This window comes from Callithrix jacchus, chromosome 4, assembly GCF_049354715.1.
Source record: "Callithrix jacchus isolate 240 chromosome 4, calJac240_pri, whole genome shotgun sequence".
Lineage (NCBI taxonomy): Eukaryota > Metazoa > Chordata > Mammalia > Primates > Cebidae > Callithrix > Callithrix jacchus.
In genome coordinates, this window is record NC_133505.1 from 50,140,365 (window position 1) to 50,262,260 (window position 121,896).

At 52.3% G+C, this 121,896-nt stretch overlaps 3 protein-coding genes, 1 long non-coding RNA gene and 1 pseudogene across 28 annotated transcripts in view; 3 read left to right on the plus strand and 2 right to left on the minus strand.

The window, feature by feature from the left end:
- The window catches only part of MDFI (MyoD family inhibitor), a 17,328-nt gene extending 2,846 nt beyond the window's left edge, over positions 1 to 14,482 (plus strand). For 4 of the 19 annotated variants that reach the window (XM_035295602.3, XM_078370671.1, XM_035295601.3 and 1 more), the window contains exons 3-6: positions 6,692 to 6,874; positions 9,865 to 10,089; positions 10,470 to 10,632; positions 13,555 to 14,482. In XM_035295602.3, coding sequence (XP_035151493.2) covers positions 6,692 to 6,874; positions 9,865 to 10,089; positions 10,470 to 10,632; positions 13,555 to 13,702 — 719 coding nt within the window. In that variant the 3' untranslated portion in view covers positions 13,703 to 14,482. Of the gene's footprint in view, positions 1 to 2,790; positions 3,467 to 6,691; positions 6,875 to 9,864; positions 10,090 to 10,469; positions 10,633 to 13,554 lie in introns of those variants that run through there. The other 15 variants (XM_078370673.1, XM_078370674.1, XM_035295604.3 and 12 more) reach the window with 6 other exon arrangements.
- A 14,017-nt stretch (positions 14,483 to 28,499) lies between these two features.
- On the plus strand, positions 28,500 to 29,568 carry LOC144582267 (nucleophosmin-like; annotated as a pseudogene).
- Positions 29,569 to 46,681: 17,113 nt separating this feature from the next.
- On the plus strand, positions 46,682 to 48,593 carry LOC144582334 (uncharacterized). The gene is made up of 2 exons (XR_013534811.1): positions 46,682 to 46,742; positions 47,229 to 48,593. It is a non-coding gene; the product is annotated as an uncharacterized LOC144582334 (long non-coding RNA).
- On the minus strand, positions 48,095 to 100,292 carry TFEB (transcription factor EB). Of its 7 annotated transcripts, XM_078370685.1 has the most exons (10): positions 99,027 to 99,146; positions 97,351 to 97,660; positions 55,468 to 55,693; positions 55,131 to 55,385; positions 54,217 to 54,297; positions 52,088 to 52,208; positions 51,933 to 51,989; positions 51,271 to 51,346; positions 50,192 to 50,339; positions 48,095 to 49,186 (listed from the first exon to the last, which is right to left on the minus strand). In XM_078370685.1, the coding sequence occupies exons 2-10, from the start codon at positions 97,353 to 97,355 to the stop codon at positions 48,707 to 48,709; spliced, it is 1,449 nt and encodes a 482-aa protein (XP_078226811.1). In that variant the 5' UTR covers positions 97,356 to 97,660; positions 99,027 to 99,146; the 3' UTR covers positions 48,095 to 48,706. The 7 variants fall into 7 exon arrangements, with proteins under 7 accessions (XP_078226811.1, XP_078226812.1, XP_035151498.2 ...); XM_078370686.1 differs by lacking the exons at positions 97,351 to 97,660; positions 99,027 to 99,146 and adding an exon at positions 100,036 to 100,292; XM_035295607.3 differs by lacking the exon at positions 97,351 to 97,660.
- A 2,082-nt stretch (positions 100,293 to 102,374) lies between these two features.
- On the minus strand, positions 102,375 to 112,050 carry PGC (progastricsin). The gene is made up of 9 exons (XM_002746527.5): positions 111,929 to 112,050; positions 110,042 to 110,192; positions 109,781 to 109,898; positions 108,679 to 108,797; positions 107,728 to 107,927; positions 105,880 to 105,999; positions 105,203 to 105,350; positions 103,336 to 103,434; positions 102,375 to 102,667 (listed from the first exon to the last, which is right to left on the minus strand). The coding sequence occupies exons 1-9, from the start codon at positions 111,985 to 111,987 to the stop codon at positions 102,515 to 102,517; spliced, it is 1,167 nt and encodes a 388-aa protein (XP_002746573.2). The 5' UTR covers positions 111,988 to 112,050; the 3' UTR covers positions 102,375 to 102,514.
- Positions 112,051 to 121,896: the final 9,846 nt, after the last annotated feature.

Consider the following 121,896-nt stretch of genomic DNA (forward strand, 5'->3'; position numbering starts at 1 on the left):
CCCCTCTGTGTTCCCCACCTACTTGGTACTGACGCCTAACTGTGGGGGTGGGAGGGTCCTCCAAACCAGAGTGAGGACAAGTGGAAGATGTCTGGCCAACAGCCAGCAAATAGATGAGACCAGTGTGTCTGCAGCCCATCTTGGCCTAGCCTCAAATTCCCTGCCGTCTCTGTGGGGCCCCTGCAATGGGGCCTTCTGCAGGATGAGTGCCTCCAAGAACTGGACTCCTTCAGCCCAGAGGGAGATCTGGGGGCAGGGCACTTGGAAGGGTCCTTCTCTGTGTCTGGGAACCTTCCCTGTTGGGGGGGGGGGTCCCTCCTGCCTCCTCCGTTCCTCAGCCTCCTGCTCTCCCTAGCTTTCTCCCTCCCCTGATCCATTTTCTCTGGTCTCCCTCCACCTTCCAAGATCTTCCTTGCTGAAGCCACTCTCAGCTCCAGTAGCAAGAGGAGAGAGCTAACCGGACAGAATTGGGGCCAAGGTGGGCAACTGGGAAGGTGAAGCCCCAGGCTGTAACTTGAGGCCCCCCAGCGCCCCAGCAGACCCCCTCCCCAGCCTGGGTTGGGCCAGACAATGCGGCTTTCATAACTCAAGGCTTTGCTCTGCCACCGCCTTGGGAGAATGAGCCTGCTGCCCAGGAAGCTGAAACCGCAGGAGACCCAGCCAAAACCCCATAGACGCCTGAATCCGAGACCAGAATCCCCCACGCTTTGCTCCCTGAGCGCTGACAGAACAGCAAGGCCACAGCGCTGCCCCCAGAGGCCCTACTGGCAGGACAGCCAGGGAACAAGTCAGCCCCTCCCTCAGCCGCCCCAGTGCAGACAGGGCACAAAGAGACTCAGGGCAAATCTGGTAGGGGCAGGTGGCCAAGCCCCTACACCTTTGGCTCTCCTAGCTGCCTCCTCCCCAGCCACCCCTGAGAGCCCCAGGAGCCTGGCTACCTAGCCCACAGGCACATTTCTGCCCAGCACTGGTGCGTCACATTCCTGTTCATGGTTCTAAATTGAATTTCCTGGGGAATTGGAGCCTTCAGACCTAAAATAAAACCAACTTGACCCAGCCTAATTGGCCAGCCCAGGCCCTATTTGGTTCTTAGCTTGGTGGCTTGGGACTGTGACCAATGGATTCACATTACCCATGTGTGCATCAAAGAAGTCCACCCTCTCTGACTTTCTTGGGGTTCAGGTCCAGATGCCACCCCTGTTCCTCAGCCCTCTCTCTCCTTCTCCTGACTGGGGCATTCTGAACTCCGGAAGGTACTCCCCAGTAGGCATTTGCTGAGTGCCCCTTGGGGATGCAGGATGAATATGGGCGCCACCCCCAGGGAGTGAGTTGAAAGGACTGTAGTCTGCTTGAGAAGCCAGGGCTTCACTAACAAGTTATTAACAAGAGGGGACACTGGAGCTAAGTCCTCAGCAACTGGGTCAGAGAACGCTTTCTAGAGGAAGAGGTGAAGTTTGAGCTTGGTCCACAAGGATGAGTTGGATTTGGAGAGTGGGAGAGGTAGGAGCTTCTGGTCAACAGAAACAATATAAGCATGGGTGGACTGGTCAGAATATCTGGTGACGGCCCAAGCCATGGAGAGGCCAGTCTGCCTGGAACACAGGATCCTGGTACATTGATAGATTGAATATGCAGACTGAGGCCTTGAATGCCAATCCAAGGAAAGACTGAAGTGTGAGGTTCCAGCCACCACTCTGACCATAGGAGGTTCTGGCCTTCTCTCTCCAGAGATCATCAGAGCTCCAAAGGGGAAGCCCAGATCCACAGTCCACAAGGACAATGACAAGGGCTACACTTAAAGCACCAGGCAGTGGAGCTCTGGAGCACGGGCCTTTGTCCACACCAGCCAAGGGTCTTCTGGCTGGAACTCCCATGGGCACTGTCCAGGCTTAAACGCATCCCACCTGAAAGAGGTCCCCCTACTCCCTGTTGGTCTAGGACCACCCCTCAACTTGGTGGATGGTGCCCAGGGAGGGCCCACAGAGTCCTTGCTGAGGGTGTGAGTCTCGGTCTTTCCTCTTGGGCTCATGGATTTACACATGACTCCCACTCCCTTCTGGGGCTGGCTGTCTTTCCAGAACTCCAGACATTTATTAGACTCTTATCCTATGTTAGGAATGAGAGTGCACTGAAGCAAAGGAGCTATTGCCTTTCCGTATCTCCCCTTTGTAGATAGCCACCCTTGAGAGGAGGGCTACAGGGCCGGGAGCTTCTGCTCAGAGATGCCACCAGCATTCATGGCACCAGGTACAGATTAGAAAAAGGTGCCCCCTTGGTCAGATGGAGCAGGGGTGCAGTTGGGTGAGCAGATGGCACCTACTAGGAAGACGAGGACTTCAGCCCCATCTACTCACTCCCTTGGCAGGCACCGTCGGCAGGTCATGAATTGCACATCCACACAGGGGCTTCCTTCGCCTTTGCAGACAACCCCCTTCCCTCCTGCCCACTCTACACTTCCACTTTCCGGAAGTTTCTCCCCTGAGATGTTCTCCCCTCTGTGGCTGGACAGCAGTGTCTCAGTTACAGAATGGAAACGTGGGCTCTTGGTGTCTCTGCCCCATCTGTTCCAAGCAGGAGCTGCTTCTCAGTCCCCACCTCGGGGTCTGGGCCACCAGGGCAGTGTCGCTGCTGCAGACCAGGTCCGCCTGCAGCTGCTTCTTCCTTTTCCTTCGGCTTCCCTGTCTCTGGACACTTGGCTCAGCTTCCTCTTCTGCTCTCAGGACTCATTTGCTGGGTCCCCTCTGCGGCCCCTCCTGGCTCCGGAGGTTCTCTGTCCCTCTGTGTGTCTCCAGGTCAGCATTACTGGACTTGGTTTTCTTTCCTTCCTCATTTTTCCTCCTTGGTCTAATGCCTGGTAGGCTTCCTGCAGGATGCGCCCCCTCAGGCCTTGGTCTGCACTCTGGAATTTCCTGTTCCCACCAGATCCAAGGTCACCAGCCCTGTAGGTGACTGTCAGGAGAGACTGCTCACAGAGTGGAGACACTTTGAGTAAGGAGGTTGGAGATGTGAACTCCAGGCTCCTTAAATCATCTTCCTCACCTTCTCTCCTCTCTTCTTTCATCTCTTAGCTCTGTCTCTCTCCCCCCTCCCATTTCCTCTCTGTGTCATTTGGAGATAGTTCATAGAGGACACCGTACCTCAGCCCCTCTCTGTTCTCTGCGATTGATTCCATTTCAGTTCAAGACTACCCTGTGTCTCTAACACTGCAGGGAGGAAGGGAAGCAGGGCAGGGAGCAGAAGTCCTGGCTCTCTCTATCTACCAGAGGACTCACAGTGTCACCCCAGGGAACCCTCGTGACCTCTGCAGGAAGCCTGGGAAGTGACCACAAGGCCTGTCATGCCCCAGCTATTCTGGGCTTCCTAGCCTCAACACCGCCCAGAGCATGTGGCAGCTCACTGGGGGTCTTGATTCCTGCTGCTCTTCTCAAAACTCCCCTTCTGTGCTACTGATTGGTCAAGACTAAGTGTGAGTATTGCCTGCCCCAGGAAGCCTGCTAGCCACACACACCCATCTGGGCTGGGGCCTGTCTTCTGTGCTTCTACTATTCTTCCAGATGCCCTACCGTCACTCTTGCACTTCTGTGTATGTAAGAGCCACCAGCCCACCCCACCCCTGACCGAGAACTCCAAGGCAATGAGCTGGTCTTTCTCACTTGGGTATACCCAGTACTCCTTATATTGCTGGGTGCCTCGTAGGTGCTTAATAAATGTTATACCATGCAGCACAGGTAGGAAGGAAGGAAGGAGGGGAGGAATGAATGAAAGGGGAAAGGTCAGAAGCCAAACTACTCATTTAAAGAAAAAGGAGGGAGAAAGGAAAGAGAGGAAGGGAAGGAGGGACCGAGGGAAGAGGAGTGGGGCTGTGGGTGAAAGGTTTGTGAACAACCCCCTAATGAGCATTTTCTTTCCTTCTTGAAACCCTGTGGCATGAGCATTAGGACAAAGTAGCCCCACTCTGATAACTTGCCAGGCTGGTAACTGGTGAATGCATGGCTCAGATCTTCCACTCCTCACTCAGGTCTTTCTGTCTCATTACACCATGTGGGAGAGTCAGGTCTCCCCGTTCAGGGCCCAGGGCCGTGGAAGATGCCTCTGGGGGCCAGGGTCCAGAGCTAGGCAGGCCCCTGGTTTCCTGAAAATTAGGACCATAAGCCTCTCTTTCCTTTGTCTTTTCTTTTTTTTTTTTCATTTTTGTGGAGAACAGGGTCTCACAATATTGCCCAGGTAGGTCTTGAACTCCTGGTTTTACAATTTTTTTTTGTCTTTTTTTTTTTCCCCTTTGAGCCTCCCTTTTTATGGCAACTTGGTCTTAGCCCTCAAGAGCCATATCTGAGCTGGTGTAGACCAGGCTCAAGGCTAGGAGAGGCTCCATCTGGCACCAGCGTCTCCACTTGCCTGCTCCCACTTGTCCAAATCCTCTGATCCTCCAAAAGCCATTTGATTTCTCAACAATCAACCCAGCTATGAGCGGGGCTCTCAACAGGCCCACAGAGCAGATGGAGTTGGAAGGAACCCACCCCTGCCTTCCTGGAGTCATGGGCCCCGGGAAGGCCTCCCAGCAAATAACTCCGCTGCCCTGCAGGAATCCCAGGAGCGCCAGCCCTGCCTCCCCCTTGCCCCAGCTCCTGTCTCCAGGCAAGGCATGTGGTTTTTCACTGGGCAGGTGAGAGCATGCCTGTTGGGCCTGCTGCCCTCTGTGCTTCCCATATGGGGCCTTGGGCGCCCATCCCCCTGACCGTGGGGGACCAGACCCCTTAGAACAAGGATTCTTAAGGGGTTTCTGAGGGTTACGGCCTCAGGGAACTGTGCTCTGGGCCGAGGGAGGCAGCTGGGCCCGAGGATCTTCCCCTCAACATGCTTCCAACTCCCCTCCCCCAGGCCTGCATGCCCAGGCCTCCACTGAGCCCTCTAATTATCTCCCTTCTCTCTTCTTTCAACTCTCAGATCTCTCTGCCTCTCTTTCCCCTGCCCCCTTCCTCTCTGTGTCATTTGGAGATAGTTCATAGAGGACACCATATGTCAGCCCCTCTCTGTTCTCTGTGATTGATTCCATTTCAAGACTACCCTGTGACTCTGTCTCTGCATGTGTCTCTTTCTGGGTCTCTCCATGGGGTGTGCACTCTCTGGGCTTCCCTACTGTTTCTTGTCATCTCCCCCTCTGTGTCATCCTGCCACCTTCCATGTCCCCCTCTGTGTCCCCATGCCTCTCCCCGTGTCTCCCTCTGTGTCCCCCTGCCTCTCCCCGTGTCCCTCTCTGTGTCACCCTGCCTCTCCCTGTGTCTCCCTCTGTGTCCCCCCTGCCTCTCCCCATGTCCCTCTCTGTGTCCCCCTGCCTCTCCCCATGTCCCTCTCTGTGTCACCCTCCGTCTCCCCGCGTCTCCCTCTGTGTTCCCCTGCCTCTCCCTGTGTTCCCCTCTGGGTCTCCCTGCCACTGTCCATGTCCCCCCATGTCCCCCTGCCTCTCCTCATGTCCCCCTGCCTCTCCTCATGTCCCCCTCCATGTCATCCTGCCTTTCCCCATGTCCCCTTCTGTGTGTCCCCCCCCCGTCCCCCTGCCTCTCCCTGTGCCCCTGTGGCCTCTGCATCTCTGAGCCTCTTGTTTCTGTGTCTCCTTGCTCCTTCTCTTTCCCCCAGCATGATATGTGGGGAGGGGACAGGTGGAAGGCCACCCTCTTGAGACCCCTGTCTTTCCAACTAACCGCATAGTCTGAGGTCTAATGAGAGGCCCAGGCTGCACCCTACACCCTTTCATTGGCACAGCCTAGGCCTGCCCACGACCCCTGGCTGAGTGCATGGAAGCTCAGACCCCTTTCTTCCTCCCTCCCTCACTACCCATCCCCCATTCCTTTTTTCCCCTGAGCCTAGGGGCCCTAGTCCTGCAGCCTAGGGAGCTGTGGGTTTGAAGGTGGCTCCATTTCTGCCTCTTGCCGCCCCTGCACAGAGCCACTGTAATTACATGTGGCTGCGGTTTACCTCTTCCCTGGCACTCTGACCAGCTTCTTGTCGCTCTTCTGACTGCAGCCCCTCCCTGCTCCTCACCCCCAGGTTCCTCTGACTCCTCTGCCATCATCCTCTCTGACCCAGTTTCTCCTGTGCCTCCCTCCGCGCTCTGTATCACACAGTGCTCCCTTCTCTATCGCCTCTGTCTCTGCCTCGTCTCTTATCTTTCTCTCCATCGCTGACTTTTGCACTATTGCTGTGTCTTGCTTCCATCCCAGGCTGTCTGTCACTGGATCACTGTGAATCTCTCTTCTGTACCCAATCTCCTGCAGGCCAATGCTCTATCTGTCTTTGCCTCTACCTCTCACTGTCCCTTTGATTCTCCCTGTCACTCTTGATGCCTGTCCCTATCTCTCTGTCACTGACCGTCCATCTGTTCTCCCCTGCACTGTTTCTGCCTCCTCTCCCCACTTCTCTTTATACTCTACCATCTCTGCCCCTCCCTACACCACATGCACACGTGCACACCCTCACGTGCATGCACACCCTTGCTCACTCCCAGGTTGTGGTTTGGGAGTTTTCTATTTTGGAGCCTGTTGCTGTTGTCAGATAGAGTAAGGACTGGGTAACTGGTGCAAACAGACGAAGAATGAGGGTTCAGTGGACATGGTGGGCTGTGGGGCGGGGCCCAGGGCTTGGCAAACAGGAGGGCCCCAGGAAAATGGACCTCAGTCATCTGCTTTTTTCCTAGCCCAGACCCTATCCCTCCTTCCTGGGCTGGAGGTAGTAACAGGATCCACTCACCCTGCGGAGGCAGCGCCAGAGGAGGGCTCTCTGGAGGAGGCGGCAACCCCCATGCCCCAAGGCAATGGCCCTGGGGTCCCCCAGGCATTGGACAGCACTGACCTCGATGTCCCCACAGAAGCTGTGACATGTGAGTCCTAGGGGACCAGGAGGTTGGATGGCAACATGTAGTGGTTGCACTAGGGAACTCAACACAAATGGGTTGGCAAAAATGGGTACACCCACTTGGCCAGGACCTTGAGGGTGGCAGCATGGCAGCAGAAAGGGGTAGGGCACTGTCACTGCACTGTCTGTCAAGGGGCAGACCTCCACAGCAAAGTGCCTAGGAAGCAGGAGTGTCAGCAGGCTCCAGGCAAAATGGCTCAGCGCAGAGAGCATGGGGCTGCCTGGAGAGAAGTACCCCCAGCCTCAGGAAGAGAGCTTTGGGGCTGCCGTGGGTCAGCGAGCCGGAGCCTGATGCAGCCCCATCCTTCTGGGAATCAAGGGTAAAAGGAAGAAGCCCCCAGTTGCTCTGTGGGGGCAAATAGAACAAAATTCAGCTCCATTCCCAGGCCTGGCTTGAGTTATCCAAGGAGGTCCTGGAAGGGAGAGAATTTTCCACCTTTACTCTCAAGAACAGGAGAAGCAACAGTTGGGATCATTTTTATAAACAGCAAGGATTTGTCCACATCTGTAGACATGCTTTAACTTCCCAGCTCTCTGTCCCTGATGGGCTCACTTGCTCGCCTAACCAGCCTATAGTGAGGCAGCAGGATGGCTACTGCCAAGCTCATTTTACAGACGAGGGAACAGGCACAGAGAACCACCCACCCTGGTCCCAAGCTGGGAAACTCAGGTCTCCCAGCCCAGCACTCTTCCCAGTGCCTGCCTGCATGCCCCGCTGGCATGGCCAGGCGGGCAGCCTCCTCTAGCCAGGGCATCTGGGGCTAAGTTGGACTCCCTGGAAGTCAGGGTTACTATCCTGCTAGTGCGTGGCCCTTGGTCTCCTCCAGCACACCCACCAGCAGAATTGAAAGAGCTCAGTGCCATGGCTATGGAGGAGGGGGCCTGGTGGGAATGGGACAGACGCTCCTGTGTCTGTGAGCCCTGAGTGTTTGCTCTGTGACTCAGCCCCCACGGCCGCCCCCATGGCCATGGCCACAGGCAAGCTCTGTGTCTGTCCACATCTCCCAGATCCCTCAGCTCACCACACACTCCCGCCCTCTGGTCATGGCACCCATGTTTAGGCAACAGGGCAAGGGGCACCGAAGCTGGCCAAGGACTCGGCCCAGTCACCCTGTGTGGGGCCAGAAGGTGGGGGCCGGATGATTCAGGCTGACCACTTCCCAGAGCTTTACCCCTGTTTACCCAGATGCAGGCACCAGCCACACCTCTTGCTGGAGGCTCCCAGCATGGAGCCTCTCCAGAACCCTGGCTCCCACCCTTCCCCTGACCCCCAATCTTGTCCTCAGCTCCTTTCTCCCAATCTTCGTACCCTCCCTGATCCACTTCCCAGCTGCGGGACTTCTGGCAAGCTTTCTCATCTGTGAAATGGGGCCAATAGTAGATCTCTTGTGATGCGTAAAGGAGCTGCTCCACTTAAAGCTGGCAGCACTGTGCCTGGGACATAATACCTGCCCAAAACACACACACCACCAGTCATGAGGGTAGTGACTGTCGTGACAGTAGCAGCTGATTCCTCGGTCACTTGTCTCCCAGCCTCTGCCCCCCTGCTGGCCTCTGCCCTCTGAGCCCAGCTCTTAATCTCTAAGCTCGTCCCATATCTGACACTTGCTAGCTCTGTGACCTTGGGCAACTTATTGTACCTCTACCTCTCTGGGACTCAGTTTCCTCATCAGTAAAAGAAGGCTAGCGATACCAAGGGGATCCGTGAGCAGCAAGTACTTAGAAGGGCTGGTGTGCGGGAAGCACTCGGTGTGTGATGTTGTTACTGCTGCCCTCACTGGAAGACCTGGCCTCCTCGGCCAAGGGAGGCATCGAGGCTACCCTCCCCTCTCCTTGGGCTCCAGAGCCCCCAAGACATCTCCCTCCTACACAACTCGCATACACAGGCCAGGCCTGGAAGGAGATGGGGATCCAGGCTCCAGCTCCTGAGGGACTGAAGTGCCCTAAATTTCCAGAGGGTCCTTGGGGCCACAGGGTCCTGCCCAGGAGTCAGGAGTCCTGCCCAGCTGAGGAGTCCCAGAGCTCTCAGTGACCCTTCTTCAGTCCCTCCCTACTCCCTGCACCGTACACACCTCCTCTTATCTCTTGAGAATATAACTGAGCCAGCCAGTTCTCATCCAGAACTGAACATCCCTGAGTCAGGTGCAGGAAGGAACTCGGTGCTTAGGGGATCTCCAGGGTCACCTTGCCTGCACCCCATTGATCAAGCTGAAGTTTGGTCCCTCAGCCTGCAGTGGGGACCCAGGGCTCCTGGCTTTGGGGGTCTCCCCACTGTCCTTCCTCTTGCCGCCTTCCCTCCCTCCTCTCCCAGACCCCAAGGCCCCTCCCCAAACTCTGCCAGCTGCCCACAGAGGCAGGATGGGGCTGGGGATTCAGAGGGCAGAGGTTCGAGTTAAGGCATCAGGAGGAAGGGACAGGAGGTAGAGGGGCTGCAGTGAGGTGCCCCTGGATTCCAGGGCCAGGCGTTCATCTCCGAACAGAGGTTTCCAATAAATCACCCAGTGCGCCAAAGGCAATGACAGCTGGGGGCTTGGCAGAAGCCACGGTTAACTGCTTCACTGCTATCCTCCCTACCCCAGCCAAACCACCCCTCTTCCCCAACACCGCCACTGCCACCACTCTGCCAAAACCTCAGGATGACAAGAGCAGGAGAATAGACTTTGTGCGAGGAACAAAGGAGAAGTCCAGGGCTCTGAACACTCCCCTTGTACATCTGTCATTTCTGGACTGAGCACTGAACTTCGAGTCAGGAGCTAGGGCCAACTCAATTTCATGGCATGGCTCCGGACTAGTCATTTCTTCCCTCTGGGCCTTAGTTTCCCCATCTGCAGGATATAGGTATGGCTGGGTGCTTTGGGGTGTTATGAAAGAATGAAGCAGGCAGGATTTGAGCACAGCTCTGGGGCTGAATGACCCCTGCCCTTTTCCCATCAGCCTTTCTCTTTATCTCTCCAGGTCAGCCTCAGGGGAACCCCTTGGGCTGCACCCCACTACTGCCGAATGGCTCTGGCCACCCCTCAGAGCTGGGCAGCACCAGACGGGCAGGGAACGGTGCCCTGAGTGGCCCCAAGGCCCATCGGAAGTTGCAGACACACCCATCTCTCGCCAGCCAGGGCAGCAAGAAGAGTAAGAGCAGCACCAAATCCACCGCCTCCCAGATCCCCCTCCAGGCACAGGAAGGTAAGCACCCCATCCCATCTCTCCCTGGGAGAGGCCTCCAAAGCCAGGTTTCTGAAAGCAGGACCCAGGGGCCTGCAGGAGCACCCTCACCAGGCTGCTGCTTAGAAATGCAGGATCTCAACCTCCTTCCAAGCCTGCTGGATTGGACTCTGGTGGGGCTTAACAAGCCCTGCAGGGAACCTGACGCATGATCAAATCATAGAACCTTGAAAAGTGCACCTGCTGGGTAAACTGACGCATACCTACCTCCTCAAGCCCGCCCCCACCCCCCCACCCCTCCCATCCTTGCTTTCCCAGAATTGCTGTAACAAGCAACAGAGCCACCTAGGTTAATCCATCTTAAGCCCCTCTGTTTCTGGAAACAGAAATTTTCTCTCTAGGGAGGAAGAAAAAAACATATAGCAGAACAAAATGGTGCCGGGGCAGGGCTGCAAGGTGCAGTGGGAGGTCAGAGGATCCAGACTCCAGACAGCTGTTGTGCCTGCAACACAAAGATCTCCGCAGGGCTGCAGGGCAGCCAGCCCCCTCCTCACCAGCCATCAGGTGAACATGGCTTACAGCTGCCTGAGCTCAGTGATGGCCTGACCTTCACCCCAGAATGTTCCAGTGGTTCCTGTCTGTGTGGAGGGACACTGGCCTGGGCATCTGCAAATGAATTCAGTTTACACATTCGCACATAACATGCTTAGAAAGCTTCCCACTTTGCAGAGCAAATTCTGCCCAACAGTTTTTTTGTTTTTGTTTTTGTTTTTTTTTCTGAGACAGAATCTTGCTCTGTCACCCAGACTGGAGTGCAGTGGCGCAGTCTCAGCTCACTGCAACCTCCGCCTCCTGGGTTCAAGTGATTCTTCTGCCTCGGCCTCCCAAGTGTGTACCACCACGTGTACCACCATGCCCTGCTAATTTTTGTATTTTTAGTAGAGATAGGGTTTCACCGTGTTGGTCGGGCTGGTCTCAAACTCCTGACCTTGTGATCCACCCGCCTCTGCCTTCCAAAGTGCTGGGATTACAGGCATGAGCCACTTTGCCCAGCCCCATAGTCTTAGTTATGAAGGAGCCATTTATTCATGTAAAATGCCCTGGCTGGGCGTGGTGGCTCCGGCCTGTAATCCCAGCACTTTGGGAGGCTGAGGAGGGTGGATCACCTGAGGTCAGGAATTCGAGACCAGCTTGGCCAACATGATGAAACCCTGTCTCTACTGAAAATACAAAAAATTAGCCAGGCATCGAGGGGGACCCTTATAATCCCAGCTACTCGGGCAGCTGAGACACAAGAATCGCTTGAACTCAGGAGGCAGAGGTTGCAGTGAGCCAAGTTTACACCATTGCACCCCAATCTGGGCAACAAGAGTGAAACTTCATCTCAAAGCAAAATAAAATGAAATGTCCTAGGTACCTGCTGTGTGCTGGATACCTGGTTCATGCCGTCATAAAGCTCTTATGAGAGACACAGGTAATCGCCATAAGAGGTGATAAGTGCAGTGATAAAGTCACAAAGAGGATTATGTGAACGCAGGAGGACACTCTCACCAGCCCAGAAATCTGGGAAGGCTTGGAGGCAATGTCTGAGCATGCCTTAAAAGATGAGAAGGAGGTTCCAGCCAGGAGAGCACAGAGGTGATTAATGGCCAGTATGGCCGGAGGGTGAAGTGCCAAAGGTGAGACTCCTGGGAGGCAGGGGTCCTGGGAGGTCCTTACCAACCAGGCAGTGAAGCTAGACTATCTGGAGAGCAGTAGGGCGCCCCTGAAGGGTTTTTAACAAGGTGGTGACCTCATCCAATTTACATTTGAAGAGAACTACCCTATCCAGTTTGAAGAGAGGTAGCCAGACCCTAGTCCCTCCACACAGGAATGCAGGAGAACAGGGTTAGACCCTCCTCCCTCCTCTCTACAGTGAGTCTCCCAGGGGGCCCCTGGCCAGAACTGCATGCTCTGCCCCATGGCCTGGCCCCAACACATGGAGCACTGCAGGACAGAGGCTCTAGAGCCAGCAGCCTGGACTCAAGTCCCAGCTCCAGCACCTCCAAGCTGGTGCCCAGCGCAGCTTCATGCATTTCTGTTCACTCAGCACCCCTATGTGCCAGGCGCTGCTCTAGGGACTTGTAATCTGTCAGGGAACAAAATGGGCAAAGGTACCTGCCCTGCTGGAGCTTACACATCCAGTAGGAGGAGATGACAATGAACGTGAGGAAACCGTGTAGTACAGTGGGAGGCGATGGCCGCTAGGGGAAGCAGGCAGCCAGGTAGGGCCAGGCAGGGAGAGCGAGGCGGAGCCAGCCAGTTGCAGTATTGAAGCCAGTGGTGCAAGACCTCCACGAGAGGTGGCATTTGGGCAAAGCAGGAGATGAGGGAGTCAGCCAAGCATGTGCCTGTGGCAAGACTGCTCCAGGCAGAGGCCAAGGAGCAGCCAGGAGGCCAACGTGCTGGAGCAGAGTGATCCGGAGGAGAGAAGTGGGAGAAGAGAACTAAGAGGGCACAGGGACCAGACCACAGGGGGCCTCAGGGGCCACTGCGAGGACTTCAGCTTCTATCACAAGTGACATGTGAACCATGGGAGCGGTCTGAGCAGAGGAGGGCCAGGATCCAACAGACGTTTCTAAAGGATCCCTCTGGTCACAGTGTGAAGTGGAGATGCTTCAGGGGCAGTGGGTAAAGCCAGGGATTGGGGAGACCAGTGAGGAGGCTGTTGAAGGTGTCCAGGTGAGAGATGAGCCAGGTGGTAGGATTCTGGGTGTAGACTTAGCTTCTCTCTATTTTTTTTTTTTGAGACAGAGTCTCTCTCTCGTTGCCCAGTCTGAAGTGCAATGGTGCGATCTCAGCTCACTGCAGCCTCTACCTTGGGTTCAAGTGAGTCTCCTGCCTCAGCCTCCCGAGTAGCTGGGATTACAGGCGTGCACCACCAAACCCGGCTAAATTTTTTGTATTTTTAGTAAAGGTGGAGTTTCGCCATGTTGGCCAGGCTGCTCTTGAACTCCTGACCTCAGGTGATCCACCCACCTCGGCCTCCCAAAGTGCTGGGATCAGGCATGAGCCACCGGGCCCAGCTGACTTAACTTCTCTTAACCTCAGTCTCTTCATCTGTGGAGTGGGGCTAGGGATAGCCCCTGCCTCATAGAGTCGTCGTTGGAGGTCTAAACGAATGTAATTCATGCAGAGCACTCAGAATAGTGCCTAGAACAAGTATCACTCCATATGTTGGTTAAATAAGCAAACTGAGGCTGGCTAAGAGCAAGGATGATCCAGGCTGCCTGGGCTAGATCCTGCTCTGATGTGCCCAATTGTGTGTGCCTCGGGGTCATCACCTAGGGGACAGACGTGTGAGCTTCATGTGCGCCAGGAGCTTGGCATGGGCAGGTGCATGGTGAGCACTCAGCATCCCTGCCGCTGCTACTGCTGCTGGGCCCCCACGCCCCTGGCTGTTTCACACATGCTCACCCCTCCCCGTCTCCACCGCCCACCCCGCAGACTGCTGTGTCCACTGCATCCTGTCCTGCCTCTTCTGCGAGTTCCTGACGCTGTGCAACATCGTCCTGGACTGTGCCACCTGCGGCTCCTGCAGCTCAGAGGACTCGTGCCTCTGCTGCTGCTGCTGCGGCTCCGGCGAGTGTGCTGACTGCGACCTGCCCTGCGACCTGGACTGTGGCATCCTGGATGCCTGCTGCGAGTCTGCGGACTGCCTGGAGATCTGCATGGAGTGTTGTGGTCTCTGCTTCTCCTCCTGAGCCTCTGTCTGGGACTGGGCCAGCCGGGCACCCCTGCAGATTCCAGCAGGGTCCTCCTGAGTGGGGCCAGGCCTAGGACTGTCACACAAGGCTTGAGAAGGCCCCCTGTCCCTGGTCCTCTTTCACCCACCCATGTCCTCTCAGAACCCCAACTTTGAAAATGGAGGGGGCGTGCTCAGAGGGGCTGTTTCAGCCGTGGGTGGTGGGCCCACGGCATAGAAGCCTGAACTCTTTACTGGGTTACCAGGGACACACATCATTCGAAGACCTGGTGGGACAGCCTAGGGGCAGGGCTGGGGTGGGGGCTGCAGGGGGCCAGCCAGGGCTGCGGAACACTGTGAAAGTTACCTGGGGAGGATGGGTTGGTGGGGCCATGGCTCTCTACCTCTCCCTGCTCCTGGTGCCTGCCTCTCTCCACCACCTCGGGCTTAGAGGACAGCAAATGTGAAAAGAGACACCCCACCCGCCCTCAGCCAGCCCTCTCCAGTGTCCTATCCTAGGCTTTTGTGGGGGCCTAACACATGCAGTGACTCTGGAAAGCAGGGCTAGGCAAGGCCTTTGGGTAGGGTGGGAGGGGGAACAGTATGGAAAAGACTGGAAGGGGAAAGGGAGGGAAGGGAGGGAAGGTCTGTTCTATTTGTTGCTGTAACTAAAGATATTTGTCCATCTCAGATTTCCTCAGGACTCATGACTAATTTCTATGGGCCATGACTCTCAAAAGCAAACGCTCCTACCACCCCTAAAAAGCACCCATATGGATGAGGCTGCCCTGCCCTCTGGGGGCCCTGCCTCTTCTGCTTTTCTTACCCCAGAAACTGCCCTGCCCTTCATGTTCCCCTCCCTTCTTCACATTTCCCTCTAAGGGAAGAAGGTAAGTGGGGTATCCTCTCCCACCATTATTTCCCTTTTCCTACCAAAGGGGAGGGGAAGCCCGGAGAGGGAAGAGTTAACCTTGGCATGGAATTAATTAACAGCAGATGTGTTTGGGTTTTGATTAATTAATCTCCTGCTGACTCCAGCTTCTCCAGCTCTTCCTCATGAAGTCGTTCCAAGGCGTAGGTGACGCCCATGTTGGTACCAGAGGGGTGCCCAGGAGGGGGCCAGTTCCAGGCCCGGGGCACCCCAGGCTTGCCCCTGGGCTTCAGTGGGGGCCCGGTTGGGGTTACACATGCAGCCTCAGGCATCCCCCCATTGCCAGGGGTCTGAGAAAGAAGGAAGCTGTGTCAGGACTGCAGGGGCCTCCAAGGCCATCTGTGGGGCGGCCTTGGTATGCAGAGGGAGGAACCTGAGAAGCGATGGCAGCTGTGAGGACTGCAGGGCTGCACTGGGGGCAGCTGGACCAGCACCCCCACCACACACATCCTGCACCTGAGGAGAGGTCCAGGGGGCATGAGAGGCTCTCAGACGGTTAGGGTGACTTGGAGAAGACAGCTGATGAAGGCTTGAGAGGGGACCGCAAGGGTAGTGGTAGGCACTGCTTCCAGGAATGAAGGCTTGGAGTGGTTCCGAGGGGTTCTGGAAGGAAGTGCGGGGTGACTGGGGGAAAGGGCCAGATGAAATTCAAACGCTCTTAAGGAATGTCATAGGAGAGAGCAGCCCATGGCCTTAGGAGTAGGTTTCATTGCAGCAGGAGGAGGAGGTTCTAAGTCACAGCGAGAGAACTAACCCCCGCTCCTCCCCATTCCACCCCCACTCACACAGGGCTCACTTCACCAGCTTCAGGGTTTTCTGACCTCTGAGAGCACACAAGAAATTCAGGACACAGGAAGGGAACTGCCGGGGGTCTCACTATCAAGCCAGTAGAGGGCCCCAGAGGCACCCCCAGTACTCATGTATCTCTGTGTGTATTTGTATGTTTTTTAGTTATTGCACGCCCAAGGTACAAAAGGTTTGAAAGTCTAATCTGGGCACACACAAGCATTTACATGTACGTGTTTTCTTTTTTTACAAAAATATGAGGATCCCGTACACACTGTCCTGGACCCTGTTTCTCCCACCTGACCATGTACTGGGGAGCTTCCTTCCCAGCACACGGAGAGCTGCCTGAATCTCCTGGATGGATGCGCCATCGTTCGGGGACCCAGCCCTGCGTAGTCAGCGCTCAAGTACTTTGTTACAAGGGTGAGCGAACACACCCTTCTGCATGAATGAGCTATATCGGCAGAATGTTGGTGAACGTTGGATTGCTGGGCCTGCCATTGACAGGACTGCCCAGCTGTCCTCTGTGAGGGTGTACCAGCCTCGGCTCACTCGGCCTGGGGGGCGTCCACTTCTCCCACGGCCCTGCAGAGACAATGGTGAGAGAGTTTAGAATTCAGTCCTCGAGGCTGGGGTCTGAGGGATGTTAGGGAGGCCAGCTCAGGGGTGAAGGGGCTTCTGACCAGCTGAATACTGGTCCAGGTAGGCAGGAAGACCTGCTCCTGGCCCTTCCCGCTCCGCAAGGCTGTGGCAGGAAGAGGCGCCGCTGCAATCCAAACAGCCATTTCCTGCTGCAGGCTCCAGGCTGTTTTCTTTTGGACAGTGGCTGAAACCCTAGAGGCTGAGCCGGGTCGGGGTGGGACTGGGGAATAATTTAGCCAGCCCCCTAAAACATACACACACACACACACACACACACATGCACGCACGCACACACACTCACTGCAAACACACCCACTTCACGCCTATTGCACCCACATACACTCACACAGCCTCTCCGTACAGTCACACTCTAACATTCCATAGGCTCATGCATTCCACACCCGCACCACACACACACCACATCTGCACACACACAGACACACACTCACACACTGCCCATTTCAGAGCCTGCAGCTGCCGCCACCCCAGGCCAGCCTGAGACTGGGCTGCGAAGACCCATGTCGGCCCATTCCCCCTTCATCCCACACCTGCCATGCCTTCCTCACCTCCCCGTCTTTGCCCAGGTGCCCTCATCCCTGCCATGCAGCAAATAGCATTCATCTAGAGGCTGCCCACCCCCAACCAGGGCAAGCCCTGGCTCTGGATCCGTCCCTCTCCTCATGGCCCACCACAGGCTCCCAGGCTCTGCTTTCCAGTGGCTGGGCTGAGCCAGATGACAGTTCTAGGCCTGGCTGTGCTGTGGGCCGCCAGGAAGGGGCCCTTTCTTCCCCAGGCCTTAGTTCCCAGTGTGTACAATGGAAGAGCAGGGAGACTGCAGCCGTAATGGTGGCCACAGTGTCCAGGGAACACCTGCCTCTCTCTGGTCTTTTATCGCTAGAGCAGCTGATCGGCCCGCTTTTGTCTGGGAGCTGTCTTAAGAGGCCACCCCCATCCCTGTTGATTTAGCCTGTTGTCTAAACCAGAGCAAGCACCCTCTGCTTGTGGGATAAAAGGTGGTGAGGCCAAGTTAAGCCGACCCTGGCCAGTGCTGTCCATGACCACTCAGTGATCTTGCACGCCAAACCTAAGAGAGGTGGCCCCACGGCAGAGCAAGAAGCTGAGCCAGGAGCTGGTTTGTGAGGGGAGGGCAATCAGCTGGGGCCTCTGCCTCCAAAGTCTCCATCAGCTTCTCCCTGAATTTGGAACTTGAACTGGCCTGGCCTCCTCACACCCAGCACAGGGCCAGCTGAGCTTCAGGCCCCGTGGCCTCTGTGGCTCCAGAGCTGCCAGGACGGAACACCGTTAAGCAGCTCTGACACTGGGCAGAGCAGGTCCACCCCACCCCATGCCTCACCCCCAATAGCTTCACCTGTTCCCCAGGGAGATGGTCCAGTTGTGGGGGCCAGGGCTGGTCCCTGAGGTTTTCAGGGCGACTGCTGCACACACTCCCAGGGCTGAGCAGGGGGCAGCGGGACTCTGCTTGCTGATCAAGCTGAGAAAATAGCACAGCCGTCCTTGGGACTGGCCCTGGGCAAAGAGAGGTGAGGGAGAAGCAGGGACAGGAGGCTCAGGCCGCAGTGGGGAAGCAGCGGGTCGTGGGGACAGAGCTCACAGACTTGGTCCCCTGTCATCGCTGTCAGATGATCCTCTCTTCACTCTGACTTTCCTAGGCTGGTGGAGTCATGTGGTATGGGATAGACTCTCAGTCACAGCCCTCTTATCACCCCAGCTGGCCCCTCATCTTTCACCTCCTCTGGAGAAAAGCTGCCTCCCAGCCCTTCCTTGCCTTTCACCTGGTTTCACCACTTTTCCTCTGGCCGTAGCCACCTCCCCATTCACATCCCTGCCATCTCTGAGTCTGCTTCTTTCTGGGTGCTGGGCACATTTCCTCCTACTGCAGACAGATACGGGTGGAGTGGGAAGGGGTAGACACACTGTCTACCTGGCACAGTCTCAGTTCTACCCCCTTGGGGCCACATAGCAAAGGCCAGGGAAGCACTCTGATTGGCCCTGCACACACAACAGACTCATCCCTGAGCCAATCACGTTGCCAGGGGGACAAAGGGCTGCAGCTGGCCAGGCCTCATCGTGGGCTGCCTCTGTGGCCTGGGGGGTGGGCTACTTGGCCACCCCTCCAGACCCTTAGAGAATCAAGGAAGGGAAGCCTCCCAAAGAGGTAGGGGTGGTGTGACTAAAACAGGGGTGAAGCTAACAGATTAAAACAACAGAAGTCACTGTGGGGTCAGATAAGCATGGGTGGTCCAGAGAAGTCCCTGACTAGGGGAGACCCGGCTGGAAACTCCAAGGTGTCAAGTGCAGCTCAGCACATTTGGCTGAAGAACAGAAGGTAAGAATGGCCTTCAAATACCTGCATCTTGGGGAGGAGAGTGAGGCTTATTTTCAGTCTCCAGCAGGTAGGGGTAAGACTGAGAAGCAGACGTCACAGACATTCCCAGCTCCAGGAACGAGAGAACACTCTGCTAGCAAGAACTCCCCCGGGGAGGATGGACCACCACAGCGGGGGGCAGGGTGGGGTCGTCCCTGTTCCAAAGACTGTTCTGGGGGAGCAGGTGTAGATTAGGTCCCTGCCCAGGTATTGGCAGGGTGGCAGAAAGGACAGATGGTGGAGAATTTTTACAGGTGCCCCCACAATTCCTTCTAACTCATACCTTCCATAGCTAACAATATTGACTGAGGCCATCTCCTGTGCAAGAGAGAAACACAGGCTTGTAGTCGGGGAGATGGGGAGATGAAGGAAAGGAGACAGAGACAAGGAGGCAGACAGGACAGTGTGGACAAAGTAAGGCCCTTGAGACGGAAAAGTGAAGCAGGCGGGCTGCAGGCACATGGCCCCCGCCCCTCCCAAGGTCACTGATGTGGGCTGTGGAGACAGTGGTGCCCCTCAGCCCAGGTCCTTCCCAGGCATGGAGCCTCCGCAGAGCTGGGCAGCTTGGCATTAATTAGGACCTGTCTAATGGCTCGGAAGATTGGCCAGTTCTAGGGACGCTGATGAATAGAGACCACGCTGAGATTTATTCCTAATTATCTCATTTGTCTCCCCCCATTACTCTTTATGGCCAGGATTTATGGGACCATTATGGGGGCCCAGTCAGGCCAGGACGAGTGTGAGCCTTGAGATGCTTCATGATAATAACAATAACAACGCTCCCCCTGGCCCGGATGAATGGAGGACTTCCTTCTTGCCCTCCCCATCCCCTGTCCTTGGGACCCCAGACACTAGCTGCCTCCATGTTCCTCTCCTGTCTAGGACCCCGGGCCCTCAGCCACCTGTGAGTTCAAGCCTGTGCCCCACTTTGCCTCCCACTCCACCCCAAGGGCTCAAGGTAGTAGTGGGAGGACCTGATTTCAAAGGTAACACCTGTGGGACTAGGTCTGTATCAGTATTGATGCATTTGGCAGCAAGCAGCAAAGAACCCAAATAAATGTGACTTTATCTGTCAGGACATGTATTGTCTCCTTAACTAGAAGTGCAGAAGTGGGTGAGCCCTGAGCGGATTAGGAAACTCGAAGACCTCATAAAGGAGACTGGCTTCCATCCTTCTGCTCCATCATGCCCAGAACGTGGTCCATGGCTCTCCTCCTAGTCACAAAATGGCTACTGCAGCCCCAAGCATCGTGTCCTTACACATGGCATCCCTTAAGAACAAAAAGCTTAGGTGGCCTGGGCATGGTGGCTCATGCCTATAATCCTAGCACTTTGGGAGACCGAGGCAGGTGGACTGCCTGAACTCAGGAGTTTGGGACCAGCCTGGGCAACATAGCAAAACCCTGTCTCTACTAAAAATACAAAAAATTAGCCAGGCATGGTGGTGCATGCCTGCAATCCCAGCTACTTGGGAGGCTGAGGCACAAGAATCACTTGAACCTGGGAGGCGGATGTTGCGGTGAGCTGAGATCATGCCACTGCACTCCAGCAACAGAGAGAGACTCTGCCTCAAAAAAAAAAAAAAAAAAAAAAAAAAAAAAAAAAAAAAAATGGGCAAGTGGAAAAGGGGGCCCTTCTCCCTCACCTCTTACCAGAGCAGGGAGTAAACACTTTCCAGAAACCCCTAACAGGCTTCTACTCACATCTTTGCCCAGACTGGGTCATTTTCTTTTTCTTTCTTTCTTTTTTTTTTTTTTTTAAGATGGGGTTTTGCCATGATGGCCAGGCTGGTCTTGAACTCCTGACCTCAGATGATCCACCCACCTCGGCCTCCCAAAGTGCTAGGATTACAGGTGTGAGTCACAGTGCCCGGCCCGACTGGGTCATTTTCCATGTAAGCTTGGGCTCTTCCAGAAGCCAACTCTAGGTGAGAATTGAAGTGCAAGTGATTTGTTTAGGAGGAGACTCCATGAAACACCAGTAGGGAGGGAGGAGTGTTATCAGACTGGTTACCACGGTGGGCAACTGGACATGTGCTTCTGAGGAAACTGTTATTTGAAACACTTTTTTTTTTTCCTGAGATGGAGTCTCGCTCTGTTGCCCAGGCTGGAGTGCAGTGGCACAATCTCAGCTCACTGCAACCTCTGCCTCCAAGCTTCAAGCAATTCTTCTGCCTCAGCTTCCTAAGTAGCTGGGATTACAGGCATATGCCACCATGCCCAGCTAATTTTTATATTTTTAGTAGAGATGGGGTTTCACTATCTTGGCCAGTGTGGTCTTGAACTCCTGACCTTGTGATCCACCCTCCTCACCCTCCCAAAGTGCTCGTGATCCACCCTCCTCACCCTCCCAAAGTGCTGGGATTACAGGCATGAGCCACCACGCCCGGCCTGGAAACTGTTATTTAAAAAACAAATCCATGGTCCCTGGTTGAGGACTGTTCCCAGCAGGGAGAGTTCTCTGGCACTCCTAGCCTGCTTGGGCTGTGGAAGAAAGTCCCTAGAGGCAGAAAGGGGCCAGGATGCTCCTCCCTGAGAAGGACCAGGGAACAGGCAGGCATCAGTGGAGCCTGCCCTCACCTACCAATGAGAGTGGTGACTGATGGTCAGACGAACCCAACTCACTGTTGGACGGGGGAAAGGGGGCTAGCTTTGGGGACTCAGCCACAGGGTCTGCCACAGAGCCCCTCCCCACCTCCTCTCCCCTGGACTCTACTACCCAGGCCAGCCGTAGGGGATGAGTTTCAGTATGAGGTGAATGTGGGAACAAACCACATAGAGAAGGTGTGTCTCAGCTCCTGTCCTGTTAGAGGGCTCGTGTCAGATGTCTCATCACGAAGATTCCCGGAAGCCACTGTGTGAAAGTTCTCCAAGCTTCCCATTAGCCGGAACTTGGTCACATAGTCACATTCAGCTGCAAGGGAGGTGTATTAGTCCGTGCTCATACTGCTATGAAGAAACAGCTGAGACTGGGTAATTTATAAAGGAAAGAGGTTTAATTGACTCACACTTCTGCATTGCTGGGAAGGCCTCAGGAAACTTACAATCACGGCAGAAGGCAAAGGAGATGCAGGCATCTTCTTCATGGGGTGGCAGGATGGGGTGAGTGCAAGCAGGGGAAATGCCAGATGCTTATGTGTTCATCATCGGATCTCGGGAGACTCACTATCATGAAGACAGCATGGGAGGAACTGCCCCCATAATCCAGTTACCTCCAACTGGTCCCGCCCTTGACACGTGGGGATTACGGGGATTACAATTCAAGATGAGATTTTGGGTGGGGACACAGCCAAACCATAAGAGGAGGCTAGAAAATGTCATCCTTATTCTGGGTGGCCATACGCCCAGCTGAAATTTCTGTTACTATGGAAGAAAGGGAGACTAAGGCCTGGTGTGGCGGCTCATGCCTGTAATCCCAGCATTTTGGGAGGCCGAGACGGGTGTATCACAAGGCCATGAGTTCAAAATCAGCCTGGCCATCATAGTGAAACCCTGTCTCTACTAAAAATACAAAAATAAATTAGCCAGGCATGGTGGTGCGCACCTGTAATCCCAGCTACTGGGGAGGCTGAGGCAGGAGCATCACTTGAACCCAGGAGGCGGAGGTTGTGGTGAGCAGCTGAGATCATGCCACTGCACTCCAGCCTGGGCAACAGAGTGATACTCTGCCTCAAAAAAAGAAAACAAAAAAGAAAGAAAGAAAAAAGAAAGAAAAAAAAAGAAAGAAAGAAAGAAAGAGAAAGAAAGAAAAAAAGAAAGAAGAAAGAAAAGAAAGAAAGAAAGAAAGAAAGGAAGAAAGAAAGAAAGAAAGACTAGATATGAGGGGAGAGCTAGTTGTCTCATCTACCCTACCCAACAGCCATTCACCTCTTCCTTTTTTTTTTTTTTTTTTGAGACAAAATCTCTCTCTGCTGCTCAGGCTGGAGCACAGTGATCCTGCAGCCTCAGCCTTGTAGGCGCAAGTGATCCTCCCACCTCAGCCTCCCAAGTAGCTGAGGCTAAGCCATGAACCATAACACCCAGCTGATTTTTTATATCTTGTAGAGATGGGGTCTCACTATGTTGTCCAGGCTGCTCTTGAACTCCTGGGCTCAAGTGATCCTCCCATCTCAGCCTCCTACAGTGCTGGAATTACAGGTATGAGCCACTGTGCCTCACCTTCTTCCTTTTTTTTTTTTTCTTCAATCAGCCCCTGATTTCGTTTGCTCTTCTCCTAGCAGCCATGAGATTCAAAGAGAGCAGACCCCAGCTCCAGGGGATGAATCATGATCGCAGTAAGCCAACCATGGTGGTCTCATCCCCCCTGTCAGTGGCTGGATTAGGAGTGAGCATGTGAAACCATCCTGGCCAATGGAACATGAGAGTAAAAGTCTCCAGAGGCTTCTAGGACATCAGACAGGAACATTCCCGTTTCTGCCCTAAGTAACCCAGACAAAACGAGCCACCTTGGACCTATTGAAGGGAGACGGTCTAGGAGGTCAAGACAAGCTTTCAAGGACTCCAGAGTGGAAAGAAGAGAACTGTCTACTCCTAATGACATCTTCACCCCTGAATTAACCAACCCTGGAGCCATACTCCCTGTCAACTTCCTGTTATAGAATCATTCTTAAGCCACTTTAATTGGGTTTTCTACTCTTTGTAGCTAGAAACATACTGACCAATGTGCTCCCTTCTCTTGGCATTAGTCTCTCTCTGAGACAAACGGAGGGGTTGCCCTAAAGTCTCACTCTCCTGGTAAAAGGAATTCAGAGAGCTCTGTGTCTACCGTGTTAGTGACAGAAATCCTGTGCAAACCAACTTAGGTGAAAAAGGAATTTATTGGCTCTCATGGCCAGAAGGAACACTCTGGTATTTGTAAAATTAAAGAAAGAGCTTCAGGAATCAGGATGGAAGCTGGGGACCCAGTGCCACTGGGATTCTCTCGCTGTCTTCTTCCTTCTGTCTCAACTCTGAGACTCCCTGTGCGATGGCCTCAATATCTCCTATGGAAGATAAATTTTCTCTACATTGGTGGGTCAGGAGAAAGCAAAGTGAGCAGAAGCCAGAGATATTGGCAACCCCGGTGAGAGAAAGGAGCCTTTGCATAGTTTTTTAGTCCCAGGACAGGATGCTGGATGGCTCTCTGGGATCATATGTCCATCCTCAGGATGAATCAGTGTTGCACTGGATACATTGATTGGTCAAGCCTGGGTCATCTCTTTACCCCTGTCAGAGAAAGAGCTTTGGTAATTGATGGCTTCATCAGAAGCACATGGAGGGGAAGAGGAGCAGTTCCCAAAGAGTGGGATGTACTGTTCCAGAAGAAGCAGAGAGGCACTGGGAGGATAAACCAAAAACAGATGTTCAAGACACATCTCAAGACACATTTTTTTTTTTTTTGAGACAGAGTTTCACCCTTGTACCCCAGGCTGGAGTGCAATGGCGCAATCTCAGCTCACTGCAATCTCTGCCTCCTGGGTTCAAGCAATTCTCCAGCCTCAGCCTCCCAGGTAGCTGGGATTACAGGTGCCTGCCATCGTGCCCGGCTAATTTTTGTATTTTTAGTAGAAACGGAGTTTCACCATGTTGGCCAGGCTGGTCTTGAACTCCTGACCTCGTGATCTGCCTGCCTCAGCCTCCCAAAGTGCTGGGATTATAGGGGTGAGCCACCACACCTGGGCCCAGGTGATTCTTTCTACTAAAAGCTGCCTTGCATCTTGCCAAGATGCTGAGTGAAACCAACCCTGCTACCCAGAGAAAGGCTTCACTTCTATGTGAATGGTGCCCTGTGAAGTGGGACAATGTGGCACCCCTGAACTTGACAATACCTTGAACTTGGACTGCAGATGGGTGGCAGAGCCATAAAGGAGGCCTTCCACCTCTTGGGGACCTTGCCCTAAAACTCTAGCCAAACAGGGCATCCAATTTTGGATGATGAATCTATCAGATGGAGCTGGTTAGGACAATTCAGAGTATTCCAAATTGTGCATGTATGTATAGGGGGAGGTTGTGAATATGGGGAGTGAGTTACACAGATGATGGAAGAACCAAGATGCCAATGGTATGATGAGGCACCCCAGAGATTAGCAATACCAGCAAGGGATAGAGAGAAAATAGGAGGAGGTAGTGTTAAGTGTTACTACAGCTCAGAAGCCAGGACCATGTAGAAAGAGCTAAAACCACATGGTGGGGGTGCTGCCTAGCAGAAGCCATGATTGTGGAGGGCAGACTTCGGGAGCTAGAGCCGCAGAGGAGACAGCTGCTTCTGGAAAGACCACCCAAGGCAGAGAAAGGGAAACATGCCGTGGCTTCTCCCTTCCTTCTAGCTTGTGAACTCACTCCAGTGGCCTCACTGGCTGAACCCAGATGGAAGCCAACTGAAATAGGAGACTGAGAAACAGAGGCTATAAGGGCCATCATCCCTCTGGTGCAGAGCAGAGGAAGGGCAAGGAATGGGTCTGAGGACACATAGTCAAATGACAGATACAATGGCCAACTGACCTGTGGTGGACATGTTTATGTCCCCTCAAAATTCATATGTTGACATGCTAAGCCATCATAGGATGGTATTAGGAGGTGGGGCCTTCGAAAGGTAATTAAGTCATGAAGGTGAATCACTATCATGGGATGAGTGTCCTTATAAGAAGAGGAAAGATGGGCCGGGCGCAGTGGCTCATGCCTGTATTCCAGCACTTTGGGAGGCCGAGGTGGCCTGATCACCCAAAGTCAGGAGTTGGAGACCAGCCTGACCAACATGGTGAAACACTGTCTTCACTAAAAATACAAAATTAGCAGGGCGTGGTGGCACATGCTTGTAATCCCAGCTACTCAGGAGGCTGAGGCAGGAGAATCGCTTGAACCCAGGAGACGGAGGTTGCGGTGAGCCAAGATCATGCCACTGCACTCCAGCCTGGGCAAAAAGAGCAAAACTCCATCTCTAAATAAATAAATACATACATATACACATAAGAAGAGGAAAGAGCAAGCTCTCTGCTTTCCACCACATGAGGATACAGTGAGAGATAGCCATCTGCAACTGGGAAAAGAGTCCTCACCAGAACCTGGCTATGCTGACAGCTGACCTCAGACTTCCAGCCTCCAGAACTAAGGAATATATTTTTGGAAAAAAAAAAAAAAAGGAATACATTTTTGTTGTTTATAAGCCACTCATTTGTTACAGCAGCCCAAATGGACTAAGACAGGGCCTCATCAGATCCTCTGCCTTGCAAAGCGTGAAGGACACCAGAGTCATTTTCATGCAGCCTGCTGACAGCCCAGTTCTGGAAGCTCAGAGACCCTGAGTGACTATAGTGTCTGCACATTCCCGGAAGTCCCACGTGAGCCCCCATCATACACACTCCCTTACCACACACACTCCTAGCCGGGATTACCCTGTAGTTCTGTAGTCTCCAGATCCAGCCAGGGCCAGCAGGGTTGCTGTCAGAGCCCCAGCATCCAGCTGCAGGGAAGGGAAGGAGAAAGCGGGGGCCTGCAGAGGAGGGGCAGCCCAGGGAGCCAGGGCAGGGCTGGGGGAGGGAGGCCCTTTCATGGCTTTCTACCCCCACCACCGCCACACGCCAGGAAATATTTTGAGCAGAATGAAAATGAAAGCAAAGAACCGCATATCAAAATTTGTAGGTTGTGATGGGGCGCAGTGGCTCATGCCTGTAATCCCAACACTTTGGGAACCTGAGGCTGGCGAATCACTTGAGGTCAGGAGTTCGAGACCATCCTTGCCAACAAGGTGAAGCCCTGTCTCTACTAAAAATACAAAAATTAGCTGGGTGTGATGGCACGTACCTTCCCAGCTACTTGGGAGGCTAAGGCAGGAGGATCGCTTGAACCCGGGAGGTTGAGATTGCAATGAGCCAAGATTGTGCCATTGCACTCCAGCCTGGGCAACAGAGCCAGGCTTTGTCTAAAAAAAAAAAAAAAAAAAAAAATTTAGGTTGCAGCTAAAACAGTAGAGGGAAATTTGTACCATGCAATGACTTTATTAGAAAAAAAAAAAGATTTCAAATCAATGATCAAAACTTCTATCTGACAAAACTAGAAAAAGAAAAACAAATAAACCCCCCAAGAAAGCAGAAAAACAAATACTGAAGAACAGAGCAGAAATCAATGAGATAGAAAACAGACTAACAATAAATCAGATGAATGAAACCAAAAGCCTATTCATTGAGAAAAATCAATAAAAATGTGTAAACTGCTAGTCAATCCAAAATTACCTATAAAAACATTTACAATAGCATCAAACACTATTAAATACTTAGGAATAAATCTGACAGAACATGTGTAAGACTGCGTACACTGGAAAATTAAAATATATTGCCAAGAGGAATTAAGTAAGAAATGAAAAGATATACTGTGTTTATTAATCAAAAAAACCAATATTGGGAAAATGTCAATTCTCTCCAAAATTGATCTATAGATTCAGTGCAATCCCAGTCAGAATCCAGCAGGATTTTGTGTGGAAATCAATAAGCTGATTCTAAAATTTATATGGTGAGAAAAAGGACCTAGAAGAGCCAAAAGACTTTGAAAAAGAAGTCTGGAAGACTTAATACTACCTGTGGGAAGTAGAAAAGTATTTTTTTTAAGTTTCCTTTCTTGTTAAGGAGTAAGTGTGCTAATAACTTTGTTAAGCCCTATCCTATGTAGCTGTTAGACATGCCATGCTTACAGGCACGTAGTACATTCCATGTCCTTGTACTTTAACCAAGATATCTGTGCTGGCTGGACGTGCTCACAGGCATGTCCCAGCTCTCCATTGCTTTTACCTGTTTAGAAAAGTTTTCAGTTGTCAGCCAATCGAGTTTTAGTTTAAATTGTGAGGTCTGGCTCCAGCCAACGGAGATCAGACACAGCAGAAAGGACAACCCCAAATGTGTAAGGGATAAATTTGACTGTTTTCCTTTGTTCATTGTACTCTCGTGGCACGATGACTAGTGAGGGTACCCTTCCTGCAGTCCAGGAAGTAAAAATTGCATTGCTGAAAGATCCTCTGTCTCAGTGCAAATTTTTCTTTGTGGCACTGAGCAACTATTTCAAACACTACCTGATTTATAAAGCTACAGTAATCAAGACAGACAAATATATTTGCACAATAGAAAGTCCAGCAATGGACCCATTCATATATGATCAATTTATTTTCTTTTATTATTATTGTTATTATTTTGAGACAGAGTCTTGCTCTGTTGCCCAGGCTGGAGTGCAGTGGTGCAATCTTGGCTTACCACAACTTCTTCCTCCCAGGTTCAAGCTGCTCTCCTGCCTCAGCCTCCCAAGTGTCTGGGACTACAGGTGCGTGCCACCACGCCTGGCTAATTTTTTTGTATTTTTAGTAGAGACGGGTTTCACCATGTTGGCCAAGCTGGTCTTGAACTCTTGACCCCAAGTGATCCACCCACCTCAGCCTCCCAAAGTACTGGGATTACAGGCATGAGCCTCCACACCTGGCCTTGATCAATTTATTTTCAACAAAGATGACAATATGATTTAACAGAGCAAGATCATCTTTTCAACAAATGGTGCTAGAACAATTGGCTATCCATCTGCAAAAAAAAAAAGAGAGAGAGAACAATACTTTGCAACATATGCAAAAATAACTTAAAATGGACCATAGGCCTAAGTGTAAAACCTAAAACAATAAAACTTCCAGAAGAAACAAAGGAGAAAAATATTTATGACTTTGGGTTTGCTGCATATTTCTTAGATGGAACAACAAAAGCACAGATTGTTTTTAAGAACTGATGGATTCAATTTTATCAGCATTAAGAACTACTGTTCTCCAAAAGACACTGTTATGAGAATGAAAAACACATCACAGGCTGGTATAAAATATCTGAAAATTATTTTATAATTTTCTAATTATAAAAAAAAGAGCTGGCCTGGTGTGATTCCGACCAGCGCCGCTGTTCTCTTGAGCAGTGGTCATTTATCTCTGTCCACCTTCTCTCCCACCTAAGTGCGTGCCGCCACCCGATGGAACATTCGATGGATGTGGACATGCGTCCCCCCCCTGAGGCCCCAGAACTATCTTTTTGGTTGTAAACTAAAGGCCGACAAAGATAATCACTTTAAGGTAGGTAATGATGAAAATGAGCACCAGTTATCTTTAAGAACGGTCAGTTTAGGGGCTGGTGCAAAGGATGAATTGCACATTGTTGAAGCAGAGGCAAGGAATTACGAAGGCATTCCAATTAAAGTAACACTGGTACCTTTGAAAATGTCTGTAGAGTCAACGGTTTCCCTTGGGGGCTTTGACATAACACCACCAGTGGTCTTAGGTTGAAGTGTGGTTCAGGGCCAGCACATATTAGTGGACAGCAGTTAGTAGCTGTGGAGGAAGATGTAGAATCAGAAGATGAAGAGGAGGAAGATGGGAAACTCTTAAGTATATCTAGAAAACACTTAAGTATATCTAGAAAACTCTTAAGTATATCTAGACTGTTTTCTAGATATACAGTGGTAGCAGCGTTCCTCAGAAAAAGTAAAACTTGCTGCTGATGAAGATGAAGATGATAATGATGATGATGATTTTGATGAGGAGGAAACTGAAGAAAAATCACCAGTGAAGAAATGTATATGAGATAATCCAGCCAAAAATGCACAAAAGTCAAACCAGAATGGAAAAGACTAAAAACCATTATCAACCAAGATCAAAAGGACAGGAATCCAAAAAAAAAAAAGGGAAAAACTCCTAAAACACCAAAAGAACCGACCTAGTTCTGTAGAAGACATTAAAGAAAAAATGCAAGCAAGTATAGAAAAAGCGCATTGAACAGTCCTGGGCACTACTGGTAAATTAAGCCCAAAGATGTGGAGAAAGGAAAAGGAGAGATAAATATAGTCCATACTGAGTGTCATCAACAATCCAGACTGAAGTCTTCTATTTTAATCTCAATCCCCTTTTTTGATTTGCCATCCACGCCTCTTCAGACTGGAAACAATCTAACAATCTCACTCTTGGTTCCCTGAAGCACTTTCTTCTGACTGCAGTGGTTCAGTGAACCTTGCCCTTTGCTTTCTATTACTTGTGTATTTGCCTCACCCCGACCATGTTTTAAATCACCTTTGTATCTCCTTTGCTGCTCAATAATTTTTTTTTTTTTTGAGATGCAGTCTTGCTCTGTGGCCCAGTGCAACGGTGCAATCTTGGCTCACCACAACCTCTGCCTCCCAGATTCAAGTGATTCACCTGCTTCAGCCTCCTGAGTAGCTGGGATTACAGGTGTGCACCACCATGCCTGGCTAATTTTTTGTATTTTTAGTAGAAACGGGGTTTTACCATGTTGGTCAGGCTGGTCTCGAACTCTTGACCTCCTGATCCGCCCACCTTGACCTCCCAAAGTGCTGGGATTCCAGGTATGAGCCACTGTGCCCGGCCAAAGTGTGAATGAATAATTAAAAAAAAAAAAAAGTGCTACCTTCGGCCTATTGAAGGGAGCCAGTCTGGAAATAAGAAAACTATCTACTCCTTATGACACCTTCACCCCTGAATTAACCAACTCTGGAACCACACTATCTCTGAATGTCCTGTTATAGAATCATTCGTAAGCCACTTTAGTTGGGTTTTCTACTATGTGTAGCTAGAAACCTACTGACCGATGTGCTCCCTTCTCTTGGCATTAGTTTCTCTGGGAGGTGAATGGAGGAGCTCCCTGAACTCTGTACCAGGAAAGTGGTAAAGGATTTGCTATCTGATAAAAGATTTGTATCAAGAATGCATTAGGAACTCTCAAAACTCAATAAAGAAAACAAGCAACCCAACAAACACTGGCAAAAGATTTAAACACTTCACCAAAGAAAAAATACAGATGACAAATAAACATATGAAAAGATATTCGACACCATTAGTTATTAGGGAAATTAAAATTAAACCCACCATGAGATATCACTGTATACCTATTAGAATGGCCAAAATTAAAAACTGACCACACCGAATATTACTGAGGCTGTGAAGAATTAGAATTCTCATATATTGCTAGTGGGAATGTAAAATGATACCATCACTCTGAAAACATTTTGGCAACTTCTTAAAAAATTGAAATTACACCTACCTCATGACCCAGCTATCCTACTCTTAGGTATTTACTAAAGAGAAATGAAAGCATTTGTCCCTGCAAATATTTGTAGACCAATTTTCATAGCAGTGTTATTCACAATAGTCAAACTTCTAAACAACCCAATGTCCATAAAATTTGAATGAATAAACCAATGGTGGTATATCCATACAATGGAATACTACGCAGCCATTAAAAGGGAAAGAAATACTGATACACGCAACAGCATCAGTGTGTCTCAGATGAAACTAATTATTCCTACTGAAGGGAGCCATAGAAAAAATAGGTGCATCTTGATGATTCCAGTTTTGTGAGATTCTAAACAGCACAAACTAATCTATTGTACAGGAAGCACATCAGTGGTTGCCTGAGGTTGGAGGTAGGGTGGGGATAAACATAAGGGAGGGATCACAAAGAATCACAGTGAATCTTTTGAAGGTGATGGATGCATTCACTATCTTGACTGTGGTGATAGCTTCATGGGTGGATACAAATCTTATCAAATTGTACACTTAAATATGTGTAATAAATTACTTCATAGCTCAATAAAGACATCTTAGTTTATTTTTTATGAAGTGGACTTTTTTCTTTCTTTTTGCATAGCTTGTTTTTAGTTCTTTTTTAAAAAATTTTTATTACAATAGGTTTTTGGAGAACAAGTGGTATTTGGTTACGTGAGTAAATTCTTTAGCGGTGATTTGTGAGATTTTGGTGCACCCAACACCCGAGCAGTATACACTAAACCAATTTGTAGTCTTTTATCCCTCATCCCCTTCCTACCCTTTCTCTGGAGTCCCCAAAGTCCATTGTATCATTCATATGCTTTTACGTCCTCATAGCTTAGTTCACACATATGAGTGAGAACATACAGTGTTCGGTTTTCCATTCCTAAGTTACTTCACTTAGAATAGCCTCTAATCCCATCCAGGTTGCTGCAAATGCCATTCATTCATTCCTTTTTATGGCTGAGCAGTATTCCATCATATATGTGTGTGTATATGTGTGTGTATATATGTGTGTACGTGTTTATGTGTGTGTACATGTGTGTGTACTTGTGTGTGCATGTGTTTGTGTATATGTGTGTGTTTGTGTATATGTGTATGTATGTGTATATGTGTGTGTGTATTTATACACACACACACACACACACATACGCCACAGTTTCTTTTTTGTTGACATTCCATAACATTAGCACACATGCCACAGTTTCTTTATCCACTCATTGATTGATGGGCATTTGGGTTGGTTCCACATTTTTGCGATTGGGAGTTGTGCTGCTGGTAAACATGTGTGTGCAAGTACCTTCTTTGTATAGTGACTTCTTTTCCTCTGGGTAGATACCCAGCAGTGGGATTGCTGGATCAAATGGTAGATCTACTTTTAGTTCTTGAAGGAATCTCTATAGTGGCTGTACTAGTTTACATTCCCCCCATTTTCACCACATCTATGCCAACATTGTTTATTTATTTTTCGATAATGGCCATTCTTGCAGGAGTAAGGTGGCATTACATTGTTGTTAGGGAGGATTTCACAGAGGAAAACTGAGGCAGATCAATTTAATGGTAAAGTACAATATGGAATAGCAGGTGAGCACTCAAGGTCGGACCGTCTGCCCCAGCTCCAACTGTGTTGGACATTATAAATGACACTATGATGGACATCCTTGAACATAAAGCCTTCAAGCACATCTTGGATCATTTCTTTAGGGTAAATTCCTATATTTAACTTGACTTCTTCGTACCTCAGTTCTCTCACCTCTGAAATGGGATTAATAATGATGTCCATATCAGTGTGTGGTGGAATTTAAGAAAGCTGCCTGTGCCTGTGCCCGTGTGTGTGTTACCTAGAAGAGTTGCCCATACCTAGTAATTCCTTGTTACCGAAAACTGGATGAATTCAAGGGAGGCAAAAACACAGATGTCACCATATTCTTGTGGTGTTGGCTGATGGTTTCTATCTAGATTGCCAGCTCCTGGAGCCCAGCGACCAGGAAGGGCACACAGCTCATTGGAAGCCCGAGGAGGGACAGGCGGCAGGAGGCGGGGGAAGCAGTGTTGACAGAGGCAAAAGAGCTCAGAGCACCCAGCTTGTTTTCTGGGCAAAGTGTCTGAAACAGAGAAAATCCAAATGTTGTGATACATATTTCTTCCCCAAATTTCATGCTGGTAGAGTTACTGGCCAGTAATTACCTAGCAAATTAGAGAATCTACTAGGTCCCCAATTAGGTACCCAAGGACATAACTGGTCGCTAATTAGAAAAAGTTGCCAAATGGGAACAATTATCTCTGTTCTCCATTTCATTTCCTCCCTCCTCAAGCTAAATCTTTCTGCTTCCCCTCCCCAGTGGATCTTCCTGCTACCCCTTTGGGGTTGGGGGGATAGGAAGAGGGAGATGAAGGCTCGTGCCAGTCACCACCAGTAGTGCCCACCTTGGAGGTGGTGCTGGGGGCCTCTCCTTTGCATTCCCAGGAGCCCCAGGGTTTCCTAAGAGACTGTTTGCTAAACTATAGCAAGGGTTAGTCTTATTCATCTCTCTGTCTCCTGACCTAGGTCAGGGCCTGGCATTCAGAAAATGCTTAGAAATGATTGTTGAAGTGCAAGGATGGCTCTGGGCCAGAGTGACAGTGCTGAGTGCCTCCTTCCATTCAGAGCGTATGGGGCTCGCTGCACCACCCTCGCTGACCACATGCTGCCATGGCCCAGCAATGCCATCCTGCCCACACCTGGCAGGAGGCCAGGAAGGAGACATAATCTCTACCAGCCTCCTTCTTCCTTTGTTGCTCTGAAGTTGGAAACACACCTCTGAGTGGAGGGAATCAAGAAAAGTTTCATGGAGCAGCTGGTGTTTGGTTGGGGAAATCTGGAGTTCAGAGGAAAATCCAACAGAAGCAATCACAGAAGGTCACAGATGGGCAACCCTGGACGGGAGAGATGCCTTGTCCAGATGAATGATTGGGGGAACTCAGAGAAGCAGCCAATGGCCAGGCTGGGGATGTGACACACCCAGAGGGACCACCAAGGATTGTGGGCTTCAGCGCCAGAAGCACCAGGGAACTGTCCAGGTCAGAACTTCCTGGAAGGTGAACCAATTGGTGCTCATAATAGCATCAAGAGCAAAAATATAAAAAGCAGAAAAAGGAGGCATGTGGTGGCTGCATCAGGTTGGAACAGACACTAGAGAAAAGAGGCTATCAGGACAGCGATGACCTCAGGCAACTCTGGTCGGACCGAAAGGGCAGAGGAGGGTTCACAGAAGATCAAACCGAACGCCTCGTCTTTCTCCTAGTCATGTCCTAAAGAAATTATCCAAGATGTGCTTGAAAGTCTTTCCTTCAATGATGTCCATCATGGAGGAAGGGAGTGGTAAAAAGAGTAGGGAAGGCTGGGTGAGGTGGCTCATGCCTGTAATTCCAGCAATTTGGGAGGCTGAGGTGGGTGGATCACTTGAACCCGGGAGGCAGAGGTTGTGGTCAGGGGTTGGAGACCAGCCTGGCCAACATGGTGAAACCCCATCTCTACTAAAAATACAAAAATTAGCCAAGTGTGGTGGCATGCGCCAGTAGTCCCAGCTACTCGGGAGGCTGAGACAGGAGAATTGTTTGAACCTGGGAGGCAGAGGTTGCAGTGAGCCTAGACTGAGCCATTGCACTCCAGCCCAAGCAACAGAGCAAGACTCCTTCTCAAAAAGAAAAAAAAAAAGGCCCGGCACAGTGGCTCATGCCTATTATCCCAGCACTTTGGGAGGCCGAGGCAGGTGAATCACCTGAAGTTGGGAGTTCGAAACCAAACTGACCAACATGGAGAAACGCTGTCTCTACTAAAAATACAAAATTAGCTGGGCGTGGTGGCAGTTGCCTATAATCCCAGCTACTGGGGAGGCTGAAGCAGGAGAATCACTTGAACCCGGGAGGTAGAGGTTGTGGCGAGCCAAGATCACATCATTGCACTCCAGTCTAGGCAACAAGAGGGAAACTCTGTCTAAAAAAAAAAAAGAAGAATATAGAAAACATTATGCTAAATAAAGGAAGCCAGTCATAAAAGATCACATATTGTATGATTCCATTTATATGAGTTATACTGATTATAGGCAACTCTTCAGAGACAGAAAGCAGATTCATGGTTGCCTAGGGCGGGGTAAGGGTGGGGTGGAATAGGGAGTGATTGCGAATGGGCTCAGGCTTCCATTTGGGCATGATGCAAATATTCTAAAACTCTGTAAATATACTAAAAACCATTGCAGCATACATACCTGAAATGGGCGAACTTTATAAGGTGGTAATTATATCTTTTTTTTTTTGATATGGAGTTTTGCTCTTGTTGCCCAGGTTGGAGTGCAATGCTGCAATCTGAGCTCACTGAAACCTCCACCTCCTGGGTTCAAGCAATTCTCCTGCCTCAGCTTCCTGAGTAGCTGGGATTACGGGCACTCACTACCGCGCCCAGCTAATTTTTGTATTTTTAGTAGAGATGGGGTTCTATCATGTTGGTCAGGCTGGTCTCGAACCCTTGATCTCAGGCAATCCACCCGCCTTGGACTCTCAAAGTGCTAGGATTGCAGGCATAAGCCACTATGCCCAGCAAATTATATCTGAGAGCTGTTGAAAATTACAAAATGGGGCAGGAGAATTCTGTGCCCTATGAAGAAAGTGGTTTCTGCCAGACCCCAGGAGAGCCCTGGACCCCAACAGTAAATGACGCTGCCCTGTGAGAGGAGGAGTCTCCCGTGGGAGGAGAGCAAAACAAGGCTCCTGAGCAGGAGGGCTTTACGGAGACAAAGGCTGGGAGCCAAAAGGTGAGAGAAAAAGCCACCGAGACAATGTTGTCTCAAATGCCTGCTTCGGTGACACCCCAGCAGGTGGGGCCCCACCCTCCAACACAATCTCAGACTGCAGGAGGATGACCAGCGTGCTCTGCACCCAGTCACCTGACCCGGTCATGGCTGAGTAATCAAGGAAGGGGCCGGTGCGCAGATCCAGGCAGAGGAGAAACAAGAAGAATGGAGCAGCCCCGGTGCAGTGGCTCATGCCTGTAACCCCAGCACTTTGGGAGGCTGAGGCAGGCAGATCACAGGAGTTCAAGATTAGCCTGACCAACATGGTGAAAACTCATCTCTACTAAAGATACAAAAAATTAGCTGGGCATAGTGGCTTGTGCCTGTAATTCCAGCTACTCAGGAGACTGAGGCAGAATTGCTTGAACCCAGGAGGCAGAGATTCCAGTAAGCCAAGATGGTGCAATTGCACTTCAGCCTAGCTACAGGGGGAGATTCCATCTCAAAGAAGGAGGAGGAGGAGGGGGAGGAGGGGGAGGAGAAGTGGGGGAGGAGGAGAAGGGTCGGGGAGGAGGAGGAGGAGGAGAAACAGAGGCCCATGGCAGGCTGGGTCTGGAAGTTCAACCCGAAACACCAAGCTCTGCTTTGCCCCCTCCAGCCTTAGGTTCTTTCATTTCCAGGGCTGGGAGCCAACAACTCCCAAGGGAAGCCTTGTTTGGTGGAGAGCAGAGGAGGGAAGGAGAAAAAAAGAAACACTTATCCATCACCTTCTCTGTGCCCAGGACTCTAAGTTCCTCGTCTTGTTTAAGCCTCATTACAGTAAGACAGCAGTTACTTATTGAGAACCTACTAAGTGCCGGGCACTGGGGATAGCATAGCAAAGTCCCTACCTACCCACATGGAAATTTCATTCTCAAGGTGGTAGAAAGACTACAAGCCAGTAAGTAGATAAAAACAGTATGTAAGGTTGTGACCAGTGCTACCGGGGAACACGCGACAGGAAGTGTGGGGGGCGCTATTCTACACAGGGTGACCACAGAAGGTCTCTCTGATGTGAGGCGACACTTGGGCAGAGACCTGAATGAACGAGAGAAGGAGCCTCAGCTACTGGGGGCAGGGGGTGCCTTCCAAACATTGGGAACAGCAAGGGCAAGGACCCCAAGGATCATGCTTGGCCCTTTGCAGGATGCACATTGTTTTCTCGGCTTATATTTTCATGGCGGGTCTTGGGGTCTGACGGTCCTGGGGTCAAACCTGGCTCAGATCTGCCATTTAACTGGTTGGGTGTCCTCAAGGGAATTACTTAATCTCTCTGGGTTCCAGTTTCCATACACTCCTTCCACAAGGGGAGCAACTGAAAGTTACCCACAAGCAGGTGCAGAGAACAGGGTGCAGTGGCTTAAGAGGGCTTGTCCACAAGAGGTAGAAGAGAGCTTTGCAGGGCCCCAAAGTCCTCATGACCAGGGCCAGTTGGGTGGGGCTGGGGCAGCAAGTCACTAATACCAGAACTAGGAGGGGTGCAAGAGGAAGTGGGGCCCCCACCACACCCACTATCCCCTCTTGCATCTCCCTCCCACTCGCCCACCTTTCATTCCAGAAGCTTCCAGCAGGAGGGTCTTTCAGGCTTCTCTGAAGAGGGGACTAATTAAACCTTAATTGACACAGCACTAATTAACTTCTTAACTACACAGAACCACATGATTAGCCACACAGCAGACACTAATTGTTCATTAGGAGGCAGTCCCCTCCGTCCCCCCGTTTCCTAGGACCTACCAGCTAAGGTACCTGAGGGGCGCAGAGTTGGTGGCAGTCCCGCCCCCCAGCCCATCGCCTGAGCCCAGCCTGCTCCAGAGCCTCAGCTGGAATAGCTGAGCTCACTACCAGGCCTGAATCTAGCTGCCCTTCCATAGTCACAACACAAAGGATTACTGAGCACCTTGGATCCCAGCCTCTGCAGCCCTCCTTCAAAACCCCTCGCCCAGATCAGGACTAAAGCATGCGCTCTGGAGCACCCTCCCTGGGGTGAGGGGAGCCCAGGACAGGCCCAGCTCAGACAGTGAGAGGGAACCAGCCTTCTCAAAAGGCCCATCTCACCCCAGTCACCTCCCACAGTGAGAATGTCGAACCTCCTGGTGCCCACTGGAACAGGCTTCTTCCACACTGAGGAGACCTGCTCCAGGAAATTGAGAAATACACCGGGAGGTTCACACGTGGAGTGAGGGGTGGGGCCAGGTCCAAACAGGCCATCTCCAAAGCCAAGCCGCTCTCTCCTGGCCCAGCAGCCTCCTGCAGAATTTCCTGGGTCCCGCAGTGTTGGAAACTGGGACCTGGGAAGGGGACTCACTTCTTCCATGGAGCCATCTGCCCCCAGCAACACAGTTAAACTCTGCACAGCCAGGAGCAGGGAGGGCCCCCAGGGAACAGGAGCAGGCAGCCTGGGCTCAAATCTCAGCTGTGTCCTAGCAGTGTGACATTGGGTGAGTTACTAAACCTCTCTGTGCCTCAGTTTCCTCCTCTGTACAATGGAGACAAGGAGAGTACCCTCTCCATAGGCTTGTTGTAGGGATCGGTTGAGCGAATGTATGAAAAGTGCTCAGAGCAGTGCCTTCTTTGCCAAGCAGGTGCTCCACGAGGGCGGCTGTCAATGTGATCTGGAATGGAGGTTGTTCATACCTCCGAGTCTGTCTGCAGATTTGAGTCCCCCCACCCCTCTCTCCCACCCTCATATTTCCTCTCTGTCTAGCCTCAGGGGCCACTCCCAACAGCTCTGCCTTCCTTGTGTCTAGGATGTCACCTGCTCCTGAGACTCTGCCCCACCTCTCTATCCACCTCTCCACGCAGCCTGTTCAGCTTTTCCGAGGTGGCCCAGCCCCCACTGTCCCATGTGTACACACAGATGCCCCAGCCCATCCCACCAGGAGGGTGGGCAGAAAGGGTACCGACTCTCTGTAGACCAGTGACCACGCATCTTGCTGCTCCCAAGACAGTCCCAGTTGTCACGTGTTGCCCTGGTGTGATCATTAATAGTGTCCCCTTCAGCCGGGCGCGGTGCCTTATGCCTGTAATCCCAGCACTTTGGGAGGCGCAGGGGAATGGATCATAAGGTCAGGAGTTCAAGATGAGCCGGGCCAAGATGGTAAAACCCCGTCTCTATTAAAAATTAAAAAATTAGCTGGATGTGGTGGCACGTGCCTGTAATCTCAGCTACTCGGGAGACTGAGGCAAGATAATAGCTTGAACCCAAGAGGTGGAGATTGCGGTGAGCTGAGATCGCACCACTGCACTGCAGCCTGGGCGACTCCTTCTCAAGAAAAAAAGAAAATAGTACATTTTTCCTTCCACTTTCAGAGTCTCGTGATCTGGACAATAAGTGCTGTGATCCCTCGTTGGGTACCACCCCTGCCCCAGCATGGGCCAAGTGCTGTGCTGGGTACGAGTCACACTAACCCCGGGGGCACCGCAGCCTGGGAGGTTGTGTTCTTGTGCCCACCTGATCAAAGAGGAGAAAACAAAGGCTCAGAAATGAGGGCGGAGGACTTCCCCAAGCCCCAACACCAGGAAGGGGAGGAGGTGGGATGCCAGCCTCCGCCTGGAGCCCATGCCCCTTACCCTCCTGCCCCGCCTCCCCTCCTCTATGCTAGCAAGAAAGAAGAGCTTTGTGGGTGAGGAGGGCTAGAGGTTATTTGTGGGGTGGCGGGACAGGAGGTTATTTGTGGTGAGCATTTGTTTGCTGAATGTCAAAAACTGGGCTGCAAATAGGAATAGCCCGTGAAAAAACACTGAGGGGAAAAACATCTGTGATGTCTTCAAGGAGTGGTGAATGGATGAGCTTGTCAGGCCCTGCAGAGTTTAATGGACATGAGGCAACAGGGATATTAAGGCCAGTTTGACGGGAGCCCCAGTGTCCCAGTCCACAGCTCATTCCTCATTGCAGGCATCTCTGGAACCAGCCCTGGGGTGCAGCAGTGCTGGCTTCAGGGTGGGGTGGGCAGAGATTTGCTCACTGCCCCCTCACCAACTCCATGGCTCTCACCTGTCCGGGTCCCTTTCCAGGGATCCAGGCCTGGTCTCCAGGGCCTGAGCAGGAAGTTCCACCTCCTGAACTGGGTCAGGCCCTGCCTCTTGGTGGGGGAGGGGGCAAGGGAGCTGAATCAGATGCCCAGCTCCAGCCCCTGCTGTGGGCAGTGCCAGCATGCTGTGGGCAGTGCCAGCCACTCCCACCCCCCACAGGTCCCTGTTGTCACTGCAAGAGACACAGCAATTAGGTCAGCGCCCCCTCCAGATGCTCACCCCCTTCTCATTAACTGGAAACTGACGGTGCAGCAAGGAAAGCCCTCTGGGTGTGTTTCCCAGCTGTTGCTCTATTTCTGACACAGCTGCTCATCCCGCCTGGAATTCCGGTGCCTCCTCTGCTTTTCTTATCTATGACCTTGTCCTTGGACAAGTTACCGAGTCTCTCTGCACTTTTTCCTCCTCATCACTAACATGGACATAACTGTGCTCACCTCCCAGGGTTCACAGAAGACTCGCTGAGATAATTCATATGAAGCTCGTAGCACAGGGCCTGGCACAGCGCAGGTACTCAGTAAACGAAACCACAGTTTTTCAAGGCTCAGCCCTAATGTCTCTTCCTACAGGAGGCCCTCCTTGACTGCCTCAGCTGTATGTGAGCATTTCCACCTCGGCCTTCCACTGCCTGCTCCTGGGTGCTTGTCATGCCCTGAGGTGTGTTCCTTTGTTGTAGAGGTACACCTTGTCCTAGCACTCACTGGGGCTTTCTGTGAGCCGGGCACTAGGTGCTTTACATCTATCCACTGTTTAACCTGACTGCATCCCTTTGAGGTAGACACACTATTGTTTCATTTGCTTATTTATTTTTGAGATGGAGTTTTGCTCTTGTTGCTCAGGCTGGAGTTCAGTAGCACGATCTCGGCTTACCGCAACCTCCGCCTCCTGAGTTCAAGGGATTCTCCTGCCTCAGCCCCCCAAACAGCTGGGATTACAGGCATGTGCCACCATGCCCAGCTAATTTTGTATTTTTAGCAGAGACCAGGTTTCTCCATATTGGTCAGGCTGGTCTCGAACCCCCAACCTCAGGTGATCTGCTCACCTTGGCCTCCCAAAGTGCTGGGATTACAGGTGTGCTACCGAGCCAGGCCAGGTACACTATTACTATCCCCTTTTGACAGAGGACGACAATGAGGCACAGAGAGGTTGAGTAACTTGCCTGAGGTCATACAGCAAAGAAAGTGATAAACCCAGGCTGAGAACCCAGGCAGTCAAACTCCAAAGCCTAGACCTTTAACCTTACTGTAATCATGGGATTGATACACATATTTTTTTGGGGGGAGTGGGGGATGTAGGATGTAGTGTATACACATCACAAGTACCCAGGGTTGTGTAGGGTTTCCGGTTTCACTGGCAGGTACACTTAGGGTACTGCACAGGTGCTGTGGGGTGTGTTCACACCATCTGTACCGTGTATGTGCAGAGATGTGTCTAAAGACTGCATGTTGTATGTACGGACAGCTTAGATACCATTTGGATAGTGTGTGCACACGCGTACGATGCAAGTACGTGTACCCAGTGTGTGACTCTTCAGGGGGTTTGTAGGAGGGCACATCGCAGTCCTTTGTGTGGCTGTCATTCTGCCTTAACAACAGTTAAATGCTGCGGAGGGAAGTGGAGTAGGAGTTATTTCCTTCTTCACAGATTGAGATGCCCAAGACTGGAGAGGCTACGTGCCTAGTTCCCCGAGCTGCCCAAGGCTTTCTTCTCCATTACATCCTGAGTACCACATGTGAGGGATGCAAACACCATGGGACACACATGCACATCTGTGTGTACACACCAAGCACGCCTTGCATAAGTGTGTCAGCAATGTGTAGGTATTTGCATAATGCCTTTGTATGCATCTTTGGGTGCACAGAGGATCTACGTGATCTGCGGGTGATGACTGTGTGCACATGTGCATACCTGTGTGCGTTTGTAGTGAGAGGTGTATATACATGCATACATAGGGCATTGGAAAGGCTGCAAAGTGAAAACAGCAAGCTTCCAGATATCTTAGCCTGCACATGGCCTTCGTGCAGCTGTCTCTGTCACTGCCTAACTGTGTGATCTTGGACAAGTTGCTGAATCTCCCAAGGCTCAGTTTCTGTGTCATAAAATGAGAATAATATCTATCTCAGAAGAGTCAGGAGGAGCAGAGTTCACAGACATACAGTGCATAGAGCACAGTAGGTGCTCCATGCATGTGTGCTCTCTGAGAATGTATTTGTGTGCACATGCATGTGTGTGTGCCATGCAGGCTGTGTAAGTGTAGCCGTTTGTATCTGCAGAGTGTAGAAGTGTATGGGGGAGCATAATAGGAGAGTGTGCATGTGCATGCGTGTGTCTTTGCATGTGCTATGTGCACACTGGGGAGTGCCCAGGCTGTAGAGGTATGTGTGGACTGGGGTGGGGGTGCACAAAGGTGTGACTGTGGCATGTGTGACTGTGTGTTTTGCATGCCATGTGTGCACGGGGCAAGGCGGCTGTGCCCAGGCCCCTCAGTCTAGGTGAGATGAGTTGAGAGACCTGGCTGGGTGGAAGGGGGGTATCTCTGGCTGTCAGTCCCGTGCTGGGTGGGGAGTGCCCCTGCCAGCGGTGATTGAGCCCCCGCTCTCCCACCAGGGCTGCCAAAATACAGCAAGACAGGGTGTAATTACCGGCACTTACCACGGCCATTACCCCCCTTGCCGCGGCGCGTGACACACGACCCGTCAGCTCTGCATTTGCACCATTAAGGGGCCTCATTAGCATCCCGGCTCAGAAGCAAAATTACCCTCACTGCTCATTTCAAGATGTCATCAATTTTAATTTAGGGCCCAAAGATAGTACAATGGGAAGGCCCTCCCCAGCCCGCCGCACATGGAGAGAGAGGAGAGGGTGGGAGAGGAGGCTGTTGCGGGGGAGTCAGGGCCGAGGGGGGTTGCATGAAGGCAGAAGAGGGACAGAGGCAGGGAGGGGAGAAAGATGGGGCTGAGTGATGAGGGGAGGAAAATGTTGATTTTTCCCACCAAGAAATGTCCCCAGGGTAGGGCCTTTGCTGACACCCCCTTGAGAGGAAAAAGGGATTTTGGGCACAACAGAGGGCATGGCCCTGACCCACCCACCCTCTCGAGGGCCATGTGCAGGCTAAGATATCTGGAGCCACATCATGAGCTAAATGCAGGGCCAACCTCTTCCCGTCCGTCATTCCTTTAATTCCTACCACATCCTTAGGAGGTAGACATTGCCATCTCCCATTACAAATAGGGAAATTGAGGCACAGAGAGGTTCCATCACACAGCAAGTCATGGCAGAGCCAACGTTTAAATGCAATCTGGGCCCAGCATGGTGTCTCACACCTGTAATCCCAGCATTTTGGGAAGTTGAGGCAGGAGGATGGCTTGAGCCAGGAGTAAAAGAGCAGCCTGGGAAACATAGTAAAACCTAGTGTCTACAACAAATACAAAAATTAGCCAAGTGTGGTGGTGTGTGTCTGTAGTTCCAACTACTCAGGAGGCCATGGCAGGAGGATCCCTTGAGCCCAGGAATTTGAGGTTGCAGTGAGTATGAACACTCTGCTGCTCTCCAGCCGGGTAACAGGGCAAGAGCCTGTCTCAAAAACAAGGGAAAAAAAGCAAGTCTGTTTGGCTTTGCTGTTCCCTGCCTTCCTGGACCCAACGTGTGGCCTTGTACTCCTGTCAGCATGCCTGGGCCCATCGGGGGAACAAAGGTGGCCGCCCACTGGCTCATCTACTGTCTCACCATGCCCTCTCATCTGCAGGTACCCCATCTGTGAGGCCTTTGCACACTGTGTCCAACGCCTAGAATGCCCCTCCCTCTCCTTCCATGTGCCTCCCTTCTCCCCTTGTCAATCTGGTCCCTCATGACCCAGCTTAATGTCCCCTCTGCTCCTTTTTCTGACCCCACACAGAATCATGACTGCAGGCTCACATGGCTGCCTCCCTGTGTCCACACCATTACCAGGATCAGCTGGCCCATATCCACCTACCTATCCCCAGCACCCAGCACAGGGCCAGCTCAAAGTGGGTGCTCAGGGTTTACTGAGTGAATGAGCACCCACTTTGCTCCACAAACCCACTGCATCCCACCCAGTCTTCTTGCCCTCGGGTTGAGTTAGGACGGTTGTCTGGATGAGAGGGGCCATGGAGGTCTCCCTGCCCCACCCTCCATTGCTCAGATGAGCAGCTAGGGCTGAAGATGAAGTGGGCAGGGGCTCAAGAGGGGATACTTAAGTCTCTCTGATGGCACAAGAGCAGGTGAGCCACGAATGAACATTCATTCGACTGACTGTTTGAATAAATGAATAAATGGGTGAAAAGCACCACTCCCTGGTCACTTTCGGATCCTGCCAGGGACAGAAATCTTAGGTCTCACAGCAACTGGAGGTATCAATACTCCTGTAGCATTTTCATTTTATAAGCAGAGGCTGGGCACACTCCACATCCTGGAAGAGCCTCTTTTAGAGGTGGGGAAGCTTCCCAGGCAGCTGCACAGACCTCTGGCTGGTGGAGGTTTTCCAGAAGGCCTGGTTTGGGAGGTATTAGGGAGGCCCTTCTCGTCTTCATATTTCCAGCCAGCTCTGCCTCTTTAGCTTGTCCTAATCCACAGTGGGGCTAGGGCATGTCCCTAAAGCCCACAGGCCTCAGTTTCTTCAAGTGTAAAGAAGGAGGCCATACCCCACATCTCAGCTCTTCAGGCCATCATGGGATAATGCTTGGTGACATGGCAGCAGGAGGGCTGGCTCGGGGGTGGGGGTTGGGGAGACAGGCTGAGGGGAAAGGCCAATACCCACACCACCCTCAGCCCTGACCAGGACTGAAGACTGTCCTCTTTCATGCCTAACAAGCCCCTAGCTCCTTGGCCACTGCAGGGGTGAGAGGAGAGGGAAGGGCCCCCATCCTGAGCCCTGCACCAGGGTCCTTGCTGGCGGCAGGCGTCGCTCCCCGGCCTCACAGAAGACAGATCACTCCCTTAATCACTCTGGAAAAGAACCCCAAGCCGATATAATATTATAATTAATTAATTCACTAAAAAGGTATTAAATTTCTCTCCCCCCTGTGGATATTATCTGAATTCATTGACCTTTAGAAAAATCACCCTCTAATTGTAACCAGGTCCAAAAGCATTTGCAGCCCGTCCCTTTTACATTAATAATATCTTCCCGGACTCAGCTCTGGCTGCTTAAATATTGTATAAATTCCACTGCCCCCCTTGGAAAGAAGAGAGCAAAGAAAAAAGATGAGGCTGGAGGAGTCTGAGAGGGGGATGGGGTCTGGACCCTGAGAGGTGGGAGTCCCAGGAGGTGAGGGGTAAGAGTTGAGGAGTGGGAGGTGCACCCAGGTGCCTGGGAAGGGGCTCTCTAGAGGCTCCAGCTGAGCCAGTAAGCTTGGAGGACAGGGGAGGGGCATCGGTTTTGAGATAGAGCACTGGGCATGGGTTGGGCAAGAGTGTTGAACCTGAGGTTAGTTTTAGAAGGCTATGTGTCTGCGTCTGGGGAGAAGGTGCGTAGTGTGTATCAGACTCTCATCTAAGTTAATGGCGTCAAATAGTAAAGAAAGAATCTTTGCTTTAGAGGAACCATGGCTGATGGAAATGTGGAATCCCAAGCAGCACATTTCCAAGGCCCTGTGACCCCCCTCCCGGGCTGCCATTCCAACCCCAGCCTCCCAAGCCCTGTTCTACGGATGGTGGAGCTGGCCGCCCAGCAGATGCAGCTGGACATGCAGAACTTCCTAAGGCTGAGGGGGTAGGTACTAAGGCAGAGTGAGCAGCTGGTGGGGACAGACAGACAGATACAGGAACCGGAGCTGAGGGCAGCAGGGTCAGGGGCTGGGGTGCTGTCTGCATCCTCCACCCTCACCACCTCTGCTCCCCCAGCACCCTGGCTCCTGCTGAGGGCCCCACAAGGAATCCAAGGGAGCTACAGCTGCTCGTCCTCCCCTGCCTAGCTTTGACCTCTTTCTCTGCGTCCTCTCCCACTGTACGTGTCTGTTTGTTCTCTAAGCCTCCCTGAAATGAAGGGGCTGGACAGGCCCATCCCTCCTGTGTCCACACCAGCCAAAGTCCTTACTCTGCCTTTTTAATTTTTAGAAACAGGGTCTTGCTGTATTGCCCAGGCTGGAGTGCAATAGCATGATCATAGCTTACTGTAGCCTCAAACTTCTGGGCTCAAGCAATCCTCCCATTTCAGTCTCCTGAGTAGCTAGGACCATATGTGTGCACCACCATGCCTGGCTAATTAAAAAAACAATTAGAGTTAAGGGTTTGGCTATGTTGCCCGGGCTGGTTTTGAACTCCTGGCCTCAAGCAATCCTCCTGCCTCAGCCTCCTGAGTAGCTGGCATTACAAGTGCAAGCTACTACACCTGTCCCTACTCTGCCTTTTAAAAAAGAATTTCCAGGCCAGTCACAGTGGCTTACACCTGTAATCCCAGAATTTTGGGAGGCCGAAGTGGGTAGATCACCTGAGGTCAAAAATTCGAGACCAGCCTGACCAACATGGTGAAACCCCATCTCTACTAAAAATACCCAAAAAAATTAGCTGGGTATGGTGGTGGGCACCTGTAACCCCAGCTACTTGGGAGGTTGAGGCAGGAGAATCACTTGAACCTGGGAGGCGGAGGTTGTAGTGAACAGAGATTGTGCCATTGCACTCCAGCCTGGGCAACAAGAGCAAAACTCCGTCTCAAAAAAAAAAATCCCCCATAGACCTGACATCTGGAAAGATGTTGCCCACCAAATAAATCTTGCTAAAGGATGCATTCCCCTGTCATCAAATCAGAGTGGCTCTCAAATCAGGGTCGTTCATAATCACCAGCCAGACTCCAATCCAGCCACAAGATGAGGGTCCTTTAGGCTGGTCTCAGAAACAAGAACACTTTCTGGTGGTTCATTGAAATGCTGGAAGTAGTCCCTGGGCCGCCGGCCTCAGCCAAATCGGTAGGACCGCAGGACTCCCAGACAGGGTGGAAGCCACCCAGGCAGACAGCTTGGAATGGACAACGAAGCTGAGACTCCTCCACGCCCACCAGCCAGGGCAGGCAGCTGACTAGTCCTGGCCCAGGGCACCCTCTTGTGGACAGAACCCCACTCACACCCTCTGTCCTGTCGAATGTGCCATCCATATCCCAATCCCAGAGGTGGTGGCCAGCCTGAGGAAGCCCAGGGGCAGGAAACCAGCAGGCAGGTGGAGGGCGGGGACATCAGTGATCTTTGGGACATCAGCGATCTTTTTTTTTTTTTTCTTTTAAAAAATGTTTTAAATTTTTATTTCTTTTTAGCTGACCTCTGCTGGCAGGAAGGGCTATCGGTGATCTTGAAGGGCCGTGCGAGGAAGCAGGTGGGCAGCCCTCCACTACACTGAGTGAATCCCCAGGGGGAAGTGGGAGAGCTAGTGGGATCGCGGAGACATTTCAGGGGCCTGAAGAACCGGCCTCGGGACTTCCCGGAGCCTCCACCGCCACCGGCCAAGGGAGCCCAAACCTAGATCATCAGGTGTCTCCCAGAGTACAGGGCTTGCCCCAGACGGGGCTCAGAGGGGTTTCCAGGGCATGGGTAAGTCCCAGGTGGTGGGGTGGAACCTGGAACTAGGAGGAGGTGCCAGCGCCACGACTGGCTCAGGCTCCACAAGGTCATCCCCGGCTCCATCTGACCTTGAGATTAATCCTGCAGCCCGACCGCCATCAGCGCCCAGCAGCCCGGCCCCCTTTCCTTCTCTCCCCTCGCACGTTAATTGCTCAACGTTGATTTGATCGCTCCTTTTGCACAGAGGAAATTGCCCTCTTAGCCATTTTCATCCTGGGATTTTTTTTTTTTTTTTAATTAGGCCCCTTCAGCCTCTCAGGGAGATGACGGGGAGCCATTTTGATCTCCGCCTGAAGCGACCGTGGAGAGCGGAGGGGAGCTGGAAGAAGCCTGAGAAGCCCTCCCCATTCCCGCGGGGCACCTGGGCTCTAGCAGCCGCCACTCCACCCAGGCCATGTCCCCCTCCTGGGCGAGGTCATAAACTCCACGCGTCTTTGAGCAGAGGCCCCAGGGCTGCAGCACGGAGGAAGGGCCTCGCCCAGGCCTCGCTGCCAGAGCCAGAGCCGGGCGCGGGGGAACCCGGGCCCATGACCCCCACGTAGAGTCCTGGGCTCCCGTCTCCTCCCTGTCTAGCTCAGGGGAGTCCCTTTCCCCAAATCCCTAGTAGGACGCAGCCCCTCAGTTACCAGGAAGCCCGTCCGGCCAGACAGAGGGCGAGCGCCCAGCTACAGCTTCTCAACCCGGGTGGCCGCCCACCTGACGATGGCACCCCCAGGAGTGGGACAGGAGAAGCATGCCCCCCACTCCGGGCCCAGGGTACCCCAAATAAGCAGCTAAGGGCAGCGGACTTGGTTTGTGAGCAACCCGCCCCCTACTGCAACTCCTGGTCTCGCTCCGGCCGCAGCTGGAGTCGTGGGACCGGCGTGGCCGCAGCGCCACCTCGTGGCCATGAGGAGGGACCGTGCCCCGATTAGCACCCAAACCCCTAGGCTTCCCCGAGCAGGGCTGAGGCTTGAGGACACCAGGCGACAAGCGAGTTGCCTCTTCCCTGTACCCCCCACCCTGACCCCCTTCAGGCAGCATCTGCACTCTGGAAGGGGCCCACTGGGTTGATATCCTCCCGTTCGCTGTCAGCCCTAGACCCACTCCAGAGACAGGACCACCGGGTACAAAGCACAGTGTTTACTAAAGGCACAAAGTGGGGGATCGGAAGGCAGCTGCTCTTCCGGCAGTGACCCCTCCCGCTTCCGGCAGCCCCCGTGCTCGAACCACCTGGTGGAGAGCTGTTAGCACCAAAAGGGGGGGTGCCCACCTGTGGGAGGGCCTGAGGACCAGGCTGCGGGGCGGGCTGGCTGCCATCTAAGTCCCAGAAAGGCAGGCCTGGCCATCCCGAGGAGCAGTCGCCTCAGACGAGGAGATTCCCGAAGCCCCCCAGCATGTCCTTCACTGGTAATGAGGGGGTCAGTCTCAGAAGACAGGGCGTCTCCACCAGGCCCTCTTCTCACCTCTAGAACACCCTGCCCCCCGATTCCATCTCTGGGAGAGGAGCTGAAGGCCTCTTCCCACCCTGCCAGTCAAGAGGACTGCCCGGGGATGCTTCTCCTGACCCCACAGGCTGCCCCACAGGCACTAAGTCCAAACGGGGGCCAACGGGGAGGAGGGAGGCAGGGCAGGTGGCTACTTCACACACAAGTGCAGCCTGAAGGGTGGGAGGGAGGTGCCCCGGGCCCTCCCAGCCCCCAGGCCAGCCCCTGTTCCCTAGCACAGGGGCAGCCAGGGTCACAGCACATCGCCCTCCTCCATGCTGAAGCTGCTCCGGCGGCTGCTGGCCTTGGAGGCCTCAGGGGACATGGTGGACAGGAGTGGATCAGAGGCCAGCGGTAGCAGTGAGTCGTCCAGGAGCATGAGGTCCAGATCCTTCTTGGACAGGCCAGGGAATGGGGAGCCATGCTCCGGCGCCAGGGGTTCAGGGTATCCTGGGGGACCCTCGTCCTCCCTGCCCCCAAAGCTCAGGCTGTGGCTGAAGTCCAGGTGATGGAATGGGGACGGCGGCTGGGTGGGCAGGGGCAGCGGGGCTTGTGGGGGCAGAGCCGGCAGTGGCTCAGGGTCAGGGACCTCAGCCCCCAGCATCAGGGCCTCCCCTGGGCCCTCTTCACTAGGCAGCTCCTGCTTCACCACCTGCTGGGCCAGCTCTGCCATGTTCATGCCAGATGGGGAAGTGGTAGGGAGGCCGTGCACTCGAGCCTGCATCTCCAGCTCCTGCAGGGTTGGAGATAGAAGGCTGGGGAACACACCCACGGGCACCAGCCACCAGGCCCCCCTCCCCTGGGCCTCCATCATAGCACTTGCCCCTGCCCAATGGCACAGAGCAAGGTGTTTCCCTTAGAAGAAAGCATATGGTAGTTCCAGAGCCCAGACCAGTGTTTCTTCAGACTACAGGTCATAATTCATAGTGGGTTGTGAAACCACTGTAGTGAGTCTTGACCAGCTCTCTATTTTTTTAATTGAAATTGCGTTGTCTAGACTAGACCAGAAATTACTAGAATGCATTGCATCTATTAAGGATGAGCAGAGCATTCCTTCATGACACTTGATTTTCCACTTCGAGTGTGCCTGTGTGTGCTTGATTTTAATGTAAATTGTATCATCTACCATAAGAAAGAGAAACAAGGTGCAGTCCAGTCGCCCTCTGTGTAACAGGCCAGCCTCAGGTCTAAAGAGGACAAGAGGCCCTCAACACAGAACCAGGATTAGAAGTCTCAGTTCCAGCTGCTAGGGCTGATTCTGCCAAGCCCTTGTTCTTTAAGTTGACCCTGTGGAGATTCCTAGTGCCACCCACCAAATGATTCCACCTCTCTACCTCCCAGGCACATGATACGTTTGCATTTTCCTGCCTCTTGCAGTTAGAGTGCTTGTAGAGTTTGCTTGCACTGGCCAAGCCCATTGAACAGAAGTGTCATTTGGCACCTTAAGAGTGACAATGGCTTTAAGAGCCAGCTCTAGATGTGCCACCAGAGAGCTGGGTCCCAGCAGCCTGGGTCCCAAAATGAGGGCCTCACTGAACAGAACCTCCAGCTGATATCTGTTGCTTAAAGATGCTAAGGATTGTTTGTTACCAAAGCAAAACATCCTAACTGACACATCCTCCTTCCTAATGGACATCTTCCTGTGTCTCCTACTTCAGAAGTATAAGCACTACCTGCTGGGGCCAGGAGCCAAGTTAAGGGTCAGAGTTACCAAGGAAGTCTAAATTCAGGACCAGACCTGGATACGGAGCCAGAGCTGCTTGTTGGTCATCTCCAGGCGGCGAGAGTGGTTCTCCAGCTCCCTGGACTTCTGCAGGTCCTTCTGCATCCTCCGGATGTAATCCACAGAAGCCTTGAGGATGGTGCCCTTGTTCCAGCGCACATCCCTGCAGCAGCAGACCAAGCAAATCAGAGGAACATGCTCAGAAGAGCGGCCAAATCCTTGCCACTGCTCTGGTTGCAGAGCTTATGTGGCCTGTCCCAGTCTTACCCAGCAACCCCAGATCTGGAGGTGGAGGTAGCTGATCCGTTTGCAGAGATTAGGCCCTCCCAGGTGACTTCTGTTGCCACTACCCATGTCACTAATCTCATGAAACCAGGCAATTCGGAGCAGCCTCCCTCCCAAGACTACCAAGACCCCCACCCAGCCTACCCTGAACTATCAATCCTCCTGCCCCTCAAACACTGTTTTTTTTTTTGAGGGGGGAGTGAGATGGAGTCTGTTGCCAAGGCTGGAGTGCAGTGGCACAATCTCTGCTCACTGCAACCTCCACCTCCCAGGTTCAAGCAATTCTCTTGTCTCGGCCTTCCGAGTAGCTGGGACTACAAGCACACAACACTGTGTCCAGCAAATTTGTGTTTTTTTTAGTAGAGAGGGGGTTTTGCCATGTTGGCCAGGCTGGTCTTGAACTCCTGACCTCAAGTAATCCGCCTGCCTCAGCCTCCCAAAGTGCTGGGATTACAGGCGTGAGCCACCATGCCTGGCCACTTTTCTACCAGTCCAATGCCCTTAAGAAAACTTTTTCTCAAATAAAGAAATTTGGTACTCAGAAAAAAAAAAAGAAAGAAAAGAAAACTTTTTCAGTATGGCTCCGCTTCCAGGGAGCCTCCCTTGACTTCAGCCTCACTTCCAGGACAGAAACTCATCTGTCTTGAGCTTTTCTGATTTGGGAGAGGGAGAGATCCTTTCTCAAATAGATGAACTTCTAGAAGGAATTCTCCCATCCTAGCAACTAGCATGGGGCTGAGGACAGATAATACTTGTCAACTGCTGCCCATCGCAGACCCATCACCCTCCCCCCTCAGAAACCTGCTCACAGGTCATTGGCCTTGGGGATCAGCATTCCCAACTCCTTGATGCGGTCGTTGATGTTGAACCTTCGTCTCCTTTCAACTAAAGGTAACAGATTTCAGAAGGAGCAATTAGAGGGCTAGGGACCCCGCCATAGGGAGAAGCACCCAGCCCAGGGAGGGGTGCTTCAAGGGCACCCTCCAGCTTAGATTTAGTCCTTCCAGGAAGTAATAAGTGACAAATAGACTGGGATTTCTACAGGGATTGGGGGGTCCAGGGCAAAGGCAAGACACAATTAAGACACGATTCTACCAAAAGGTAGAATCGGCCTTGGTGATGCTGGCAGCACAGCAGAGCTGCCTGGGGTAGGACTCTTCCTGCTACACAGAACTCTGCCACCCCAGGTTCCATGCCTTAACCCAGAAAACAACCTGAAAAACTGGGGGTTTCATGAATGTCGCTCCAGGAACCCTTCCCACCCCGTCCTAAAGAGGTCTAGTGGAAAGACAGCACTAACAGACCCACCCACCACTGAGTGACAGCAATGGGAGGGCTTAAGCCACCTGCAAGCGAATTGGCCTTGAGCAGGGAGGCCTTCCACTTGTGCAGGTCAGGGAGTGGCTGTTTAGCCAGCCCAGGTGAGAACAAGGAAGAAGGAGGCAGGGAGAGGGGGCAGGGCAGGACTCACTTAAGTTGTGATTGTCTTTCTTCTGCCGCTCCTTGGCCAGGGCCCTGCTCTCAGCATCTGGAGGCCAAAGGAGAAGGAAAGAGGAGCTGGGAGGGAGGGAGAAAAGGAGGGAGGACTCGGGTATTCAAGGGCACAGGGATAGAAGGAGGCAGTACCTGTGAGCTCCCGCTTCTGGGTCAGGTCTGCAGGGCAGGAGCTGCTGGTGACGCCCACCAGGGAGGCTGTGACCTGGGGGTCGCTGCTGTACACATTCAGGTGGCTGCTGGACAGGGGTAGCTGTGGAGGGTTAGGGAGACCCATGAGCATACCCCTTTCCATAGGGAGCCCCCTCCAGGGCCTATCATCCCAGGATCAGTCCTTCCCAGGGACACCAGGAGTGTCAAAATTCACCTCAGGCCTCTTTACCCAGCAGTTCAACCTGAAGGTCTGCAGAGTCCAGAGCTGAATAAGATGCAGTCCCTGCCCTGAAGGAGCCCCTGGCCTAGAGTGGCTGAGAGGCGTGATCCAACCAATAATATGTGATAGGATTAGGCCCCAGGCATTATGGAAGCCCTAGAGCAGGTAATTAATCAATTCTAGAGTTTCTGGAGGACATGGAATGCAACACAGTCTTGAGCAGGGATGTGAGAAAAGGCACTCCAGGCAGCCAGCTGGCCACCAGCAGACAGGGCTGCTGAGCAGAATACAATTCCAGCAGCTCAAGGGGCAGAAGTGGTGGGGGTGGGGGTGCTGGAAGCAGGGCAGATGCATCTGGATCCCCAGTACAGTGTTCGACTTGCAAAGATACTGGAGTTTGGGAATGGGCAGCCAGGGGAGGTGTAAGCAGGAGTCTCACAGGGAGAGATCTGAGCTCTGGAAAGATCTCCTGTCACAGAAACATACAGAACAAATCACAGGCCAGATGCCCCACAGTGTACACAGGAACTGCTAAAGGGACCAATCACTCGCACCCACCCTCCCTCCCTCCTCAGCCCACGCTGCCCCTGCTAGCTCTAAGTTTGGACCCAACCAGCCCTGGCCAGCTCCTGCTAAGCCACTCAGCAATGTCACCAGGGCAGTGGGGACTAAGGAGGGACTCCTTGACTCCCCACCACAGGAACTGGGACTTTCCCTTGGTAGCATGAGCCGGGACCCATGGTAAAGGTAAAGGGTAAAGGCTCATGCCCAAAGGCAGGAGTGAGCAGCTGAGGTTCAGGACTTCCAAAAAAAAAGCGGGTGGGAGGGGCATTGGCAATCCCACCTGCCCAGCACACACATCTGTCACCTTTGCACAGAGCTTGCACTCAGTTTCTTGCCTCATCTAATCTTCCCACAATCCTGTGGGTAGATAGCATCAACCCATTTTGCAGCTGAGAAAACTGGGGCTTAGTATGCTTGAGCGATTTCCTAAGGTCGCACCAAAAGCCAGAAGCCAGGTCTCTTGACTCCAAGCCCAGCTCCTCCCCATCTGCCACCCCACCTCTGCCGGGAGATGCAGGAACCTGCCAGAGGGAGGATTCCTGTGGTTGGGGACAAGACCAGCCCCAGATCACTTGCTCCATGGAGTGAGGGACACAGGTTTTTGCCTGTTGGGCCCTGGGCTTGGTAAAGGAAGGGAGGCCCAGGTCCTGAAAGGAGCTCATTAGTTCCACCCCTTCCTGCAGATGCACTGCCCCTCCACACATGCAGTCCTCTCCCTGTCTCCCCCTACCCCTTCCCCAACCTGGAAAGCCCCTCCCCCGCCCACTCCATGTCCGCAGCCTCTTCTCCCCTCTGAAGCCCCGTGGTGCACACAGGCTGAGGCACATCCTTTATGCTTCATAATTCCTCTTGGCCCCTGCCCTTGTCACATTATTTAGTAAAAATGACTCTTTTTTTTTTTTTTTGAGACGGAGTTTCGCTCTTGTTGCCCAGGCTGGAGTGCAATGGCATGATCTCAGCTGACTGCAACCTCTGCCTTCCAGGTTCAAGCAATTCTCCTGCCTCAGCCTCCCAGGTAGCTGGGATTACAGGCATGTGCCACTGCGCCCAGCTACTTTTGTATTTTTGGTAGAGACAGGGTTTCTCCATGTTGGTCAGGCTGGTCTTGAACTCCTGACCTCGGGGTGCACCCGCCTTGGCCTCCCAAAGTGTTGGGATTACAGGCATGAGCCACTGTGCCTGGCCAATGACTCTTATCTCTACAGAAAGATGCCAGCTCTGCCCAGTGATAACCCTGTCTCCAGTTCTCTCCAGGCTCAGAGCCACCGTAGGTGCCCCCCTCCCTGACACCTTTGCACACCCACCCCACCCTAGCCAGGAGTACCGTGTTGGGCATCTGCATTTCAGGATTGATGTAGCCCAGGACATCATCCAAGCGCATAATGTTGTCAATGACATCATCAAACTGGAAAAGAGAAAAGTACATCTGCGGAGGGCCCACCCAGAGGTGGGCAGGGGAAAGAGGCACTGGAATGCCCACTGACCTGGAGGGACCTTGGAGCCCACTTCACCCAACCTACTTATCTGGGGAAAGAGGAAATAGGCCAGAGAAGAGATGAGCTGTCCAGGTCCCACTGGCCCAACGCCAAGCCGGGGTTCTTGCCAAGGAGCCTACCTGCCCAGGGAGCTTCCTTGCTCTCACTTCTGTCTCTTGCTTGGGGAGTGTGCTGGGCTTTCCCGTATAAGTCTTCTGTTTCTCCCGGCAGTTTCTTTTTTTTTTTTTTTTTTTTTTTGAGGAGTCAGTCTGTCGCCCAGGCTGAAGTGCAGTGGCACTATCTTGGCTCACTGCAACCTCCGCCCTCCTGATTCAAGCGATTCTCCCACCTCAGCCTCCCGAGTGGCTGGGATTACAGCACGCACCACCATGCCCAGCTAATTTTTGTATTTTTCGTAGAGACAGCATTTCACTGTGTTGGCCAGGCTGTTCTCGAACTCCTAACCTCTGCCCACCTTGACCTCCCAAAGTTCTGGGGTTACAGGCGTGACCACCACACCCAGCCTCCTAGCAAAGCTTTCCAAAGTAAGGATGGTGTTTCCCCTGTGAGGTGGCTCCCTGAGGGCAGGGCTGTGTCTTTCCCCCTGAGATTGGAGCTCCCTGATGAGGGCTCTGTTTCCCCCTCAGACTGAGTCTCCCTGAAGGTAGGGATGCTGCCTCTGCCATCAGACTAGGAGTCTCCGAAGCACAGCAGTGGGACCAGCTCTGCAAGCAGCATGGCCACTGACCAGCTCATCACTCACCTCCCTTTCGGGGTTGGAGCCGATGTGCAGCATGGCCATGGGGCTGTTGGGAGCACTGTTGCCAGCAGAGGAGGACAGCACGTGTCCAGCTCGCACCCCTGGGGAAGCAGCTGGTGGGGGCTTCGGAGAGCCCTGGGCCGGGCTGATGTGAGCGGCAAACTTGTTCCCATAGGTCTCAGACAGGTACTCCCGCACTTTCTGATGCTGCGACTGCTGCAGATGGTAGGATGTGGGATTCTCCAGGTAGGATTGCACCTGGAAGGGGAAAAGGCAAGGGCTCTAGGGGAAGCTGGGACCAGTGGGGACGACATAGGGGGCAGGCCAAGACATGCCCTACCTTCAACACCTCCCCAGGCACAGGTGGCGGCGACTGGAAGTGGACAGGGGTGTTGATGGCCGGGGTGGGCGGCCCCCCGAGCTGCTGTTGCTGCTGCTGCTGCATGTAATGCATGACAGCCTGCTGCTGCATGCGCTCCCGCTGCTCCTCCTGCTGCGCCTGCTCCCGCATGAGCTGCATGCGCAGCCCTATGCGTGACGCCATGGTGGCTGCCGGCACCGGCTCCCTGTGGACAAGAAGGGGTGGCAAGTATGTGAGGCACTTGTCCTCCTCAAAGCACGTGGGCTGGCCCAGGGGAGGCCAGAATGACTGGGATGGCATCCATTTTACAGAAGACACCAAGCCCTGAGAGGGGAAGAGATTTGCTCAAGGTCGCTGAGCAAGCGGGTGACAGCTGAGACATGAATCCAAGTTTCCTGGTTCCTGGACCAAAACTGAAGGTTTTCTGTCTTTTTCACTGATCACAATTGGTAAATCCCAAACTCTAAGAGTCAACCTCCACCCCTCTCTGTGTCACACCCACATCCTGATCCCGTCAGATCTGACCTCAGATCCATCCTCCCCTGCTGCCACAAGGTGGGCCCAGCCTGTTCCGGGTCTTACCTGGATTCCCACAGGGGCAGCCCAGTGTTCAGACTGCCACCTCTGGCTTGTCCTAGGACATTCTACTGGCAACTCAGTAAGTAGATGGATCCTGTCCTTCCCTCTGCTCACAACTCCCCATGGCTCCTACCTTCCTCAGAGGAAGAGCTAAGGTCCTTCCCATGACCAGAGCCTCCTAGGATCTGCCCCAGCTCATGTTTCCCTCTGATCCCATCCGCCAGCTCTCCTTCGTTTCCTCTGCTCCAGCTACATCCACCAGCCACTTTGCAATCCCTGAAACATCCCAGGCATGCCCCCACCTCAGGGCCTCTGCCCTTGCTGTTCCCTCTGCCAGAATACTCTCCCCTCAGATGACATCATGGCTCACTCCTTCACCTCCTCCAAGACCTAAATGTCACCTTAGAGACCTTCTAGGACAACCCTATTAAAATTACAAAGCCCCCACCCCCACTCCCTATGCCTCTTCCCTTTTATTTTTCTCCATATCACTTATCACCATCTTAAATACTATGCATTTTTGCTTAGCTGTTTCAGTCACTGTCTGTCTCTTTCTTACTGGGAATGTACACTTCCCTGAGGGCAGGCATTTTCTGTCTTTTTCCCTGCTAAACCTTGGGCCTCTGGCCCAGGACCTGGGACATGGCAAATGGTGAATGTGTGTGTGAAGAAATGAATCTTATTTGTAAGACAGGCACTGGCGATACAACTGTAGTCCCTGAGCTCATGGAGCCTACAGTGGAATAAAGAGAAAGGCAAGTCCACAGGCTTGAGGAGGGCCTGTGCAGGGAGGGCCACTTCCAGGCACCTGGCACTGCCAGGGCCCAGAGAGGACTTCCCACCACCCACCATATCAGCCCTAATCTTCTACAGGTCTCAGTGGGACAGGTGTGACTTAAGCCCCCAAGCCCAGTCTGGAAGGAAGGACAGGGAAGAACGAGTCCTACAGCTGGGCCCACTCTGTCCCTAGCTCATTGAGTGAACCAGGGTATGTCCCTTCCCCCTCAGAGCCTCCATCTCTCCATGCACAAAATGAAAGAGTTGGATCCAGTGATTTCTAAGGTCCTCCCCAGCTGGGATAGGCTGAGACTCTGAGAGATGCAGGGCTCCTGGGTGTGTCCAGACCCCATGAAGGTTCTGGTAGGGGCTGGAGGGTCCCATCTTGGGGATATTGCAAGAGGCAGTATGACTTTGTGGTTGAGCAAGGACTTTGGAACTGAGCAGATACGGTCTTGAATCCTAGTTCTGTCACTTCTTTGCTGTGTGACCTTGGGCAAGTCGCATAACCTATCTGAGCCTCAGTTTCTCATTAGTAAACAGTTTCTGCTTCTGAAGACTGAAGCATTACATGAAATGAATATGTCTTACATTGTGTAGCACCAGGGAGGCTGAGCGTATGAGACATGGATGAGCAGATGATTGGCAGGCAAACTGATCAGCGTGGACCAGAGGCCAGAGCTGCATCTCAACTCCTAACAATGAGGCCCAGGGGGTGGCAAAGGGAAGCAGCAAAAGCTGACATGTTCTGGCTAATGCCAGACACTGGAATTAGTCAGCATTAGCCAAAAGAACCTGCAAATATTCAGTGAAAATCACCAGATCATAGAAATACTAACTTGCATTTATTTGAGCATTTACTGTATGTCAGGCAATGTTCCAAACTCTTGCACCTCCAACAGCCCATTGAAGGAGTTCTGAGAATTACTCTCCTTTTATGGATATGGAGAAACAGAGGCACAGGAGATTAAGTGTCTTTCAGCAGCAAAAGGGACAGAGCTGGAACCCAGCCCCAGGCAGCATGACCTCTGAGCCCATGCTGGGGAGGACAGGGTCTCCACACAGAGCGGGCAGGAAGCTTATTGCAGGCTGCCTGGCTGCCAGGCCCAGGAATGGAGCCCGTGCCACCTGACCGCCAGCCAGGGCTCCTCCCACCATCACTGTGCCTTCCCGACAAGGTGGGAAGGCAGGCAATGACCCTCACCCCACCCTCCTTCCTTCTCTGCCCCTCTACACCATGAATCAGTAAAGGGGTTGTCTCATCCCCTTGGGTCTCTCTGCCCAGCTCCCAACAGGGCAGTCCGCAGAGAGAAAGAAGCAGACACCCACCACCCCCTTCCCATCCTGCAGCAGGAACACAGCTGCAGTCTCCACCCAGGCCTTTACCCACCCCCTTCCTATGCTGCTACAGAGGGGTATCCCTGTCTTTGTGCCCCCACTGCCCACCACACATACACTAGCCCTACAGACCTCATAGGCTCTGACTCCAGCCCAGCCCACCCCCTCGCAGCTGTACCCTCTATACACCCACCCACACAGCACTGGGTCACCCCCCTACCCTTGGGGACAATCTGACTTCAGTTGGCCCTGGTGGGGGTGCAGGCACTGGGCCTGGCAGTGCCAGCCGGCACAGGGAAGCTGGGGGAGAACAAGCCCCTTGTTTCTCTGACAAAGGGCTGAGCGTCTGGCCTGGCCTCTGCTGGAGCTGGCTTTGCTATGAGGAGAGCCTGGGCTAGGGGTGGCTGGGCCAGCCTCAGTTCCCTCATCTGCACAATGGACTTGGGAATCCCTGCCCCACCCCCCCACCAGAATCCAGGTGAACCTCCTGGGAGAGGACGTTGGAGAAGTGGACACAGCAAGGTACCTGTGGCATCGGTGGGTGTCAGTAGCCTTAGCTACTGTCCCCTGTCCTCTTACAAAGGATGGCAGGCCAGTGAGACTCCCCATCCCCAAGTTTGGAGCTGTCACACCCACAGAGCTTGTCCTCCAGTGAAGCTCCAGCCCTCTCCCCTGGCCCTGGTTCCCAGCCCTGGGTTGCTGAGTGTGGTGTGTGTGGGATGGGCATAGGTGAGGGAGGCCCATGAGGCGATCAAAGAGCGATGGGGGTCATCCAGGGCATGCTAATACCCCACCCTTGGCCTCTGAGCACACCTACTCACTCTCAAATCCTGAGGGGCCACTTACAGCCTCCCTGGACAACCAGTCCAGCCAGGAAGAACTAACAGGATGGATGTGGGAGAACCAAAATGCCCCCACCCCTCCCACCATCTGGCCCCTCAGACCCAGCATGCCTGGAAAGGGTCCGCCATGTGCTCGTTCAGTAACACTGGGGGCCTGGAGTGCCCACTCCATGTAGACACCAGGGATGGGTGTTACCCTGGAGATCTTCTCTCCTGCCCCTCCCAGGTAACACTCTCATGAGAAGAAGGGTTTGATGCCTTAGAAAATCCCTGCCTCTTCCCCCATCACATGGCTGCCCCCATCAACACCCCCAGGACCCTCCAGCTGCCTCCTGGTGCTACCCACCCAGAGCCTCTCAGCTGACTCTGCCTCAAAGCCCAGTCTGGATTCCAGCTTAGTCATGTCCAAAATGAGTTCTGCTGTCCCATAGGCTCCCTGGCCCTACTGGCTAGGTGACTTCGGAAAGCCACTTCACCTCTCTGTGCTTTGCTGTCTTCCTCTGTAAAACACGGCACCTGCTAAGCACAGAACCTGCCTTTTGGGTTCATGGGGAGGATTCAAAGTAAGCATGTGGCAGTTGCTTCATAACTGGGGATCCTGGTCTCCTCTGCTCAGGCCAGAGCTGGTTTCATCCAGCCTGTGTGTGGGCCTTGCCTGTCAGTTATTTACATGTTAGTATGAACCAGTCTTGTCAGAACTGTACTTGAGGGAAGATGTGGACACAGGGAGGAGACAGACAGGGAGAAATCGCTGGTCTCCATGAGAGGCAATGAGAAGGAGGAGCCCAGAACAGGGAAGTCTCAGATGTAGGAAAGAAGATATCAAAGATACAGTATTGAGTGGAAAAGGTAAAGTGCAGAATAAATGCACAGCTTGAGCCCATGAAGCAGGACATGGTATATGTGTGGACAGGATCAGGAGGACCATCGCACCCGCCACTAGATGCTTTGTGAATGATTGCGTGGGTCAGGGCTGGCCACTGTGCTTTTCAAATGTTCATGCTTTTGTCTTCAAACAACCTAACGAGGTGAGTACTAGTATTATCCCCATTTTTCCTGGAGGAAACTGAGGCACAGAGAGGTGAAGGAACTCACTCCAGGGTACACAGCTGATTAAGTCATAGAATGGAGATTTGATCCAGGCAGCCTGGCTCACAGCCCCCACTCTTTAACTACTATTCTGGGCTCCCCTAGCACCCCAAACTGTTGAGAGTTGTTATCACTGGGGAGGGTAGTGGGAAGGGGTGGTGGAGGGAGAGGGATAAAGAGGGATTTTTATAGTTCCTTGTCCCACTTGAGAAGCACTCAACTCTTACAGTGGGAATATGTGCTACCTGTGTGGTCCTGTGAACCCAGGAGAAAGGAAGCACAGCAGCTTCTCGGGGTTTATGGGGGGCCCATCCTGCTTCCAGTGCTTCCAGTCATGTCCAACGGTGGGTCACCAAGGGGAAGGAATCCCCCCAGCTCCACCGAAGCCCTGCCCTGATCAGTGCAATGGTCATTAGGCCAGCTGAGGACCCTGGGTGAGGACACCCAGTGGCCAGCAGAGACACAGAGCCAGGGTCACAGCCACATAGCATTTGGAGCTGGAGGGCCAGGGCTCCACTCAGTTTCCACCACAGCCCCAGACAAGGGCTTCTGCGGGGGAGTACCATCTTCACGCAGCGCCCTCAAACTACTCTCAGTTGACACAGGTCCATTCAGTGGCTTGTGAGGCCTGAACTGCTTTGGGGATTTTTCTGCCCTCTAAATGATTCTTTAAAACTTGGAGCAGGAAGCTGAAAACACACTCCATGACCCATGGACTCCACTCCTATTTATGCCCAACAGAAAAGCATCCATGTGTTCACCAAAGCACATATACTAGCATGTTTGTGTATATAGGAGCCAAAACTGGAAACTACCCAAATGTCCATTAAAGAAAGATGGATGAAGAAGTGGTGGGCCAGACACGGTGGCTCACGCCTGTAATCCCGAACTTTGGGAGGCCAAGGTGGGCAGCTCACCTGAGGTCAGGAGTTCGAGGCCAACCTGGCCAACATGGTGAAACCGCATCTCTACTGAAAATACAAAAATAAGCCAGGCGTGGTGGTGTGTGCCTGTAGTCCCAGCTACTCAGGAGGCTGAGACAGGAGAATCGCTTGAACCCAGGAGGCGGAGATTGCAGTGAGCCAAGATCCTGCCACTGCACTCCAGCCTGGGCAACAGAGCGAGACTGTGTCTTAAAAAAAAAAAAAAATGAAGTGATGGTACATCCATACAATTGAATGCTACAAAGCAATGACAGCAAACACACCGTTGTCACACATGACACACATGACTCTCACAGTAATGTTAACAAAAGAAGGCAGGCATAAAAGCAGATACAGCATGCTCTGCATATGTAAGTTCAAAAACAGGCAACATGAATCTATGTTATAAGTAAGGATCCTAATCACCCTTAGGGAGTGCCTGGGAGAGGGCACAAGATGGCTTGGTGGGTGAGGGGATTAGGAATGTTCTGTAATTTGATATGGGTGTTGGTGGCATGAGAATGTCATATTTACAATAATTTGTATAGCTGCTCCCTTATATTTTTCTCCATGTGTGTTATATTCTCATTTCAAAATCACATAACAATGAAGGCAAACCAGCCAGGTGCAGTGGCTCACACCTGTAATCCCAGCACTTTGAGTGGCTGAGGCAGGTGGATCACTTGAGGTCAGGAGTTCAAGACCAGCTTAGGCAACATGGTGAAACCCCATCTCTACTAAAAATACAAAAATTAGCCAGGTGTGGTGGCACATGCCTGTAATCCCAGCTACTTGGGAGGCTGAGGCAGGATAATTGCTTGAACCTGGGAGACAGAGGTTGCAGTGAGCCGAGATCACACCACTGCACTCCAGCCTTGGTGACAAAAGTGAAACTCCATCTTAAAAAAAAAAAAGAAGAAGAAGAAGAATGAGGGCACACCTTAAATAGCTTAAAAGAGTTAAGTAAACTATCTTCACCAACACCACACCTTCCCCAAAACCCCCCCTTCCCCAAGTGTGTGTATGACTTTAAAATGCCTTTGGTACCAGACACCTTCAACACAACTGCCAGAGCATACCTTGGTACAATGTCTTTGGAAAAGCGATTTGCCAATATATGTCAAAGCCTTGAAAAATATTCACTAGTCCAAGGAAGCAATCTTAGATGCAGGAAAGGCATTTGTGCACAAAGATGCACTTCTCATTATACAAAAAAAAAAAAATCAAAACTAACCTCAATGTCCAGTTATAGGATAGTTAAATAAATTATGGTGTGTCCCTCCTGATGGACTGCTTACAATAAATACTTACAATAAATAACATGGGGATATGTCAAGTGATAAAATGGAGGATGTAAAATTGTACATCAAATCTTATCATCACAATGTAAAAATATGTATAGAAAAACCTCTTGGGAGGAAATATGCAAAATTACTGACTTCCTTGGATGATGAAACCATAAGTGTTTTGTGTGGTTTTAAGAGCCTTTTGGAATGTTATTCTTTCTCTATAATGAACATGTGTATCCTTCTAATTGAGAAAAAATATTTTATGCTAACAGCTAATGCTCATAGAGTGCTTACTGTGTGCTAGGTACTGTTCGAAGTATCTTATGTAATTATCACAGTTACTTCGTGATGTGAGTGACGTGGGTACCATTGTTGTCCCCACTCGAGGAATGAGGAAACATAGGCCCAGAGAAGTTGTCACTCGCTGAAGGTAACAGAGCTAATGATCGGCAAGGCTGGACCAAGACTGGCTGCACCACCCCAACCCTGGGGCTGGTAGTTTGGCCTCAGTCCTGCATTCAGGGTGAGGGCTGCCACGTTTTGTTTTAGGAATTCTCAATGAAGAAGTCTTTCTACGATCAAAGAGTTTCAGCAGCTGATCTCTTTCATCCATCCCAGGGGCCAGAGGGTGTCCGGGATGATGGAACAGTCTGGAATCCCCAAACACAGGCAGAAAAAAAAAAAAAAAACTCTACCCTTCCTCAAAGAGCAGAGATAATTTCCTGTATTCCCAGAAAAACACATGTCTGGCTGCTGAAACAACAAAGTGTGCAAGCCCAGAGGCTGGAAAGCCTGTTGAAGCCATTGATGACGCTCCGTGCCTCTGTGGTCGGAAGAAGTTTTCTTCTGATGCAGTCTGTTACACGCTGTCAGTTGTGGGAGAGCTGCCCGGTCAGTCCTGGGGAAAGAAACTGACCACAAAACGAAGGCTTTCTGAACAGGTTCGAGGCTCCTGGAGGCAAAGGAAGGGCTTCATGGCCTCCTAGGAACCTTTCAGCCTTGGGAAGGGAAGAGAGGAAAAAATACCAAACTTGGGGTTGTTCTCAGCCCCCTCTGGCAGGGGAGGCGGCAGAGGAAGACTTGACGAACAAGGAAACAGAACAAGAACCTCACATTATTCCCATGGACAAAGCCATTCCAAGTTACGGAGGTGGTCATGAGTCACTGTAAGACCTGGGGAGCGGGCATCAGATGGCCCAGGCCCAAACAGAGTGACAGGTGGAAAGGAGTCCTATGACTCCCAGGAGCCAGTAATCCTGCCCATATAATGCTGTGGAAAAGGCCAAGTGCTAGGGTTCAAGTCCCAGCTTTGGACTGGACTCAATGTCTGGACATAGCCTCAGTCTTCCCATCAGTCAGGCTAGGCTTGCCAGGTGGGGCCACGTCTCTCATAGAGCAGTTGTGCTCTAAGTTAGGAGGCTGGGTATGGAGGCTGTCTGCAGGTGTGAATATATGGGCAGAGGGTAGGTGTCACCATTCTGATCACTATTCAATGTTGCTCCATCCAGGTCCACTGGGGGCTTCCCTGCACAAGTTTCTTTTGGGGAAAGGGTCCCATCCATTCACCCATTCATTCACACACACACACACACACACACACACACACACACACACACACATCTGAAAGCTCAGACTGGGGCAGAGCAGCCTAGTGGTAACCCCAACCTCGGTCTCTCCTTACTAGATAGGGGCAGGAAGGCCTCAGGCCAGCTTTTCCTATTACCAGCCACCCTCTGTTTCCTCTCCAAAAGCCTTGGGTCCTTTAAATTTTTCTTTTCCAAAGCTTGTATATCATGTCATTCACTGCAGGAGATGAGAGAGGCAGGTGAGCAATAACAATATCCACCTCTTTGGGTTCTGAGGGATAAGTAGCCAGAGTTTAGCACAGTTCCTGGCACACTGGAGATACTTCATCATGTAGCTTTTTATTATATTAGCTGGCAACTTCTGATACTGAAACAGCAAACCCAAGATACCTGGTAAGTGTGTACTATTTGACTGGAAGGTCCTTGAAACCAGAAGCAGAAATGAGGTCAATGGGACACGTACATGTTTTTAATGTTTTTAATGCCATATTTTGGTCTTTTTCCCTTTTCATGAGGTGTCATTTATCCTAGCAAAATGCATAGATTTGTGGTGTACAGCTCAGTGAATCTTTACAGGCATGTGCCCTTGTGTAATCACTGTTTAGATCAAGATGGAGAATGTCACCACCACCCTGGCAGGTTCCCTCCGGGACCCTGTCCTGCCTCACCATGGCTGAGTGCTACTGGTCTCCAACAGCACACAAAGGCTGCCATGCAGGATGTGGTCTTCTGTATCTTTCATGCAATGGAACTGCTCTGCCAAGTGAGCAAATTTACTGTGGACTGACCAGCCCCTATTTGTGATGAATAAAGATCAAGAAACAAAGAATGAATTACATGAGGAAGCAGAGGCTCAAAAAGGGGGACCTGCACAATGTGTCTCTGTAGCAGCAGAGCAAGCCCCCAGGATGTGTTCTGCACGCCTCTCCGGGACCCCCTGCAGGGATGTGCTGCGGAAGACGGCAGGGCTGGGGGCAGGGGCAGTCAGGGGCTTGTTTTTAAATCTCTGAGCACCAGCAGGAGGTGGGGAGGAGGGAGAGGAAGGAGAGGAGAGAGGAAGGGCGGTCACACAAGCTCCTGGCCCACTTAATGGCCTCCTGTTCCCACAGCTCAGGCCCATCAGCCCCAAGTTTCAGCTCACATCCCACAGGAAAGGGTGGGAACTGGCGCCTCCTGGCTGTCCAGCCTGTTGGCCCGCATCAACAGGGGGAGCAGCTTCAAAGGCCTTTGCAGACCAGGGAGTCACCCTGTCCTGTCCCACAGGGACCAGCTGGGCACTGGCAAGGAAGACTGCCACTGGGCATGGCAATACAGGGATAAGGGGACATGTAGCTAAAAGAAGCATGAAAGGAGAAACCAGAAAGGGATTCCACCCCTGTGATATGCACAGATTAGCCCAGACACCCATGTGGACTCTCTGTCTCTCTGGGTCTGCTTCTCTCTTTTTCTATTCTTTCTCTCACACATGCCCCCACACATGCACACACATGGATGTGCACACACGTGTAGCTGCATCAGCTGCCCCTTGCAGTCTAAGGATTCCGTTAGCACGCAGCCACCTTTCTTCTGGGTTGGGGAGTAGCCCTTGAGCCCTGGCACCCACCTTCTGGGCAGTCCATCCGCTCCAGCCTCCTGCCTATATCTACCGTGCTTTGTTCTCTAGCGTTTCCTTGCCACCTACCAGTCTCCTCAGTTACAAGGAAGCTTCAGAGAAATCACTTTCCTTCTTTAGAACCTCCACGCCATCTCACCCATCAGACTTTCCAAAAAGAGATGCAGGGCCCTCAGGGGCTGCTGGTCCCATGACTCCCACACACTCAGTTATCACCCACTCTGAGCAAACGCTCTGAGTGTCTCCCACATTGGCTCTGAGTGTCTCCCACATTGCACTGTGCAGGGGACCCCTGTTCAATCATTCATCACCACAAACACCTGACGGGACAGACAGCCAAGGCCAGCAGGATAGGAAACCGAGACTCAGAAAGGTTAAGTAGATGCAGTGGCTCATGCCTGTAATCCCAACGCTTTGGGAGGCCGAGGCAGGTGGGTCACTGGAGGTCAGGAGTTTGAAACCAGCCTTGTCAACACAGCGAAAGCCCGTCTCTACTAAAAATACAAAAATTAGCTGGGCATGGTGGCGCATGCCTATAGTACCAGCTACATGGGAGGCTGAGGCAGGAGAATGGCTTAACTTAGGAGGCAGAGGTTGCAGTGAGCTGAGATCGCACCATTGCACCCAGAGTGAGACTCCATCTCAAATAAAGAAGGGTTAAGCAGCTTGTCAGAGGTCATACTGCAGGAACACAGTGAAGTGGGGATTCGAGCCCAGGTCTCTCAGGTATGTGGCCATCACCAGCTCCAGTCCAGAGGAGGAAACCTGGGGCCCATAGGAAAGGTCTCCCCATGTAGATGACTTGTTGTCCCCTGCACTTCCAGCCCTGCCCCACTCCCCCATGCCATGGCACCTTCAGTGAATCCTACAGAGGTTCCCCAGAGAGGCCTGCATGCTCCTCAGCCTTCCCAGACCCCGCCCACACATGCTCTTTTGCCAAACAGCCAAGACATCCATGCCCAGGAGGCTCACAGGGTGACAAATCTGAATCTCACTGAGACCATTAGCCCACCAGAGGTCGTGGATCGGGGGGGGCAGAAGGCGAGGCTATATAAAGTTGGTCAGACAGAAATGTGATTCCAGGGATCAGAGATCTGGCACCAGACCATAGTGAGGTGAGGGTGGCAAGGGTTGGGAGGAGTGGGGCTCAGCCATAGATGGCTCCTAGGATAGGAAAGGGGCCTGAGGGGAAGAAAGGAGGCTTAGAGACTGGGACTCCACCTGCCCATAAGCACCCTCTGACCCACCCCAGCAGACCTGCTTGCCTCCCCTGCAGGGAAGATCAGCTAAGTTTTCACTAAGTCAGCCAATGTGGTCACTGAGGTCCCTCCCCAGGGAAGATGAGGCCTAAGACTCTGATTGGTCAGTTCATCCCATTGTTAATTTGGGGCCCACAAGCTCTGACTCTGAGATGAGTCTTGTTTTGCAAGGGCTCCCTCAGCCCCCACGGGTCCAGCACAAAAGCCTAGCTAAGGACAGAGTGGGACTGGAAGACCAGCAATTGGCTACGCACCACCCAGTATGACCTTGGGCAAGTCCTGCCCCCTCTCTGGGCCTGAAGGCCCTCACAAATCATGTTAACATGGAGAGGCTGGGTGGGACCTCTCATAAGGCCCAGTGTGCTGACGGCTCTGGCAGCATGGATGTGCACAGGGTTGGTCTGGTAGAATTGGCCTGAAGAGCCAGACAGCACTTTCACCGCCCCATGTGCTGGCTGCCCCTGCATTCGGGAATTCCCTCTCCAGAGCCATGGCGGCCTTAGGACACGGCCTTTGCTTTTCCATCTTCTCAGGAGAAAAGAATCCACACTCCAGCGTCTTCTGCTAGCTGCCAGCTGCTTAGGGCAGGGAAGGCTCATTGACTCCAAGTATGAGAAGAGGCGGGCACTACAGACACAACCAGGCACACAGCTGGCACACAGAGCAGCTTCTGGCTCTTGATTCCAAACCCAGCCACAGGCCCAGGCCTCCCTGCATCTGTCCTGAGTTGGCTAATAATGGCTCTCAGGGTCCCAGTACCTAAGCCACCTCCACCTCAGCCCTCCCTGCCCTAGGCCCAAGATTCTTAGAGCACTCCAACCCCACCAGTGCCTGGCTCCTGCCCCTGCTCCTGGGGCTGCTCCTCCTTCATCATCTGCTGCCCCAGGCTGGCCCCAGCCTGGCCCCAGCCTCCCCAGTCTCCCTGTGGCTGGTCTGCTGCAAAGAACGACTCCCTGCCTTTGTTAAGAGTCAAACCTGCTTCTGAGTACTCTGGAGACAACCACTGTACCACTGAAGGAGAGGGGGATGGGAGAAGAAAGAACAAAAACACCTATGAGCATGGACAACTGCATTCAGTTCACAGAAGGTGGCCGGCTTTCCCGCAGGTGCAAACCAAGAGACATTATGACTATGCACACTGAGTGCTTACTGTGCACCAGGCACTGTTCTGCCTTGCTACGTGTTACTGATTTAATCCTTACCACAACTCCATCCGCCATGCCAGAAGTATTAACATCTCCCTGATTTACAGAGGGGCAATTGAGTCACAGAGAAGCTGAAACTTGCCCAAAGTCACACAGCTGGTAGGTAGCAGAACTGGGGCATCTGGTCTCCGTGTGTGTGTGTGCCAACAGTGTGCTGGGCACCCCTGTGGAGTCTGTCTGGAAAGTGCCACAGGAGGCATGTAGGGGGTCTTGAGCCCATTAGTGAAGGGGCCCTTGGCTAAGCAGGTGGGGGCAGGACACCAGCCTCCCTCAGCTTATTTCCTCTAGAACTACTCCCATTCAGACCCTCCTTCCCCTCAAGATACCCCTTCCACCCAAAACCACCCAGGAGTACCCTTGCAGTTCCCAGACAGAGTCCTGGCCCCCGCCTCCACCCCCAGTACACCACACCGTCTGTCCTGAACCCGCCCTCCGGAAGACAGCTGGGCTGCGGGGATCATGAATATGCTTTGGACCCTGACAGACCAGCGTTCAAATCTTGCTTTGCCATTTGGCAGCTTTGTGACCAGGAGCAGGTGCTTAATCGCTCAGAGCCTCAGTTTCCCAATCTGTAACACAGGATGGCAGTAATGCCACCTTCCTCAGAGCCAGCGAGGGGGTAAACGGAACTGAAGTATGTGATGTGCCTAGCACCTTGGAAGTGGTCTGTATTAGCTCCCTGCCTGGGTGACCACTGACCATATGGCTGGACGGTGAGGGCCTTAGATGGGAGAGGGCCTCTTAAGGTATCGCATGCCGTTTGCTGGTTACAAACAGACTCGCAGGACCTGCCCAGACCCATTGAGTCAGAATCTACACTGGGAGGTGTGTGGGCACATTAAAAGCAACTACCCTTGTTGCCTTCTGGGGACTTGGTTCCCTGGTTCCAAGCATGAAAATTGGTGACAGGTGGGAGGACACAGCTGGGAAGCACAGGCCCCTGATGGAAGCACAGAGCTATTTTAAAGGACAGGCAGGGCCCTTCTGAGCCCCACAGGGAGGTTGAGCAGCCTGATTCTCAGGCCCAAAAGCCAAGGCAGAGGCCAGAACGCAAGGCTGCAGTGGGCTCGGGCTTACTGGTGCTGGAGCTCTGGCCCATGCAGGAGGGGAAAACAGTCCAGGTCTGTGGGGAAACAGCTTCAAAGCTGATATGGTTACCAATGGAAAAGCAACCCAGATGCACCCATTTGTGCACACCACCTCTTACACACTAACCATTGTCCACACATACACACTCATCATCACACACAGCACACCAGGACTTGCCTTCCTGCCCAAAAAGCAGCTCCAGCAGAGAGCAGACAACCTTGGGGACAGTGTTGTGTGTGCCTGGGCCTGTGTGCTCCACAGGAGACCTGGGAGTGCAGAGACCCCTGCAGCAGGTCTAGGAGCCCACTCTCTCCTCTACATGGCTCTGCCTCTACCTCCCACCTCCCTAAATCCCAGCTCCATCTGAGCAATGAGAAACCTAAGTCCTGCTTGCCTGAGGCTGGCAAGAACCCAAATTTTAATTGGTCACCTGCCTGCTGACCCCCCCTCTCCTCCCAACACACAAACATTGTCCTCACCAGGTTGCCAAGGGGTAAACAGCAGAGTGGGGCCCTGACCTCAGGGTTCCCTGAGAGGCAGCCATACTACAGGCCTGTGCCCCGCTCCATGCACACTCACACGGGACAGCTGCAAAGCCCACCCCCTCCCCAACCACACAGCTTCCGAAGGGCCAGGGACCCTGTCCACCCTGTCCATGAAGAGGTGACAGCTCGAAACTCCACTCCCGTTGTCAGCTCAGAAACACACACCCACTGACCTCTTTCACCACCACAGGGCCCCCCCTCCCCAAGCACAGATGGGCTCCAAAGAAACTCTAAATTGTGGTTAGAACCCCAAGCAGGCCTAGGATGGCCAAAAAAGAACCATGAACTGGGGGAGGTCAGTTGGGCTGTACCAGGGTGTGTGATTTCATGGGTTCTGGAAAGGCCCTCAACACCAAAATATCTCCCCTCTGGGTCCGGAAATCCCTCCCAACCCTCTGAGATCCACTGCCAGGAGAGGCTCCCACCTGAAGCTCTCGTCAGCTCACACCCCTGGGAGAGGCAGCTGACAGCTGGCCTGAGAACCGCCAAAGATGGGCAGGGGGAGGGTGGGTGCCAGGCCTGGTGACCGTCATCTCGCTAAGGCCGCCTGCTCATGAGTTCCCACCGGGAGAGGGCGCTTGTCCTCCTAGATCCTAGGGCGCCAGTCCCCAGAATCCAGCACCTCTGGCCAGGGAGAGGAGCCCAGCAAGGAGAGGGGCCTCAGCATGGCCCTCCATGTCCATGCCAGGGAAAACCAAGGCCTGTTCCAACTGTCCCCTTGAGGAAGCTAAAGTGCCAGACAGCAGGAGGGGATAGGAGCCCTGAGGGCAGGGTGGTGGGGGCAGAAGGGGGAATTAACCAGGTTCCAAAATAGCACAGTTGGTTCTGCCTCACTTCACCCTGTGCAATGTCTGGCAGCTTCTGCTTTCGATCTGAGTCACGCCTGGTGGGGGCAGGACGGGGCAGCCAGCGCTGGCAGAGGCCACTAGACAACACAGGCAGTGGCCTGGGAACTCAGCCAGGGGCTCTTCTCCCCTCACAGCACACACCTATACCCACCCCCAGACCCCCTTACCCCATCCTGCCCAAAAGCTGGGCTTCTGGGAAGAGCTAACAGGGGCACAAAGTCCAGGAGGCTCCCATGCCTGAATCCTCTCCCAGCCCTGGGCCCACCCAGATTCCCAAATGCTGTCAGCTGCCCTAGACCCAGAACTCAGCTTTGCTCCTGCCCTGTCCAGGTGCCCTCTGGCTGGCATCCCCACCCCATCTCCATCAGGGAGCCAGAGGAAACCTGACCTGAAAGTCCCCATCTTCCCCTAACAGAGGAGAAATGGCCTCCTAGGGCAACATTCCAATGGCCCACCAAGCCACTGACTGGGACTCCACCTGCCCACAAGCACCCTCTGACCCTAACAGAGGAGAAATGGCCTCACCCAATGGAGTGAGTAAGCTGCCCCCTACCTGTCCTCATGTCTCCTCAATGGAGGAAAATGGCAACATTCCAATGGTTCACCAAGCCACCGACCACCCGATGGAGTGAGTGAGCTGCCCCCACCGGCCCCCATCTCCCCCGCCCACACCCAGGTATAAGAGGAACAGGAAGCAAAATTCACACACACTTCCAGCCCCTTCCCTGTCCTTAAACACTATAAGAAGCACTGTGCCTTTACATGGACAGAGAGAGGAGTCAGGTGCCTTGAACTCTGCGTGTGGTGGGGTAGGGGAGGAGCTTTGGGAAGTCTGCTCTCCGTCATCATTCTCTTCCACTCATCTGGGCTCCATGCCCTCCTGCCTCCCCAGCCCCAAGGCTCGGACCTGCTCTGCTTTCCCCCATAGTGGTGAGACCTAGGCAGCAGCTGCCTTATACCTTCTCCCTGGACCCAAGATGCTTGAGCTGAAACCCGAGACATAAACCCCACCTTCCAATCCCTGTACCTATCCTCTCCGTCCTCCTCATAACAACACACCTGCCTGGAGTAAGTGTAGCCACCTTCCTATCCAAATGGTGGAGTAAGGAGATGATAGACTCAGGCTGCCCAGGCTGCCACTGGGCCTGCCCACAGGATAGGGAATGGCACAAGCAGACACACTCCTGCCCCTGCCACCTCAGCACATGCACCCAGAGCAAACCTGGTTTGGAAATGAAACAGGGGAAAGGCTGGGGCTGGCAGCTGGAGGAAGTCAGAGGGGCTGTGATTTGGTGTGCCTGACTGTGGCCTGGGACTACATCTCCAGCGGGAGCACACCACCAGGCTCAGCCCATGCCCCATCCCCATCTCCTACCCATCTCTAACCCCCACCCCAGAAGGCCTTACCTACACACCACTTTCCTCTTTTAATTCCTCCCATTCCCTCAGCGATATAGAGTGCAAGACCTGTAGCCTGATGCTGGGAGGTCTGGGGATAGCAACAGGTGGAGCCCAGGGGGAGAAGGCTCCTCTCCAGGAAGCAGGCATGACTCAGCCTGTGCCAGAGCAAACAGGTATCCATTGCACAGAATGACTTCCCCACTGAAATGCCCCTGAATTGTACCCTGTTCCTAACAGACACACAGAGGGAGGGTCCTAGGAGGCTCAGTTCCAGGCTGACTGAAAGGCAGCCATGTGGCAGCCATGGGCCTAGGGGAAGAGGAGGGGCAGTGAGAGAAAGGAAAAGGAAGTCAGAAAAACCACTCCAATCAGTCTCAGGATGCTAGAGCTGGGAGGAAAGTGGAAGATGGCTCTAGGCTTTGTGTCGCCCAGCACGTCTGTGCCTCCCTCTAGGAGAGGATACCACAGCACAGGGGTGTTGCTGGCCTTGCACGAGGCCTGGGAAGGGCGAGCCAATATCTGGCACATGGCAGGTGCCTCCATCGTGTGGGTCACTTTCCTCTGCTGTGAGTGCCTGGAGGCATCCCGACAGCTTCCTCTTTTTGTCCATGGCACCGTGTAGATGCTCCTTAAGTATCTGTAGAACACAGTGAGTGTGGAGCTGGCGACTGGGGAAGGGTCTGCCTGGGGAAGCCTCTTGGACATAGAAAGGGAAACGTGGGAAGAGGGCTTGGCAGACCCGCAGGCCTGGGCTTGATGAGGTTGCGGAAGCTGTCAGGGCCCCAGCCACACTCTCTGGGCACTCACGATAGCAAAAGTGCCCTTCTGGCCAGGCACAGTATTTCATGCCTATAATCGCAGCACTTTGGGAGGCCAGGGCAGGCAGATCACCTGAGGTCAGGAGTTCAAGACCAACCTGACCAACATGTAGAAACCCCATCCCTACTAAAAATACAAAATTAGCTGGGTGTGGTGGTGCACACCTGTAATCCCAGCTTCTCTGGAGGCTGAGGCAGAAGAATCATTTGAACCCATGAGGCAGAGTTTGTGGTGAGCCAAGATCATGCCATTGCACTCCAGCCCGGGCAACAAGAGCAAGACTCTGTCTCAAAAAATAAAAAATGAAAGTGCCCACCTGAGGACTTCTAGCTACTAGCACCTGAATTGGTGCTGGGACCAATGAAGTTAGCACCCTCCCTTCCCCACCACCTCTTAGCCAAAGACCCCTATCGCTGGGTTGGGGATCTCTAAAGCATATTCTGCAGAGACCTCCAAAGGCAGTGAGCCTCAGATGCCCACAGTCACCTGCTCCTTCACATACATTTTATCAGCTTCCTTTGCTTCCTGTCTCAGAAATCCTACTCTACCACCGGGCTCCCTGGGGGAGCCCCCCAAATAAACTATTTGCACTCACATCCTTGTCTCAGCCAATGGGCCCTGAAGAGGCAGTTACGACCTGACATTGAACAGCTAACTCTAAAGCTTAGAAATAATGGCCAATAAAAGGGCCAGAGTAATGCAAGCTGGCCCACCCTACAGGGAAGCAGAGAGGCAAGCATGTAAGACCCAGTCACTGGGGAGACTGGTCAAGCTGGATGCAATGGACAAATGTATACCTGGAACTTCCCCACCTGGGGAAAGGTAAGAATGCCCTCAGAAGCAGAGCTGGGAAGGTGGAGAGAAGACAGCAGGACTTGTCAGAGTTTCAAGTTGCATGGGGAAGAAACCTCCATACTGGGGGTAGTGATGGCAACATTAGGTTACTAGTAGCAAATGCCAATAGGGCTAGAAGCCCAGCATTGCCTTCTGCCCCCAGGCTGCTCCTAGGATGGAGCTATAGAGCTCCAGCATTCCAGAACCTTGGTATGCCCATTCATTCAATAACACAGCTGTTATGTTCCACACTTAGAACTAGGCACTGGTGACACCAAGAGAGGCCATTCGATTAAACACTAAGAGTGTGTGTTTTGCAGCAGGTCGAGCTGAATCCCAGATCTGTCACTTGCTAGCTTTGTGACTTTCATCAACTTACTTAACTTCCCAGGGTCTCAGTATCCTCATGTGTAAAACAAGGACAATATCCAGCTTGGAAAGTTTCTGTAAGGATTAAACGTAAAGTATCTAATACAGTACCTGGCACAGGACAGACACTCAATAGCTATCTGATGGATGCATGTATGTAATGGATGGATGGATATAATGGATACGTGCATAAATGGATGGGTGGATGCATGAAAAGGTGGAAATAATGGTGGGTGGATGGATGGATGGATGGATATAATGGATGAAAAGGTGAATATAATAGAGGAATATATGTATGGACAGATGGATGGTTGTTTGAAAGGAAAAAAGCACTAGTGTCTGCATTGTTCCCCTCTGGTTCAATATCCCTTTCCACTAAATTTATTTATTTATTTTAATTTTTTATGTTTGAAACAGGGTCTCACTCTGTTGCCCAGGCTGGAGTGCAGTGGTGCAGTCACAGCTCACTGCAGCCTCACCCTCCCAGGCTCAAACAATCCTCCCATCTCAGCCTCCCAAGTAGCTGAGACCACAGGTGTGTGCCACTACATCCCGCTAATTTTTTATTTTTTTGTAGAGATGGGGGTCTAGTTATATTGTCCAGGCTAGATGTGAACTCCTGGCCTCAAGCAATCCTCCTGCCTTGGCCTCCCAAAGTACTAATCTTTCCACTAAATTTATAAACAAGAAAACAAGATTCCATCACTCCCTAAATTATCTACTTTGAAAATCTATATTTTCATTAAACAGGATGACAAATATCAAGTAAAATCCTTATTTTATTTTTATTTTTATTTTTTTTTGAGATGGAGTCTTGCTCTGTCACCAAGCTGGAGTGCAGTGGTGCAATCTTGGCTCACTGCAACCTCCGCCTTTCAGGTTCAAGCAATTAATTCTCCTACCTCGGCCCCCTGAGTAGACTACAGGCACCCACCGCCATGCCTGGCTAACTTTTTATATTTTAGTAGAGACGGGGTTTCACCATGTTGACCAGGATGATCTCGATTTCCTGACCTCATGATCCACCCATCTCAGCCTCCCAAAGTGCCAGGATTACAGGAGTGAGTAACTGCCCCCCACCGGTAAGATCCTCCTAATGGGCCTTAGCCACATAACTAGGGCAGGTCATTCCCTGAAAGGTATATAGACCCACATCAGAATAGAGGATATCCTCCTGGCTCAGTTGCCTTCATACCAGCTCCCACCAAGTGGTCACGCCATGCCGGTACCCATCTCTCACCAAGTCCAACTCCACCCAACTCTTACTCCAGGGAAGGTGAGTCAGGAACCAGGTAAAGGAAGGGGAAGCCAGACAAAAGCACAGCAAGGAGAACAGGCCAGGATGGCCAAGGAGAAGAAGCCAAGAACAGAACGCAGGAATTTGGGAGGAGGATGACTAGGGATCAGAGAGAAGAGGCTGAAGAGCGGAAAGGATTTATTGTCTACAGAGAAATGAACAAAGAAAATAGTCCTCAGAGAACAAGGGAGCAGAAACAAAACAAAATGGACTGAGCAACATAGAAAGATCATTTCCCTGCTCCGTCACCCCCAATGGCTTTCTGCTACCCACCAGATAAAATCCAAGCACTCTAGTTGGGCCTCCAAGGCATGCAGGATCCCTCTCCCTAAATAAGTGCTGGGTGCAGCCAAGGAGACCTACTTGCTCTCTCACCTCAACCCAGTCTGGGTCCCCAGATGCTCCCCCTAGTTCCTCTCCCACAGATTATCCCATTCTTCTTCCTCTCTGGAAGCCCTGCTCCAGGGCCTCCTCGTCCTCCTCCAGGCAGCACAGCCTGACTTCACTCTCCTCTGATCACCATTTAGGGACAATTACTTACTCTGTTCCAAGCATGGCTCTATGTCTGATGCAGGAATATACAGATGAATAAGACAGCCCCCGCACTATGGTACTTACAATCCAGCTTGGAAAAAACATCATTACCTGGTATCATATATTGTATTTTCCTACCACTGTGGATACTATTAAAACTTGTATTGAGTACTTAACCATCTATCAAGGATGGCTTCTAAGGGCTTTATCATGGATTAACTCATTTGCCCTTCCCAGTGACACTCGGGAGTAGGAAATACTACTGTACTCATTTTGCAAATGAAACCGGTACAAATAAGTCACCTGTCTGGTTTTCTCAACTGCAGTGTGAGCTCCGTGAGGGCTGTCCCTTGGTTTCCTCCTCTCTCACATAGGCTCCAGGTAGAGAACACTTGAATATGACCCTCTGGGCTCAAGGTGTCCACTGCTGTCGCCTTGGATGAAGGTATGCTGACTGGTCAGTGGGAATGATGTAAATGCAGGAAAATGAGCGCCAGCAGAATGGAGGAGACAGGCCTTCCAGGTGAAGTATGAAGGGACATAGTCTCAGTGTCCCTTTCCAGCATCTCTCTTCCCTGCCTGTCCCCAAAGTCCAGCCCTGGCATTTCACAATCCTACAGTCACTGCAGAATGCCCTGTCCCTTTGCTAAGAAGGCCAAGGTGGTGTAGAAGGAGGGAGTCAGGCTTCATGTCCAGGACAGACAGGGGAGCAAAAGGGTGAGCTGTTGGAGGAGAGGAGCCCTTCAGCCCCATCCAGTCCCAGGGGGTCAGGGCTCTCAGAGTGAACAAGCTGAGCCTGGAAAGTAAAACACAGGGCAGGCCCCGAAAGGGTCATGTCTGGGAACCCTTACCTTGGCAGGGGGTAGGGGAATGGGGCCTATGGCAGAGGCAGAGCCCTCACAGCACAGAGCTGGGTTGCCCCCTTGGCAAGCTCACCCAGCTCAGAGGCCTCTTCAGGCTGGGAAAGCTGAGGAGGTGGACAGTTCAGACCCAACTTAGAATAGAAGCATCAAGAGGCATTGAGTGGGGTTCTGGGTGGGTGAAGGGGGCTTTGCACCAGCCTATGGAGCTCAGGAGTCGGGGTCCAATCCCCAGGCCTGGCCATACCTCATCACTGATAGTTTCTCAAGTAACCAAAAGGTCCTGGTGCCCCACCCAGGACTCATACCCCTAATCATTGGTCCTCTCCCTTCCTCCTGACCAGGGGCCCAAGGTCTCAAGCCCTGCTAGGGACTGCTGAGGAGTTGACGGAGCCACTGCTGTTGATAGAGCTGGTGCCAGGCCCTCGACAGGCACGGGGCCCAGGCATACAATGGGGCTGTGTGTGCAACCAGCGTTACTCTGGGGTGGAGCTGAGCAGGCTGGCATCTGGGATCAGGCCAAGAATTCATGTCTCTGGAGAAAGCCTCCCCACCCCCTCCCAGGCGGCACAGCTCTGTCCAGGGATGCGCAAGCACCACCCACTCTCCCACTCAGCCCAGGAAGGGAATGGGAACTTGCCCTGGTGTCAGGTACTGGGGAACGGGGACTCCTGAGTCTAGCCACTGGCTGGGCTGCTCGCTTGCGAAGCATTTTGGACCCATTACGTAATCTGGGGCTGCAGCCTCCTCTGCGGCCAGAGGGAGGGTGAAGTCTGCAGGGCCAGCAGAAGGAGCAAGAGAAGTCTGGCTGTGATCCGTGCCCATACAGAGAGCCTCAGTCCTCCCTCCACAGCTTACCAAGGTCCTGGGCTCATATAGGTTTTCTGAGGCACCCAGGACTCCTGGCTGCCCGGCCTGCACCAGGCCAGGAGAGGAGCTGGCTCATTCCCCAGGGGAATGAGTCACCAGCCGGCTGCAGCCAGGATGGCAGGGCGGGCAGTGGGCAGGTGGAGCTTGTCCTCTCCCCTCCCTGGCAGGTCTTCTCAAGCTGGAAAGCCATTCAGCTGGTATCAGTGCTGACCACAGCATCCCAGCCCAGGCCTCATTGGGCCACTTCCTCTGGTGCAGGGACCACCTGGCCACAGGATTCAGGGGACTTGATCCCCTCCTGGTCCCTACACTGACTCACTCTTGTAGTTATAGGCATGGGCAGCCCACTACTCTGACTGTCTCTGAGAGGGTCAGGCTGCAGGGAAGGGCAGCTACCTACCCCCAGGGAGAAATGGGGTCTTAGGCGAGGAAGGAGGGGAGAACTCAGGCACCTGGTGGGCAGCAGGGAAAGGCAGACAGCCGGGCCACCTCACTCCGAAGGTTGTGGGCAAAACAGGGAGGGCCCCTTTGCATGAATCATTTTCTATTCTCCCCAGAGCCAGGAGGCACCCAGGAACAGGAGCTAACTGGCCCTGCTCTGTGGCTGGCTAGGCATGTGGCACCCTCCCTCACACCCAGTCATAACAACACAGATAGGCGCCCTGATACATGCTACCCACACTCCCTGAAGGTCACACACAAAGTCACAGTGGCAGCCCAGCCCACAGTGGATGGCCACCTATCCCCTGACAACCACAGGAACCTCCCAGCCTGAGCTAGAATGGTCCACACCACACCTTACAGGCCCCAAACAGTGGCGTGTCTGGGAGCACCTCAGCTGGGAGGGCTCCTTCCTGGTCAGAGGGCAAGGGCCTTTCCCAGCCAAGACCACTTCACTGAGTCCTGTGTGTGCGTGTGTGTGTGCACATGTGTGCGTGTATGTGTGCTTCTACCATCCAGACCCTGAGAAATCATCCCATGCCCTGAGAAAAGAGACTGTGGGAACCAAAGGGCCTTCGGAACCTGAGCCCATCATGCTTATTTTCCAGATGAACAAACTAGCTTACATTGGGGAAGTGTCTTTGTTCTAGATTATGAATAAGGCTGAATCTGGAACCCAGGCTGGGGTAGCTTAAGGCTGGTCAGACAAAGCAAAGGATGGGGAAGAGGGAGCAGGGATGAGAAGGAAGAAAAGGGAGGCAGGGGAAGATTCACCACCACATCAGAGGTGCAGCCTTGCTGGTACCACTTCATTCATTCATTTCAAACCTTTCTTGAGCACTTACTATGTGCCAGCACTGTGGCAGGGGTCTTTCTGCCCATATCACTCCTCCCTCCTGTGAGACAGTGCTTCTGGGATGGACTATTGTCTTTAGGGAACCCCCTATCCTGAGGGTCCAGGGAGACCAGGGCAGCATGCCAAGCTCCACCCTTGAGTAGCAGCCCAGCCCCAGAGAGGCCCCAGAGGCAGCCTCCTCTGTGCCCCACACCCCGAGGGACTCCAGCCCTCAGGGAATCTAGTGACCACAGCACACCAGACCCGGACATACAGGTTGGCACCCCTCCAGGAATCCATGCCAAGTCAGAGGGCACAAGATATCAGATGACAAGAAGCCCGGGAGTCACCTACCAGAAAGGCCCAGGTTGCAGCAGAACTCCCATTGTCAGACAAAATCTGCCTGGATCCTCGATACATGAAACATGAGGATGAGGCAGCTCCATGGAGCAGCAGGAGTCAGTATGAGCAGCAGGTGAGCATCATGGGGGATGGGGAGGACCATCCCACTTGGCCTCCAACCAGGGCCTCCCCCACACTCCCAGAGAGTCCCCAAGGCACCTTCTGGGATTGTGAGGAAGAATGTGAAAAACAGTTTTCTCTGGCCTCTCCCTGTTGCGGAAGCCTGGAGGAAGCAGCGGGGGTGTACAGACCACACCGCTCAAGGAGAGCCAGGACTACAGCCCCGGCCCTGCAGACTTCCAGGCCAAGCTGTTCTCCACGACTCTCAAGACAACAGGACCCCATCCTACATATGGGAAAGAGACACAGTAACACCCCTACTCCCAAAAAACGTCTCACGAACTGGGCACAGTGGCTCACGCCTGTAACCCTAGCACTTTGGGAGGCCAAGGAGGGTGGATCAGCTGAACTCAGGGGTTCAAGACCAGCCTGGCCAACATGGCTAAACCCCATCTCTACTAAAAATACAAAAATTAGCCAGGCGTGGTGGCGTGCACCTGTAATCCCAGCTACTCTGGAGGCTCAGGCAGGAGAATCACTTGAACCCAACAGGCAGAGGTTGCAGTGAGCCGAGATCATGCCACTGCACTCCAGCCTGGGCAACAGAGTGAGACTGTCTCAATTTAAAAAAAAAGTCTCATGGATTCAGGTCCTATTATGCTCTCAGTAAGGGGCAAAATGCTCCATGTACATCATGACTATGGCCCAGGTATCTCTTTCTTGTACATAAAGAAATAGGTGTTCAGAAAGATGAAGTGACTCACCCAAGGTCACCCAACCTATGAGGGGCAAAGCAGACTCCACCCCAGCACATAGCTCTCGACCCCCACTGCAGCCTCACAGACATCACCACCGTCATGATGCCTAGGTATAACCACTTCCTCTGAGCCCCACTGCAAGCTTCATCTCACTCAAAGAAAAGCTGAGAAGTCTCCTACCCAACTCACCCCAACAGGATGTCACATACGGAGATTCTCAGTAATACAGCACTTCCACTGCTACTAGTAACACCACCTCTCTATTATACAGCACTTTCTATTTAGGTACTTCATACAGTATTATCCTACTGAATCCTCGTATCTCCATTTCACAGAGAAGGAAACTGAGGCATACAGAGACTGATGAAGCCCAAGTTTACATAGCTAGGAAATAGCCAAACCAGGATTCAATCCCAGGCAGTCTCACCCCGGCACTACACCCCTCCCTATAGTGTCTGTTGGCTTCTCCTCCAGTGGTAGCTGTCACAAGCAACCTAGTTTGGGGTTTGCCTCCCTCCTCTGAGGCCTCTCTGCAGAAATCAAAGGCCAACTGGACCCCTGAGGGGTGGACGTGGGAAAGCCTATCTGATGAGCACCTTCAGCTCATCTTCTCCAGCTGTGGTTAACACCATCCCCCCCACTCCCCCATGCCCCGCCCCAACACCCACTCACAGGAGCTAGAGCTGGAAAGATGAGATCCTGAGAGCAATCAATGCACAAACATGAATAGGACGCCTACTGCATGCCCAGTTTCAAGCTGTGGCAGGTGCAGGAATTAGAATACTCTGTCCTTGCTCTCCTGCCAAAGGCTCCAGTCCCCAGAAATGCCCAAAGGAGTAGCCCCTGCCACCCCCAACCCCTTCAATACTGGCTGCACCAGATGTTGGCAACGCTTTGAAACAGGGTTTAAAAATAGACTCTATAATGAGTCTGTGCTAAGAATAACTTGGGCAAACAGCCCTCCAGGAGAGGACACTCTCTGCCAGGGAGCCACCACCTCCTCCCACCTCCCAACCCAGCCTGGCTCACCCCCTGGCCCATCACTCAGAGTCCCCCAAAGCCAGCAGAGGGCCTGGAGCATTTCAACCCTAACGGCTGTGTTGACGGAGGCATCCACATGCCTGCATGCACCCTACATCACAAGCCACGTGACCAGTCACCCTCCACGAAGGGTGGGGCATCAAGGGAGTGGGCAGAGCTGGTGGGGACTCCTTGCTCCAGGCAGAGCTGTACTGAGGCACCAAATCACTTTTTGAGACACCAAATTGCTGTCCCCACTCTAACACCAACTCCCAGCAAGAAACTAGGAAAACAGGGCCCCCCAGCTCGAAAATCTGCCTCATTTCATGTCTCACCTGTGACATGGGTCCCTTGAGTCAGCTAGACTGGCCCACTTCAGACATGATCAGGGGAACCGAAACCAGAGAGGGGCAGCGGTACACTAAAGCGCAGACACCAACTGTGGCCAGGGGAGGGGGATTAGAACTTGAGGACCCCCAACCATGCTAAATCCCACAGCCAAGGCCTCCCTTTCCCACGTCCTCATTGCCCCCAGGAATTATAAGAACTGACAGACTCATGGATATCTGTACATGAACTGAAAATTAGTAGAGCACATTCCTGTATATCAGAGCTGAACTTCTCAACAACCCCAGAAGACAGACAAAATGATGAATTCCATTATACAGCTGAGGAGAATGAGGCTCAGGAAATGGAATTAACTTGCAAGGGGCCCTGCAGCTGGGATGAAGCCTTAGTGCCATCTATTAGCCTCAGAAGGATCTCCCAGCATCCATAGACTAGGCACAGCTCCATCTCATAGCAATGCCCAGAAGGAAACAGACACCCTCCAATGCTGGGAGCCAGTGGGAGGGGGCCAGAAAAAGAGTCCTAATGAAGGAAGCAGCAGCACACACAACACTTGTCTGAGGACAAGAGAAGAAGGAGGAAGAGGTGTCCTGGAAGGAAGAGGAAGAGGACTCCAGAGCACTGGCCATGGAATCAGGAGCAAGGAGTCTGGCCCTAGCTCTGTCAAAGATAACTGCATGACCTGGGAAAATCCCTTCCTAAGTTTCATTCTAGGTCTTAGTTTCTTTATCTGGAAAATGAGGCTTTAAACACCAAGCCTTTGAGATACTTTGGAGCATATCATGACCACGTATTGGATATGGACAACAAAATTAGCATATCAAAGGCTCTGACAAGTTCTGCAGCAAAGAAACCCATGGGGTTTTGGGGTTTTGTGTAGTTGTATATATTTATGGAGTACAAGGTGATGTTATGATTTATGAACACCCTGTGGAATAATTAAATCAGATTGATTAACATATCCATCACCTCAAATACTTGTCATTCTGGGTGATGAGAACATTTGATTTTTTGTTTTTGTTTGTTTGTTTTGGAGACAGGGTCTCGCTCTGTCACCCAGGCTAGAGTGCCGTGGCATGATCACAGCTCACTTGAGCCTCAACCTCCCGGGCTCAATTGATCCTCCGACCCCAACCTCTCACATAGCTGTGACTACAGGCATGCATCATCATATCTGGCTAATTTTTTTTTTTTTTTTTTTTTTTTTTTGTAGAAAGGGGATTTCACCATGTTGCCGAAGCTGGTCTCAAAGTCCTGGGCTCAAGCAAGTCTCCCGCCTCAGTCTTCCAAAGTGTTGGTATTACAAGCATGAGCCACCACACCCAGCCAAGAACATTTAAAATTAACTCTTAAATGATTTTGAAATATACAATACATTATTATTTACTATCTTCACCATGCTGTGCCATATATCTAAAGGAAAAGTACTCCCCCTGTTTAACTGAGGTTTTGAACCCTTGGACTATCATCTCCCCATTCCCCCAACCCGTTTTTCTTTTTTTCTTTGACTCACAGTCTCCTGTGCCTGCTTGACCTCTAAACTTTTCCACAGAAAACTTCTTGGGAAACCCTGGGGGGGATTTGGAGCCACCCACTCAAATGCCTGCAGGGGTCAACAGGAAGCATGAGCTCCTGAAGCAGCCCCAAACACCATGCACCAGGACCTGCGGTTAGCTGCAAGCCCTAAAACATTCCTGACAGCTCTGGGAGTTCAAGTGGTCACACAGGGGTCTCCAATCCCCAGGCCACAGACCCACACCAGTCCATGGTCTGTTAGGAAGCGGGCCGCACAGCAGGAGGTGGGTGGCAGTCAGGCAGGCAGGTGAGGTGAGCGAAGCTTCATCCGTATTTGCAGCCACTCCCCATCTCTCACATTACCTCCTGAGCTCCACTGCCCATCAGATCAGTGGGGGCACTGGATTCTCATGGGAGTGCAAGCCCTACTGTGCACTGCGCATGCGAGGGATCTAGGTTGTGCACTCCTTATGAAAACCTAATGCCTGATGAGCTGTCACTGTCTCCCATCACCCCCAGATGGGACCATCCAGTGGCAGGAAAACAAGCTCAGGGCTCCCCCTGATTGTACATTACGGTGAGTTGTATAATTATTTCATCATATATTATAATGTAATAACAATAGAAATAAAGTGCACAATAAATGTAATGCTCTTGAATCATCCTGAAACCCTCCCCTACTGTCCGTCCGTGGAAAAACTGTCTTCCACGGAACTGGTGCCTCATGCCAAAAAGGTTGGGGGCCACTAGCCTAGCACTTCTGTTTCACTGAAGGACTCCTTCAGGACCCACCCAACATCCTCAACAGCCCTATGGAAAGGAGCATGGAAGGGGTCAGTATCCAGTGTCACACAACTGAGGAGACTGAGACCTAGGAGGCCAGACACCTGGCCCAGGGTCACACTGTGGTTATTGCTATGCAGGAGAGGTCATGAAGCACGTCCCATTTATTGGGCTCTTACTGTGTATAAATACTTCCCAGTCATTACCTCACACAGCTCTCATGACAACCCTTTAAGGAAGGCTCAGAGGAAGAAACCAATGGTCAGAGAGATTCGGTCACTGTTTGAGGACCTACAACTAGAAAGCAGTACTGCCCAGATTTGAACTCTGGCATCCTGAATCCAGAACTCATGCCCTCAGCCCAGCTGTGCCACTCGCTAGCTAGGTAACGATGGTTGAGAGATTTACCCTCTCTGGGCCTCAGTTTCCTCATCTGTAAAATGAGATAATAAAAATATCTGCATTCGGTTATTGTATAGATTAAGTCTGCAAATACATAAAAGTGCTCAGCACAGTGCTGGCACACAGGAGTGCCGATATATGTGACCACATTCTGCTGTGGGAGATCACGCCTGAGCCTCTGGGCTCTGTGCTCAGTGGGCTGGGGCCCACCCACAGCCTCCTGGAAACTGGCCCCTGCCAATCAGTCCTAGATTACTGCCTCTCCACCTGCCACCACAGCCCTCTAAGCTGGGACTCCTGGGGTACTCAAGGAAGAGTGGAGCTTTAGAGGTTGGGGGTTCCCAGATATAGGCCAGATCTGGATCTCAATCTCAAAGGCCCCTACTGGGCTGCCTACACTCAAAGCCGGGGTATCCCCAGCCTGCCATGGGTCACAGGCTTCTCCTCCCACCACCCTGGGTCACAGGGTGGAGAGGCCAGGGGCTCTCCAGACAGGCAGCTGATGTCCTCATGACCTTCCCCAGTCCTCCCAGCCTTAAAGACGACAATCATAAGTCACCCAGAGCTCTCCACACTTCCTGCAGCCAGTCATCCACATGAGGTTACAAGATGGGCATCAGCACCCAGAAGGCACAGTATGCCTCCTTTACAGATGGAGAAACTGAGGCCTTGACTAAGCCAAGCACTTGCCAGGACAGGGATCTAAATACTGGGAAGTCTTCCAGCTTCTGGACCAGGGCTCAAGCTGAGAGCCAGGTCACAGGCCAGGCCCACCTGGGTCTTACCTAAAGTGACTGCAGATCCTGCAAGCTGGGGAAGGGGGCATCAGTAAGGCTGAGTCCTTCTCTACCCCACTCCACCCTAGCCAGGGAGACAGGCACAGTCCTCACCCAGTACCCTCAGACAACCTCCACCCAACCTCCTGCTCTGGCGAGCATTGGCAGCTCCTAGCAGACCTGGCCCTTCAGCCTTCCACTGACGGTAGCCTCCCACCTTTCCAGGTAGCTCTCCAGCCCCTAGCCCCCAAGACCCAGGCCAACAATTCACCCCAGGCATCACCTCCTCTCATTGTCCCCACCAGACACAGGGTCACCACCCAGGAAGCCCTCTCTGACCACTCTGCTCCCTCCTCTGCTGGCCCACAGCCTTGGCAGCCACCTTGCTAAGAACTGGGCCCTGATTTCCCAGTCAGACCATAAGGTTTGCTGAGGACAGGCACTCTTAGCCCAGCACTGCGACCAGGTCTTATGATCAGCAGGTGATCTATAAGCATTGCACAGGAGGGAGAGAATCTCCAACGCAGTGGCGCCAAAGTTCTGGACCACAACTCACAGAAAAATATACTTTATTTCATACTAGGCACACATACACACAAACACACACACGCGAAACGTGTTCTGCACAACGCTTACTGATACTGAGCACTTGGATATTTTCTAGACTCTTCTTTTCCATTTAAAAAAATGTATATTCATGGTCGGCCTTGGTGGCTCAAGCCTATAATCCCAGCACTTTGGGAGGCCGAGGCGGGTAAATCACGAGGTCAAGAGATCGAGACCATCCTGGCCAACATAGTGAAACCCTGTCTCTACTAAAAAAATTAGCTGGCTGTGGTGGCCCACACCCATAGTCCCAGCTACTTGGGAGGCTGAGGCAGGAGAATTGCTTGAACCCGGGAGACAGAAGTTGCAGTGAGCTGAGATCATGCCACTGCACTCCAGCCTGGCACCTGCTGAAAGAGCGAGACTCTGTCTCAAAAAATAAATAAACAAATAAATAAATAAAAATTATATATATTATTCATGGAGACCCACTAAACTGACTTCATGGCTGAATTAGGGTCCAATTAGTGGCCCTGATCCACAATTCAAAAAACCTCCCTCCAGAGTTATCTGTGCAGCCCAACTCCCTGCCTGGCATGTGGCCCTCTCTACAACAGGTGCCTGATAATGCCGTCCATCTGTCAGACACTTACTCCAGGCCAGGCCTGTGTAAGCATTTTACTATGATGTCTCATTTCATCCTTACCATCACCCTAGGAGGTAGGAACTGCTATCAACCCCATTTTAAATGGGACAAAACTGAGGCCTGAGGCTATATAATAACTGGCTGAGGCAGCTGAAAACCAGGCCTGAGTGAATCTGAAGCCACATTCAGAACCACTGCACCCTCATGCCCACAGGCGAGTGGTTCAACCGCCCTCCCAAGACTGCACACTGGCAGGAGGCTCACTCTCCCAGCAAGTCTCTTCCAATTCCAACTACTAATAAGCCATTGCCTTATTATTATTATTATTATTATTATTATTATTATTATTTTTGAGGCAGAGTCTCCCTCCGTCACCCAGGATGGAGTACAGTAGCACAATCTGGGCTCACTGCAACCTCCGCTTCCTGGGTTCAAGCGATTCTCCTACCTCAGCCTCCCAAGTAGCTGTGCTTACAGGTATGCACCACCATGCCTGGCTAATTTTTTGTGTTTTAGTAGAGATGGGGTTTCATCACGTTGGCCAGGCTGGTCTCCAACTCCTGACCTCAGGTGATCCACCTGCCTCGACTTCCCAAAGTGCTGAGACTACAGGCGTGAGCCCCAACACCCGGCTCTGTTCCCTATATGAATTTAATTCTTTATATCTTTGGGTTACTTTGATCACTTAATTGGAAATGGTACAGAGAAAAGAGAGGGCTCCCTGGCCAGAGCTCACAGGCTGCAAGACCAGTCTTCACACCCCTCCCAGCAGACTCTCCACCCTCCTCCTTCTCCACACTTCTATGGGAACCCAGAAAAGGGGCAGAGGTGTGGCTGAGGTGCCTACCTGTGGGCTGAGTGGACCATTCTGCTATTCTCCCTCATTGATATTGCTGCCCTGAAGCAAGTCACTCTAGCCCCTGTGCCTCCATGTCCCCACCTGTAAAGTGGGGAAAATCACAGCATCCCCTTCATGGGGTGACTGTGAGGGTGAAGGCGCTGGCACAGGTGAAGCACTGGACACAGTACCTGACGTGGAGTAAGGCCAGGCAAACATGAGCTCTTACTATCATTCTCAGTTCCAGCTCAAACCTCCACCATCAAACGTGATTGTCAGGAGCCCTGGGCAGTTTTCTGCCATCTGCACACAAACATGCTATGTCCTGGTGACATGTTAACCTGGGCAGGCACTTACTTGGTGGGTGGCAGGCTCTGCTCTGAGCACTTCACATGAGTAAAGTCTTTTATTCTTCAGAACTCACAAGGTGGGCACTATAACTGTTATCTCCATTTTACAGATGAGGAAGCAGAGGAGGGTAAGTAACTTGCCAGGATCATGGAACCGCAAAATGGCAGGGCTAGGATTCCACCATGTGGATATAGAGCGTATGCTCCCAGCCCCCAATGCAAATGGGTATTCACTGTGGCCTGGCCGGTGACGTGCTAAGCACATCCTGCCCATGACCTTCTCGCTAGAACCTCGAAACAAACTCGGAGAGATGAGGAAACCGAGGCACAACTCTGGCTCTCCATCCCGCTTGCCCAAGATGGACCACGTGCTTCTCCATTCTTTCCCCCACCCAAGCCCTGGCCATGCTCAGAGACCCCCACCCCTCCCCAAAGACATCCCGATGCCAGTGCAGCCTGAGAGGCTTCATCCCTACCCACCCACCTCCCCAAAGATACCACACACATGCACAGACACTCACACACAGGCACACACGCTCACACACAGACACACGTGCTCTCAGGCCTGTGAGAGGGCAGCTCCCTGGAAGGAGACCCCTGGAATGCTCAGCTCCTCCAGGGGCCAGAGCCCAGGGCTCAATAGGTGCTCTATAAACATTGCAAAGCCAGGAGAGAATCTCTAATACAGTGGCCCCGACCCCAGGGCCAGACCCAATTTCCTCATTTCCCCGGCGGGTGCTGTTTCTCACCCAGCCCCCTGCACCTCAGTCCGAGAGGAAGTTGCACAATCCCCTGGGAGCTGCAAATGTGGCTGAGGATTACTCACAGCACAGAAGGAACTGCGCCCTGATGGCCTCTCACACACCGCAGGCTACCCAACACAGATGGCTCCCATCTCGTCCACCGGGCTCCAGGTGCCCACGGCGCTCCTGTATCCTCTGACAGGAGGCCTCTCACAGCCACCCCTCACCCTCCAGCCTGGCCTCAGAGAGCCCTAGGCACCAACATGGAGAGACACAGAGAAGCAAGAATTTCGCCAGAGTCCCATTCCTACCAGGTCCAGGGTGAGCCTAACTCTAACCCCAGCCCCACAAGCCCTTCCTAGAGACGTGTTCTTATAGCCGGAAGTCCCTCAGCTCACCACCTTCCTGACTGGCCATATACCTGCAGCCCTGGCCTTGGGCCTTCTCAGGGCCTCCAGACACCCAGGTCGAGGCCATGGTACAGCCCACCTTGAAATGGAGCCTGAGACCAAGCAGAGCCCTGGGCAGCTCCCGGAGCATCCACGCCTCCACACACTTCTCACTTGTGAAGAAACTGTTCTTGCTACACATGTGAGTTTGGTGGTTTCTCACCCCCCCATCCCCACCCCCCCGCCCAAGCACTTTTCTAACAGCCTGCCAAAGAGACGGCAGAGATTTCACTTAGTACTCCTTTCTGGTGGCCAAACAATTCCTATCTTTGATAAGTAAATACCCCTTGTCAAAAAAGGTTAAGCTATTATCGGTCATCTGTGTCATCTCAGGGTGGGTGAGTTTACTGGGCCCTTTTGGGAGCGCAGGTTTCAGGAAGGAAGAAAGCAGCAAAGGCGAGATGAGGCAGGCCGTGGCTCCCTGAGAAGGCAGGAGATACCAACAATGTGAGGGAGGCCCAGAGCAGGGAGGCTGGAGAGGCCCAGGGAAGACTGACCCAGACTCTGGCCCAACCCCAGACCCTCCCTGGGCTGGCAAACTCTGAAAGGGCATAAAGGATGAGTAGGAGCCAGGCCTGGGTGTGCAGAGCCCCCAAGGATGACTTCTGGCTCCCACCCCTTGCTGTCCCAGACTTGTAATGGGGCCTCAGATAAGGAACATGATAAATACCTCTTATCACCCCCACAACCTTGGACTCCCATCCAGCTAAGGACAAAGTCGGAAATGTTTTTGTCCTGGGCCCCAGGGCTCCCAGAGAACCCCTCATTTCTGCAGCCCTCATCAAAAGAATGGGGCCCACAGGGACTGTGGGGGAAGGGCCCCACAGCCCCTGGAGCAGCATGAACCAGCACTCTGGCTCCCAGTTGTCTCTAGCTCAGTGTTCAGGGAACACCGTCAAGGAAGAAGGGCCAGTGCTAGAAAGGCCTAGCTCTACTGGAACATAACAGCCACAAGGCTCCTTTGCAGGGACGCCTCCCAAAATGCCTGTACATTCACCATCTCCCCCATCCAGACGACAGCCCCATGAGAGGGAGGGACAGCAACCCTTGCTACCCATTTTTCAGATTCCAAGGAGACTGAGGCTCAAATCACTTAAGTGACTTCCTTGAGGCCATGCAGCAAGTTTATGGCAAATCTGTTTCCTAGCTCTTTTCCTAGATCAGAGTTTCTCAATCTCAACACCAGACACTCAGGGCCAGGTAGTTAGTTATAGGGGCTGTCCTGCGCATTTCAAGATGTTTAGAGGTATCCCTGGCCAACATCATCAAACGTTGGCAAATGTCCCCTGGGGGGACAAAACACCCCTAGTGGAGAACTACTGTCCTAGAAGCACCTAAAAAATAAAAGGGCACCTGCAAACTCCAAATAGAAGGGCATGCTTGCTGAGGGCTCTAGCCTGGGAGTCTCCCCATCTCCCCTGCCAGATGTGCTAGGCAGGACGGCCTGAAGGGTGGTAGGTACTCTGTGAGTTCAGAACCCTCTGGGAAGAGGCTTCTCAGTCCCAGCAGGCACACCCACTTAGGGGGTCTCCTCCCAAGACCAAGATCACCTTCCAACTCCCAATATACACACCAGGCCCCTTCCTGGCATTCTATATTACCCTGGTCTTTCAAATGTGTTGATCACATATTCCTATTAGCAAAAACTTTTGAGCACCCTTGGCATATGCTTGTTTCCTCATAAATTGCTTATATATACCCCGATGCATGAATACATTATGTTCAGCAAGCATACCCAAAAATGGATCTATTTTAAAAATGAGACTGAAAATGCAATACACCATGATGAGACGTGTTACATACTCACTCACCAGCGTGGCAGAAATTAAACCGTCTAACAAGACCAAGTGTTGATAAGGCTAGAGCACCAGGAACTCTGGGCCACTAGCAAGGAGTAAAGTAGTACACCATTTAACAAAATATTTCCTAAAGCTGAAATATACATTAAAGGCCAGGCACGATGGCTCACGCCTATCACCTGGGCTAGAGTGCAATAGCACAATCTCGGCTCACTGCAATATATATTATTATATTATATGTAATATAATATACAATATATTGTGTAGAATATATTAATGAAATATTGTCTGTTATACACAATATATTGTATATAATACATACAATTATGTAATGTGTGTGTGTGTGTGTGTGTGTGTGTGTGTGTGTGTGTGTATATATGCAATGACTTGATCTCGGCTCACTGCAACCTCCACACTTCCTGGGTTCAAGTGATTCTCCTGCCTTAGCCTCCCCAGTAGCTGGGATTACAGGTGCCCACCACCATCCCCGGCTAATTTTTTTGTATTTTTAGTAGAGATGTGGTTTCACTATGTTGACCAGGCTGGTCTCGAAATCCTGATCTGGTGATCTGCCCTCCTCGGTCTCACAAAGTGCTGGGATTACAGGCATGAACCACTGTACCTGGCACATTCAAGGATATTTTACAGCCTTGTTCTTAATAGCCACAAAAGGAAAGCAACCAAAATATCCATGAGTAGCAGGAGGGCTACTATACAGCGAGGAAAATGAAAATAAACACATGGGCCAGGTACGGTGGCTCAGGCCTGTAATCCCAGCACTTTGGGAGGCCAAGATGGTCATATTACCTGAAATCAGGAGCTCGAGACCAGGCTGGCCAACATGGTGAAACCTGGTCTCGACTAACAATACAAAAACTAGCTGGGCGTGGTGGCAGGCACCTGTAATCCCAGCTACAGGGGAGGCTGAGGCAGGAGAATCGCTTGAACCCGGGAGGTGGAGCTTGCAGTGAGCTAAGATCATGCCATTGCACTCCAGCCTGGGCAACAGACAGAGTGAGACTCTGTCTAAAGAACAAAAGAAAAAGAAAGTTAACAGACTACAGCTATAGACAACATGTACGACTCACAGATACACTGCTGAGGGAAAAGCATGGTATAAAAGAACATGTCCAGTGCCATTCCATCTGTATTAAATTCCAAGTCAGGCAGAACTAAACTTGACAGCTAAGGGATGCAGACATAGGCGGTTACATGATAAGGGAAGCGAGGAGCTGATTATCGTACAGTTCAGGATAGTGGTTACCTCTGAGGACGGAGAGCACACCGGTTGATTTTGGCCTACAAGTTATACTCTGTTTATTTACCTGGTGATGGTTGCCTAGGGGCTCACTTTTATAATTATTAACTACATTGTATGTGTATGTTTATCCTCTTTTAAGCAACTATGTTATATTTCACAATTTTAAAAGAAAAGGATGAGATATAAGTAAATAGATAAAAGAATTCTAGTATTTTCTTCCCATACCTAGTTTTGCAAAACACTATAATTAGGTCCAAAGAAGTGGATGACAACCTATAGTTAGGCAGAGGTCTGGAGCACTGATAATGCCTGGGACTGTCTAGGGAGGGTCCCTTCCCCCAGCTGGCCCAGGCTGCTGGCTGCCCCTCAACCCACAGGAGCCGGCTACCCTAGCCTCTTTCACCTGCCACTCCGCCCAGAATGTCCCAGCCACCACACACCCTACCTGGCCATGGGTAGGGGGTTGCATCAGGCTAGGCACCTTCGCAGCCACCTCACCCTACCATGAACCATCCCTTGGGGCCCCTGACTGCAGGACTAGGAGGTTCACTGGGAAAAAGGTCCTGGGGGGCGGGCCCCGGTCATTCTCCGAACACATCAAAAGAAGGAAGGTGGCAGAGAAGGAAATAAAGAGGAAGGAAAGAAGGGAACAAAGAGCAGGAGAGAGAGAGATACACCAAGGCCACAGATGCTGTGGAACTAGATGGAGGCTTGGAGGGTGACGGAGGGCGGAGGGGAGGAAAATTGTGGCCGGGTGTGATGGCTCAAGCCTGTAATCTTAGCACTTTGGGAGGCCAAGACAGGTGGATCACTTGAGCTCAGGAGTTTGAGACCAGCCTGGGCAACATGATAAGAAAATTTTTAAATATTAGCCAGGTGTGGGGGCACGTGCCTATAGTCCCAGCTACTTGGGAGGCTAAGGTAAGAGGTTCGCTTGAGCCCAGAAGGTTGAGGCTACAGTGAGCCAAGATTGTGCCACTGCACTCCAGCCTGGGCAACACAGCGAGAGTCTGTCTCCAAACAAACAAAAAAGAAGGTTCTGGAGGTGGGGAGGACAGAGGCACGAAGCACTTCCCTCGGGTTCCAGGCCCAAGCGTGGAGGCCCCACCACAGGCAGGTCCAAAGGGGCCCGAGTTGTCAGCTCTGATCCAACACCTCATCTCTCCATGGCCCCAGGGCTTCCAAATGGCTGGTGGGTGGCTCAGAGCCTCCTGGCAAAGACTCCAGCACCCTCTAGTCCTCCTGGAAGGAAGGACTTGTCTAGAAAGGAACCTGCAGAGGTAACCCCCAGGTGAGAGGGCTCAGGGAGCAGTAGAGCTGCCCTTTCTGGGGCCCAGATGATGCAAAGGGCTGAAGGCCTAAACCACGCTGAGTCAAAGGTCTCTGCGCCAGCAACAGGCTCAAGGAGAATGCTCTTCAGGGCAAAAGGCAGGTGTCGCCATGCTTATGTTGTTTAGTATGGCTACTCTACCCTAGCTTCTTGCATTCTGCCCCTCTCTGCCCTCTGTGGTTACTAAGATTCCCTGGCTAAGATTCATCAGCACCTTGCGGGAGAAGCTGTGATCTTGTTCCCATCTTCCATGCTTGGCCAGCCCAGCGCTGGGTACCTCTGAGGTGCTCAGTACACGCCTGTTGACACTGAACACCTTGTGCTGCTGAATCGCTGGGCCTTGGTCCCCTCCTCTCGACAACATGGGGACAGCGCCAGCTGCCCTCTAAGGCCCCCAGTTCTACAGCTCCAATTAGTCCCAAAGCAAAGCCAGTAGCGCTGTCCTGGCAGGGCAGCAGAAAGTGCACCTGGCTAGAGCTGGGAGGGGACAAGAGGCAGCAGGGGGTGGACAGTATAGTGTGTCACCTCCTGACTACTCTGTACCCCTCAGGGACTGTGGGGGGCCGCGGCAGGTGCTGTCCTTAAAGCAATTATAAACAAGGCAAAGGACAGGCTGTGACTTCCCTTGGCAAACAGGAGAAAACAAACCGGAGCCCCACCCCACAGACCCACTGGTAGAACTCGGGGAGGGGGTGGGGGAGGTGCTGACAGACTCTTTGTGGGGAGGAACAGACTGAGCCCCACACTAGGAGGCTGGGCCTAGATCACCGTGAGGGGAGGGAGGCAGGCAGAGGCGGAGGGCTCAGCACCTTGAGGAGCTGTGGGCAGGACCCCTAGTGAAGCGCCTACAGGGTAAATATGGTAGACAGAGCATTTTTTTGTGTCAGCATTTCTGGGTACATGATGGGGACTCAATTCCATTCTCTCATCCATTCCACAAAGATTTATTGAGCAGCCACTATACATGAGGCTCTCTTCTAGATGCAGGGGGTACAGCATGGACCAAAACACACCAAACCGCTGTCCCTAGTCCCCTGAAGACTGACTAGCTCAGATGCCAATCTTGCCCCCTCTCCCCGCCCTACCTTGCCTTCCCCGCAGCAGAGTATGGGACCTGCCACCTCTCCTCACTTCCACCAGGCTTCACCCCAACTCCCTTCACTTTCCACAGATGCCGCCATCCCACTTCCCCCAGGGGCCAGCCCCCAGGCTCTCCCAGTGATCTGCTCTCTCGAGGCCCAGGACCTCCTAGAAGATGACAGAGACTCCACCACCCCCAGGAGGGACCTTCCCCCAGTCCTCCCTACATCTCTGGTCTGGGAGAGGAAAGAAAAAGGGAACAGCTTCTTTCTGCATGTGTCTTTATCATTTTTGTTGTTAACAAGAACTACAATTCAAGCTGGAGTGAAATACTTGCCCTCCATAGGGTGGGAAAGTAAAATAATGGGAAGTATTTGAAGAGCCTCCCTTCAACAAAGTGAGGGTCCTCTTTGAGCACCTCCCCAATTATTGCAACAATGCTACTTTAGCGCCACGCACCTTCGCAGCAGCTTTAGACCCTGATCCCCTCAGCTAGTGCCGTCCTTGTTTGTCCGCCTCATCCGGACTTCAACCAATGCAGTGTTAAGTGCTTGTCCTACAGAGTGGGACCAAGAGCCACAAGGCCAAACAGTGGATAGTTTCACGGCAGGTGGGGACAGGTGGAGAAAGGGGGAAGGACTGACTGTAGAGGGGACACCAAATTGTCTCAGAAGTGGTCCCTGCCCTTGGGGACCTGCCTTCAAAAGGGGACAGGCCTACCAGGCCCAAAGTCAGAGGCACAGAACCCCGGAGATGGGCGGCTCTCACCTGGGTAGCTGCAAAGGGGCAGGCCCTAACAGCGGTGGTTTTCCAAGTGTGCTCTGGGGACCAGCAGCATTAGCATCACCAGAGGTGATGAACTGTCAGAAATTCAAATTCTAGACTGCATGGAATTTGCAGAAACACCGGCAGGGACCCAGCATCTGTGTTTAAACAATTCCTCCAGGGAGTTCTCATGCATGCCCAAATTTGAGAACCACTGCCCGAGAAAAAGGACATTGGAATCATCCCAGAAAATAAATAAATAAATAAACAAACAAACAATGCTGCCTAGGCCCCTCCCCAAGAGATTCAGATGCAGTGGTGCTGTCTAAGAACTCTGCAGGTGATCATAATATCCTGCCAGGCTGCAATAAGGTGGAACAGCCCCCTAGTCTCTCGGAAAGGTGTGCCCTGATGGAGAGAAAGATTTGCTTACATGGAAGGAGCAAGGAAGGGCTAAGAGGAGGGAATATGAGCCATGGGTTTCTGGATGGATTGTCTGCTGGAATTCCTGGATTACTCCCTAGGGCACCACATCTTACTTTGGGACCACCACTGTATGCATAAGAGACGACCAGGTGGCCTGCATGGCCAGCAAGCAGGTGCTAGAACTCACGGGGCCAGGTGGCTATCCCCATAAGAAAGCTGGACAAAGGACGGGTGGCCAGACCTCATTTCTCCTCCTTAAGCCCACACTTAAGAGCCAGGAAAGAAAGCCAGTGACGACCCTGCCCGTTGCCTCTGCTCCTCTTGGCTGCCCTCTGCTCTCACCCACTAGTTTGCCACTCCACAGCAAAGCATTTCCTGTGGGCATGATAAGAACCAGATCCTACCCTATCACTGCGATTTTATCTCTGCCCTCATTGACATCACAGCCAAGGGGATCTGTATCTCTGGTACAGAATGGAGGAGGCACAGACAGTAGGAGGGCAGGGGACAGCCACAGCTAGGAGTGCGCGGTCAGTGGCCAGGCCAGTTGATACCCAGGGAAACCCAAAGGGCAGGGCAGGGGTGGTACCGACGCTGCAGGCATTGCCAAGCCCCCTGCACCCTCTTGTTCAATGAGGAGAGAAGGTTGGTGTGGCGGGACAGAGAGTGGTGTGAAGCCCCACGTAAAGCATCACATCAGAGGATGTTAGACACATATGGAGGCCTGTTTGCAACCCATAGGTCTCTATTCCTTCCCTAGAGCTCTGCATGCCTCTATTTCCTCACTTAAGAATGAGAAATAACTCACTGAGCCATAAGAGTTCATTAGGCGCTATTCTAAGTACCACATGTTCATCAGCACCAGCATACTCAGTCCTCACTACAGCACTAGTAAGTGGGTGCTGCTGTAAGACTCCCCACTTTTTAGGTGTGGAAACTGAGGCACACTGGGGTTAAGAAGGTTGCCGAGGCTCAAGCAGTGGTAAGTGGCAGAACTGGGACTCCAAGCCACATAGCCTGGCCCCAGAGCCCATGCTCTCAACAACCCCCTGACCAGGTGACACTGGCCTAGTGCTCACTATATGGTGGCAATGGCTGTCCCAAGAAAAACTGCCTGGTTGCTCCACTGGGACCCGTCTTTAGCTAAAGCTCAATCCTGCAGACTGCAGCATCTCCCAAACACCCCCAACAACCCACCCCCCTCACCCCTTCCTTTCTGAAGTCTTGTCCTCCCCAGTGTCTTTGGCAAAGATTTGTAAAAGGTTCGCTTTGGAGAGAATCCCACAGATGATCCAGATTCACAGATAGGGAAACTGAGGCTGAACAGAGCAGAGACAGGCCCAGTCACGCAACCAGTCAGAGGCAGAGTGAGGTCTCTCAGCTCCTGGTCCAGGGCTCTTATGACTTCCACTGCCGTCCCATTCTCACCCAGTGGTCCCCACAGCCTCTTCTGCACATCTGATTAAACAAGTGCCTGCTGAGGGCTGCGTGACACAGAGTCGTCAGTAAGGAAGCCTCCTCCCTTCCTGGGCGTCTGGGGCTTCCAAAAAAGCCCACGAGGTCTCCCACCCTGGCCAGTCAGGGCAGGTTCCAGCTGGGGGTCCTTTGGTCACTCATGCTGGCAGCTCAGAAGAAAGGCCAGGAAACAGGTATGGTGCTAGAACAGAGGCCTCAGCAAGTTCATACCCTGCTTTTTTTTTTTTTTTTTTTCATACAAATTCTTTTTTCAATTGAATCCAGGTTTCACTATGTTACTCTGGCTGGTCTCGAACTCCTGGACTCCAGTGATCTTCCCACCTAGGCCTCCCAAAGACCCACCCTTCTTAGAGCAGGAAACTCTGGATAGAGAAAAGAAGATCTCCAGACCACCACACCCCCATCTTTCAAGAGAGAACTCCTAGGAAACCCTTTGAAGAAGTGGTTTTCTTTAGGGACTGAGAACACAGACTTTGGAGTCAACTGGACCTGGGTTAAAATCCCAATCCTGTCACTTCTAGGCTGTGTGATTTTAAGTAACTTGCTTAACTTCTCTGAGCAAGTGTAATGCAAACAGTAATTCCCACCTCACTCCAAAGAGTAAACACACAATAAATGTTGGCAACTATTGTATAATAAATCTTATTATAATATTGTTATTATAATATAATACCATAAGAGAGGACCTGAATAGTCTATGAATATAATCCTGTTTTACTGTTACATTCTTATAGACACACATTCACAATTCATCTATACCCATATTCCTAGACACTTAACCACACACACAAATTCACAACCATTACTCAAACCTCACACCAACCCAGAAAGCAACCTCATGTACTCACCACATAGCGGGCACTGCCGCCCCCTTAGTCCTCACAGCAGCCTGTGAGGTGAGTGTGTTTTCATCTCCCGCCTCTCAGGTGAGGATCCACACAGCACATGCATGCATACATGTTCACAGCATCCTGGGATGCGGGCATTTCTGACAGCTCTGAGAACCGTCAACTCCCTCCTTCCGACCAGAGGAGGCCAGCCCAATTTCCATGGTCATCTCCAGGGCAGCCCCAAGCCGGGCCCCAAGTGCTGACTGCCCTCCATCCCCAGGACAAAGGCCCAACCTGGTTTTCATGACAGCTGTGGTTGGGGAAACCCCTGTTGCCGGGAGAAACCGAGTTGACTTTGAAAAGGAAGAGACAGAAGCCAGGGGGTGGCTGGGCCACTCCCTGTGGGGGCAGGTGCTAAGTAACTCTATAAACTCTGGCTGATGATGCAATTACAGCCATAAACAGAGCCCCAGGAGGGCTCAGGGCCAGAAGCTAGACCCTCAAAGGGCAGCCAGGCTTGAGGGGTAGGCGTCCCCTTCCACCTACTTCCCTGCTTTCCAGAAACAGGCCAAGTAGGCCTGTGGCAGTGCGCGTGGGACTCTGGAAGGGCTCCTGCCTGCCCTGGCCCACTCCCTGCCCACCTCTAACTGTAAGTCACCAGGCCATTAGCCCGCAAAAGCCCAGCTGGCTCTCTCTGAGTTCAGTGCTAAGGTGTCCCCTGCCCTATCCCCTGAACTCCTTCCAGGGGACCCAGAACCAAGATACCTGGGTCCCCATTTGGCTCTGCCTTTTGGAACTGAGTTGAGGCCTGCAGCTGTAACCGGCCTTGTAAACGGTAAGCAGCACTGGCTTCCCTCAGGGAGGAGCAGAGCATGGAGTCACCCAAACAGCCCTGCCCTTCATTGACACCCTCTGGCTCCCAGATCTCTGGGCCCGGCGGCCAGGAGGCAGAGGGAAAGAAGGGAGCCAGGCAAGTTGCTCATGGTCCTGGGGCTAAGGACACCGGCATGGTGAAAACATACCATCAGGTTAGCAGGCAGGGACCTCAGGGCAGCTGACCCTTCCCCTTCCTCTGCCTCTGCTGGCAGGCCAGGAATTATTGCTGGCTGTCCCTCCCCTCCCTGAGGGGAGGCCTGAGGGCTATCTCCCAGTTGGGACACCAAGTACTGCGTTCTAACCCAGCTGCATCCGCATCTGGCCACCCAGGAGGAACCCAGAGACCAGCCACCCACGTCATCCCCAGGTGCCCAGGAGTACCAGGTCTGGGCCAATGGAATCTCGGCCAGGGCGTGTGCAGGGACCTGAGGCCACACCCCAGAGGTATCACTGGGAGCCTGCACCGGTCTCGTCCCTTTCCCTGAGGGATGAAGCAACCCCTCACTCGGGATGTGGGAAAGGCAGAGGATGGGAGCTAGGCAGCAGTAATTAACCTGCACTTTGCCAGCAAGCGCTAGGCCAAAAACTGCGCTCGAGTAGAGTGCAGAAACTCCACGCTCAACGGTCCCCAGAACAGACAGGGGAGAGAACCAAGGCTGGAGCTGTGAGGGGTTCGGGGGAAGGCGCAGCGGCCAGGGGCTGGCAGAGGGCGGAGGCCTGGACTCAACAGGGTTCCCGCAGACGAGTCCCGCCCGGGCGCCCTCTCTTCCTCCCCCGGGGCTCGGGGCTGGGGCGCGCCAGGCGGCTGCGGCGCAAACCTGCTCTCGCAGCCCGGAGCAGTTCGGGGCAGCCGTGCGTGAAGCCGGAACCCCGCGCGGGGAGGGGGCGAGCGGTGGGGGCCGAGCTGGCATCTGACCGCTCCCTTCCAGGAGGCGAGTGGACGCGCAGGGCCAGAGCTGGTTGGAACAACCCGGGGGTGGGCGGCGCGGACTCGGGGGATCGGGGGAAGGGGGCGTGTTTTCCGGGATTCGGGACCGAGACGGGGGAGGAGGAAACTCGTGGGGCAGCCCAGCGGCTGGGCGCTCCGGAGGGAGGCAGACACCGGGGCGCACGGAGGGAGCGCTCCGGGGTTGGTGTTCCCCAGGGTCATGGAATAACGCACGGGGAGAAAGAGACTGCCCAGGGAGGGACTCGAAGGGACAGGGCCAGGGGCGGCTTCTTCCAGAGATGGAGCTGGAGGAAGGGAGGAGGAGGGAGGGAGAGATGGTACTTCCACCCGCCCCCCTAGCAGTCCAGCCCCCGGGGCGTGGCGCCGCTCCGGCCCTCCCACTCCCCCCGCTGGCCTGGCCAGACTCGGCCCCCGCACACCTCCCCTACCTCCGACCCCCTCTCCTGCCTCGCGGGCCTGGGCCGCGTCCGGTGGAGGGGAAGTGGGCGCGGGGCCTGGGCGTCCCTCAAACTTCTTGCAAGCTCACTCCCACGCCTCCCGCCCCTTCGACTCCCAGCTCCGGGCCGGGAAGGCCCGTGCCCGCCCGGCCCCTCCCGCCCGGTTACATAAGGTCGCGGAGCAGCCGCCCCCGGCCCGCGGCTCAAGGGAGGGGCCGAGGGGGTCCCGGCTTGGCCGGCAGCGCAGCTCGGGCCATGCGCTGGGCGCCCGGGCGCGGACGAACCGCGGGGTGGGTGGCGGCGCGCCCCGTCCCGCTCCCCTCTCCTGCGGGCATCCCCCACCCGCCCACCTGTCTCCGGGACCCACTGGATAGGGGCCAGGGAACGTGGGTCGTGGGTCCCGGACCCTCCTCGCGCCCCTCGCCCCCCGGCCCCGCTCACCTCGCTCTGAAGGTCAATCTGTCCGCGCCCGCGCCCCGCGGCTCCGGCAACTTGTCTCAAGTTCGGGTGCCTGGCCCACGAGCAGTGCCCGCAACCTGCTCCCTGGCTGCTCCGGCCCCACGCCACCAGGGATGCCCGCCCCGTCCGCCCTTCCCGCCGCCGACGGCGCCGCGGTCGCTCCCTGCGTCCCGCCCGGGCCGCCGCCTCCGCTGTCACCGAGCCCCGCGCCCGGCGCCGGGGCTCGGCTGTCACTCCGCGCCCACTTCCCTCCGCGCCCGGCAGAGGGCAGCACCCGCCCCGCCTCCCAGCCGCTCTGCCGCGGCGCCCACTGGGAAGCGTAGTCCTCCCTGCAGTCCTGCTGGGTACGCCGGGATTTGTAGTCCCGCTCAGCCGGCCAAGGCTTACAAAGAGGCTCTTGTTCCACTTCTACCCCTTTACAAGTTTTCTTTCTCCTCTCAGTAATGTCCCAAATCAGGGCTCACTACGATACATTCTGTTGCCTGTCCGACCCCCTAGAAGTAACCTACAGCCAGCTGTCCTTTGGCAGTCTAAGAAAGATACAGGGTCCCAGATGGTATACTGTTGCCATAGAAACTCCACTCGTGGCAAATTCCAGTTTCTCTCCAGGAGTGGGGTGCAGGACCTGGATCTTGCGCTTTTATCCCTGCCCCTGATCATAAGGGGCAAGGCCGGGGTGAGCCTGGTGAAGGACAAGGTAAAATATGACCGTAGAAGGCAGACTGCCCCAATTATGGGTTCTACATCCATGCCCCACTCACCAGCTGCAGCTTGCTGTCATGTTCCTGGACAGAAATTGTCTGATCTTCTTTCATGTCACCTTCCCTTGTTGGAAGTTAACAAGGTGAGGAGGCATCATTCTCTACTTTCTCCTCTTCCCCGCCCCTTTTCCCCAGTCTCCTCCCCCGGCCCCTCCCCCGCTTTCCTTCTCCTTTCCCTTCTCTTTTTCTTCCTCCTTCTCCTTTTCCACAAACCATGTCGCTCCTAGTTTCTGGATCTTTTGCTAGGAGGCTCCTGAGAAGAACAGCGATGACGTCCAAAGGGACGAGATCCCTTGCTGAGTTGGTTAGAGCACGTAGGCTCAATTTCTGTGTGACTCAACTACCTCTCCCTCTTGTCCACAGCTGAGAGGCAGCTCTTCAAATACATCCTGGGACATAGGGGTCTGGGTAAAAATACAGTCAGCCTGTCTGGGTGCGGTGGCTCACGCCTGTAATCCCAGCACTTTGGGAAGCCAAGACGGGCAGATCACGAGGTCAGGAGATCGAGACTATCCTGGCCAACATGGTGAAACCCCGTCTCTACTAAAATACAAAAAAATTAGCCGGGCGTGGTGGCGTGCGCCTGTAGTCCCAGCTACTCGGGAGGCTGAGGCAGGAGAATCACCTGAACCCAATAGGCGGAGGTTGCAGTGAGCCGAGATCGTGCCACTGCACTCCAGCTGGGCGACAGAGCAAGACATCGTCTCAAAACAACAACAACAACAATCAGCCTAACCGCCCTGGCCTTCTGAAGCCCCCCAAGAAATAGTTTCTGGCAGCATCATCCTCCTCCATAAAGAACCCCATGACTGTTACAGGTGCACATAGGCACCTAGAATTTCTCAGAAACTTCTACTCCAAACTTGATCATCTAGTTCTAGCGGGTGTTAGATCACTAATCACACTGCTAGTAGACATACATATGAGTCCCAGTGTCACTGGGGCAGTTCTGGCGGTAGTTCGGTAAATCAGGTCAGAGAGCATTTTGTTTTATTTGTTTAATTTTTTTTTTTTTTTTTGAGACAGAATTTCATTCTTGTTGCCCAGGCTGGAGTGCAATGGTGCAATCTCGGGCTCACTGCAACCTCCACCTCCCAGGTTCACATGATTCTTCTGCCTCAGCCTCCCTAGTAGCTGGGATTACAGGTGTGTGCTACCACACCTAGCCAGGTGTAATTTTAGTAGAGATGGGGTTTCACCATGTTGGGCTGGTCCCAAACTCCTGACCTCAAGTGATCCACCCGCCTTGGCCTCCCAAAGTGCTGTGATTACAGGCATGAGCCACTGTGCCTGGCCAGCAGAGCATTTTAGGTTGTTAGAGTGGGGCCTCTTTGCCCACCACACAAGAACACTCTACCCCTGCCATCCACCCACCCATGATGGTGCTACTACTGTCTTCCCTTTCCAGGGGAAAAGTGTGAACTTGAAACTCTGAGGGTTACAGAGCCCATCCCAAGCCCTGCCTTAGGTCCCATTTCTCTTAGAATCACTGTGACCCACCAGGAAACTTCCTAGCCCCTCAGAGAAAACTCCCTTCCAAAAACAACAGGATGACCAACATAAAGAAGAACTATTTATTATTAGAGAAAGTCCAGAGTCCAGAAAAGGAAGGCTGAATCTATAGTGGAGAGACAGAGACAATACCCCAGAGGGTTGCAGGGTCAAGAGGAAGAAGGAGCCCCTGCATCCAGGCAACATGTCTAGGCGGCAGTGGCAAAGCCCACCCTGTTGTTGCCCAAGTCGAAGACGGAATAGTAGGACCTGAGGAAGACATCCCCGAGGATCCACAGGGGCTGGCTGTTCTGGGAGGACAGGTAGGTGGGCTCGACTCCCACAGTGCAGTAGCCATTGTTCTGCTCAACACAGAAAGGCAGCACTCATTCATTTGTTCACACATGCCCTGCTCAGCTCTGAGCCCCAGTCTGGGAGCATAAGTGCAGAGCTGAGGGAGCCAGGGTCTCTGCCTTGAGGGCTCATAGCCAACTGAGCTACCAGAGCAGAGCTGCTGGGAGGATTTCTGGAATAGGTACATTCAGGCTGTGGTGGTCCTCAGCAGAGCCTCCTCTACCCAAGGCGGGAAACTTCTCTTCCCACAGACCTCCCTTCTGCTCCCAACTTGGAGCAGATCAGCCTGGTGGTTCAACCTTGGAGCCAAACTAACTTGGATTCAAACCTCAGCTGTGTCCCCTTGAGTCGGTTACTCAGCCTCTCCCAATCTCCAATGAGTATCTTCCTCATCAAATACTGTGACAATTAAGTGGAATCATGAGGCAAAGTGCTTTGCACAGTGATCTGCTCTAGTAAGTGCCCAGAAAAGAGCCCAGTGCCTCTCCCCACTAGAATAGTCATTGATCGTAGACGACAATCTTCTATTTCATAGCCTTGTTCCAGAGAAAGGGATTTAGAATCAATGCATGGAGTTGGAAAATGGTACAAGGCAGGAGACCCAGCATTTCCAGCTCCCCGGCCCTTACTCCCACCCCCAATCATGGTGGCTCAGCCTGCAGGGACCAGGACTTACACTGAGGATGTAGGAGGAGGGCGGCAGAGGGAACTCCACACCATTGATGATGAAGGTCAAGGTGGGCAGATTCTGGATGCTGTCACAGTTCACGAGAAACTGCAAGAGGAATAGGTCCCTGTTGGCTCGTCTTCCCCCTGATAACACCCACCAGCCCCATCATCTCAGCCCCTGGATTCCAGGCCTGAGCCCTGGACCCAAGCCCCAAGCCTGTTTTTGGGCTAGAGAATGCAACTCCCAGGGAAAGTCCTGTATAGGTCATGCTGGCATTACACCATGGACTCATAGAGTGGGTGTGATTTGGAGAGATCCCAAAGCCTCCCCACTCCTCTTGCCTCAGTTTCCCATATTAGAGCTTGAATCTCTGCTCTTTCTCTGCAAGTGCCCATATATGTGTGTGTGTGTACATACACATAAATATATATATATATAAATGGCTATATATATACACACACGCATACATACACACATGTATACACACATATATATACATACGCACAACCTCTGTTCATTCTCTGCAAGTGTCCACATATATATATATGTGTGTGTATATATACATACACATACATATAAACACACATATATATACACACATACATATATATATATATATATATATTTTTTTTTTTAATAGAGATGAGGTCTCACCATGTTGGTCAGGTTGGTCTTGAACTTCTAGCCTGAAGCAGTCCACCCATCTTGACTTCCCAAAGTGCTAGGATTATAGGCATGAGCCATGACACCTGGCCTGCAAGTGGCCTTTTAAAACAAGATCTGGCCAGGCACGGTGGCTCATGCCTGTAATCCCAATACTTTGGGAGGCCAAAGCAGGCAGATCGCTTGAATCCGGGAGTTTGAGACCAGCCTGGGTGACATGGCAAAACCCCGCTACCACCAAAAATACAAAAATTAGTTGGGCATGATGGCACATGCCTGTAGTCCCAGCTACTCAGGAGGCTGAAGTGGGAGGATTGCTTAAGCCCAGGAGGAGGAGCTTGTAGCAAACCGAGATTGTGTTACTGCGCTCCAGCCAGGGTGACAGAGACTCTGTCTCAAAACAACAACAAAAACAAAAACACATCTGCAGAATGAGCACTCCATTGGTCTCCAAAATTAAAGTGAGTGGTAGTGGAGTTGGGTTAATTAGATAAACCCTTGGCTGGACTCAGGACAGACAGGCGCAGGGGAGCATGGCCCTGTGGAGGTGAGGGAGATGTGGATAAAGGGTCAGCCCTGGTTGTTCACATACTCAGCCTCACATTCCAGTCATTTTGCTCTTATCCCAAAGTCCAGCTAGTGTTTCATCTGTTTCTTCTGAGTGACTGCAGCTCAGAAGAAATTCCTGCCTAATAGTAACTCCCACTTGCCTTCAGCACAAGCATCTGGCCCCACCTGAACAAGCCTCCAGGCCCCTAGCCTGCCCCCAGCCCCAGTTGTCCCAGGTCCTCCCACCTCCAGTGCCTTGGGCAGCTAGAAGCATGGAGGTCAAGAGTTAGACTTTTTTTTTTTTTTTTTGAGACAGTGTCTTGCTTTGTCACCCAGGCTGGAGTGCAAAGGTGAGATCATAGCTCACTGCAGCCTCCAACTCCTGGGCTCGAACAATCCTCCCATTTCAGCCTCCCAAGTAGCTGGAACTACAGGCACATGCCGCTGTACCCAGCTAATTTTTCTATCTCTTGTAGAGACAGAGTTTCGCCATGTTGCCCAGTCTGGTCTTGAACTCCTGGGCTCAAGCAATCTGCCTGCCTTGGCCTCCCGAAGTGTTGGGATTACAGGTGTGAGCCGCAGCACCCAGCTGGCTATTCTTGTGTTGCCAGGAGAAATCATGAATGCCTCCTGGGGAAGGGAACATGCCCGCCAGTCACACCTGTCCATACTCATCCTCCTGGGCCCCTGTGGCCTCCAGAAAAGCACTCATGTACTGCTGGGGCACAGTGAGCAGAGAGGTTCCTGTGTCCACGATGGCCTGGCAGCCCTCGGAGCACCAGCCAGAGGCCTGGCCGCCAATGAGGAACCTGAATGGGAAGAAAACGGGCAGCCTCAGGACTCCCCCGGTTCAGGGTGTAGGGGAGAAGGGGGCGGGCTTTCCCACCACAGCGGGACAAACAGCTATGGCTTCTTTCTTGAGGAAAGTGAGGACCCTGCAAAGATCAATCTAGCTATTCCCCTGTATCACGCCATGGGACCTATCCCTTAAAAGTGTCAAGGAAGGTTCTAAAAACAGTAAAAACCAGGACCATTGATTCATTGTAAGGACTCTAAGCAAATTAGTCACTAACCCGCCCTCAGTTCTAATCTGTGAGCCCAGGGGGTTGGACTGCAGGGTCCCTAATGCTCAGGAGCCCAAGCCCTGACCCTCCGTACGCTAAGCTGGGCTTTGTCACTCCTGCAGAGGGCAGTTGTGGCTTTGTAGGAGTAAGCCTCAGGGGTCCTCTGCCCCATCCAGAGCAGTGCCAGATGCCGGAGTGGGGGGGGGAGGTCATGGGGTTCCTGGAAGCCCACTCCAAGGAAGTGCCACATCCCTGGGGCCCACCACAGACTCACTCCTCAATGCCAATCTGCCAGTAGAGCTCCTGGGTGACAGGTGCCCAGTAGATCTGCCCAGTGTACAGGCTGCTGTCCACACCCCCGAAGATAACCGCTCCCCCGCTGGAGCCCTGCTGGCTGCAGGAGAGAAAGGGAAGGCTGTCAGGCAGTGCCGCAGAAAAGAACCTCCCTGCTGCGCAGTCACCTCCACAGAGAAATAGAGCTCCTTCCCTGCTCCAGACCCGGGCTCCCTGAGCATGGGGCTAAGTCTCCCCTCAGACCGGGATTCCCTGGGGACAGGGCTGTGTCCCTTTAGGGACTTTAGACTGGGGCTTTCTGGTTGGGCCTTGGAATTCCCAGTGCCTCAGGCTCCCAAATGATGCCAACCTCTGGGGGAGCCCTAGTGGTTGGGACCCCCACCCCATACTCTGCTCTCCTCTCCCCTCCGTTTCCTGCCTCTGGTAGACCTGTCACCGGGAGCCCCATCCAGGCCCAGCTTGTTACTTTTCTGCTAAGATTGGAGACAGATAGGGCCTTGGTGAAGGGGGTAAGGACATTCCGTGTTTGTTCCAGAGGCTTCCCTCGTAGCTGGAGTGTGTAGCTGGGTGGAGCGGCTCTGTTTACATGCAGAGGAATCATAAACAGATGCGGAGAGGGAGTTAGCAACATTAGCAACAGGGTGAGGTCCTCGAAAGTCAGATTCCCCAGATTGGTCCAATTAAGCTAACTGTCTCTAGAAAGTGGCTGCCTAATTCTGAAGAAGAACAAAGAAAAGTGGGCCAGGCACAGTGGCTCACGCCTGTAATCCTGGCACTTTGGGAGGCTGAGGCGGGTAGATCACAAAGTCAGCAGAGCGAGACCATCCTGGCTAATGTGATGAAACCCCTATCTCTAGTAAAAATACCAAAAATTAGCTGGGTGTGGTGGTGCATGCCTGTAGTCCCAGCTCCTCCAGAGGCTGAGGCAAGAGAATCACTTAAACCCAGGAGGCAGAGGTTGCAGTGAGCTGAGATTTCGCCATTACACTCCAGCCTGGGTGACAGAGCAAGACTACATCTCAAAAAAAAAAAAAAAGAAGAAAAGAGGAAGGAAGCCGGTCTCAGTGGCTCACGCCTGTAATCCTAGCACTTTGGAAGGCTGAGGTGGGTGGATCACCTGAGGTCAGGAGTTCAAGACCAGCCTGGCCATCATGGTGAAACACCATCTTTTTTAAATAAATAAATAAATAAATAAATAGATAGATAGATAGATAAATAAGAGGAAGGAAGGAAAGGAGAAAGAGAGAAAGGAAGAAAGAAAGAGAAAAAAGAAAAGTGGGTGCCAGGCTGCTCATGCCCACCCACTTCCCAACTCACTAAATGGCTGTACATGCTTGTGCTGACTGACAAGGATAAGAACCTGCTGGGGGTCTGCGGTGGACCTGGACCAGAAGACTCCAGGACCAGGCCAGAACAATAGATAAAAGGAGATGAAGCAATGAATTCCTGTGCGAAAGAGGGATACAGGTAGAAAACATTCGGTCAGAAGGAAGTGAGCAAACTGCCCCACCCGCTTCTCCAGCAGGAGGCCTGTCCAGGGGCTCTGACGATCAGTGACAAAACTCAGGTCAAAGTTCAGCCACGGTGGAAGAGATTCCGCCCAGCCGTGGAATGCAAAGAAAAGCCGGAGCAGCCTAGGGACAGGTGCAGGGGCGGGGTCTGGTGGAGTGAGTGGGAGAGGAGTCAGAAGCCCAGGGGGAAGACCCTGGAACAGGACTGACTGGAGCCGGATGCCTCCAAACCCCGAAGCATTGAGCACTGGGACTCAGTTGTCCAGGGCAGCCGGGGAGCACCCCGGGAGGTGGGGACCAGTGGGCCGGTTTCTCACTTGCTGAGGTAGAAGCTGAAGACAGGGCTGGTGAGGGCGCCCTCCTGCAACATGCCCTGCATGGCTGTGGTGGCCCCACCCATGGACAGAGCAGGGTAGGCCAGGCCCATGATGCCATCAAACTGTGCGTAGACGAAATTGGTACCGGGCTCATTCTCACTCAGGCCGAACTCCTGATTGGGGACCTGGATGCTCTGGACCTAACGGGGATACAAAAGGGGAGGTGACAAGTCTGACTTCACTCACCTCCCCCAGGTTCCCCTAGAGACTCATCAAACCTCTGTTCATCCCTTCCTCACCTCTGCCTCTTTTTGTCAGGTGTTGTAGGAGCCACCTCTCCCGAGCAGCCTTCCTTGACTGCCACAGCTCACCTCCCCACCCACCTTCTTCTTCTCTGAACTCCCAGGCCCTACACTCCTTTTTTTTTGAGACAGAGTCCCACTCTGTCACCCAGCCTGGAGTGCAGTGGCATGATCTCAGCTCACTGCAACCTCCATATCCTGGGTTCAAGCAATTCTACTGCCTCAGCCTCCTGAGGAACAGGGATTACAAGTACGTGCCACCACACCTGGCTAATTTTTTTGTAATTTTTAGTAGAGACAGGGTTTCATCACCTTGGCCAGGCTGATCTTGAACTCCTGACCTTGTGATCCACCAGCCTTGGCCTCCCAAAGTGCTGGGATTACAGGCATGAGCCACTGCGCCCAGCCGGTCCTACACTCCTTAAAGAAAAGGACCATGTCCCTCTTATTCAGAATGGTTCCCCAGTGCCTTGCACATGGTGGCCACCAGTGAGTGTTGGGAGAGTGAATGAATGGGTTCATCATGTCCTGCCCTACTGTCCTGCACACAAGGACACCAGCATTCCACCATGTTTCAGGAGGTTCCATCTAACTGTCCCCTCCTACTTATAGCTCACAGCCCCAGCCTCCACTCCCCATGCCCACTCACAGTCAGGGTGTCGTAGCCAAAGAAGCCGGTGAGGCTGCCACTGCCATACTGCAGAGAGAAGGTCTGCCCATTGCTGGAGTAGGTGGAGGATGCGCTGGGGTTGAAGCGGGAGTGACTGGCTGCAGGGGGAGTCAGGGCATGGGGAGTCAGGCCAACCGGTGCTCTCACCTCAGCCTCTCGTCAGGCTGTGCTCACATCCTAGGACCTCAGCACCCCTGATCAACGAGTCAAGGGGTGGCCAGCCAAGGCTCCCGGCCCAGGAAGGCCCATGGGAGCTGGCCAGCCTTGGTCCCAAAGCCCCTTCTGACTTACAGAATCTTGGGATGCCCCAGGACTGTGGCCTCCCTGTGGACAGGGTTGCAGAGAACCCAACTCTGAGTCCCTGGCCCTTAGTAGAGCACCTGGCTCATAGCAGTGCCAAGTAATTACTCATCAGATGAAGGAGTGAATGCGCCTGCACCACCTCCCAGCATTCCCCCAGCCCTCCAGGGCATTCCCAAGTGTCCTCCACCTTCACTCATCAAGAAGCTGGTCATAGCATAGAGTGGGGCCATCAAGGGACCCCCTTGGGCCAGAGGTGTAGGACCCAAACCTTAAGGCTTCAGCAGGAACCAGGGCAATCTTAAGAAGGCAAACACTGCCTGTCTCCCAAAGCCACTAAAGTATGGAGCCCACATCCTATATTCTGTTGTGCCTCTTGGAGACACTGAGAACTTAGCAAATAGTGGGGTGGAGCAGAATAGAATGGAGTAGAATGGAGTGGGATGAAATGGACTGGAAATTAGTCACATGGAATGGAATAGCACTCCCCAGAGTGAACAGAATGGGGAGAGTGGAATAAAAGGGAGTTGGGGGTTAGGGGCTGGCATAAGCAAAAGGATACATATTGGTCAGCAGGGAAGGCAAAGGGGCCCTCCAATTGCAGGACCAGCATCTTTCCTGTGGCTTGGGTATGCTGTGTGGCCCTGCACAGGTTCCTGGTCCTCCCCAGGACTGAGTTTCCCTCAGTCCTGAGCTCCCTGTGGAAACTTGGCCCTTCCCAGAACCCTTTCTCAGTGCCTTGCCCTGCCCATCGCCCCTCTCTGCCCAGCCCAGCACTCACTGCAGGCCTGGCTCTGGCAGTAGACAGAGGGCACCCACAAGTTGGAAGAGCCGGTGTCAAAAAGGACCAGGAAGTTCTGGGGTGGAGTCCCAATGCTGATCTCACCAAAGTAGGCAGCCTGGGGGCCATGGAGCAAGCTGTTAGTTCCAGAGGGATCCAGGGGGCCTCAGGCTTTTCCATGGGCAGAGTAGTGAAGGGACCTGCCCCTTCCCTCCAGCCCACACCAGAGAGAAGGCTACCCCCAGGAAGGTTCAGACTCACATCCATGTAGTCCATGGGCTCGTAGGACACGCTGAGGTCACTAACGCGGTACTTCCGAGCAGGATCATGCTTGTGGGTCTTCAAGAACTCCCACAGCAAGCCCTTCTCCTTCATGGTCTCACGGATAGACTTAAATTTCTTCAGGGGCACTCTACAGAAGGGTTGTGTAGAGAACACTCTACAGAAGGCCTGCCCTCCTCCCTCTCTTCCCAGTCCTCTCTTTCTCTCTCTCCATCTCTAACTGCATGCTTTAACCTGCCTGCCACTCTGTTCCCCCTTGTCTGTGTGTGTGTGTGTCTTTCTCTCTCCTTCTCCCTGTCTCTCAGCCTTTTTCTCTCTGTCTCTCTCTGTGTTTCTTCCTCCATTTGCCTCTTCATCTCTTTTTTCCAAAGCTCTTTTCAGCACTTGCTCTAAGATTCAGTAAACCATTCATTTCACCCATGCATGCCCTCCTCATCCCATCTCAAGGGTCCTCCGAACTCCCTGACCCTTTGCTGTCAAATATACCATAGATTCCTCCTCAGGAAAGGAATAGGGACTTTAGGCATTACCCTTTGCAGGATATGTAAATATTTTTTTTGAGATGGAGTTTCGCTCTTGTCACCCAGGCTGAAGTGCAATGGCACGATCTCGGCTCACTGCACCCTCTGCCTTCTGGGTTCAAACGATTCTTCTGCCTCAGCCTCCCAAGTAGCTGGAATTACAGGCACCCGCCACCATGCCTGGTTAATTTTTTGTAGAGATGGAGTTTCACTATGTTGGCCAAGCTGATCTTGAACCCCTGACCTTGTGATCTGCCTGTCTCGGCCTCCCAAAGTGCTGGCATTGCAGGCATGAGCCGCCATGCCCAGCCCAGGATATGTACATTTTTAAGAGATTTCAGAGGTGGCACAGTTCACCCCAGAGTTCCTTCCTGTGGTGGCCCTCAGGCACCTGGCCCCAGCTGGATGTGACAGAGCATGGAGCAAGGGGAACAGCACGGGCTGGGACTCAGGACATAGGGTCCTAGTTCTGTCTCTGCTGCTAATTGCATGGCCTAGGTCCCTTCACTCTTGTTCTCAGGATGCCAGGACCATGGGGAAGTTGACCTGGGTGGTGTGGAGCACAGATCAGCTCTGGGATTGAAACTTACAAATCACGGTTTCTGCCCCTTCCTATGGGCTCAGTCACCCCCCTTGGCTCTCTTCTTCCCAGACTTGCTTGCTGCCATTGCCTGGGAATCTCTAGGGGTTCACTCTGGCCTTGCTCTAGGCTCCAGAATTCCTGCTTAATCCCCATTTCCTGGGCACTCTGCGTTCTCCAGAAATTCTCTGCTAAACCCCTCCACCCCTCAGGAAGTACTCTTGGATAGAGAAATAACAGACAAGATGGCAGACTGGGAGCCTTCCTGATGGCCTGTGAGCCATGCCATCTACTCCAGAGTTTTCTCCTGACCCCTCAGGGTATAGAAATTTATATTTACTGGTGTTTCTGCTTGGATGATTTTGCCAGTAAATTTTTGGCCTTAAGGCAATTTTTAGAAAGGATTCTGGATAAGATATTCCTTATCCAGAAAGGATTGCTCCCTTCTGCAGGAAGAATCCACACCTGCCATATATACTGCTTGGGCGGTAGTCACCCCTACCGTCTCTGTTTTGGGTCTATCTTTTCCTCATCAGATAGGGGAATGGATTAGGCTTTTCCCTTTGATGGGAAGTTTCCTGAAGGCAGGGGCTGTGTCTTCTTCCCCCCATGTGTCCTGTCCAACATTAGCAAAGGAAGGCTTCCCTTCCCCTAGCAGAAATCCTGGAATAAAGACAGGTAGGGTGTCCCCTGGTGCAGCTGTCCTTTGCAGGGCATAGGCTCCCACCCAGTTTCCCTGTACAAGCAGTCAGGTCCCAGACTCACTTGACCACAGTCGCCTCCAAGAGTTGGAGGCAGACGAAGGCCACAACCATCCACTTCATGATGCTGGTCCCCAACTGGCTGTAGAGGAAGAGCCACTCCGAGTTCTGCAGTCGCAGTGGAGTGAAGACCTGGGCACTCCTTCCTCTTTTATACCCCCAGGATCTAGCCTAGTCACTGCATCCCTGCCCTGGGTGTACCCTCTGCTTTGTGTATCAACTGTTTCTGTGTATTTTTCCTTCTTGTGAGTGGCCGCAACAGACTTTCATCTTATTGACTTTTTAATTCAAGCATCAGAGGCCAGGGGTGCAAGCGATAAGAGAGAAAGTTGCTGTAAGATGGAGTGGCGAAGATTACGACTTGTCCCCAGACCAGAGGCATAATGTGTGCATTTGGGGACGAGGGCCAGAAAAAGGTAGAGGCAGAGTGCCGACATAGATAGGATCTATAGGCAGGGTTTCTCAACCTCAGTGCTGTTGACATTTTGGAACAAATAGCTCATTGTCTTGGGTCCCGTCCTGCTTACTGTAGAATGTTTAGCAGCATCCCTGGCCTCTACCCACTCCATGCCAGGAGCAGTCCACCCATTGTGCCAAGCACAAATATCTTCAGGCACTGATAAATGTCTTCTGGATGGGCAAAATCGTTGAGAACTGCTGGTCTATAGGTTACGTACTTGGAGCTTTGACTCAAGGCAGCACCCTCAGACCCTCAGGGGAGGAGATAGGGGTGTCGGGGGGTCAGGAGGTCAGTAGCTAGGATGCTGGTTCTGATGATGGTGGTGGTGAGGGTGGTGCTGATGGCGGTGTCTGGAGTGCTGGTGCTGGTGGTGGGGCTGGGATGACAATGGCTGAAGTCTGCTATTTGAGGAGCTTCAGAAGCTTTCAAGGTCAAACAGGACATTTGGAGAAATGCGTGTCATAATTTAGCAAGTGCTCAGGACACAGTCATAGAGAAAGCCACACCAGCTTCTGGTTGTGCCTCTTGTACCAGCCTGGATCAGAGGCCTGGAGCAGGGGCATATGGAGAGGGACAGGCCTCTGCCCTGCTGCTGTTCCTCGTTGTCTCTTCTGCCCCACTGTGTCCCTACCTCTGGCTTCAGTTCTCCTAAAGTGCCTATGTCTCCCATGACCCACTCCCAAGCCCTTGTGCAGCCCCCAAGTCTGATTTGTCAGTTCCTCTATCCCTCATCCCCAGCCCTCACCCCTCCTCCCACCTCCCCAACTCCCCACCCCACTTCCCAGCTACCAGCTTCCCATTGCCTGAGGTGACCTGGAGCTGGCCTAGTGCCTGCTCACCTGGCCCAGGACAGCTCTCCATTTTGGAGTGAGTGGAAAAAAATCCCCATGCCAATAGCCTCTCTGTCACCTTGTACCCCACACTCAGGGCTCCAAGCAGATTTGTCAGGTCCTCAGGCCCCAGGCAGAAGGCCAGGACCAGATCTGCTAAACACTGATATCATCCAGCCAGTGGGGGATTTTCCACCCTGGCCACTGCTACCCACTGCCCAGCCAGATCCCTGGAGCTTCCCCAAGCTTCATGAGGGGGGAGAGGAGGGAGGACTAGAAGTCAGACCTACCTGATGGTGTCGCAAGCCAACTCAGCTCCCATTCCTCCCTGCGGTCCCCAGAGGTACATTGGACTCTGAGGTGAAAGGCAAGATAGGAAGTGCCTTCCCTGGAGTTGAGGGGAATATGCATATTTGGAAGAGCAGATAAATAAAAGTTACAAGGATTAGCCAGGTACAGTGGCTCATGCCTGTAATCCTAGCACTTTGAGAGGCCAAGGTGGGCGGATCATGAGGTCAGGAGTTCGAGACCAGCCTGACCAACATGATGAAACCCTGTCTCTACTAAAAATACAAAAATTAGCTGGGTGTGGTGGTGCGCACCTATAATCCCAGCTACTCAGGAGGCTGAGGCAGAAGAATGACTTGAACCTGGGAGGTGGAGATTGCAGTGAACCAAAATTGTGCCACTGCACTCCATCCTCAGTGACAGATTGAGACTTTGTCTCAAAAAGAAAAGAAAAGAAAAGAAAGTTATAAGATCATTGGAATCTAGCCAAATCCTGTAATATGGCAGAACTCATGGGATCCCCTAAGTCGTGTGAGGCACCCAGATTCCCCAACATGGGCTTTAGGGTCCCTTTTCTTATCTGGTAGGCTGCTGCCAGCCTAACCTTCCTGAAACACCCAAGTCACACCAAATCCCTTCACAGCATCCCTGACCAACTGCAACAAGCTAGGGCATCCCTGCTTGGCTGCTAGGCCCTGGGGGTCTACAGCCCCTGCCTGCCCAGTTGATCTTCTGATAGCTCAGTCAGTTTCCTCAGAATCTCAAACATCCCAAGTCCTCTCCTGCCTGTGGTCTGCCCTGCCTGCCGCGCCCCCCCCCCACCCGACCACATATCTGAAAAACTCACTTTTCTCCCTGCTACATGTCAAATTCTGCTCTCCCTCAAGGCCTCTCCTCCAAGAATCAGAGGCTGGCAGTGCCCGAGGACACCATAGAAGTCATCCAGGGACCCCTCCAGCAGAGTACAGAAGCCCCAGGATACCTGACCTGCTGGCTTTCACCCAAGTTCTACCCCTAAATGCTATACACCCAGCTTGTGCCCTCCCCTTAGTACTGGATCTCACACTGTCTGGGATTGGTCTCCAGGTGTTTCCCAGGGCCATGTTTTTTTTCTCCACAGACTAGACGCTCCCAGAAAGCAAAGCCCAAAGTTTCTGCATCTCCGTGCCTGACTCAGAGCTCAGGAAATCCTGAACAATAGAGCTCAGGAGATTGTCTCACTGGGGCTTAGTTCTAGCTCCCACAGCCCATTGTCCCAGGGCTCTGATTGCTAGCCTACACCCCCAGGGGATTTTGTCAAATTCCAAGGCCTCAGATCCCCTCATGGTGGTGGTGCCCCAGGAAGGAGGCTTTTCTTGTGGGCTTCTAGTCTTATTTCTTTTAAACATCACTTGCATCAAAACTCATCAGAAGCCCACCGCTGACTAAATAAAACTCAAACTCGTTATCCTGGCATTCAGGACATTCTCAGTTTCCCACGTTTCCAAAATCATCTTCTACAACTAACCCGCATATGCACTTTGCTTTTCCCCCATGATGCTTATTACTTTCTCACCTCCGTGCCTTTATCCATGCTATGCTCTCCATCTGAAATACCCTTCCCAAGCATAGACACCTGCAAAATTTCCTCATCCATCAAGACCCAGCACGAATGCCACAAAATCTTCTCTGTTGAGCCCAGCTACTCTCAAACTGATTGTTGATTGTGGAGAATTTTGCTTTTGTTCTCTTAAGGTACTTATTTCATGCCATCTTATATCCCAGTGACTTGCCCAAAATCTTATAGCTTTTAACTGAAAGAGGTTTCTTCCTACACATGGTCTCTTCAGTATCACAAACTCATCTTTCAGAAGGTCTACAGAAATGACAAAATGGCAATAGGAATGGGAATGTCTCTAGAAGAGGGGGCAACTCCATAGCATGCACACTGTCACTACTCATTCTTCACCATTGGCAGACATCACTAATCAATCATATCACTCTTTCCCACAGGGCGCAGACATGGCCTTAGAATCCCTCCCTATCTAGTGCTCCCTGCAGACATTCTCAATCAATCATGACATGACAATCCCCAAGTCCCTTAATGGAGAAATTTTTTTTTTTTTTTTTTTTTTTTTTTGAGATGGAGTCTTGCTCTGTCACCAGGCTGGAATGCAGTGGTGCAATCTCAGCTCACTGCAACCTCCATCTCCTGGGTTCAAGCGGTTCTTCTGCCTCAGCCTCCCGAGTAGCTGGGACCACAGGTGCGTGCCACCACACCAGGCTAATTTTTGTATTTTTAGTAGAGACAGGGTTTCACCATGTTGGCCAGGATGGTCTCAATCCCTTGACCTCGTGATCCACCCACCTCAGCCTCCCAATGTGCTGGGATTACAGGCGTGAGCCACCGCGCCTGAGCCACCAATGGAGGGATTTTTTTTTTTTAATTTGCATACTAGGCTGGGCACAGTGGCTCACACCTGTAATCCCAGCACTTTGGGAGACCAGCATGGCCAACATGGTAAAAACCCCATCTCTACTAAAAATACAAAAATTAACCAGGCATGGTGGCAGGCACCTGTAATCCCAGCTACTCAGGAAACTGAGGCAGGAGAATCACTCGAACCCAGGAGGAGGAGGTTGCGGTGAGCTGAGATCGTGCCACTGTACTCCAGCCTGGGCAAAAGAGCAAGACTCCGTTTCAGTAAATAAATAAATAAATAAAACAAAATTCTGCATACTAAATTATATTTAAAATTCTACACACAGATCACTTTTTAAAAATCAAGGCAACTCAAAATTGCAACTATTTGTGCCCTTCTAAATTATCTTCCAGCTCTTACTGTGCACGCTGAGATTTTAACATAGCTGTGACCATTGTGTAAAGCCAACTTCTGTTCCGCTCCTCTCTCTCTGGATTACCGCATATACATGTTTCCATGCATTAAGATAGGCCACATTTGTACCACTTTCAGTGGCCACACAGTGCTCTATCATCTTGGTAGCTAAGATTACTTGGTCCTATTCATTTGGGTTATTTCTAGTTTTTCACTGCTATCAATAGCCCTTGGGCTCACAAACTAAAAATCATCCAAAGGAGTGGAATAGTGAGCCCTCCATTCTCAGAGTCACTCAGCAGAGGTTAAAGGAGCACCTTTTAAGGAATACTAGTAGTGGGGTCTCTTGCAGAGGGTGTGAGATTGGGCCTGGGATCTGAGTTTTCCCTGTGTACTCTAACCCCAGAGCTTGTTGCCTTAGCTCAGGAGACAAGTGATCTATAAACCTCCAGTCTTTGGCAGCTGTCTACATAAATCTTCAGGTACAATTTCAGCTTTTGCCTTGGTTTTGTAGTTTTTTTCCTTAAAGATTGTATGTGTCTTTTATACTTACACCATTAGTTCAACCAAACCTATTGGGGACATATTGGACTTGAGGTTTGCTTTTCCCAAGTTCAAAAATGTATGCTTTTTGATTTTTATTTTGACAAAATTCTAGACTTAAAGAAAAGTTGTAAACATAGTTCAGAGAGTGTGCACATATTTTTCATCCAACATCCCCTAGTGTCCACATCTTACATAAATAACCATAGTATAATTAGCAAACCCAGGAAATTAACCCCAACACAATACTTTTTTTTTCTGGATCACTTTTTTCTTTTTAAATTGAGACTGAGTTTTGTTCTTGTTTCCCAGGCTGGAGGGCATGCAATGGCATGATCTCGGCTCACCGAAACCTCTGCTGACCAGGTTCAAGCAATTCTCCTGCCTCAGCCTCCCAAGTAGCTGGGATTACAGGCATGCACCACCAAGCCCAGCTAATTTTTGTATTTTAATCAGAGATGGGGTTTCTCCATGTTGATAAGGCTGGTCTCGAACTCCTGACCTCAGGCGATCCACCCGCCTCGGCCTTCCAAAGTGCTGGGATTACAGGTGTGAGCCACCGCACCCGGCTCAATATAATAATATTAGCATTTTATAGACCTTATTTAAATTTCTGCCGTTTCCCCACTCCTATCCTCTTTCTGGTCCAGGATCTGGTCTAAGGTGCTACATGGCATTTAGTTTTCTTTTTATCTTTTATTTATGTATTTATTTTTGAGTCAAGGTCTCACTCTGTATTCCAGGTTGGGGTACAGTGGTGCAATCATGGCTCACTGCAGCCTCAATCCTGGGTTTAAGTGATCCTCCCACCTTAGTGTCCCAAGAAGCTGGTGCATACCACCATGCCTAGAGCATTAAAAAAAAAATTTTTTTTTTTTTTTTTTGCTGGGTTCAGTGGCTCTTACCTGTAATCTCAGCACTTTGGGAGGCTGAGGCATGTGGATCACCTGAGGTCAGGAGTTCAAGACCACCCTGGCTAACATGGTGAAACATTGTCTCTACTAAAAATACGAAAAATTAGTTGGTCGTGGTGTGCACCTGTAATCCCAGCTACTCAGGAGGCTGAAGCAGGAGAATCGCTTGAACTTGGGAGGTAGAGGTTGCAGTGAACCAAGATGGCACCATTGTACTCCAGCCTGGGCAACAAGAGTGAAACTCCATCTCTGGGAAAAAAAGGAAAAATTTTAGCTAGGCATGCTGTGTTATGCCTATAATCCCAATACTTTGTACCTTGGGAGGCAAATGATCTATCTCTAGATGGATCTAGATAGGAGGCAAGACTCTATCTCTAAAATTAAATTAAATTAAAAATTTATATAGAGATGGGGTCTGGCTATGTTGCCCAGGCTGGTCTCAAACTCCTGGCCTCAAGTGATCCTACCACCTCGTGATCCCAAAGTACTGGGATTGCAGGCATGAGTCACTGGGCCTGAACTAATCTTGCTAATTTAAAGAGTACTGATCAGTTATTTTGTAGAATGCCTCTCAATTTAGGTTACTCTCATGTGTTCTCACATGAGATCGAGGGCATGCATTTTGGGAAGTATGCCATAGAGATGTGCCTTTTGCAGTGCACCGTACCAGGGCGTACATGATACTGACATGTCTTATTGCTGCTAACTTAACCTGGATCACGTGGTAAGGTGAGGTCTACCAGATTTCTCTGCAGTAAAGTTACCATTTTCCCACTGGTAATGATTAAGTACCTTCTGGAGAGATACTTTGAAGCTAAGCAAGTATCCTGTTTCTCATCATTCTGCCCACTAATTTTTAACATCCATTAAAGGTTCGTGCCTGCAATAGTCATTACAGTGGTGTTGGTGATTTTTCTATTTCCATAAATCCTTCTACATTTATTAATTAGGATTCTACTGTAAGGAAGAATGGAACCCAGGGTTTTAAAATGGGCTCTTACTCCCCTGCCAAAATATTCCATCACTGTGTCAGGCAGGCTGGTTTATATGGGTTTAATCTTGCAGTTCTCACAACAGTCACACAATAGGTTACCTTACCCCCATTCTACAGAGGAGTCCATTTTATCTGTCTGTGTCTCAAACATCTGAAAATAGATCTCTGTATTTCTAAATGGATGAACAGACAGATTATTTTTTCTCTGGACTTTGATTAACACACCTTTGCTTGCAGAGGACTGATTGCTTGTCTGGTTTGGTGGAAAGGAGGATGTACTGGGTGGATTTCATAGAGCAGCCCAGCTGCAGGAAGGGGAGGGATAGGGTGAAGCCTTAGGATCAGCTAGAATCTGAGATGCAAACACTACTGGGACACTTTCTCCATTTCTCATCCCTGCTTCTCTTTGCTTTGCCCTCTCTCCTTTCTCCCTTTCCCCCCTGCAGGCTGGCTTTTTCCATGTAACTGACAAACAGCAGCTGAGTCTTACATTTCAGAGCAAGAATTAACCCAAAATTCCCAGGGAAGTTCTCTGATTGGCCCATCTTGGGTTGGGTGTCCTCTCCTGAATCAATCAACTATGGCCAGCAGGTAGGATCAAGTAAGAATGTGGTGGTTCCCTTAGGAAGCATTTTGAAGAGCATGGACAGGAGGAGTTCCCAGAAGAAGTAAGGGATGTTTCTCGGAAAATAGTATCGGATATATCCACATAGATTTATTTCTGATGACTTGTGAACTCTATTTGGATTCTTCACTCACTCCTCTTTGCACATATTAAAGGATGTGATGTATGACATGCAATTAACTTGACCTTAGAAGACCAATCTCCACCACTAATGAACGTTTGACCCTGACAATTCACTTACCCTTTCTGAGCCTGAGTTTCCTTGACTGCAGAGTGGAATAATATCTACTCTGCAGGCTTGCTATAACGATTCAATAAGGTGCTGGTTATGAACGTGCCAACACAGAGCTGGCCCTCACTATCAGCTGAGTATGACTCTTTCTTTAAATTGGACAGGGGCTAGAGGAAGGGCATGAAAAGAAAAAAAGGACTATTTTTTTTTTTGAGACAGAATCTCGCAGTGTCACCCAGGCTGGAGTGCAATGGCACAATCTCAGCCCACTGCAACCTCTGCCTCCTGGGTTCAAGCGATTCTCCTGCTCAGCCTCCCGAGTAGCTGAGATTACAGGCACCGGCCACCATGCCCAGCTAATTTTGTGTATTTTTAGTAGAGACAGGCTTTCACCAGGTTGACCAGGCTTGTCTTGAACTCCTGACTTTGTGATTCACCCACGTCAGCCTCCCAAAGTGCTGGGATTATCAGGCATGAGCCACTGTGCCTGGCCGGAAAAAGGATCTTTGGGGAGTGCTGATAACATCCTGTTTTGTGATCTGTGTACCAGCTGTGTGGGTATGTTCAGTTTGTGAGAAGTCAGTGAGCTGTACTCTTGATAGATGTGAGCCGAGATTGCGCCACTGCACTCCAGCCTGACAACAGAACGATACTCCATCTCAAAACAGTCTCACTCTGTCGCCCAGGCTGGAGTGCAGTGGCATGATCTGGGTTCACTGCAACTTCTGCCTCCCGGCTTCAAAGAATTCTCATGCCTCAGCCTCCCGAGTAACTGGGACCACAGGCGCATGCCACCGCACCCAGATAACTTTTATATTTTTAGTAGAGACGGGGTTTCGCCGTGTTGGCCAGGCTGGTCTTGAACTCCTGACCCCAAGTGATCTGCCCACCTCAGCCTCCCAAAGTGCTAGGATTACAGGTGTGAGCCACCATGCTAGGCCAAAATCACATTTTAAAAAGAAGGTCATGCTGGGCGCGATAGCGTGTGCCTGTAGTACCAGCTACTCGGGAGGCTGAGGTGGGAGGATCACTTGAGCCCAGGAGTTCTGGGCTGTAGTGCGCTATGCTGATCGAGTGTCCGCACTAAGTTCGGCATCATTATGGTGACCTCCCAGGAGTGGGGGACCACCAGGTTGCCTAAGGAGACGTGAAATGAACCAGGTTGGAAACGGAGCAGGTCAAAACTCCCGTGCTGATCAGTAATGGGATCGCACCTGTGAAAAGCCACTGCACTCCAGCCTGGGCAACATAGCGAGATTCTGTCTCAAATAAATAAATAAATAAATAAGATCAGAACAAAGGTCTCTGAGGATAAATAAATAAGTAAATAAATAAATAAAATAAGAAGAAGGAGGACAAAGGAGAAAAGAAAGGAGACAGAACACTAGTCCTCAGAGAACCCCAAAGGCAACGAGGGAAGGCAGTCCTTGCTCTCAGGGAGTCCTGGGCTGCTGGGGAGACTATGCATACACCCGTCATAACATAGCCCACAGTGGCAAAGATGCAGAGGAGTTCAGGTGAAACAGGGATGAGGGACCTCCTTTGAATAGCCATGTTTTTATCGTAATACGTTTTAGCAGACATATGTAACAGGGGCATCCCACCTGTGATTGCATGGCCATAATGGGTTAAAAACAAAGTGGCCTGCCAATAACCCTGGCACTTGCAGGGCTCCGGTGGGCCTTGCCTGTGCACAGCTGGCTGTTCATGTTCCCAAAGGCGACTTCCCCTGCAGTAACTGCTTCCTGTGGACTATGAAACCAAAGACACAGACTCGGGAGGAGGCAGCTGCTGGGTGAACAGACCCCAATTTCGGGAGCCCATTCTCTGAATCAACCCAGCAGGCCTGGCCCACTTTGTCACCCTCCTGCTCCTCTTGTACCTGCACAGTCCCTGGCTGTGGGACTGTGATCAGAAGATTCGGTTCAGAGATAGATCAACCATGGAGGAGTGGAGGAGGAAGCTTCTGGGCAGGGTTCTCTCACTTGCTGAGATAGAAACTGACCACCACTCTGAGATCAGGTTCCACTTAACAAGGCCATCCATGACTGCAGTGGCCCCAGCTGCAGAGACAGGTGGATAGGACAGCCCCGTTATCCCATCAAAGGGAAGGCTTTTGAAGGTGGTATCCGGCTCCCTCTGGCTTAAGCCATATTCCTGGTTGGCGATGGCCAAGTCCAGATCTGCCCACCTGGAGGAGGGAATCCACTGGGGGTGGCCCTCAGGAGAATCAGGGCGTCACAGCCTCCCTCAGCAGGAATGAAGCTGGA

What these genes read in the sequence shown, in the direction of transcription:
- TFEB (XM_078370685.1), bottom strand. An exon ending in GCTCCAACCCCGAAAGGGAG is followed by an intron (nt 54,298 to 55,130) that starts GTGAGTGATGAG and finishes TCTCTTTTCCAG; the next exon opens with TTTGATGATGTCATTGACAA. An exon ending in ATCCCCAAGGCCAATGACCT is followed by an intron (nt 50,340 to 51,270) that starts GTGAGCAGGTTT and finishes CTGCTGCTGCAG; the next exon opens with GGATGTGCGCTGGAACAAGG.
- PGC (XM_002746527.5), bottom strand. Translation starts at nt 111,987, where the DNA reads ATGAAGTGGATGGTTGTGGCCTTCGTCTGCCTCCAACTCTTGGAGGCG. An exon ending in TTGGCTACGACACCCTGACT is followed by an intron (nt 107,928 to 108,678) that starts GTGAGTGGGCAT and finishes TATCCCCGTTAG; the next exon opens with GTCCAGAGCATCCAGGTCCC. An exon ending in TTCAGCTTCTACCTCAGCAA is followed by an intron (nt 106,000 to 107,727) that starts GTGAGAAACCGG and finishes TCTCTCCTGCAG; the next exon opens with CCAGCAGGGCTCCAGCGGGG.